This window comes from Cyprinus carpio, chromosome B19, assembly GCF_018340385.1.
Source record: "Cyprinus carpio isolate SPL01 chromosome B19, ASM1834038v1, whole genome shotgun sequence".
NCBI classification, from domain to species: domain Eukaryota; kingdom Metazoa; phylum Chordata; class Actinopteri; order Cypriniformes; family Cyprinidae; genus Cyprinus; species Cyprinus carpio.
In genome coordinates, this window is record NC_056615.1 from 26621661 (window position 1) to 26740757 (window position 119097).

The following is a 119097-nucleotide window of genomic DNA, read 5'->3' on the forward strand; positions in this document are numbered from 1 at the left end:
CTGACCTTGCATGGTCGCTGTGTTGTCTGTCTGGACCAGCACGTGCTTGCCTCATAAGCGCTCTTTGAGATGGTTCAAGGCAAGGTGCACCACTAACAATTCTAGGCAATTGATATGCCAGTGCAGCTTGGGGCCCGTCCACACCCCAAACACTGCATGCCGATGTACCTAGCCCCCCAGCCAGTGGTGGAGGCATCCGTGTAAACCACAGCATGCCTGGAGACCTGTTCTAGGGGTACTCCTGCCCGGAGAAACATAAGATCTGACCATGGGGTGAAGGTTTGGCGACAGGCAGGTGTAACTTGGACCCGGTGAGTGCCGCGTTGCCATGCCTACCTCAGGATTTGGCCATGAAGCCAGTGCTGAAGCGGTCTCATATGAACCAGCCCCAGTGGTGTAACTGCCGCTGCAGCTGCCATATGCCCCAGGAGCCTCTGAAATTGCTTCAGTGGGACCGCTGTCCTGCCCTTGAATGAATCCAGGCATTTCAGCACCGACTTTTCTCTATGAGGCGTGCTGTCTGTTCAACCGAATCCAACTCCATACAGAGAAAAGAGATTCTCTGCATTGGGGAGAGTTTGCTCTTTTCCCATTTGACCCGAAGACCCAACTAGCTGAGGTGCCAGAGCACCAGGTCCCTGTGCTCGCACAACTGATCCCGAGACTATGCTAGTATAAGCCAATCATTGAGATGCGAGGATTGAGGAACGCGATAAAAACTTGTTAACTTGCCCAGCTCTAGTTAAATTATTGTTGTTGTTAATTTAAAAGTGAATCTTGTGTTCTTTAGCATTGCTGGTGCCATGACATAAACCCTTCTCTCACATCAAACAAAACTGGCATTGGTATATCGTCACACCCCTAGACAGGACACATTTTGGGCTTGAATAGATTTGGTTTTAATTTTGTTCATTATTCATAGAAGGAAAATTAAAGAGAACGTTGACACATTAATACAATCTTACCGCAGTATCTCCAGTTTACAGAGAGGATCTTTCAGTCCAGCAGAAAGCAGATTCAGTTCTGATGCTTCTAGTTCATTTCCAGACAGATCCAGCTCTTTCAGGTGTGAGGGGTTTGATCTCAGAGCTGAAGCCAGAGCAGCACAACCTTCATCTGTGACTCCACAATAACTCAACCTGTAGAGAACAATGACACTCGTCAGTCTCTCAGTACATTACCCAAAAACCATATCAGCAGCAACTTCACAATCAGAAAGAGAGACTAAATCCACAACACAGTTAACAGGTCCAGTCTATTGTGATGCAAAGTGTAGGCAACTCATACTTGTAATCTGTGCTTTGCATTTTACCCATCCAAGTGCACACACACAGTGAGTGAGCTGTGAGTAGTGAACACACACACACACTGTGAACACACACCCAGAGCAGTGTGCAGCACCAGGGTGCAATTGGATGTTCAGTGCCTTGCTCAAGGATATCTTAGTCGTGGGTAATCAGGGTGGAAGAGAGTGCTATTCATTCACTCCCCCCACCAACGATCCCTTCCAGAACTAAGAATTGAACTGCAACCTTCAGATTACAGCAAAATCAACAACATGTAAGTTAGACCCTATATGACTAAGCTAATGAAAGAGATTATTAAAAAAATATTCATTAAAAAAACACAACTTCCTAGAAAATTAAATACAGGCCGATCTCGAATATCCCTTGTACTTTCAATAATTCTAGAAAAGGCAGAATCCTCACAACTTGCTTTTAACATCCAATCATGGTTGTATCATTCTTTTGAATAGACTAAAAAATTATGTTGGCATTAGTGGAAATGCATTGGCATGGTTATCAATTTGTAGCAGTAAATAATAGGGCTGAGAAAATAAATCGATGCATCGCAAATCAAGAAATGATTCTGCATTGGTTATGAGATTTTCCGAATACATCACAATTCTCTCTCGAATCGATTCTGAGCTTAGATTTTAAAAGCAGATGGCACTTCATGCTTTAGAACATGGTTCCGCAATTAGTTTTTGCCGAACGCCGAATTCTGCCAACAATACCAAGCCTTTGGACAAGGCACAAATAATAAGTTCTATTGTATTTTGCTGCGCCGCGCCGCTCTCGTCCGGTGTAGACATGATGTAAGTTAATATCGCTTTCTGATGCTTCGTTTGAATTTTCATGCCACATTATCTGAAATTAGCGAGGGCCAAACATTTTTCCTTATGAGGAACTCTGCTTAAGAAACAAAAATAATCAACAACAAACACACAATTGAACCAAGCGAATTACAAGGGTGTTCCAAAAAGGGCTCAATTCAAATTAAAATCATGTCAAAAAAGCATCCCTATTCAAATTAACCACATCTTAAATAAACCTAAACCCACAATTACATGACTCAATTACATGACACCGAATGCACAAGCGCTCTTCTTGAGAAGCGTCTCGCTGCAGACCACATCCAGGGGACGTGGTTGGATCTAGATCTTACATTTACCTAAACCTACCCCTGATCCCTAAACCTACCCATCTCCACCCCTAAACCTACCATTCTCCACCCCCTAGATGTGGATCCAACCATGCCCCCTGGATCTTTTGGTCTGCAGGAGCCCTACATGCTCTTCTTTGTGAGCATTTAAGTGTGAAACTAGATTAGACCACCATCTGGTCTTAAAAACTAAGCTCAGAATTGATTCCAGAAAGAATTGCGATGCACTCGTAAAATCTCAGAATCGATCCACGAATCGCGATGCATCAAGTTATTGTCACAGCCCTAGTAAATGAAGAGGTATCGCATCAATCACTAGCTCAGTATGGAGCACCGCAAGGCTCAGGACCTTTGCTTTTCACCCTGTACATGTTACCCTTGGGAAATTTCATTAGGAAACATGGAGTTAGATTTCATTGTAATGCTGATGATACTCAGCTCTATATTTCTTAGTGGCCAGATAAAACATACCTATTCATAAAACTAACACAGTGCATAGCTGATATAAAAAATTGGATTAGCAGTCATTTTCTTACTACTAAATCCGGAAAGGTTTTAAGGACCAAAACCCTCTACATGCAATGACCTAGAATACTCTCTTACACTTGAAGGCTGCCCTGTCCAGTTTTAGTTTTCTGTGTGCTGTTTAATAGTAATCTGTCGTTTGAAAGGCTTAATATACATATATATATATATATATATAAATTATGAAATATGCTGTCAATATGCATGAGCCCAACTTGACTTCAACCTCCCACAACCCCCAAGAATTTCATTGAAAGATTTAAGATCCATTAAACTGATTTGTGCCCGGGGCAACGCTGTTATAATCTGGCCCCGAGTACAGTTCATAATTTTACAGACCATCTACCGACCATAATTTTTGTAAACCATCTGACTTTTTAAACATATGACTTATATTCATATTTATTTTGTCAATAAACTCAAAATTAAAGCCAACAAAAACTGTGAACACATTATAAATTAGTTAACAAGAGTTAACTCAGTAATGAGTAAGCAGAAGCCATTGGTTATTACACCACTTCTCACAATTTTAAAATATAAGTTTATTTAGTCTCTATTTTTTTTGTAGAGACATATAGTGTCATATTAAATGGGGTGTGGCGAAGGTAATGTGCACTTTGCTAGCACTGTGATGCGCACAACAAAGCAAACAGGTAAATATTGTATACATTTTACTGGGGTTCCGATTCTTTGAAGACACGTTAACATCACTGCTGAACAACTGAGCTACACTGCTACCTTCAATAAATTCTTCTCTGCACAAGAACTTTAGTCAAGTTTACTTATTTTATGTATTAGAGAAATCAAATACAGTGGTGGACCACTCAAAAACTGCTCAGCCAAATACAGGAAATTCTAACAGTGCAGACCTGCTTCTTCATGCTGATTGATGGGAATCATTCCAATATCATAGAAAGTAGGGATGAATCATGATTAATCGCTTCCAAAATAAAAGTTTGTTTTTGCATAAGATTTTTGTGTCAGCAGCGAACCATGACTCTTGAACCTAGGCCCTGGAAAAAACGAACTATCAGCATAGCTTATGGTGTCCTCTTCCAAAAGTCATCTTTGACAATTCAACTTCAGTCTAATCCCTCACGCATTATAGATCAATTAATAAAATCATTATAAAGGGTTGTAAATTACAAAACACATTCACTTACACATGTTTGAGAGTCATAATATCAGCTTTTCACTTTAAGATTTGATTTTAATTTCGTTCATATAGGCCACAGGAATAAATGTGAGAGGATGTTGAGACATTCATACAGTCTTACCGCAGTATCTCCAGTTGACAGTGAGGATCTTTCAGTAAATCAGAGAGCAGATTCAGTTCTGACACTCCTAATTTATTCATTGACAGATCTAGTTCTCTCAGATGTGAGGGGTTTGATCTCAGAGCTGAAGTCAGAGCAACACATCCTTCATCTGTGACTCCACAATCACTCAACCTGTAGAGAACAATTACACTCTTCAGACTCTCAGTTCAGGATCTACAGTTCAGATAAGCAGAAACTTCACAATCAGAAAGAGAGACTTAATCCACGGCATGATTAACAGATCCAGTCTAAGGGTCAGACCCTCTTCAACATGGTGTTCGAGGGGGTTAAATATTAGTCTGAATATATCAATATCTTTGTGAGAACCACAAACAGACCTGGGAGGAGCAGAGGATACTGTAAATCACGATTGGAGGGCAAAAGGGCGTTCATGGGGGTCGTGGGGGGGGGGGGGGGTACACCAAGTGTGGACCAAAAGGGCACTTTAGTTTTGGCAATTAAAGGGCCAGAGGCTCAAGCTCAAGTTTTATATCTGTCTCTTGGATTCTGTGAATAACGTGCCGTGCCACTTAATGTTAACACAGCCTCTTGGTATGAGGTTAAAGTGTTATTGTCTTAAATTTGCTTCACATGACACAGTCAAGCAAAATCATGTAAGCAAGAGTGCTAATTTTCCCAATTATCAGCATGGTTGCAATTTGAAGATTGGATTTTGATTTCATACAGTTCAGTAAACTAGAATCTAACATTGCTAATTACAATTTTTGATACGCTTCTCATAGCATTATTTATGCACATGCAGTTGCCAGTTTATGTGTAATAACTCATGTTATTATGCAAATACCTCTTTATTATTCAGTCCTTTAGGAACATTAAAAAATACATTAAAAAGGTTTTGTTTTATTTAGCATCCAAAAAAAGGTAACATACTTGTATTTATGCATTAAAACTAATACAGCTTATACATAGCTGCTGTGAAAAACATGGTTACATATAGGTTCCCTGAATAGGAATGAGATGCTGCGTCACTGATGTTATGTGACAGTTGTCTGAAACCCTTATACCTATTCATTGGCTAGTGGCGCTTTAGACCACCTTAAGAGTGTGCTCGTGCTATCTCAGCTCAGATTTTTTTCATTAAGGAATCACTTTGCAAAGCAGGAGAATGGCCGGCAATGCAGCGTCTCGTTCCCTATTTAGGGAACCAAAGTTACATATGCTACAGAGACATTCCCTTTCATAGGTTCACTCCACGCTTCATCACTGACACTATGGGCCTGTTTACACTTGGTAATTTAATGCGTTTTCGTTGATCGGATATCTATCTGATTTGTTAAAATGTTTCCATTTACACTTGGCCACATAAATGTGTCACCGCAAAACAGATATAAATCCGATCTTCAAATAAGATAAGCGCTATGGATTTTCTTCTTAATTTTATTCATACTGCCATGGGAGCAAAACGGAGGAGAATGTTTATTCATCTTACCGCAGTGTTTCCAGTCTACACTGAGGATCCTTCAGTCCATCAGAGAGCAGTTTCAGTCCTGAGTCTCCTAGTTTATTCAGTGACAGATCTAGATCTCTCAGGTGTGAGGGGTTTGATCTCAGAGCTGAAGCCAGAGCAGCACATCCTTCATCTGTGACACCACACTTACCCAGCCTGTGGAGAACAATGACACTCTTCTGGGTTTGCATTCTCAGTCGAGCCCAAAAAAGGATACTTTTTCTTATATAGCACATTTCTACAGCCACAAGAGCGTAGTAATCAAGAAATATAAAAGTTATAAAAATGCGGTTCTGCCGACATCCAGCAGAAACTCATGACTGTATGCACCTTTAAAGACAGGTAGACGCGATGACGACGTACAAAAACACTGCGACTCTCAAGACAAAAAACACGAAAACACCGTTCTGTCGGGACAGAGAGAAGCCGCTGTGTGTGCACGCGCCGCCATCTTGGTAGTATCAACTTAAAACAATGCCACTAAGCCCAACCTCCTGCTGTAGGTGATCTAAAAGAATGCTATGGTGGATTGTATCGAAGGCATCGAGCAGAATTAGAATAGAATTAGAATAGCAGAGTTACCTGAATCCAAAGTGAGCAAGAGGTCATTTGTCACTTTAATGAAGGCAATTTCGGTGCTATGATAAGCCCTAAACCGGCTGAATCACTATGTGCTTAAAACAGCATGGAATAACACTAGTGGTCAATGAGCTATTCATGATATTCAGAACAGATGGACCAATCACACCTAACACCTCTCTAAAGAGACATGTTGGCATAATATCCGCTGGTGAAGTAGTCAGTTTCAGTTTTAAAATGATCTCTTATCAATTTATTTTGGGTGAAAATTGGTTTGCTGGGCATTGTCAGCTACAGGATTGGAAGAATTAGAGGGTCAGTGGGTTAGTTCGTATAATTAGATTATTCGTATTTATATGCACATTCAAACTCTTCAAGAAAACTTTCAGCCTAATTCATAACACGTGTGCCTTTTATAACGCCTTTTATACAGACCCATATTACAGCGCTCTGATTAGCCAGGTGTACATGCGCTGTTATTCAGAGAAACCTCGCAGCTTGAGCTATAGTCAATAACAAAAAGTTTTCTCACTCTTTCCTATACATTTAAGACAAAGACAAAATATACATTTTGTCTTAACTAGCCTATATATAGCCTATATATACAGTATATGCATAGACTATATAGATTATTACTACTAGCCTGAGTGTGATTTCTGCATACGTGTACTTATAGCTGTTCCTATATTTTTTCTTAAACTCAGAATACTTTTTATTACTAAAGTTTTAGTGAATCATGATTTGCTTGCAAAAACATTTGTACACAGGTTTCACTTACAAATGTCTGCATATGCATGCTTAGTGAATGAGACCCAATACGTGCTAGAAATAAATGCACATAAAACCTTAATCTTACTCCTAGAAAAATAAAAAAATCACTTTAAAAACAGATCCAGCTTCTAGTGCTAATACAACCAGTCAAACAGCCCAAGGGAGAAATTGGTTCTCTAGGGACCACCCTGCTGGCTATCTCCTAGAATGGAGTTCCTGAGTAGAACTACGTGGTATGAAAGCCCCTATTGCTTTCAACAGAGATACCTGAGATTTGCTACAAATGCTGCAAACCAGAGCATGCACACAAAAACACACAGGAGCGTTTGACTTTGAGTGTGTACTAGGGGTTGCACTGACTAATTGACTAGTCGACTTCAGTGGTCTGCCATGACGCTTTAAGCTTGATGTCGACTAGTCGCTGGTCCTATAGAGGGTGCAACAGGATAAGAAATTTTTTAAGGACTTCCATATTTATGCTCCATTTCCAAACAGTTAAAATGACAAATAAATGCAAACTCTCAAAGGTTCCACAAGACGTGTGAATCACTGTTCTTATCTAATGCACTGCTGCACTATAACGCACACACATAGGCTACAGACAGTAGCGCGTCCATAACTCCCAGATCACACACGCACAGAATCATTCAGCATGGAAATGTACAAACACTGTTCTGTGATTTCTCAATAAAAAAGCTTAGAAACTGAAAAGTATATATTTCTTAATAACTAGATCCCACAGCTTCACTAGTAGAGAGGTAGAGTGCCAGGTAGAATTTATCCACAGACACAATCGCTTTCACTAATGCGTTCATATGAATGTAATCTTTACTGTGCTACTTTATCTGTATCTGATTTAAAACGATCAGAAATCTGTGAGAAATATAATGACCCAAAGACAAAAGAATTAATAAAAATGAGCTGTTATAGGAGCAATAGCCACGTGGGCAGCGCTGTGTCATATGCCATAGCTGCGCACAAGGGGTTCTAGTCTCAGCTCCAGACTAATTTTTTTCATTGATGACGTCATCAGCGACTAGTCATCAGCGACTTTCATCACATGAAAGTTGACTGTAAAAAATCAGAAGTTATTCAACCCCTAGTGTGTACAGAATTGAGTTAGTACTACTGGTACTGTAAAAAGATCCCTTGCAAGAAGAAGAAAATGGAGAATGTTACCACCAGTCTTACCGCAGTTTTTCCAGTTTACAGTGAGGATCCTTCAGTCCATCAGAGAGCAGCTTCACTCCTGATGCTCCTACTTTATTCAGTGATAGATTCATATTTCTAATGTGGGAGGGGTTTGATTTCAGAGCTGAAGCCAGAGCAGCACATCCTTCATATGTAACACCACAATCCATCAACCTGCAGAGATTGAAGATGCATGGTGAACTGATACAAGCTGCGACTACAGAATAAAATGTAAAACATGTTTTACAGTCCTAATCATGCAGCATCTATATACAAAAAATAAATAAATAAATAAATAAAAACACCTTACAGACCCTGTTGCTGTTTGCTTTCAGTTTTGATTCCAGTCTCATTCATACACTGACCTCTACAATCATCAGCTCTTACACTGACACACAAAAATCTAAGCACTCTGCTGTGGACTGCCAGTGATGGGATTTTGTGGAAATTTAACCCTTTTTTTTGCTTTGGTAAGATGCATGCTAAAGTCAAAATCATGTTCATGTGATCATGTTTTATCAGTGTAGTGATTGTTGTCAGTGTGACTTACTGAACTAATTTGGATTCTTTAACCACAGGCAGCAGCTTCTGAAGAACTTCATCTGCTGTATTTTGGGATCCAATGAACAGTTTTAGTTTGAAAACATCCATCTTCTGCTCTGATGTCAGCAACACATAAACCAGAGCTGACCACTGTGAAGAGGAGAGTTTGGTTTCTCTTATTTTTCCAGATTTCAGATAATCTTGGATCTCCTGAATCAGTAAATCATCACCCAGTTCATTCAGACAGTGGAACAGATTTATGGATCTCTCTGGAGAGCGATTCCTCTTGATCTTCTGCTTGAGGTACTCAACTGTTTCCTCTTTGTTATAGGAGCAGCTTCCTGTCTGTGTCAGTAGTTCTCGTAAGAGAGTCTGATTGGACTCCAATGAGAGACCCAGAAGAAAACGCAGGAAAAGATCCAGATGTCCATTCTTACTCTTCAAGGCCTTTCTCACAGCTATTTGATGCAGCTCAGATAATGAAACATTTAAAGCCTTCTTTAAATGCTTCAAAGGACTAGAAGACAGAGTAATAAACACATTTCTGTTTTTTTCATAAGGGACAGATGTGCATATAGAGCTGCTAGATGTTCCTGGATGCTCAGATGAACAAAGCAGAAGACTTTCCCATGATTCAAGCCAAGCTCCTCTCTGAAGATCTGAGTGCACAATCCTGAATACACTGATGCTTCTGTCTCTTCAATGCCACACTCTCTCAGGTCTTCCTCATAGAAAATCAGGTTTCCTTTCACAAGCTGCTGAAAAGCCAGTTTCCCCAGTTTGAGGATCATATCTTCATCTTTGACTGTCTTCTCATAGTCCTTCTCTTGCTTGATGTTGGTCTGAAGGATCAGGAAGTGTGTGTACATTTGAGTGAGAGTCTTGGGAATCTCTCCACTCTCTGCTTCACTCAACATCTTCTCCAGAACTGTGGCTGAGATCCAGCAGAACACTGGGATGTGGCACATGATGAAGAGGCTCCTTGATGACTTCAGGTGTGAGATGATTGTATCGGCCAGACCCTGATCACTGATTCTCTTCCTGAAGTATTCCTCCTTCTGTGGATCATTGAAGCCTCGTACCTCTGTCACTCGATGGACACACTCAGAGGGGATGAGATCAGCTGCTGCTGGTCTGGAGGTGATCCAGATGAGAGCAGAGGGAAGCATATTCCCCACAATGAGGTTCGTCAGGAGCATGTCCACTGAGGCTAATTCACTTACATCACACAACCTCACATCGCTCTGAAAATCCAGAGAAAGACGACACTCATCCAGACCATCAAAGATGAATAACACTTTATATTCATCACTGGATATGTCCATTTCTTTGGTTTCAGGGTAAAAGACATGAAGAATATCTGAAAGACTGAGTGTTTTGTCCTTCATCAGGTTGATTTCTCTGAAAGGAAGTGGAAATATGAGCTGGACGTCCTGATTCTCTTTCCCTTCAGCCCAGTCCAAAATGAACTTCTGCACAGAGACTGTTTTTCCAATGCCAGCGACTCCCTTTGTCAGCACAGTTCTGATGGGTTTTTCTTGTCCAGGTAAAGGTCTAAAGATGTCATTGCATGTGATTGGTGTTTCCTCTGTTGCTGCTCTCCTGGAGTGTGTCTCAATCTGTCTCACCTCATGCTCATTACTGATCTCTCCACTTTCCCTCTCTGTGATGTAGAGCTCTGTGTAGATCTCATTCAGGAGAGTTGGGTTTCCCTGCTTTGATGTTCCTTCATACAGACACTCAAACTTCTTCACCAGATTTGATCTGATTGTGCTTTGGGCCAGTTGAGAGTCACTGAGAGAAGATTAAAATAAGAAATTACAACATGAATTAAAGCGGTAATATTGACAGTAATTTAAAGTGACACCTGGTAATCCAATGATTTCATTATCCACTGTATACAGTGTTATGTAGCAGAAGCATAGATGTTATCACATATTCAGCATTTGGGCCAAGTGGAAAAAAGTAATACAATTTTATATAGGTTAAACCTAGAAATGTACCTCAGATTTGATTTGTTTTGTCCCATTAAACATTACTGACCTTTCCATAGATGCTTCACTCTTCATGGACACACAGCTGTGCGTCAGTGAGTTTGATCTCTGCCTGTGCAATTGACTTTAAAAGAATAGAAAAGAGTCCACTTAAGCAGATATTCATTTAGCCAGAAGCACATCAAGGCAATAAGTACAAATGTTGACATGAATCATTTCTGCTTATTATATAAAGCCAGGCTGAATTATAATATGAAAAAGCGTGAAACTGAATGAATCATGTGACTAATATGACAGAACGTTGTTCAAAACTCCTTTGGGGGTTGGTCAACCATGCAGAATTTAAAAAAGATGATACAAACAAATTATCAGACTCATCTAGTCCAGGAGCATGATGAGGCCTAGTCTTATTTTCTTTCCTTTTTTCCATAAAAGTCAGAGGAACCAAGTTCAAGAAGCCACCGGGTTCACACTCATCTAGCCTTTTTTACGCAGACAGCAGAATTCATTAAAAGCTGCATTTTCGGTTGAATTTGGGGTAACCTGTGTTGAGCTATTTCAATCACTTTTGTTTGATTTGTTCATTGCAAACTGCTGAAAGTCTGTAAATTTTGCCAATAAATCTGATTTGCAATGGTGGTTGAATAATTTTGATTGCAACTGCACAAGCCCTCAGTTCTCTCTTAGACCTTGAACATTCTTTTGTTTGTGGTTTTTCCCCTGCATTTTCCATGTTTTCAGAGCACTTGTGATTAAAAGTATATTTCTTGGAATTATTCCTCATCAATTGAGTTTCCTGAACCACATTCCGTAACAGAAACAGAGTTTAATAAAAAAGAGACAATACAATATATATTAGAGAAAGTAATTAGTTTAATTTAACATGTAGATAAACAAGCATAGATAATCTATCTACCTATATATCTAGACAGAAATGTCATACCTCAGATCTGTTGATATGTGTTTTTCTTCAAATGTTAGTATGTTGTCTTTAGAACGGTCACTGTTCATGGACACACGTTTGGAATCCAGTGTTTTTGGTATCCGACTGTGGAACCAAAATTAATAGAACAAAGACAATGGAAAAGAGATAACAGAATAAAGACAAGAATTCATATATCTGATTTTTAAAATGTCTTATAAACTACACACAGAGAATTCTGTCTATACATGAGAAGCTTCAGAAATGTTGAAGAATGATAACACTACACAAGGATGATATGACAGAGACCACAGCATCCTAACTTATAAGTAGGAATATGAGAAAACCACTCAGAATATCTTATCATTAGCCTATGGCACAATAACATATTATAAGACATACAATGTATCTTCTATAACATTATGATCATATAAAGATTTTGATGTACCTGCATCCTGGAGAAAACTCTCCATCGCTGAATGTTTCTTTGTCCTCCATGATTCATTAAAGGGGTCATATGACGTTGCTAAAAAAGAACATTATTTTGTGTATTTGGTGTAATGAAAATTTCCACAATATGTTTAATTGATTTTTACAAAGCTTATCGTTCTGAAAAGCGAGGTGTGCTCTATTTTCCACATACTGTACATTATTGTTTCTCCTCTATGCCCCACCTTTCTGAAACGCAATGATTTTTACAAAGCTTATCGTTCTGAAAAGCGAGGTGTGCTCTGATTGGCCAGCTATCCAGCCCCAAGCGATTGACAAAATACCTCAATCTTGTGATGGAAATGTTATGCCCCTTAACATATTATGATGCTGTGTGTCCCGGCACAACGAGACAAAACCAATAAAACCCATTATAAATGAGGCATTTGTTGCATCCAGTGGGGACATAATTACTGATTATAATGACATACTGTCTTTTTACGCGTTGAGTTGCATCGCGCTGCGTAAACATAAAACCATGTCTGCATTTGTGATTGGAGAAATGACAAACATCAAGCTCTAACAGTTACTCTACACTGCTCAAAACTCTTGTTTGAATTATCAGTGGCAAATACTTTAAATATGAAAGTGTACTTAAAGGCTGTGAGTCAGCAATATTTGTCAGAACAACAGTCCTCATCCTCCTAAAATGAATATTTGGGTTGAACTGTATTGGAACATTGCTGTAAATACAACTTAACCACTGATTTCTAGTCATGTCCTCTTTTGGAAGGCTAAACAAAGTAGTATTTCTTTGGGTTTGGGACTTTAGTCTTTGCAACTTTAGGGATCTTATCTATTCACAAACAGCTTTTAACACTCCAAAGAGAAAGGAAAACTTGAAACTGCATCATATGACCCCGTCTGAATGAATCTGCATGTGTATGTCTGACAAGTCAGAAACACTGACAATGTATTTAAACGTCATTGTTAATTTACTTTAACTTCACACTTGAATATTTTTTCTGTGTTTTCCAATTTGTTTACAATTTGTTTATTTAAATGTATAATTAAAATGATTAAATGAAATAAGAGTGAAAAAAAGCATTTTTGTTGTTTTCAAAATTGCGGCTTCTACAACATTTGGATGTTTAAAAGAGATTTTTCCTAATTTGTACCGATACACAAGACTATATGGCCTACATCTCCACCAATAAGAACATTTGACATAAGAAATCCTTGTTTAAATACTCAAATTTTAAGTTTTTAAAAAACCTTCTTATAATAGTTACTTTAGTTAATGAGGAAGTCAAAAGCAGCTCACCTGACTAATGCTCACTCACTCGGATCAAAATCACACAGGTTCCCAACATGTTCGCAGTTTCTCATGGAGTGTTTCATCATGTAAATTCCCACATAGGCAACTACAAATTTTACTATTTAACAAGATGCCCGGTTTTTCACTTTTTAAAGAAATCTTATGTCCCGGTGTAAAATGGCACACGGTAGCACTCTCAGAATGCTTTCATTTCTGAAAGCAAATGTTGCCAGACTTGTTTGGAGAGAATGCAGCTTATCCAGTTCATAAACAACTCTGTCATGAGAAAGAGACTAGTACAAGTTTTATTTACTTCCCATTTAGAGAAGATTTTGTGATTCTCTGTTGGCAAAAAAAGAAAAATCATGCTCAAATAGGAGATTATTAGTGTGGGAAAGGCTTTATGAGTTTTAAGCATAAGAAGTACCCTACTCTCAAACTCAGTTCAAATGTTAAATTAATAACATTTAATAACACTGAATAAACTTTTTTTTCCAGTATTTTTTTCCTGACACAAAACTAGTTATCACTTTAGTTATCAATTTAGGCTATTTAATATTAATAACTTCATCCACACATTTATTGCCCTGACTGACGATCAGTATGTTTGAATATTTAATAGAGATGTGAATTAAGAGAAGTGCTGATGCATGTCACAAATGTCCAAGATCCCTTTTTTGCTGGTGTTCTTTACTGGAAACATCTGCAGGTTAAAAAAAAAAAAAAAAAAAAAAGTCACGCTCACTCTGGGAAGGAACAAGGAAACAAGGCATTAACGAACACAATAGTCTTTTTAATCCGAGGTTAAACACGCACAAACGGAGCACAAATGATTAAGACTATTTTGCTGACGTTTTGCGTTGGGTGGGGGGCCACCTTCATGGAGGTACGAAAAACACAGGGCAGACAGGAGCACAGGTAACACAAGGGTTGACGTACAATCTCAGACAAAGCCAGACAGCACAGACTCGAACTTAAATGCAGTCGAGCAATGGTGTCCCCCTGAACCATATCATCAAGACAACACTCACCAGAGTCCCGGGACAAAACATCATAGAAAGAGAAAACATCCCTATAGCATCAGAGAAGCTCAGAGCACCAGTAGTCAGCTGATGACACATGGGAATGTTGTTATACAACAACAACAGTAACAAAATCAGCATTAAAACTGCAGGAAAGAAACAGTTTGTCAGTGGAGCCAACAGCTAGTCATGAAATAAAATGTTATATTCAAGCTTTTGGTTATTTTTTTCAGTACCTTCAACTCTGTTTGAAAGCACAAAATTGTAGAAACAGGCCAATAATTTAATCAGAATCAGAATGAGCTTTATTGCCAGGTGTGTTTACACATACGAGGACTTTGTTTTAGTGACAGAAGCTCCACAGTGCAACAGAATGACAGCGACAAGGCAGGTCACAGATAATAAAAAGAAGAATATAAAAATAGACAAAATAGACAATGTACTATATATATATATATATATATATATATATATATATATATATACATAATATAGACAATTATGATGTACAGGTATGATATGTGCAAATTTGAAATATAAACAAGTTTGGTGTTAAATAGGTTATGTATATAGTGTTGTGTGTTCCAAGATTATTGTTAAGTGTTCATGAGATGGATTGCCTGAGGAAAGAAACTGTTCCTGTGTCTGGACGTTCTGGTGCTCAGGGCTCTGTAGCGTTGACCAGATGGCAACAGTTCTAAGAGGGAGTGTGCTGGATGTGAGTGGTCCAGAGTGATTTTACTAGCCCTTTTGCTCACTCTGTATTAGTACAGTTCTTGGAGAGAAGGGAGGGTTGTACCAACTGCTCAGCAGTCCGGACTATCCTCTGTAGTCTTCTGAGGTCAGATTTGGTAGCTGAGCTGAACCAGACAGTTACTGAAGTGCAGAGGACGGATTCAATGATGGCGGAGTAGAACTCTTTCAGCAGCTCCAGTGGCAGATTGAACTTCCTCAGCTGCCGAAGGAAGTACAACCTCTGCTGGGCCTTTTTAACAATGGACTCAATGTGATTGTCCCACTTCAGGTCCTGAGAGATCAATAGCCGCATTTCCACTGTCGGGCCAGTGCGAGCCAGGGCTTAAAACGGGCCGGGGGGGGGGCTAATAGCCTCAGGCTAGTAGCACTGAGGCCAGAATAACTAAAAACTAAAACCTGCCCTTTACATGCCTCTCAGGAACAACGTCATGCAACCCCATCGTTTCACCAACAAAGAGAAGTTATCAGAAAACTAAGAAATAAGTCACTGGAATTAGCGCGATCACAAAACGAACACGATAACAGCGGTCGTTTGATTGCATGCTTTGTTAAATATTCAAATTCAAAAGCATCAATGTTTTACTATTAGTGATACATTGAGCATAATGAATCAATTTATCAGGACTCAAATTTAATCACACCGAAATAAATGTATTTCTACTTTATTTATTTATTTCTAACGCTTATGAAAATAGCCTGCTTATTCAGTCGAGACTGTTTCTGTTTATTTGTAGCCACAGTAGCCTATATACGTCACATTTAGAATGAATGACAATACTCTATTTTTATAAAAGCTCCCGAACAAAAATCATTATTATATTTTGATGACATGCTACGTGGAGCTAAACTCTCGAGACGAGACTTATGACAGATAAAATATGTTACTAAATAAATACACAATTGTGATAGAGAATAAGAAGCTGACGTCTGATTTCTCCAAGTGGTTGCATTTACCATTTATTATGGTAACGTTAATGTTTAGCGTGCATAGTCTTTTACATCGCTTATAAATATTTTTGCCTTTTATGATGATTATAATCCACTTCGGATCTCGTTATTTCAAACACTCGCTGCTGACTGAAAGTGAGTTTTGAGCTTATTTTTTAAAAGTTTTTAATGTTGATGTTATAGCTGTCATCTTTCTGAAATGAATGGCGCTGACACTCTCCAGACGCGAAGAAACTCCGCCTTTGTTCATAACCACTCCTCTAGCCCCAGCTGGCCCGCTTTGGCCCAAGGTTTGCGTCGGGCCAAAAAACCCTGGCCGTTGGCCCCAAGGAAGCACCGACGAGGCACGATCAAGCGCCGGAAGTGACAGTGGAAACGCGACTGGCCCTGGCACGCACTAGCACACTCGCTTTAAGCCCGACAGTGGAAACGCGGCTAATGACTCCACTGTCATTACAGTGCTATCAATGATGGTGAGTGGGGGGAGTGCAGGGGAGTTTATCCTGAAGTCCACTATCATCTCTACTGTTCTGAGTGTGTTGAGCTCCAGGTTGTTGAGACTGCCTCAGACAACCAGGTCTTTAACCTCCTGTCTGTAGGCAGACTCGTCATCGTCCTGTATGAGGCAGATGACTGTGGTGTTGTCTGCAAACTTCAGGAGCTTGACAGAGGGGTCTTTAGATGTGCAGTCATTAGGGTACAGGGAGAAGAGCAGTGGGGAGAGAATGCAGCCCTGAGGTGCTCCAGTGCTGATTATACGGGTGCTGGATGTGAGTTTTCCCAGCTTCACTAGCTGCTGCCTGTCTGTCAGGAAGCTGTTGATCCACTGACAGACGGAGGTGGGCACGGAGAGCTGAGTTAGTTTGGGCAGTAGGAGATTTGGGATGATAGTGTTAAAAGCCAAGCTGAAGTCCACAAACAGGATCCTCACATAAGTACCTGGCCTGTCTAGATGTTGCAGGATGTAATGCAGTCCAATGTTGACAGTATCATCCACGGACCTGTTTGCTCTGCAAACTAAAGAGGATCCAGTAAGGGTCCAGTGTTGTCCTTCAGATAAGCCAAAAATCAGTCTTTCAAATGACTTTATGACCACAAACGTTAGAGCCACAGGCCTGTAGTCATTAAGTCCAGTAATTCTGGGTTTCTTTGGGACGGGGATGATGGTGGAGCAATTGAAGCATGAGGGGACTTCGCACAGCTCCAGTGATCTGTTGAAGATCTGTGTGAAGATGGGGGCCAGCTGGTCAACACAGGTTTTCAGAGAGGCTGGAGTAACAACGTTTGGGCCTTGTGTCTTTCTTCTCTTGTTCTTTCTGAAGACCTGATGCTTGTTATCTTCACTGATTTGGAGTGCTGGGGGGGGGGGGGGGGGGGGGGGGGGGTTGATGGTGTTTTTTCAAACCTACAATAAAACTCGTTCAGATCGTCTGCCAGTTGTTTATTCTCCACAGTGCTGGGGGATGGTGCCTTGTAGTTGGTGATCTCTTTCAGACTTTTCCATGCTGATGCAGGATCACTGGAAAATAATTGGTTCTTTAGCTTTCCAGTATAATTCCTCTTTGCCACTCTGGTCTCCTTTTCCAGTGTGTATTTGGCCTGTTTATACAAGAATCTATCCCCATTTCTGCGAGCATCTTCTTTGGCCTGACAGAGCTGTCTGAGTTTCGCAGTGAACCATGGTTTGTCATTGTTGTAGATAAGATGAGTCCTGGTAGGAATGCACAGGATTTCACAGAAACTGATATAAGATGTTACAGTCTCTGTGAACTTGTCCAGATCGGTGGCAGCAGCTTCAAAAACTCCAATCAGTAAGGTCAAAACAAACTTGTAAATCCTGCTCTGCTTCATTAGTCCATATTTTTACAGTCCTTAATACAGGTTTAGTTGATTTCAGTTTCTGCCTATAGGTCGTTATACGATGAACTAAACAGTGATCAGAGAGCCCCAAAGCTGCCCATGGGACAGAGTATATGCATCCTTTATTGTGGTGTAATAGTGATCCAGTATATAACTGTCTCTGGTGGAACATGTGAGGTGCTGTCTGTATTTTGGCAGTTCACGGGAAAGGTTTGCTTTATTAAAGTCCCCAAAAATGGATCAGGGGTCCGGTATGTTTTACATTCTGTGTCTCTGAGTTTTTGTAAATATTGCGCTTGCAGAGGAAATGTAGATGCAAATACGAGAGTGTGAACTCCCGCGGCGCATAGAACAGCTTGCAGTTACAATAAACAGAAGAGCGCTTCCATAACACGGTTACATGGATCATCCTTCACATCTGTACACCACTTTTCGTTGATGTAAAAACATGTCCTGCCGCCGCATGATTTCCCCGTTGATTCTGTGTCGCGATCTGCTCTAAACAGCTGAAAGCCGGGCAGATGGAGCACGCTGTCCGGAATGGCGTCATTCAGCCAGGTTCCTCTGAAACACAGAGCAGCAAAGTTTGAAAAATCCTTGTTAGTCCGGGAGAGCAGAAGTAGTTCGTCCATTTTGTTGGGTAGACAGCAGAGATTCGCCAGATGGACGCTAGGCAATGGTGTTCGAAATCCGCTCTTCCTGAGCTTGACGAGCACGCCGTCTCGCTTCCCCTGTCTGCATGTCCTGAAGTGCTTGATCAGTGCCACTGCTCCGCCAACTACAACATTCAGTAAAACAGCCGAATAATTTAAATCTGGTCGAAGATTTTGTGGTGTGTTCTGCCAAATGTTCAGCAGTTCATCCCTGGTGAAACTGATCGTGTCTGAGAAACAAAAAAACTGGAAAAAGAAAAACAAAAAAACTGGAAAAACGAACAAAAACAGTACAAACACTGGAGAGCCCAGCACTGGAGCTGCTGTGTACAGCCTTGGATAGAAAGATGTGTGATAGTGAAGGTTGTTCTTACTGTTATAATTGAGTCTGGGTTTGAAGAAACACATGACAAAATGAACATCTATTTAATCAAAACAGACAAACTAGACAGTCCCTGATGAAACCAAAAAAACAGACAAAAAAAACATAAAAAACAAAAAAAACCATTCAATCAAACCCAAATCACCCATTTAAAACATCCCTTATCCCAATTCAAACATGTAAATCTTCAGAGATCACACTCATTTCTTCTTAGTATGCAGAAAGATCACAAACCACATGGAACACACAAACCCTAACTATGTTTCTACAAAACTACATACAGAAGCTTCTGGCACTTGAGACAAACAACTACAGTGGCACTTCATATTGGATCAGATTACAGACATTAAGAAAATTACCTGCAGAAAACAACAGTTTGTTATTAAACACTGCTGTAGATTCAAATATGTTTCAGCAGAAGCAGTGGAAGCAGTGGAAGCACTGATCCAGAGAAGATCAGACTAACATCTTAACCCTGAAAGTAAAACACAGACAGTCACATGTGTGTGACATTACTGCAGTATCCATGTTAGAAGAACTAAAACAACCTATTTGCATTATATGTCAAAGATAACAAACAAGCATTATCTTGGATGGTTATTCGCTGCTGTGATAAACACTGAAATGTCATAGCAATGCTACTGCAAATGGGTTGCCTACACTGCAATCACATTCTTCATACTGTCTCTTTTTTACTATGATTATGGGCTTAACATCAGTATTGTTTACATGAGGTAAGGTTTAATCAGAGGTTTTGGTTTTGCCTAAATCTCATTATAATCATATTATGAGGGTAAATATAAATGTAGTCAATGATAAAAGCAAAATATTGTATTGTTTTGAAATAAAACAAAGTTAAGATACTGAATACTTACAATAAACAGAATCAAACTCTTATTAAACAGGTTTATAGGGCGTTAACATTTTTAATCATCACTAGCTCACATAATCATCTCCAGTTTATGGATCATCCTTCAGATCAGAGAACAGCTCCACATCAGAGTCTCTTAGTTTATTTACAGACAGATCTAGTTCTCTCAGGTGTGAGGGGTTTGATCTCAGAGCTGAAGCCAGAGCAACAAAAAAACAATATGAGACAAAAAAATAACCAAACACCAAAATAACAATGACACTCTTCAGTCTCTCAGTTCAGGATCTACAGCTCAGAGAAGTAAGCAAAACTCAATGCTTATTACACCACCACTCAGAATTTTGACATTTCAAATCCATAAAGCCTACAAAATTATTTCAAAATGCTTACATACATACTCTTTCAGTACATATATACATTTGTTTGTGATCTTTCAAGCTCTTTCCATATCTTTCCAGTCAATGTTGCCCTGCCTCATGTTACAAAATAAATAAAAATAAAGGGATGACCACCACCATGTAAAATGCAATATAATGAAGTCAGTGTGTACTTTTCCTAGTGCCACAATGACTTACCCTCTTTGTGGAGAGTGTCAGTGATTGTCTTCTGGACCATTACCAAGTCAGCAGTGAAAAAAAAAAAAGAAAAAAAAAAAAAACCACACACCTGTATACAGTGTATGTGTATGTGTATGTGTATGTGTGTGTGTGTGTGTGTGTGTGTGTGTGTGTGTGTGTGTGTGTGTGTGTGTGTGTGTATATATATATATATATACACTACACACATATACACATACACTACTGTGTCATAGCTCACTAGTATTTTCACCAACAAAAATGGTTTTAATCCAGTTATTTCTATCTTTTGCTGTAGTGTGTCAGTAGGAAATATCAGTTTACACTTGTAAATATTACTTTTGCCATTACATATAACCATCCAATGAGTTTTTTTTTTTTTTTTTCACAAGGAGTCTGACAACAGCCAGTGGTCCACACAGAGTTCTTGGGCCCATATCCACAAAACATTTTAAGGCTAAATGTATCTCATAACTTGCCAATTTAGGAGAAAATCTTAAAAATAACGGGCATGTCAATCCTAAATTTAAGACTCCTACATTCTTGCTCTAAGAATATTTCACAAAGCATTTTAGCGTTAAACCTTGCTCCTAAATCTGTGATACATTAGTAGTGAAGAGGATTCCTTAATCAATAAGACCAAACCACAATCTATCCTAAAACGGAACAGAAACATTTTAGAAGCGTTTGACAATAATGAGCTTTTAAAAAGGTGTCGCCTTAATCGCGAGGGTATTATGACTGTTGTTTTCATTAACAAGTTGGGCAAGTTGTTCTTGAGTCCAGTTTGGTTTTCTTTTATGTTTACATGCCTTACTATCAGCTATGATTATTAAACTCTGTTAACTAAAAGGCTGTTTATATGCATATCCACTGATTGTTTACAAGGAGCACACAGGCTGACAATTAGCTGAACATATACTTGTTTAATTAGTGACACTTAGCCTGCATCTTAAAATCTTTAATTGAATGTGCATATTTTTTTAAAACCTTTATTTGAATATGGCAACATATCAGACTCTACAGTATTTCTATGAAAAAATCTCTGACAGAGACTATCAGCCAATCACTGTGTGCATAGTTAGTGAGCATGCTGACATCATCCATAGTAACGAGGTCAACCCCGCCCCCTTATGCTGATCTTAGGACGTCTCTCTATTCCTTAGTAAAAGTTTGTCTCAGCAGCTTTGTGGATAGGTTTTAAGAGAAAACTCTTATCTAAAAACTTTTACCTCTATTTAGGAGAACTCTTAGTGGTAAGATAGTATATATTGACACCATAGATCATGACATACTCATAGATCTATACAGGTATTCAAGGGCAGGCTTTAAGATGGTTTAGATCCTATCTGTCCAATTGCTACCACTTTGTTTATTTAAATGGGGAGTCATCTCAATTATCACCAGTAAAATATGGAGTGCCACAAGGATCTTTCCTAGGTCCTCTGCTATTTTCAATATACATGTTGCCCCTTGGTAATATTATTAGAAAATACAGGATTAGCTTCCACTATTATGCTGATGATACTCAACTATATATCTCAACGAGACCAGATGAAACTTCTAAATGATCTAAGCTAACAGAGCGTGTTAAAAATGTAAAAGATTGGATAACCAATAATTTTCTCTTATTAAATATGGATAATACAGAGATATTACTTATTGGACCAAAAAAAAAAAAAAAAAAAACACAGTACACAGAATCTCTTGGATTACAATTTGCAACTAGACAGTTGTACTGTTACTTCCTCTACTGTCAAAAATCTGGGTGTTATATTAGACAGCAGCTTGTCTTTTGAAAATCTTTTCCCCCATGTTACAAAAACAGCATTCCTCCATCTTAGAAACATTGCCAAGCTACGAAATATGTTACCTGTTTCCATGAATTCACAACCTCTAATTTTGTTCATTTGACCAAGTAGATTGGACTATTGTAAAAGTGCACTGCTAGGTGAGTAGTTGTGTTACCTCCACTTTGAACACTGCTAGGTGGTTGTCCTGCATCCGCAATAAACAAGCTGCAGGTAGTCCAAAATGCAGCGGCTAGAGTCCTTACCAGGTCAAGAAAATATGACCATATTACCCCAATACTACAGTCTCTGCACTGGCTACCTATAAATTTCTGTATCAGTTACAAAATATTATTACTTACCTATAAGGCCCTTAATGGTTTAGCTCCAGTGTACCTAACTAGTCTTCTACCACGCTACAATCCATCGCGCTCCCTAAGGTAACTAAAGGAGGTAGAGCTTTTTCGCATTTGGCTCCCAAACTCTGGAATAACCTTCCTGATAATGTTTGTGGTTCAGACACACTCTCTCTGTTTAAATATAGATTAAAGACACATCTCTTTGGCCAAGCATTCAAATAATGCATCTCGTAATCTTGTACTGCAGTTATATCCGATCAAGTGCACATTATTATTCTTTAACTTAGGTTAAACAAATCAAATTTTCTTGGTTGGAATGCAGCTAAGCTAATTATGTCTCGATTTCTTTCTCAGTTTTTGTAACTAGGATTGACACAAGCTCCAGTCTGGATCAAGAACACCTGAGAAGAGATGATGCCAGCCCCTCAGAGGTTGCTATAAGTTTGCCACATTTTGCTATAAGTTTGACTGCATCATATAATAATTGCTGTTAATAGTGTTCATCGTCTGTTTGATTATGTCTTTAATTTATTTTTCCGTACATTTCTGTCATGTATACATAAACTGACAGTCACCACTGATAAGCTACTACTAAATATAAGTTGCTTTGCAACGATTTGTATCGTAAAAAGCGCTATACAAATAATGTTTTGTGAATACGGGCCCAGATCTCATCATCTTCCAGTCTTCCAGAATGACATGAAGAATCAAGAAAAAAACAGACAGAATAAATCCAGAAGAACTGTGGCAAAGTCTCTGAGATGTTTCAAGGAGCCTACCTGCAATTCAACATGAAAAACTAAGCGCAAGGGCAACTAGGGCAAAAGGTGTTTAAACAGTAAAGGGTGGTTACACCAAATGTTGATTTAATTTAATTAATAGAAGTTAATTGATAAATAAGATCTTTTTATGACATTATTTTTGAAAGCATCCTCACTTTACTTTTATTTTTGAAAGCATCCTCTCTCCACCTTCAATACCACGACTGAGGTGCCCTTGAGCAAGGCACCTCAGTGCCTTGCTCAAGTGCCCCCAAACTGCTCCCCGGGCGCCGCAGCATAAATGGCTGCCCACTGCTGGTGTGTGTTCACAGGGTGTGTGTTCACGTGCTGTGTGTGTGTGCACTTTGGATGGGTTAAAAGCAGAGCACGAATTCTGAGTATGGGTCACCATACTTGGCTGTATGTCACGTCACTTTTCACTTTTCACTTTTTCACTTTACAGCATTTTTACACAAGTGCCTAAATCTTTTTACAGTACTGGATTATTAGAATTAATGGCAAAAATAATGTTTGAAAATGTAAACTGATATTTCCTGCTAAAACACTACAGCAAAGATAGAAATAACTGGATTACAACCATTTTTGTTGGTGGAAATGCTAGTGGCCTAAGACTTTTGCATAGTTATGTATATAAAAACACATTCACGCAATATAAACATATAGTATAGAAACACCTAATGCTGCTGGACAGAATAATGGTAATTCAGAAACAAAGTAGAAAATGACACATCTTTACATTCCAGAGCCATTAGAATTTATTTATATATAAATTATAATTACATATATAGTTTGTAACTAGCACCTGTTATATACACAGCAGCTCACTGGAAAAAAAATTAACAGCATTTATCAAAATCATTCACAACTGGTTCATCTATTTTAAATATAATTTCAAAAATCTAAGCGTACAGAAAATACCTTTGATTAGGTCCTTCATGTTCCTCCTTTACTCACATTCTGTCAGTCATCGTCCTCTACATTCATGTCTTTTCTACACAACTCTTACTTTGGTTAAAAACAGTTCAACAAAGTCATGTTGTGGTTATGGATCATGAAACTACTGATATGTTACCCCCAACCTATGAAGCAGTAATACTGCAGTCCACCATCTGATCTCTACAGAGCTCCATGTATAAAAATGGCAGCTAGATTACTGATAAACAGTCTTCAGGTTTGTTAACAAAATTGTGCAAAGTATATGCATGATTTCATTTAGATTTGGCAATGCAGGTTTTAGTCCATATAGGTCTCAGATGATGACGGATTTATCATCTAGTGTCAAAGCGAGTAAGATACTGGAGAAAAACATTAGCTGAGCCCTTCTGGCTGGTCGTCTTTACTGGAAATATCTGCAGATAGAAAAAAAATGGCCTTTTTTTTAATTATTATTTTTGTGTATATATAGGCCTTTTTTTTTATATATATATATTATATATAATGTATATATATATATATATATATATATATCTATATATATATATATATATATATATATAGTACAGGTCAAAAGTTTGGAAACATTACTATTTTTAATGAATAAGAAACAACTCCCCATCAAGCCTGCATTTATTTGATATAATATCAAAAAATACAGAAAAAAACAGTAATATCTTGAAATATTATTACAACTTAAAATAATAGTTTTCTATTTGAATATACTTTAAAAAAAAAAATTTATTCCTGTGATGCAAAGCTGAATTTTCAGCATCATTACTCCAGCCTTCAGTGTCACATGTAACATCCAGTCTATCACATGATCATTTAGAAATCATTCTAATATTCTGATTTATTATGAGTGTTGGAAACAGTTCTGCTGTCTAATATATTTGATGAATAAAAGGTTAAAAAGAACTGCATTTATTCAAAATAAAAAAAAAAATTCTAATAATATACATTCTAATAATATATTTTCTTTACTATCACTTTTTATCAATTTAACACATCCTTGCTGAATAAAAGTACTGATTTTATTTTAAAAAAAAGAAAGAAAAAAACAAAAAACATAGCTTCTTTTTTTTTTTTTTTTACTTTTTATTCATCCTAAAGTATCCTAAAAAAGTATCACATGTTCTGAAAAAATATTAAGCAGCAGAACTGTTTCCAACTTTGATAATGAATCATCATATTAGAATGATTTCTAAAGGATCATGTGATAATGATCCTAAAAATTCAGCTTTGCATCACAGAAATAAATGATAATTTAAAGTATAATAAATTTAAAAACAATTATTTTAAATTGTAATAATATATCACAATATAAAACATTTTTCTGTATTTTTGATCAAATAAATGCAGGCTTGATGAGCAGAAGAAACTTCTTTCAAAAACATTAAAAATAGTAATGTTTCCAAACTTTTGACCTGTACTGTATATGTATATGTATATATATATACACATATATAATAAATAATAAATAAATAAATAAATAAATAAATAAATGTATTGTCTGAATGCACTGTAAGTCGCTTTGGATAAAAGCGTCTGCAAAATGCATAAATGTATTGGTCACCACTCCACTTGCTGTTTGTGAAAAGTGTCTAACATCTGACCTGTTTTAATGTGAATCTGTGGGATGTTCTGGACACGACCTGTTGACCTCAAACCATTCATCAATACACCTGGAGGAGCAGAAGATGAGATGATTTCCACAGCTGACAGCAGGTATGTGTGTGTATGACTGTGTTAATGAATGTTTCTCGTACCCTTTGTGGTAGACACAGAGACAGGGCAGTCGAGCGATGGTGTCCCCCTGAACCATGTCATCCAGACATATCGAACACTCGCCAGAGTCCCGGGACAAAACATCATCTACAGAAAGAGAAAACATCATAACATCACCATCAGCATCAGAGAAGCTCAGAGCAGCAGCTGATGACACATGAGGGCGCTGTTATACAACAACAACAAATCAGCACTGAAATAAACAGTGGAGGACAGAAACAAATTTGCATGTCCAACATGAAATAAATTAAAGTTTTTTGTTATTTCAGATATTTTTAAGTAGCTTTAGTTCTGTTTGAGACTCAAGATTGCAGGAACAGTAAGTGATCTACCTGCGGTCAACGTGTGACAGTGAAGCTTGTTCTTACCGTTATAATTGAGTCTGGGTTTGGAGAAACACATGAGCATATGATCATCTATTTCATCTGAACAGACAAACTTTGAGCAGACGGGACAATCAAATCCAACTGAAACAAACAGAAGAGACAAAAATCATGTTGAGATATACTTGTAACATTTATTTTAATTGTATTTATTATGTAGGTCACTTGAGCAATAATCGCACAGTTCCTGTCAGTAAACAGCAGTTATAAGATTACAAGGCAATAAAAAAAGCAATCTTGGAAATGTTGTAATCTCACAGACGAGTCTATTTACTGTAATGTGCATTATCAGGTTATTAAAATATGAACAAAATATAATGCATAAAATTCACGGCACGTGGGCATGCTGCACATGGCTAAATGATTACAAAGCTGGATTTGGCAACATGTTTGTTTCATTTCAAGTAAAGCTCATTATAAGGCTGTAAAGTTCTTTATGATCACATAGAAACCTCTGTAGACATTCAAAGGTCTGCCTGACTCAATAGAACACAGGAAATAGAATTAATCCTTTTTTACTCCTATACAAGCATATATTAGGCATTGAGCATTTTATCCAGTGAGCGGAAAGAAATCACTGTAACAGAGCGTTACATTTATTCTGTGCATTAAACACCCAACCAAAAATATGCATGATATGCAACAGAATACAATACTGAGTATTAAGCTGAAAGCATATTAATTATAATGCTTTTCTGATAGACAGCAAAAAACTGAACACCAAACAAAAGTACGTTTACATCAAAATAAAGTACTTTTTGCACTGAGATTCAGAGCAGAGTCTTACTAGTTAGTTTAACTGGTGTGTTGAACATGTTTGCTGTTCTTTGCACATTCACATTTGATAATAGAGAACACATTCACTACCAATGCACTGACCCATCAATCACTAACTAGTTAAACTGGGCAAATGTTAGTAATGAGACAAGAGTATAAATCACACACACACCTTGGTTACACACACACACACACACACACACACACACACACACACACACACACACACACACACACACACACACACACACACACACACATACACCTGTAATTATCAGTGTCAGTCTGTACTGCCAAACATTAACAGGAAGTAAATATAACAAAAAAAAGGTAGGTCAGCTGTGTATTGATGGGGAGGAGCCTTCGGACACATGGCAACATCTCCAGACTGATGACTGATTACAGACATAAACGGTTTTACAGGAAGTCATTCTATAAGACAGAGCCTTGTGCGTTTATGTGTTTGTGGCCCAGTGGAAACAAAGGGAACTTTATCTGACAGGAGGTTAAAGGTCAAAGTGAAACATGTGCTTGAGTTATGACGACAAAGGTTGCTTAAGGATCACTGCTAGCCCAAAAAAAAAAATCTCTAGTATATTTAATATGGCATATACAAATAAGTCATTGCAAATCAGATCAGATGACATGATAAATTAAGAATAAAGTTCTTTTTAACAGATATTTTCTTATTTTCTACCCAGAATAACGTTAAGAGTATTTTGCATTCCCAAGAACATTTAAGACATCTTTTTTTATTTTTTTTGATTGCTCTAAAATAAATAAATAAACTTATCTTAAATTCCCCAAAAATAAGATGTCTAATCAATATATTGGGTTGTTTGCTAAGGATGAGTACTGACTAATGATTGGTCACTTATGATTATTATGCATGAAGTGAGTTTTTACTAAATTTGAAATTCTGTAACAATTCTACAATATCAACTCAAACAGGGACCTCTTTTTCATTTGTAAGTTTCAGTTAATAATTTATAATAAATGTCCATTTTTGGCAGCATTCATTACAAAATAACCATTTAAAACATGTCGCATTAAAAAAAAAAAAAAAAAAAAAAAAAAAAGACCTGAAGTGCTGAACTCCTGTCATGGAAAATGCAACAAAAATAGTGCACGTTTTTATAATTCTGAGGAATTGCTAAGTGCTGTACACAAAAATGCCATAAAACTAAAACAATACTAATAAGAGCATGAACATAGCAATGATAAAAAAATAAATAAAAAAATCTCACAAACACAGAACTAAAACAAATTTCACAAAAGTCCATCCCAATACATATTCACTTTCAAAAGCCAAAGCAAAATATTTGTGACCCTGGAGCACAAAAGCAGTCTTAAGTCTCTGGGGTATATTTGTAGCAATAGCCAAAAATACATTGAATGGGTCAAAATTATAGATTTTTCTTTTATGCCAAAAATCATTAGGATATTAAGTAAAGATCATGTTCCATGAAGATATTTAGTAAATTTCCTACCATAAATATATCAAAACTTAATTTTTGATTAGTAATATGCATTGCTAAGAACTTAATTTGGACAACTTTAAAGAAAATTTTCTCAATATTTAGATTTTTTTGCAGCCTCAGATTCCAGATTTTCAAATAACTGTATCTCAAACAAATATGTCCTATTCTAACAAACCATACATCAATAGAAATATTATTTATTCAGCCTTCAGATTATGTATAAATCTCAATTTAGATAAATTGACACTTAAGACTTTGTGGTCCAGGGTCACATATTCAGACCTAATAATAATTAAAATTAAAAAAAGTTTTCAGGGCAGGCCAACTTTAAGTGTTGATGCAAGAGGAGCATATATAAACAGTGACAACTCAAATATTCGTAAAAAAATATTTGAAAAGTAAGATTTTTTTTTTTTAAGAATTGCACTTTGGGATATTCTCACAAACTTTTTAGAATGTATCAATTTATTTCTTGACTTCTTTCTTCAGAAGACTTTCAGACCCAAATTAGATATTTTCCACAGAATTTACTGAAATGCATAAAAAAATAATTAAGCTGAACATGCTAGAAGATTTTGAAGAGAATGCTGTTATGTTAATTGGTCAGCACCAAGAATCTCAGATTGCCAAATATTAGCTAATTAACTGCAAACCATAAAAATTGAAGTATTTCAGTTAATGCACATTCTGTTTGTGTTCTCTGTAACCGTGCCATTGTCCATATTTCCATGTTTCTGACAACACTTTAAGCTTATGATGTGAACTCACACAGCAAACAAATATTATTGATGAAGAACACACTCATCTTACTGAACACACTGCATCTGGAGCAGCCACATGACACACACATGCCTCCTGCACTTCGACCTTCACACTCCAGTTTGACCTGAATCATGTGCACTGACACAGAATGCCCCTTCAGTCTTTGCTATAGCTAGAAGCACACTGACTGATCTCCATGAGAAGTATAAATACTGAGACACTTTCCAACAAGATATTCTATCTGACTGTCCAATGGAAGAGATAGTGTTTATAGGAAACCAGTGATTTTTTTTTTTTTTTTTTTTCAAATTTGAAGTCATTACTCTTTTGTATTTCGGTTTGATGCTGCAATTGCAACTGCAGAAAAATATTTTAAAGCTGCTTTTCATTTAAAAATGACTTTATAGAAAAATAATAAAATAGCCATGCACTTTCTAAGCCAGACTGTACATCACAAATCAAAAAGCTGGCAATCAAACTTGCTCAGCTATTTTAAATATGACTCATAAAAGAGGATTTCAGCAGGAACTATGGCTCATAAATGTCTTGCTAACAAATACAATAACTGTCAAATATAAAGCAATGCATAAGACTGACACAGACGTTTTTCTCTCGTGTTCACATGTCTGTTCCCGATCAGCAAATTTGCCTCTCTGAATCTTATCAATCTGACCCACTATCAAGGATGATTTATTTAATACAACCCGTCATTATCGATATACGATCAAATCTGGAACCAAATGTTTATTGCCACTCAAAGGTTACAAAAAAAACATTGCAGTTTAACCTACAAGTTCTCAAGCAATCTATCTGGAAAGAGAGATCTTGCATGAAACATACATCAAAGTATTAATTCATTACCATAATATCCACTGTTTCTACCCACATAAACATCAGGATCAGGAATGTTAAGGAGCCACATTTTCATGTTGTCCTTTTCTTGGATAAGGAAGTCTCTGTGTTTATAGTTACCATAAAAATCCACAACAAAACAGTCAGCGTTCTGATCACAGGCCGTTCAGAACATGATATGCAGAAACACACACATATGATAAAACCATCAGTGCATAAGCCATAAAACAACATCCAGTCATGCATTTGAAATGATCCTACATCAAATAAAATACAATATAAACACATGACCTTATTATGATAAGCTTCTATAATAATCAAATAAGATTTCAATATCATACATTAATGTAAATGTTTTTAAGTACGATACTGTCATAATCAAGTAACCATATAGAACCAGTGAGGTAAATTATAATAAAATGTATTGACATATGGAATTATTGGCATCATAACCATACCATAATCATATGACTTCATCAATAATTAAATTATAAAGTATACATGACCTAAATGACTGATAATTTAGACCAACATTATAATATAACATAACACATACATGAACTTAATTATAACAAGGCATAATAAGATAATGCAACATATATACAGTTAACAATTTATAATCACTATAAATTATAATGCATATATCCATGATATTATCTTTTTAAAAAAATGGTGTATGAGCTTGTTGTGATTACATAAAAATGTTGTATTATCTTTTAATATAATAATATAATATATAAATAATCAAATGCATTATACTATAATATTAATTGGCAGGAGTTAGCGCAGGGTCTTACCGCCCAGCAGGTGAGGGCTGAGTTGCGCAGGTAGTGACCCGATCAGCAGCGTTCTCTGCCCGTCTGGCTCGTCTCTGCGGCCGCCGGTCGGGATAACGGCGCTCTGGATGAACGGACCGGGTCTCTGCGATGAATACTGGACCGGTTCACCGATCTGTCCCGTCGAGCCGCCCGCGTAATAGCGCAGAACCGCAGCTCGCCCGTCAGAGTTAGACAGATCGGAACCGGAGTAAGATCGGATCCGAACCCCCACGGATGGACTGCTCTGCTTCGGACCCATCCTGTATATAATATTAGTATTTAAAAAAGCTAGGAACCTCAAACTGGACCAGATGCCCAAAATATATAAAGACCGGTTAATGCAAAATGTTCACTAAACACGCAAAAAATCGAAACTCCAAACAACTTTGCACACCTCCGACAGCCGATGTGAGTCGAGCGCACCGCAAACAAACTTAAAAAGTCCCCAAAGATCACATGAGCCGCTGCTGCTGTTTGTATTGTTTTTATGGAGCGCTAGCGCCACATACTGAAATGGAGTATGACGAGTAATGAGTAAGTTAAAAACATTCAACACCGCACCTCTTTGATTCCATCTCTTCTATCTTTTTCCAGAGTTATATTCTGTATAGTTGTACTTTTGTCTGCAGCCTATTGTTTTGTTATATGCTCTGCATTGCTGTAAAAATATCTGTCATGCCACAATCTGAAGAGTTCACTTGCAAAAACAGATAAATGCGTTTTTAATTTTTTTATCCTGCATTCCAATATCAATTAAAGTGCATTTGGGTTGTTTTGATTTAATAATAATAACAAAACAAAAACAAACAAACAAACAAACAAAAAAAATATCTAACAAACAAAAAAAAAAAAAATAAAAAAATAAAAAAAAAAAAAAAAATTAACTATTTATGAAAATAAACAAAAACCAAATAATATATATGTGAAAACAAAACCTTAATTTACACATAAACCTGTCTGATAATAGATTTCCATTCAATCCTGTGTCCAGTTCTACTTGTAATTCTTGAGTCTTCCCATTTTCCATCTCCAGTTTAATTTTTCTTGATTTCTACATTTCTTTATTCTGTATACAAATGCCTTCCATGCATTTTGAAAATATGACCATTTAAACAAAACAGATGCAAATGGTTATTAGCCAAACAAACTGACTTTTTTTTTTTCTTTTTTGAAAGCAGAAATCTTACCCATTTTATTTACGTATGGCTGACGAATAAGCATCACATTAAGTTCATAAGTTTATTTAAAACTGTAATTAAATGTGTTAAATGTGGGTCTATATATTTTTGGAGTGAATTTACATGGCTTCTCACATTTAACACCTTCTTGCATTTAGTCAGCGGTTTTACTATGCAAATATTTCATGTCAAAGGTTACAGCCTATTGGTGCGTGGGGGAAAAAACAGGGTTTGACCAGTTATGAAAACACAGTTATGAAATTAAGGCTGAGAAATAGAGAATACACTCATAAGGTTAAAATTTAATTGTTGAATTTCAGGTTACATTACATGCTGACCCAAATGAATTTTACTCCAGTTCAATTCTAAATGACTCTAGACAGGCTGATCAATATTCATCTAAAATCAATAACAGTACAGTATTTCCAATTACCACATAGTAAGATTTGAACAATCTTCTCAGAAATTAAATTATTAGTTAAAAAGGTGACAGAAATATCATCCACAATTGGATTTAAACACACAAAGGAGTAAATAAATAAATAAATAAATCATAAACAGGTAAACTAATAATAAACAATATATAAAAATTAATAAATAATAAATAAAATAGAAATCACAAACCCAGTATAAAGGTTTAACTGTTACACAATAATGACAGTCAGGTGAAATAATGAATACATATAAACAAAACAAATACATCTTTGAAAGGTAAAGCTACGTACCTAAATGGACCAGCAAAAATAAATTAAAATTACACAAAAAGTGGCAACGTTGAGAAGTTTAGGCCATGGGACAAATAAATAAACAGTTATATAAAATAAATATCACAATCAGGTACAGAGCTTTAAGTGTTACATAACTAAATAAAGACAGAAAAACAGCAGCTTTGATCTGAGTAACACACTGTTGGTATAATTCATCTCTACGCTTCACTTTAGACTGTGTGTGTGCAAGAAGACACTATGGAAGCAGAAGACAGTGGAAGTTTAGCAGCCACAACGTCAGCAAATTCACATACAGTATGTCCTGAAGAAACATGATGTGCCTCTGCTGACCTCGTCTGTGGCACGGTCTGTGCAGTCCTGTTTGTTGAGATGACAGCAAATAAATGATGCTTTAAACAGGTCATGGAAACTGCTGCATCAGGTCACATGACCATAACACAGCAGTCCCCCCCATATATATATATATATATATATATATATGCCTGCTCTTAAAAATAAAGGTTTTTCAGGAAAATTCCAACTGCCAAAAAAAAAAAATATATGATCTGGTGCTTTAAAAACTGATTTCAATAACTTCCTAATCTAAGTTTCCTTTAAAGGTGCTATATACGATTTATCAACAATTTTTTTTGTTTTTTTTACAGTTTCTCAACTTGGTGGTCCTCAGGGGAGCAGCCCTTCTCAAAACAAATGTGTGCTTTGGTCACGCCCCCTTTAGCGCAACATAAAAAAAAGAGAAGCAAGATAACGAAACTTAAGATAAATGTGGCTTTTATAAACAATGCCAAATGAGGAGGTTTTATGCAAATATAAAACCAGTGCATGTGGATGTTCACCTTTAAAAGAAAGCTCTGTACTGCACTCCACCAGCTTGCTTTTACAAATCGGAGTGGGAGGTCGCTTCCGCAGCCTCATAATAAATGCAGGGAGGGGCATAAGTTTCAAAGGGCGTGGCTTACATACAATAACAAACACACCCTAATCTAAGCGCATGGCGGTGGTGCACTCACTTAGGGCATGTCCAAAAACACTTTTACTAGTTTTTAGCAAAGGTTTTACCCTTTAATAGGTTGTACCTATTCTCTTAATGAGTCATGGGTGTGTTTTGGGGCGAAACGTGCAATAAACCAATCAGAGTCTCATCTCCCATTCCCTTTAAAAGCCAGTTGTGACTGAACGCGTCTCCAAAGAGGAAGGTTAAAGCGTACACAATAATAATCTTTTACATTTTAATCCTTTCATTTTTAACATTTAGCATTTGGTGCATAATACCAACACGCCCCTTATAAAAAAAAATACTGCACCATTGACTTTAGACCAGGTTTTATTTGGTCAAAGGTGCAATCGTTTTCACTTGCGTCAAAATAGCAACGCACCAACAATGCACCTGAACACACCTCGTTTTCAGACCAGCATGTCTGCACAAGTGCATTTGCTATTTAAGCAACGTGGCACTGGATGTGAAAATGATAACTGCATCAGACTGAAACTTGCAAAAAACACTTGCATTGTGCCTGCCGTTGCATTGCGCCGAGTTTATGATTAGGCCCTATATCTTTAAATGAGTGTGTGCTGATATTATATATAAAAATCATACAGAGCACCTTTAAAGAAGTCTATATCAACTCAAGAACCCGATGAGACCAAAAATGGATCTTGATAAGAATTGGATTCAGTGTTGAACAGCAGAAGAACCTTTATTTTAAGAGTTTAGACCTAGATACACAGTTTGACCTTTCTGTGGTTAAACTCTCGAGTTGACCTTTCTTAACTCAGAGGATGTTAATACAATCAAAAGACAATAAAGGCAAAGAGAGGATTAATCGAGGATTTGTTTAAACATCTCACCCACCCATAAAACACAATAACCTCATCACCTCTGAATCAGTGATATTTGGACTTTACCTTCTGATCTTGTTTAATTTGATCCTGAAAACACAGATACTTTATATGCACTTGCAGTCAGCTTTGGTTATTTGTCATTTAGCAGATATTTCAGAGTGATTTAAAGTACATTTCAATACGAAGACAAGATCTGGGGTAAATGTATTATTCAAGGGTACAATAAATCCACAATGGACATCTAGATTCACTACATGAAATCAATAGAACTGACCCCATTTACTTTCTTAATACATGTTCCTGGTCTAATTGTTAGAATTTATCAAAATATGCAGCATTTACCTTCTATTTCCAATCTGATGAATGAATAGGACGTGATACCAATTGCAACTTTTACACATTTTTTACCACAAATTTGGATGCGAATACAAAACATCCTACTGTAATTTTGACAACTGTATGCCACTGAATTAAACATGCAACATAATGAGGTCAAGTGACAATGCAGCAGTATGCAGTACACTGGTATTCCATTCTGAACATACATTTCTAATCTACTGCCTCCAGATTATTGAAAAAAATATTATGAATGCTGGGAATGAGATATTTGTTTTGTCTCTGCTTAAATGTGATGAGAGGTTAATGAGAAATAATATTGATCAAAATAATGATCACTTGAGTTAAAATCAGGGTGCAGGAAAAGCTGTCCAGATTTTAAAGGGTGTAATGATGCAGTGTGTGTGTTTGTGTGTATACTGTAAGAAGAAGAGCCAGGTGAGTAAGGTTAGGAGAGCAGGGCTCGATGCAGAGACTGTGGCCCAGCGCGGAGCCTCTCTGCTGGGCATTATTGCTGGCTCACACCCATCTGCTGGTGGTCTGGCTCTGGTTCCTCCTCCACGTCTGCGTGATACTGATCGAATGCGTCATCGTCAATATCTGGAAGACCCAGGAGCTGTAGAAGAATTTCACAATCATTCCAAACCGAACAGTATAGAATCAAACTAGAACAGAACAAAACAGAATATTCAAATGTAACATGCACTGACATTCCAGAGATTTCATCATAAGATTGTAAACATAGTTTTGGCTCTAAAATCTGATTGCATGAGTTTGAAACAAATGTTCGAAACATTTAAAAAACATCTGTACACATGTTACACCTATGTTACACCTCAAATGACAAGGGAATTTATAGTAATGAATCTCAATATCTCTCAAATTGCTTGGGTATGCTGAGCATTCACAGCTTACTGTACATGGACTGCTTGGCAAAGGTTATGCATTATAAAGTTAAACTGATGATCTACATTACATGGCTGTATAATTGTTTATTGTGTTTATTATTATTCAGAAATCTACAGTAGAGTGAGACTTACAGGCCTGAAGGCTCTGAAGACTTTGTCCAGCACCTCCAGCAGTGTTTTCTTCCCGCAGGAGGAGATGTAGTCCTGCGCCAGCTGCAGGAAGGGCAGACACTCCTCGCTCTCACTCCACACATGCTGAAAACACACATACAGTCAAACACATCATTTCACAGTAATCCAAATATTCATATGTCAACTGCTCTATTTTGTTCCTCAAATTCTTATTTATCTAAATTTGGTGTCTTATAAATATATACACTTTCTTTTACGCCAGCAACATCACGTTTAGGGGTTCGATTCTCAGAGAGTGCTTGTTAAAAATGTGTATAAAAACTATATTAAATGCAATGTAAGTCACTTTGTATAAAAGCACCTGCCAATATATATATACAGCATAAATGTACAGTAAATGTCAATTTTTTATTTGTGCTTCATGGAGTTTCAAAGCACAGTAAACTGTTTTTTTATGTTCCTGAAAACCTTTACATATCTTGTCTTTTTGTCTATTGTTTTCACATATTTATTTTTAATCACTTGTTGATTTTGTTACCCGTGTCTTGTCTCTTGTCATCCTGTATGTGCAATGTAAGGCTTCTGTCACCAAGACAAATTTCTTGTGTGTGTAAGCACACTTGACAAAAAAGCTGATTAATAAATCTGATTGATGATAGCATCTGCAATAGGGATCATTTGTTTGTCACTTGGAAACTACAATCAGACTAAAATTATACAGGTGTTTAAAATATTTTAACTCAAACATCCTGATATTTTTATTTCTGGATTTATAAAATGTCCATATATGGTTAAAGGGAATTCTCTGAAGTCAAAGTTGAGCTTCCAGCAGAGAATCTGGGACACTAAAACTCTTTGTCCCGTTATATTTATCCGAGCGAGAGGGACCACTTTTCAGCAGATGGCCCAAATAATCTTCTCCTACCAAACTGCATTTGAGAAAAATGATTAATGAGGGAATAGAATAGAATACAATAGAAAAGAGAATTCTAATAAAAAATAAGTTTACACCATTATGGTTTTATTAAATAGATATGCAATACATAACATTTTCTGTTTATTGCAATTTGAAGAGAACGATAACAAAAAAAGCTGATGTTCGTACTGTTATAAATTACAGAGATAAATGTTTATTTTGATATAAGGACTGTTTTAGTTAATGTGTGTCACTCTAAATGCTCTCTAAAAACTTTAGGATTTTTGGATTTTGGCTGCTTTTTTGAGAACAAGGACATGCACAACACATCATCAATCTCTGGAGCTCCCTCTTCAAGGTGCATGGCAAACAGTGCTGATATTTCAGTCCTTCTGGTGAATATAAGGGAAATATAAGATGATCACAAAATTCATGAAACCAAAAATTGAGTTTTTTCAGCTGTTTGTGCATGTGATTTTATGGCTATCCTCTACATGCATGTGTACCAGAAAAACTCAAATTCAATGAGAGATATAAAATTCGTCAGAATTCAAAAGCTTAACAAAAGGTTATTAATATTGTTGTGTCCAAGCCCAACTAACTGTTTGAGCAGGGAACATCAACATATGGTGAATGAATTCTACACATTCTGTCTTTCTCCAGAGATATCCGAGATATTCAATATAGATCAGAGATATTTATACTTAAAATCCGACATATTTCCAAGTGAACAGTTTATTCGATCAGAATTAAATGAAATTGACTGTGAAAAGTGTTTACAAGAAAGCTAGACTGAATGCAAGCTTGCTAAAATAATGTCTAAACAGCTATTTGGATATTGGATAACATTATCAAATCACCTGCACCGCACTTTTTTTATGCAGTGTAATAAATGAATAAAGTACAATCTCTTGCCCTCTCGAGCTCTGTGATCCTGCTGAACTGTGTATTGATCAGCGTGAGTAATTAGATCCCTGTCTAAGCATGCGCTGATGTTTTTGTGAGCTCTGGGACTCTGGTGCAGCGGTCTGATGCGGTCTGGTCATGTGGTGTGACGTGAGGGAACTACAGTAAACTCTTGTGGTTCATTTCAAACCTTTAAACTGATTGCTGAATAGAAAGCAAACATGACAGACATGTGCAAGAGGAGCATCACTGCAAATACTGCATGTGATTTAACTTTATCACTGCACAAAACACTGAGAATATCTGCACTATTTGTTCCTTGGTGACATTGCCTGGGGAACTGTGCAGCTTAAGACCTTTGTGCTGAATAAACACCTGCAATAATGATGACCCATGCTTGTCTGACTAGGATATAAGCATCAGTCTATACACTGGATAGACTCCTAAAATGAAATTGTTGCAAACAACCTCGAAACATCCAAAACTCCAGCTGAGCATGTATGGAGAGAGTGCTGCAGTCAAAAATAATGACATCATTTCATCTGCTTTGAGATAAAGGCCTCAAAACACATGCAAAAATAAAAAGTATTTCAGCAATACCAGTTTACAGTGATAGTATTCAATATATACCATGTTACTGATATTTCTGTTATACTCCAATATACTTTGTGTGTGTGTGTGTGTGTAAGAGAGATAGACTCTGGCATCAATTTATTTTTGTGTGTGTATGTGTGTGTGTGTGTGTGTGTGTGTGATTTACTGTTTTCTAAATAAAATCATCCTTCATAAGCTAAACAACATTCTGTGAAAATGTAACCTTGATATCTTAATATCGACTGAGTAAAAGATTGAATGTCAAAGATTGAAATCATAGTGAAATTAATGGTTGAAATCAAACTTTTATGCTTTTTATCTCATAATTAGGTTTTGAGACTAGAGCCTGGATTTCACAGAGAGGGTCACATATTCACATAGGTCACTACGATATTGAAATTTTCACTGTATTTTCTTGCCCTTGAAGTACATTTTGAAATATATTTTGGTATATTAAATGCTGAAACTAAATATATTTTCAATTTCAAAAATATTCTTTATCGAGCGTCACTGTTTACGAGACATTTGTAGCATATATTTGAATTCCTTTTACACAGGATGGTTCTACCCTGTGTCTAATAACCGTGCTAACACCATACTAGCACATCCAAAACCCACAGTACTTTCTGTAATTGAGACGAGAGAGCATTTAGAACACAACAGCATCCACACGCGAGCGCGCGCGCAGCTCCCCCTCCTCCCGAGGCTCTTGCTCGATTATGTCATACTTACAAAATTATCGGTTCCTCCGGTGAGATTGTCCGGGCAGAGCACGTAGAACGAGATCCCGGGCTCGGCGTAGAAGTCCAGCCGCCTCTCGTCCACGTCCTCGGCGAAGATCAGGTCAAACGGATTCCCGGAGCACCATTTCTCGGCGGTGTCCACCAGCTCTTTGAACTGCATCCTGCCTGACGCACTGACGGCGCACTGACGGCGCACCTGAGCCGCGGATGATGCTGAGGATGCGGATGCTGAGCACTAAGGCAGCGTCGTCATGGTGATCGCAGATGATTCCGGTTCTGGTTCTGCTTCTGCTGCGCTCTCACTGTCTCATATCGGCCTGTAGCTGTAGTGGACCCGCTTCTATGGAGTCAATATAATATCACATATATACGCAAAAAAATAAAGTTTTGCAAAAGAAAATAAAGTTTTGCAAACAAAAATTAAAGTATTGAGGAAAATAATTTTGCTTTTTGCAAACAAAAATAAAGAATTGCAAAACATAAATGATACCGCGCGAAAGCAATGATTTTGCAATACATATTTTCCATGGTCATATCTACAATTTTATTTGCAACACTGATTTTATTTTGCGCGTCAGTCTAGTTTGAGCTTGCGCTGCAGTTTTTCCTGTGCGCTTCATTTTTCTGCGCGTCTCGCTTTGTGACACTGTTTTGACGTGGGGGTGGAGTCAAGGGGCAGGGGCGTGTACAACATGCCTCCCTGGAAGTGACGTCATCGGCCCGAGACGCAGCTCACTGATCCAGGTACTGTCATGATGAGCAGATGCATGCGAGTGGATCGCTTCCTTTTACTCACTAGCATTAAAACATGCATGGTTTCGGTTTATTAACTTTATTAACAAATGTATATGTGTATTAGCAGCGTTTGCTCAAGTTAAAGAAGTTGTTACCATGCACATCTGTTGTTTATTTCTCTCGATGTGCACTCTTTTACTGGCATAAAGTTGGCTTGACGTTGGACGTTCGATATTCGCAAATCTAGGGACCGTCTCTAAAGTTACATGCGAAACTACTATACACTTCTCTAACGTCAATAGCATGCAAGGAGAATGACTAACAGTCATGAAAACAACTGTTAACTGTTCATCCAGGTGTCAACTATAATGCACACCTTTTATATTTTTTTGATAATTATTAAAATAAACTGTAAATCATATGTAAAATATTGCTACTTTTCATTACACTTTTCATTAAAGTGCACTTTAGAGGATGAATTTAACAATAACCCTATAATAATAAATACTAGAATTATAAATGAATAATTCGCTAGTTTCATTTGTAAATGAAAAACACTAATTTAACAAAGAACGTTAATTAGGTAAGCAATACACGAATTAAAAGGGGAAATAAGCATAACAATAAATATAAAAATATAGCCCTATTTAATATAATATTATTATCAATTATATATACGTTTAGCCTATATGAATAAATTAATGATGCATTTATATAGCGTTTTATAATGTATTGTTGTACACCCAATTCGCTGTACGATCATGTTGGGGGTCTCTCCTCAACCACCAGCAGTGTGCAGCATCCACTTGGATATATTATATATATATAATGATAAAAATAATAAAAGCCTTATATGCACATATATTACATAAAAAGACACGATCAACGGACTGTGGGATGGATAAAAATATTTGATCAATCTCTGATAATCTCAGGTTGCTATGGTCACGCGGGTTTGTTTATGCATTAAACTCGTGGCAAAATTAAACCAAAAAGATTCGAGCTTCATTTTTTTTTATCTTACAATGACAGTCATTTATTAATTTATGCCAGGAGTTATGTAAATGAAAAAACGAAGTCGAGATCGATATAAAACTTGAGTCGTAGACCTCTTTAATGATGTACGTTATAGTTTATGAAGTGAATTGCATAATTTTACATTAAAACTAGCAGTAACTCTGAACTAATGTGAACAAAGAACGCTTCTGTGCGCTGGCGTCCTCCCACAGGTTAGATCTTAAACAAACACTGTTAATACACATGCAGTTAACCAAATGAAACAATACACATTTAATGCTATAAGTGTGTGACTGGCATAAAGTTGGCTTGACGTTGGACGTTCGATATTCGCAAATCTAGGGACCGTCTCTAAAGTTACATGCGAAACTACTATGCACTTCTCTAACGTCAATAGCATGCAAGGAGAATGACTAACAGTCATGAAAACAACTGTTAACTGTTCATCCAGGTGTCAACTATAATGCACACCTTTTATATTTTTTGATAATTATTAAAATAAACTGTAAATCAAATGTAAAATATTGCTACTTTTCATTACCGAATGGGCTCAAATTTAAAATATGCCATAATTTGAAGCTCAATAGCATTTGAACAGAATGACTCACTTTCATAAACATACTATAAAGTGTTCATCTAGGTGTCAACTATAATGCACACCATTCATATTTTTCATAATTATTCAAGTAAACTGTAAATCATATGTAAAATATTGCTACTTTTCATTACCGAATGCACTTAAATACAAATTTAAGCTCAATAGCATTTGAACAGAATGACTCGCTTTCATAAAACATACTGTAAAGTGTTCATCTTCGTGTCAACTATAATACACACCGTTCATATTTTTCATAATTAATTCAAATAAACTGTAAATCATATGTAAAATATTGCTATATTTTCATTTGAGCTTTTGAGCTTTAAATTAGTGTTTACGTCCATTTGGTAATGAAAAGTAGCAATATTTTACATATGATTTACAGTTTATTTTAATAATTATCAAAAAATATAAAAGGTGTGCATTATAGTTGACACCTGGATGAACAGTTAACAGTTGTTTTCATGACTGTTAGTCATTCTCCTTGCATGCTATTGACGTTAGAGAAGTGTATAGTAGTTTCGCATGTAACTTTAGAGACGGTCCCTAGATTTGCGAATATCGAACGTCCAACGTCAAGCCAACTTTATGCCAGTAAAACAGTGCACATCGAGAGAAATAAACAACAGATGTGCATGGTAACAACTTCTTTAACTTGAGCAAACGCTGCTAATACACATATACATTTGTTAATAAAGTTAATAAAACGAAACCATGCATGTTTTAATGCTAGTGAATAAAAGGAAGCGATCCACTCGCATGCATCTGCTCATCATGACAGTACCTGGATCAGTGAGCTGCGTCTCGGGCCGATGACGTCACTTCCAGGGAGGCATGTTGTACACGCCCCCTGCCCCTTGACTCCACCCCCACGTCAAAACAGTGTCACAAAGCGAGACGCGCAGAAAAATGAAGCGCACAGGAAAAACTGCAGCGCAAGCTCAAACTAGACTGACGCGCAAAATAAAATCAGTGTTGCAAATAAAATTGTAGATATGACCATGGAAAATATGTATTGCAAAATCATTGCTTTCGCGCGGTATCATTTATGTTTTGCAATTCTTTATTTTTGTTTGCAAAAAGCAAAATTATTTTCTTCAATACTTTAATTTTTGTTTGCAAAACTTTATTTTCCTTTGCAAAACTTTATTTTTTTGCGTATATATGTGATATTATATTGACTCCATACGCTTCAGCCTCCTGTGCGGAGAACAACGCCTGTCCTCTGGCAGAGTGACGTCACATGACAACACATGCGCCCATCGTCATCAGCTTCACAAGGAACCATCTCTAAAGAGACAGCTTTCCCCCAACTGAACTGTTTACACAGCACGCCTACTGAATATTATCAAAATATATCAATAATCATAATAAATTTCATCTCATTTTGATTTTATATAGTAAATATGAATTATTCTTAACAGCAGTAGAAACAACAACATAATTCAAACACTAAAATAATAATTTAATCTAATTTAAATTTAAAATATATCATTTATATTTGAAATATATATATTAATCAAATTATATATATATATATATATATATATATATATATATATATATATATATATATATATATATATATATATATATATATATATATATATATATATATATATATATATATATATATATATATATATATATATATATATATATATATATATATATATATATATATATATATATATATATATATATATATATATAACATCATAATAATTAAAAAATAATACATTCATTTAAAATCACATTTAAGTCACATTTAAATCTAGACTCAAAACTCATCTGTTTAGCTGTGCATTTATTAAATGAGCACTGTGCGATGTCCGAACTGATTGCACTGTATTTTACGTACTCACTGTATTTTATGTAAAATCATTTTCTATTTTTAACTGTTTTAAATTCATTTTAAATAAGTCAATTTTTAAATAATTTCCAATGTTTTAAAATGGCTTGTTTTATGTTTTAAAATTGCTTGTTTTATTTTTGTTATTATTTTTCTTAATGATTATTTTACTTTCTTTTATGTAAAGCACTTTGAATTACCATTGTGTACGAAATGTGCTATATAAATAAACTTGCCTTGTCTTGCCTTGCCTAAATGTAATAACAATCGTTTTGTAACGAATATTCTATTCTATATTCTATATTATATCATAGACATTACATTTGGTCAACAGAGACTTAAAGTTAATAGTTAGAACCAGACTGCAAGGTTAGAACTCATTTTCCAAATGAAAAGATTTCAGTTGTATGTTTATTCTGTTCCTCTGGAGGGCGCCATTAGTCTAGCTTTTGGTATTTTTTCTCTGACTAAAGCAGGTCAGTATGCTCACACTTTACTTCACAATACAAACTGATGTTTTTTCTTCATCTACTCATCTGTTTATTTATCTGATCTCAAGAAGAAACATTGTTTTTTGTTATTTTAATATAATACATTTTTTAGGACTACAGTAAAAGGGGGTTATATTATATGAACTGTAAACAGGCTCCTGAAAAGCAGAGTGTTAATAATAATTTAACTTTATCTGAGCATCAGTGTGTCTGTGTTTATGTCTGACACAGAGTTTTTGTTTTGACATCACATAAGAGCAAACTGGATTCAGTCAGGAAAACTTATGCCTGTTTAGTATTGTGCAGACTGACTGAGAAGAAACCAGCAAAGACATTAATCACCTATATGTGCTAACATACACAGAATGAGAGTTATAAATATTTATAAATCATTGGGATTTTAGAGTTTAAAAAAAAGACTCACAGTTTAGTGCCTGTAGTGTCCTCAATATATTTTTTATGTCTCTGACATGATTGAAAAAAACAAACTAAAAAGTAAACTGGTATTTTAAAAATGTTATTTTTGACAGAGAATATCCGCTAAAGTGCTAAAAGATTAAAGATTAAATCATGACCACTGTGCACAGTAAATAAAATAAAAAAATAATAAAATAAAATAAAAAATAAACATAGGTCTCCCATACAGTGTTATTGTTTCATATATATATGTAATGTAAAATAAATATTTATAAATATGTATATATGTATATATATATATATATATATATATATATATATATATATCTTATATATATATATATATATATATATATATATATATATATATGTAATGTAAAATAAATATTTGAATAAAAATTAGGTATGTTGTCTTGCCAATTAATTTAGATAAAATAAGTTGAAGTAGCTTACAAAAACTGAACCTGAAATATAACGCCTTATGCTACAATATTGAAAATATTTAATTAAAAATATGAATAAAATACTGTTCTATTATATGGATAATAGTAAAATAAGACTGCTTCAGTGTGTCAGTGTGTGCATGTGAACTGCAGTGACCCTCACGCAGGACAGCGAGTGTTTGTGCCGGAGGGGGCGGGCAAGATCTCCGCCGAGCGCAGAGCTTCTCATTCTCCAGTCTGCGCTGTTTTGTGTGAGTGTGAGTGTTTGTGTCTCGGCAGATTAAGTAGCCTGCCTTTTGGATATGAGGAAAGATCGTACGCTTTTCTTTTAATCGCGTATTCTGGATGTACCTACTAATGGAGTGAGCGCGGATCATCCGAGCCCGTTATCCCGGACAGAGACCCGCTTTGTTCGGCCAGTAATAGACGAATCTCGTCTGCTATCGAAATGAACGATACGGAGAAAGATAACAAATCTGATGAAGACTCTGAATCCCTGGAGGAAGAGGAGGTTGACCCGAGGATTCAGGTACAGAGCAACTAAATCCAGAATTCACATCGACAGAAACATTTAAACCGGATTACAACGAAACCGACTGAAGGTTGTGTTAGGCTATGGATAGCTATGTATGTTGTTATAGGATATATATATATATATATATATATTCCGATTTTTATCTTAGTCATGTTTAACCTTCCCGAAACCAGAAGTGAAGTAGGACCGAGCCATCAAACTCTGATTGGATTAAAGCTCAATCAGATCGTATCATATAAATTCATCAGAAAGCTTCATGCAATATTAATCCGATCTGATAATGTTCCGTTTGTTCAAAGAGTTCAGCAGCTGCTGTTTGAGCTGATAAGGGGAACCCCATCGTTACATCGGCTGTTAAATTCTGTTACATTGTTTCATTGTTTGTTACATTGAGGAACCGCGTTGACAATCATGTTTACTTTGACGTCATATTTAGAACTCATTTTCCTCTGAAGGGAAAGGAAAGAGTGAAGCTCATGCATCGCATACAGAATTAAGTCCTTTTTACAAAGTTTAAGAATAATACGATGCGTTTTATTCAGTAGAAAACACCTAAAAGTGTCAAATGTATGTAAACAATATGTATACATAGGTATAAAATCATTTTCTAATGCAATGACATAAGCCTATGTACATTTCAAGCAAGATTTAGATTAATTTATTCAGATATATTTTCATCTTTTCAGATATATTTTATCACTTTTTATTATTATAAAACATTATTTGATCATACCTCTTTTTGTGTAATGTTTTGCTTCAAATCTCCACTTGTGGTACTTGCCTCAAGAGAAATGGCATTTTTAATGCATTTTAAATGATGCTTTTCTCTTGAAAGTGAAGAACCTTTCTGCATCAGACTGTGTGCTAGTTGTGCTAGATGAACTGGTTTTTCATCCTCCACCCATGAAAGAAAATAAACGCATGATGTTGTAATGAAAGCAACATCTGTGTGTCATCAGCGTGTAGCTTACATCGCAGGAAAAGCATACATATGAGCTTAATCTCAGTGTTGGGTTACTTGAATAACACTTTCCAGATGTGTCGGCCTGCTGGTATTGCAAGAGTCATCGTACTGCGATTTTAACTCCTTCTGCCTCGCTTTATCTCTCCTGCAGGGTGAACTGGAGAAACTGAATCAGTCTACAGATAACATCAACAGATGGGAGACCGAACTGGAGGTAAGGTTCACATGCTTGCTATGTGGTGTCACTGTTTTTGCTGAAAATGGTTGCGGGTGGAATTCCAAAGTGGAAAATGTCTAAACACTCAGACCCTCCCCCCTTCCGCCACTGACCAATAGGAAGTTTCTTGCATGTGACTGACACACTTTATATCTGTTGAGCTGACAGAGGAAATCTCTTCTATCCGAGTCTGGAATTCCTGCCTTGAAAGCCACAGGCCACGACAGCTAAAGGAGTAGTTTAGGAAAATGTTTGTCATTCCAAACCCGCATGACTTTCTTCTTGAGGAGAAACACACAGAAGTAATTGCCAGTTGCTAAATTGGCATCAGAAATGTTCATTTCCATGTTTTGTTTCAGCTGATTTATGATTTCCTTTTTAAATATAATATGTACCCTTCCAAAAAAAGTACTGTGATGTTACCATGGTAAATGGATGGCGTCGGTGATAATATCATGGTAATCCAAAGTATTTTAGAGAATATCATGTTGCTACCATGTTCCAAAAAACCTTTTTGTTAGTGTCAGAAATAATAATCAAAATACAGTGATAATTTATATCTGTATTGTTGTAAAATTTGCTATATATATATATAATATATATATATATATATATATATATATATATATATATATATATATAATAGTAGTTAACAGGAATTAATCCCAACTAAAATGTAGAATCAGTGTTATTTTAGTATTATTTGTATACTATTATGGTCTTCATATTGTTTATAATATTTAATTTAATGTGTATTTTTTTAATATCTTGTCATTTTAATATTAATTTTTAGGATTGACTGCAATTTTTAGATTTTCAGTTTTCATTTTTAATTTGTTTCATTTTAAGTAATTTTATGTGCTTTGCCATTTTCATACTACTATTTTTGTTTTAATTCATTAATAATAATGTTTTAATCCCATTTTTTCCCGTTAGTAATTTTAATGCCTAAACCTATTTTAGTTAGCTGACTAGCAGGGTTATTATAGCTAACTAAATCTTAAAACTGAAATGGTTGTTACTTGAAATAACAAATGTTAACTGAAATAATGCATTTTATTTCAGCTGGTTACCAATGCAGCATTTCTCATTTTCATGTAATTTCACTTGATGCACTAAAATAAAAATGAAATAAAAATGAACAAAATATAACCATATTAAAAACGAACAAAAACACGCAACACATTTAGTAAAACTAAAAAACTGAAAATATAAAATAAAACTATAACAGAATCTCAGTGATATTCAAATAACACTGCTGCTAAGGCAATATTTCTCATTTTAATTTAGTTCGTTTTTCATACAATATTTATATTTTTATTTTATTTCAGCCTCATTTCAATTAAGAACATTTTTTTTTAATAGTTTTAGTTTCAATAACCCTAGAATTTGGACACATATAAGTCTTATTAAAGTCCTCTTAATTTCAGATTCAGGACTATGTGTTCCTTGTCAGATTGTTTTATAAAAATACTCATCCACAGTTCTCTTTATCTGACTCTATTTGGCCTGTGGTTATTCATCAGAATGAACCAGGAAATGTCATTCTGTCAAAGGAAGTCTAAATCCCTCTGACGTGCTTTTGGTCATTGAGGTCCTGTGTGGAAGGATGTAGATGTCGTTGTTTTTAAATATATCATCTGAGCGACCGAACCCACCCGAAGACAGATTCATTCAGAGCTGGACACCACTTGCCCTCTGCTCATCTTATGCAACAAATGTGATAGTTTGTTTAGCGTGAGAGGGAGTTTTCTGTCTAGAAAGCAGGGTGTGGATTCTTTCTCAACTGTGTTAAATGCTGAATTGAGTTAGCTGAAGCAGCTCTTTTCAGGGAGCTACAAAAGGCTGATTACTGAAGCGTTTCATTGCTGTGAAACTGAAAGATGGACGCTCATAATTCAGAGAGATTCTTGAACATGCAGTTCACGCTGCCTGGATATGATGAGCCTTTCAATGCACTGAGATTTATTCAGATTTCACAGACTGCATGCACTGTGATTCACTCTTGAATACGCCTGTCAACACAAAGACAAGTATTCATCTGTCACTGTCTTTTATTCAGTAGTTCATACAATTGAATTAAATATATTATTCATAATGCATCACAATACTATGATGTCCATTGAAATAGTGTGAGCCTTAGACAGCACTGTTCACTGATGCACGATGCACAGAAAAATGCAATTTTAAAATCTGAATGGGCTTTAGAAGTGTAAATGCACTTCATTAGGGAACAAAGTTGTGTTTAAGTAATAATTCAGCCAAAAATGAACACTAGCTGAATATTTACTCACCTTCAGTCCATCTAAGATGTAGATGAGTTTGTTTCTTCATCAGATTTGGAGAAATGTAGCATTGCATCACTTGCTCACCAATGGATGCTCTGCAGTGAATGGGTGCCGTCAGAATGAGAGTCACAACGGTTTTTTTAACTTCAGACAGTTGCTTCCAGTTAAAATCTGCACAGATCAAGCACCGTTTACAAACCAAAACAGCTCTAAGTAAATATGTGAGAGGATTTCGATGTGAGAGACGACAACAGATTGACTTTTTTCACTGGAGGAACCGTTATTATGGATTATGTACTGGATATTTTGTCTGTAAACAATTATTTAACACAGTTTTTCGATTCACAAGACATTAATTGATGGACTGGAGTGTTGTGGATTATTGTGATTTTTTTATCAGCTGTTTGGACTCTCATTCTGACGGCACCCATTCACTGCAGTGCATCCATTGGTGAGCAAGTGATTCAATGCTACATTTCTCCAAATATGATGAAGAAACAAACTCATCAACATCTTGAACTAAAGAACTGCACATTCAATCTGACAAATTTGTGAGGTTTGTACCATGAATATCGAGATACAGTGTAACAGACTTTTGTTTGATATACTTGAGTATATGTGCATTTGATTTAAGATTTACTCACCCCAAAAGGACACTGTTCTGTAGGACTCCCGACAGAAGTTTCGTGCCATCCTAGTGGAGGCCACGGTCAAGCTGGACGAGCAGGTCAAGAAGATCGGTAAAGCCGTAGAAGACTCCAAACCGTACTGGGAGGCCAGGAGAGCGGCACGTCAGGTGAGCTTCAACCTGTCACCCGTGTTCAGTTTGTTCATAGCAATATGTTACACTGAAGTTTGCATGGTGTGGATTTTCTGGATTCTTATCTAATAAATGAACACTTAGGAAAAACACTTTATATAGTCATTCACTAATGCCAACATAAGCAGGCTAAAGCACAGAATTATGCAGTAAAGGTTTGGCTGTTGAACAGCAGGAAACATCTGAGGAGCGGCTTCAGCAGCCGTATAGAGCCAGTGACATACTGGAAAACTGGCTATGACGCTCCGAGATAGTCGTCATCTGGTTCACTTCATATTACTGAACTAGTATGTTAACTCAGACACAATCAATCTATGTGCAAACTATGTGGAAATGACTTTAATGGCTTTTTTCTTGGCCACAAAGTAAAAATGTTCACTAAACAAATAATATGTATTTTACTTCATGGCTAATGAAAAAAAAATTATAAAGTTGTTATTATTAAAAATATATTTATTTATTAGATTTATATTGAATGCTGTCAAAAGGGTGAAAAAAATAAGGGTTAATTATTTTTGCAATATTGCCCAGAACTATGATTTATTCTTAAATAGACATCTAAAATTTATAAAACAGAACAAAAAGGCTATATTATTTAAGCAGTGCAAAGTAACTTCAAACAGTTTTACATTGTAAAGTAGCATGAACCAACTGTGTAATCTGTGTAAAACAGCACATTTACATTATTAATGTACTACAGTATTCAATGATCAAAGAAAGTATGATGTTCCAAAAGAATATAAATATAGACACAGTTGTTGAGGAAAACATTTGCCCCAGTTTAAATTCTCATAGTCACATGAGCACCATCCAAACCCAGTGCTGTCAGCTGCCAGCGCACAGACGCCGGGTAATTTGTTTGCAAACAGACTTTGGCATTTCCCATAGATAGAAACAGCTCTGGAGAGAAGAGCGACCATGACGTCCTTCTCATGTGTCTAAATGCATGAAAAGGCTCTTCTCTTCAGAACACAACGACCCACAACACCTTAGCACTGTGACAATTATTACAAAATCAATCTGATGTTTAATTTGTACAAGCATCTGTCATTATGTGAAAGTGTGTGCAGTTTAGAACGGCTGCTATATGTGTGAAGAAGGATTTGAGATCCCTGCTGCTTTCAGCCATGAAATTCTCCATATTATCACCTTGTGACAGTGATAAATCAACACAAATGTCGCACTCACACAGTCATAAAAGAGCTTTTTATATCCAGGAGGTGACTTTGGTGAGAGTGCTCAGCTTCTGGCTCTAACTCAATTATGACGCCGTCAAAACCCAACAGAAGTGGAGTGTTTACGATCACAAATCTTATCAGAAATACATTTTTTAATATCTTTGAAAGAAGTCTCTTATGCTTAACAAAGGCTGCATTTTTTGGATAAAAAAATACAGTAAAAACAGATAATATTATTACAAATTAAAATAGTTGTTTTCTATGTGAATATATGTTAAAATGTAATTTATTCCTGTGATCAAAGCTGTATTTTCAGCATCATTACTCCAGTCTTCAGTGTCACATGATCCTTCAGAAATCATTCTAATATGCTGATTTGCTGCTCATTTCTGATTATTGTCAATGTTGAAAACAGCTGTGCTGCCCAATATTTTTTTTTATTTTTTTTATTTTTTTGAGGAAACCGTGATGCATTTTATTTTTCAGAATTCTTTGATGAATAGAAAATTCAAAAGTACCACATTTAAGAGAAATCAAAATCTTTGTAAACATTATAAATGTCTTAACTGTAACAATTGAATGCATCCTTACTGAATAAAAGCCATTTTTATAAAAAAAAATAATAATAATAATTTATGTGCAGCTGAAGTGTCAGGCTCTCACTAGTAAGATGTGAGAAGCCTTCAGACAGTCAGAAGCTCATATTCTCAGTCTATTTTTACTCACATTAAAACAAACTGATCTAAGATTAGTCACGAGGGAGTAAAACGCCAACAGGAAAAAGATCAAGTCAGCTAATCTTTTAAAAGCTCCTGGTAAAACCTGATTAATTTAAGCAGAAGCAAACACAGTTCATAAATAATAAGTCATTAGATTTGTATCTCTGTTGCATCTGTAAGCATTACTACAGTCCCAAATGATCTTTTTACTTTCTTGATTCATGTTCCTGCTCTCATTGTGAACGATTCGTCAAAACAATCAGTCACAACGATGCTTAATAATTCAGGTGGGGTAAATATGTTCAGCGCACACACCTTTCTGAATCTGCATGTTAATTAATGTATGATTTAGTGGCTTGAGTTAATCATGTTATGCATTATATCACTGTGTGTGAGATCTGTGTAAAGCCTCAAGCATTACTGCACGGTTTGAGCTTTTTACATTGATTTGGTGCTAAGCGATGTGTGTGTGTGTGCTGGTAATCAAATGAAGGTGGTCTTGTGTAACTGTCCTGTCATCACTCTGAAAGACCACCATGATCTGTCTGTGTCAGTAGATGAGACAGACGGTCAGGACTGGCACTGCCAGCTGTCCATTAGTTAGAGTGCCAACACCCACTTTACAGCCAATCAGAGCACAGCACACGACCACGTCTCCACTGACCTACAGCTGACCAGATCGATCGATAGATAGATAGATAGATAGCTCTCGTTCAGCTGTTGTTCTGCATCATCTGTCTGTGTTCTTTCACGTGAACAGCAGCATCAGACATCAATGACAGACTGCAGCACGTGTCAGCTGACCTCACACCTTCACAGCGTGTGTCTGTGTGTGTGTGTGAACGGAGGTTATAAAAGAGACACACACACATTATCATGGACAAATCAAGGTCAGACAGCACATGCTATCCAGACTGAGACTGCATTTGACTGGCTAAAATTAACACCAGTCTCTAGTCAAACCACTGATAGTGCTGGTGCATCATCTCATATGCAAATATAGAACTATTTTAGTCCATCTCTCAGCTCGACATTAAAATATGCAAGGAATAGTTTACACATTTCTTTTCTGCTCTTAAGAACTGCATGCCAACATGCATTTCTGCAGTATGTATACTGTGCATAGTATACACATTCCATGCATGCATCGAATACACAGATGACATACTACATTTGCTGCAAATTGCACACTTAAAGACTAAGAATAAGACAGATTTAGATTACCCACTTATATTGTTACCATCACACAAATCATACTATTTCTTCAATAAGCATTATGCAGTATACAGTGCAAATATGCACATTTTCAGTATTCATGAAATAGCTGACCAGCTACATTTGCAAAAATGTGCATGTCCATACATCCCATAATGCATTGCACTTGACTTGATCAAAAAAAAAAAACTAATCAAAATCTAAATAATAATTGTCATATCTGAGATAGTAACTGAATTGAGTTCATATGACAACATAGTAGTCTACTAGTGTGCTACATACGTATGCACAAGTGATACTAGTGTACTACTAATATAGTATGTTGGGTTATTATTGCATACTGCATCACATGCAATTTTGGCATACAGTATACAGTGTAATACTCAGTGAACTAGTGTTCCATTTCAGAACACTGGAAATGCAGAACTTCATGTTCAACTGAAAAAGGTTAACATAGCTGCTCACCTGACTGATGCAAGTTCTGACGGATTTATGTGTTTTTTGATTCATTGGTTGATTTTGTTTTGCACTTCAGGGCTGCCATAATTAGATTAAAGTTTAAAGTTTAAATCAAATGAATTTTGTTATGATAGGAAAGTGATCAGGGACAGAGAAACAAAGAGAGGGAGCCTGGATTGCATGAATCATGGAGAGTTATGTAGAAAGAGCTGGACTGTTTATTCACTTCTCCACCCAAAGGTCATTAGAGCAGATGGAAAACAGCCGTCTTTGTCTCGATTTGGATGTGCTTGTGGAATTCCTCTGGTTTATAATAGATGCTGGGAGATTTACGCTGTGACTTGTGCATTAAAGTTCTTCATACTGTATGTGTCATGGAGGAGAGCAAGGTCATAAAAAAACCCTAAATAATCAACCTTTCAGTGTGATCATCAGACAGGAGGAAGCTTGTAGATTATTTAGAAACAGTTAAATAAACATACTTCTGTATTTTAGTGAATGCTATTAAAAACATGGGGAAGTTTCCTGCATTTAAAGGAGAATTCACGGTTCTTAATTGCAAAAGCTCACGGTTTTTAGTAGGTCAGACAGAGTTTAGGGTGTGCTGAGATGATTCTACATCTTCAGATGCTGCTGCTGAGCTCATTAAATATTCATTCGACATGATTTCAGCAAACGCCGTTCATGAAAAACCCATCGGCTCCGAGTCTGACCGAGTTTGGGAAAGAAATAGGTCAGCAAAGCAGAAAAAATTCAGATGCTTTTGCTGCCTGTCAAAAACATTATAACAGGAGGAAATATGAGAAACTGAATAAAACATTTCTGTTACGTCCTCAGTGCAGACACCGAGAACTTACCGAGTGTGTGTGAACAGACAGAAGGATGAAGGAGTGTGTGTGTAATTTTGACCTTAAAAATCTTCACGGCAAGTGAGATTTTCCCTGACGTAACTCTAATCTGTCATTACAGTGTTTACAGAGCTCAGCTTCACCTCACCTTGACCCCGTGAGTGAAAGTGTCTAAAGGCCTGCAGTGTCAGCTAAGAAAGTGGGACTTCAGCAGACACATGATCATTTACAGTAAACTAAAATGAAGCGGCTTAATCTCAATAAATATGTACTAACAGCATAGTAGCCATCAGAAATGCTGATAACAGATTGCACATCTTTTCAGAACAAACAGGAAGAAAACACCTAGCAGCCACACAGAAAGCCCTAGAAACCACATAGCAACATCCCGGAAACCACCCAAAACTTTCTATTTATCAAAGAATCCTGATAAATAAAATGTGTCACGGTTTCCACAAAATATTTAGCAGCACACATGTTTTCAACACTGATAATAAACAGACATGTTTCTTGAGTAGCAAATCAGTATATTAGAACGATTTCTGAAGATCATGTGACACTGAAGACTGGAGTAATGATGCTGAAAATTCAGCTGCAAATCACAGGAATTAATTACATTATAAAATTGATTTTCATAGAAAATGTTTATTTTAAACTGTAATAATATTTCACAATATTCTTGAGTTTACTGTATTTTTAATCAAATAAATGCAGCCTTAGTGAGCAAAAGACATTAAAAAAATCTTATCGACCCCAAATTCTAAAAGGTAGTACACAAATACAATACAGTTTAATGAAAACAAATGAGAAAATGAAACTTATGCTTATGCAAATATCAGTCTGGGTGTATGAGTCTGTTACTAGCTATTCAGAGCTAAGTGTTCAGTGCTGTGCCCACGCAGACATGCCATCAGAGCCTTGCGTTGGCAGTGGGCTAAATGCAGCTTTTGTTTACTGCAGCAGATGCATTGTTTCATCATGTTGAATGGTCAGTTCTAAACAATGCTCAGAAAGGTCAGTTCTGGACACGTTTGATGTGACGCATTAGCTAACACGCTCATGAACTCAAGGAAACCGAGTGTGCCCTTCATCTCAGCGTGTGTGAGTCCTCTGTCTGTAGAAGTGCACTACATCTCTCCAGCTCTCTCCAGCTGTACACTACACTTAACACTTCAGCTGAGGACTGTGTGTCTTGAATCAGAAACACAGCACTGACCGAGCTACTGACTCTGCTGTGATTTTCAGTGGATTGTGACACACATAAAGCATGCAAAAAATAAAGAAAAGACATTATAAACGTTCATAAGAAACTAGTATGATAATATCACTTTAAAGTCATTTTGTTCATGTAAAGTTGTCTGTTTTGTCAATCTCCTGTCACGACTGTAAAGCTGGTAAATATTTGCATGACAAAAGCAAGGATACAAGAAATGAACTGCAATACAATGCAAATATATATATATATATATATATATATATATATATATATATATATATATATATATATATATATATATATAAATATATATATATTCCATTTTCCACATATTTTTGCCTTGTTTTCTAGTGCAAATATCTGAACATTCTCAAATTAAGATGCAAGCAAAATGACATGAGATAGTAAGTTTTGTTGTCTGAAAATTATATTGAAATTAAGTTTAAAACAAGATAAAAAAAAATGCCATTAGGGTCAACATGTATAGTTAACATTTGTTTATTTTGCCACTCCCTTAATATAAATTAATTACTTAAACAAATAATTTAATTACTTAAACAACTGTTTTTTATTAGAAAACTCAACTTAAGAAGTCTTTTTGCTTCTCAAGTTAATGTATCTTGATTTAGGAAAGTTTAGATATTTTGAAAACACAGTAATACTTATAAATGCAAATTTATAATTTATATGGCTAGAAATGACAAAATTACAATTCTGACAACTTCACAGCACAAATAAAAAAACAAAAAACACATTTAAAAAATAATTAAAATATTAAACAATAAAAAAAAAAACACAACTGCTTTTAAATAATATTTTAAGTTCTTGACTATAAACAGAGTTCTTGTTTGGTTCGATCATCTGTTTTGTGCTTAACTCTATAGATATCATCTGTGATAAATTTGCACTGAAACTTAACATTCCTTTTCAAAATCTGAAGGGTGCTGTGTTTAGAGGATAGAAATAAGTAATACCTCATGAAGTGAGTGATACAGTGGGGTGAGATTGAGCTTTATGAAATCTACAGTAGCCTCTTGTCCAAGCTATCTTTATGAATTTCTAAGCAGAATATAGATTTGAATAATGTAAGAGGGATCGTCTCTAAATGAGAAGCTCGTCCCGCAGAGATACAGAGACTGCAGCGGTCACATGACCAATTAAAACTGAGCGGCTAATGCTAATCTGGCTAATCTGTCAGCACTGATAGGAATCACAGGGATTTAATGTTGTTTCAGTCTCAGACGAGACAGAGGAATGTGACATCACTGCAGTGTTATTTAAGTGTCATTAATATATTATTATAGTTTTTATGAAATTAGCTTTTTTATATTTTCCATTTTTATTTTAATTTTAGTTAAAGTTCTAGTGATTTTGTTGTGTTTGTCATTTTTAGTAATTTTATTTATTTATTTTATTTTTGTTTTACTTTGAGTTATTAAAATTTTTCAAAAAATTTAGTTTCATTTAATTTCATAATAATTTTTTTTTTAAGTAACCAAAACATGTTGCATCAGCAACATTAATAATGTTTAATTGAGGGAAATTAAAAGAAAACAAAATAAGGTCCATTTAGTTTAATTAAGTTTTATTAATATTTTTAATTAGTTGTTATTTTTATATTTTATATTTCACTAATTTTTAAAAATAATTTTGTGGTGTGTTTTTAATTTTATTAGTATTTTATAGTTTATTTATTTTTGCCTGTATAGTTATTATTTTTTATATCTGTTTTAGTTACTTTAGTACTTGAGAAATTATGCCTTTGCAACTAGCTGAAATAAAACTTGTTATTTTATTTCAGTTAATGTTTATTTTTTTATGATTTTTTAGTTTTCATTTTAAAAATATACCAATTGTAGTCATATAGCTGAGAAATATGAAGTCACTTAAATAACGCTCGTTCTTTCTTCACTGGTAGAAACTTCCCAGCAGAACTTCTCACAGTGTAGTGCATGGTACTTTCATGTGGTAAATTTGCGTCATTAATATGAGCAAATGAGTGATTATTGACAGCAACCGTTTACTACTGTATCCTGGTAACACTAAGGAAGTGTCATCATCACTTATGTAACTCTTAACATGTGCTCACTTGCAACTGTTATCCATTGCAAGATGCATTGCAAGAGATGAAGAATATGAACTGCTGGCTGAAGGCAGTTTCTGCTGAGACATGCATCATGTATTAGTCTGCAGATTACACCGGTTGCTTTACTGTATGAGTTGCTTTCAAAAGTTTGGAAAGCAAACAGCTCGTTCTTCATCAAATCTGTGAAAGCATCCTCAGTCTCTGAAGTTTTTGTCTTTTAGGCTCAGGTTGAAGCTCAGAAAGCCACACAGGAGTATCAGCGGGCCATCGAGATCCTCCGGGCCGCGAAGGAAACCATCGCTCTGGCCGAGGAGCGTCTGCTGGAGGAGGACAGCCGGCAGTTTGACTCGGCCTGGCAGGAGATGCTCAACCACGCCACCCAGAGGGTGAGAGACACAACACACCTGATAAAACCACAAGCCATACGCTCCTTTAGCTGTAGACCACTGTTCTTTTGTGCATTATGCTATGCAGTTCATTTCTCTGAATTGCTCTGATTGGCTGTCCCAGGTGATGGAGGCGGAGCAAAGCAGGACACGCAGTGAAATCGAGCACAGAGAGACAGCGGCCAAATACAACACCGCCATCAGCCACATGAGACAGCTGGAGAAGAAACTCAAACGCACCATCAACAAGTCCAGGTCAGAGGACATAAGTCAGTGTTTTTGACACACATACACTACTGCTCAAAAGATTGGGGTCAGTATTATTTACAAAAAATAATATTTATACTCAGAAAGGATGCATTAAATTGATTCAAAGTGAAAGTGAAGTAATTTATAATGTTACAGAAGATTTTGATTTCAAATAAATGCTGTTCTTTTTTTTACGTTCTATGAACTTTCTATTAAATTAAAGAGCACAACTGAAATGTTTCTTGAGCAGCAAATCAGCATATTAGAATGATTTCTGAAGATCACGTGACTCTGAAGACTGGAGTAATGATGCTGAAAATTCAGCTGCAAATCATTGAAATAAATTACATTTTAACAGATATTCACATAGAAGACAGTTATTTCAAATAGTAATAATATTTCACAAATTTTGATGTATTTTTGATAAAAATAAATGCCTTGGTGAGCAGAAGAGACTTCTTTCAAAACATAAAAAATCTTACGAACCTCAAACCTTTGAACAGTAGTGTATTCACCTCTCACTCTCTCTTGATGCCAAAACTGTTACAAAACATTTAAAAACTCCACACACTGAATACGATGATATAATGGGCAAAACTCGAAGTGTCCGAGGCGGTTACATAATGATCATACAAATAAATCATGTTGTAATGGACTTAAAATGAAGACTCCCTAAAATCTTGCTGGAACAAGTTCTGTAAGCACATGTTCTGCAGGGTTTAAACTCACTTCAAACATGTTAATATTTGGGAATAAAATGATTTTTCCTTCAGAAAAGCCACAGAGTGTTTCTTCTCTGATGGAAATGAGAGTCGAGTGTTTTGTTGGCCCCTCCGCGGGCCTCTGCTCTGGAAGTAAAGCTCAGTGTGACGTGTCTCTAATGGGTTCCAGATGTGCTCCTGCTGCTGGAATGTGCAGGTCCTGCTGTTGCCATGGAAACTGGCTCTGACACTCACTCTGCTCTAATCTTTCTCTCTCTCTCCCTCTGCAGGCCGTACTTTGAATTGAAGGCGAAGTATTATCTACAGCTCGAGGTACAGCAATTTTTATTTTGCACAAAAAAAAAAAAAAAACCTTTTAAGAATGATTCAACCCAAAATGAATAAAATAAATTATATTTTATCTGAATAAAATGATATTAAATATATATATATATATATAAATTTAATCTGAATTTAGTTAAATTGCAATTATTTATGCATTATTGTGGTAATGACGCTTTTTATAAATAAATCATTGTATTACAGTATGTTCATATTATTTTTTAAATACTTCAATTAAATGTAAACATAAATTAATATTTTAGAAGTATTTTTTAAATGTATATTCAAATATATTAAAAAATAATTAAATCATGTTTTAATATGTTTTATAAAAATGCGGTGCATAATACAGTAGTGGAAATCACCTTTAAAAATAATGGAAATTACTAAATAAACAAGCAAATAAATAAACAAACCATCCAGACACATTACGTACAATTTGTAATGAGTAATTTTTTTGCATTAGTTTAAAAAATATTTCAAATAAGTGTAGATATAATTAAAAATAATACTTTACAAATATTTTTAAAAATATATTTAAATATTTTAAAATATTTTGTTATTATTATATATTTAATATATTTTATTAAAAATACCATATGTAAAACATTAATGAGAATCTCAGGAAAAACACCATTGAAAATGGTTGATTACAAACAATATCAGGAAGAAATGTGAGTTTTTGGATGGTTTTAGTAATGGTTTTAGTAATAATTTAGTAATCTTTTTAGAAACACAAACTAACATGTAAATTTGATCTGATTTTGATCATAATTATTTGTGACCTGTTCTCCGCTTCTCCTTGTCCTCCCATACAGCAACTGAAGCGACGAGTTGACGAGCGTCAGGCTAAACTCACCCAGGCCAAAGCCGAGTATCGAACTGCTCTTCGTAACCTGGAGACCATCTCAGATGAGATCCACGCACGGCGCCGACTGTCTGCCATGGGGCCCCGGGGCCGAGGGGTGGGGGCCGAGGATGACAGGACTGTCACCGATGACATCGCAAACTTCAAAATGGAGTCTGACGGCATATCGAGTAAGTGAGATCACACATTGATGCCAAGACAGATCTGATTGTAATTCAGAGTGAAAGTCTCTCAGTTTGATTTAGCTTCAACTGTGCCTGTTTTAGACAAGCATAAACAACCTTTGAGCTAATACAGTGGCACCAAAAAGTGATTATGAACTTATGAAAATACAAATTATATTCACAACAAACAACAAAATAAACTTGTTTTTATAATGGATTAACTTTTCACTGCTACTAAAACAAGACAAAATCTAAAATCATCCATACTGCTATTGAACCAAGTCTGAATCAAAACTCATCTCACTTGAGCTAAATTATTAAACTACTTTAGAAGCAGAATTTGAATTAGTCTAATATTTGATAAAAATTTGCATCACCGATTCTATTATTTTACTTTGAATTAAAGGCAAAAAACATTATCAGCTTCATGTTCATCCCAATATCAAAGAAAATGAAATTTTATATATTAAAAAATATTTTATATGATAAATATTATATTTATATTTCATAACATATTTATATAATATAAAATTATACATTATTTCTATATAAAAATATATTTCTATAGAAAATAATATATTTTTATCTAGGCTTGTTTTAAAACCATTAAGATTTTTTGCATTGGGAAGGATTATTTTCATGATGAATAAGAATTTGTTTCAACCTTTACTGTAATCTGAATTAAATCTTATTTTAATTAAATTCGGACGTTCTTACTGTAATCTGAATTAAATCATATTTTAATTAAATTATTTAAATTGTGATGGAATTGTGTCATGGACGTTCTATTGTACTAAATTGATTTAAATATACAAATCAATGCATTAATTAGTTTTATTCATATTTAAAGAATATTGAATATTAAAACATTATAACATAATACAATATTTTTTAATACTGAACTCATAATTGTTCAACTTTACAGTTAATGAACCGAATCTGAACCAACACTGAAATTGAGTTTTTCGAGCAGACTTTTAATTTGTCTCATTGCTTCATTGATTCTGTTACTCTCTTGTTTAATACTGTGAAGCTGCTTTGAAACAGCATCTACAGGTCTCTCTTGTAAAAGAGATTTTAATCTCAATAAGACTTCCTGGTTAAATGAAGGTAAATAAACTGTTTAAAGCTCTATAGAAACGAATGTGATCTGACTTGACCTGTCTTCAACAGGAATTGTTTCTAGTCTCCATTCAACAGTATGAAGCTGCAGACTAAATGCATTCTGTGTTTGTTGTTCAGTGATGTCTATGAATTTCGAGGACAGCTGTACTGGCTCACCATCAGAGGACGATCCTGAGACACGGTCCATCTGCAGCATGAGCTCCACGTCTGCTCCTCTTGACCTGCCCTGTCCGTACACCTCCTCTTCCTCCTCCTCCTCCTCCTCATATCCTCTGCTCTCTTCCTCCTGCCCGTACCCCTCCTCTTCCTCTTCCTCCTCGTCCCCGCTGTCCCTCTCTGTCTGTCCTGACCTGCTCCAGCTGCCGGGCTCGGGGTCTCTGGAGGGTTTTGGGCAGGTGTCTCCGGTGTTGGGCCCTCGTAGTGAGTGCAGCGGGGCCTCGTCACCCGACTGTGAACAGGAAAGAGGTGAGAGAAAAAAGACCTTGAACTATGAGAACTGTATGGAGTAATAAACTTACAGGTAAACCAGCATTTTTTTTTTTCTTAATTGTACTCATATCTTGTGAGTGTAAAAGAGTGCTAATTTTACTCATACTGTATCTTGTGAGTGTTCTTGGTTCACATTTGTGGCATGTGGCATGGTGGCAAAACTAAATAAACTTTAATGAAATAAGAAAACAAAAATAGTTTAAAAAACTACTTATTTTAATCAGGCCACATTTGTAATTCAAAACTAAATAAACTTTAATGAAATAAGAAAACAAAAATAGTTTAAAAAACTACTTATTTTAATCAGGCCACATTTGTAATTCTCCTTTAAAGTTAAAGTCCTTAAATATCTGAAACTGAAATAAAAATTAATAATTAAAAATTAATACTCTTAAAATCAACAAAAACTACATTAGCATATAAAATCTAAAAATGACAAAACACAAAACTTTAACTAAAATTAAATGAAAATGTAAAACATAAAATATGAAAAATATGAGAATAAAATTAAGTCAAAATATGAATAAAAACTATAATAGTATGATACTTAAATAACTTTGCTGTAAATTATAAAATAATTAAAAAATGCCATTTTTTAAGTTATATGTAATTTTACAACTTTGATGACATAACAGTATACTGCAAAGTAGGTAAAATAAGTAATACACAAATGTTTAATAAAATTACTATAATAATTGGTCCCATTCATTTAGAAGTGCTCCGTAATCCTTTTTTAAGAAAAAAAAAAAGAAAGATTTTTTTTGTTTGTTTTTTTGTGGTAATCAACATTATGCCACACATACTGTGTGTAATAATTGTAATACATTATAAAGAATTAATTACATTTTTAAAGCTGTATGCATTCATATGATTACCATTGTTTTTGATGACAAATTTGTGTTAAATCATACGGAAATCCACAATCCAGAAAAATTAAAATGGACAACTCAGAATTTCGGTTTGGAGAAAATTTCATGTCCAAATTTTATTAAATTAGAAAATTGTTATTTATAAATTCAGTTGATTAAACATGCTTTTGAATTTGATAGAACTTGATCAAATTTTGTAAAACCATTAAATTGGAATCCAGAACAATTCAAATGATAAACATTTGTGTTTTTTTGTGTTTTCTAACAGGTGAGAGGGCAGAAGGAGCAGAAGTTAAACCTGAACCTTCAAACAACATCAGCAGTCAGAAAAGCTCCCGCCTGGAGAAGAGTCTGCGCAGTTTATCTCTCGACAACGACACAGACACTCATCCATTCACTTTGACCTCAAACACAGCAGCAGTGCTGCTTCTCAACAGTGTTTAAACTCAGAAACCACCACCCGCTCCAACCGAACCTTCAGCGCAGGGGCCAGAGCAGGGGCCCGGATCGGAGACGACAGTATGATGCGTCAAAGGAACCATTGTGCACTATTCTCATCTCAGTGTTACAGAGAGCTCATCTCAGACTGGTCTGAACCCAGAAAAACCATGAAGTATTAGAATTGTCATGCAGACATCAGCTATGAAGTGAACTTTTCATCATCACTGAGTGGATGTTCTTCATGTCTTCCTCAAATGTGTTGTTCGTGTTTCCTTTGGTCTTAGTGTTTTCCACCCCACAGGTCATAACGTAAAGAGGGACTCATGTAGTTCAAAGCTATATATTTATACTCAACATTTATCTCGCTATTATGATGTTTTCATGCAAGGAAGTTCTCTTATTTGTGTAATAAACAGATGCTCACAGCACGAGTCTCTTTCCACTGTTATGATTTCACACAGTAAGACGTCTTTATTCCATAACATGGTCTTGATCTTGTAATCTTGGTCTTGAGATCTCACCAGACCTCATAAACAAGGCCTTCAGCTCAAACTTAGAGTAATAATTCACCCATATGACAGATTTTCATGGAACTGAAATACATACGTTTTGACAAATAGTTTTGATTTTTCCCAAAAGCTTATTTGTTAAAGAAGCAATGAAAGGAAACATTTTATTTAACTTTCATTTAGCATTAGTATTTTATTATCGAGTAAGCACATATAAACACAAAAATGAATAGAAGTGGAGAACATTCTTGGGCGCAGAACAGAAAAAGCCAAAGGGAAAATGCATTGCAATGTCCAAGTGAACAAACAAGGATTGGTTAGCCTAACCTGTCTTTTTTTTTTCATTGTAAGTCTTTAAGTCAATAAACATTTAATATTGTAGCCTAAAGCTAATATCAGTTCATTTCTATTTATCACTAAGAAATGGATGATTTACATTCGAGAGAAACCGAGGAGATTGTTAATACAGGGATGAAATCCAGTCACCTTTACCCAACACCGTCCCCTATTTATTCACCTTAACCCTTTTTCACACAAATCAAGAACCACCTCGCTACTTTATATATCAACAGTGCTGAAAAAAGCAAATGTTCTGCAAATGTGTTCCGTCCCCTATTTATTCACCTTAACTTTCCAGAAATTTGCATCTATTAAAAATATCTAATAATTTTTTCCAGAAATTTGCAGTTTCTATCACTCGTTTCTAATGCAATACTTCAAAATATGCATAAAAACTGAGTGACGAAAACATAGCTACTGAGGGATCCGATGCCGATATATCGGTAATATCATATCATTTTCATTTGAAAAGTGCTTGTTTTCCACCAGGTGGCAGAAATCTTCCACTTAAGCATATTAGCCTATATATTCTATGAATTAACAAGTCTTCCGGGATACAATCACCAAACTTACTCAGCAGATCTCCAAGCTTATCCAAATCCATGAGCAGATCCTGCAGAGCAGCAGAGAAGAGACACTCATAGACGAGAATCAGCAGACAGCACTCTACATCTGACAAACACAAGATCACTGATTCATGGGAACTGGAACACAACTACAGAACTGAAACGTGTGTTTAGGAATAATTCTGAATCCATTTGCTCTTTTTAAATTGATTATCCCTCTACACAGACTGTGTTCTTGTTTCCATTGGCCAAAGTGTTTGTACATTAGAAATCCAGTTCTAACATGCATCAAATAATGCAAAAAACAAAACAAAAAAAAAAAAAAAAAAAAACATTGTTAAATGTAGCTGTGTGGTTGACTGATTATTTTCCTAAATTTAAAATAGTTTGCATTGACCGTGTTTGTTATTGTGATTCTTTGAAATGAAAGCCCAATGTGTCAAATTTGGCCCTAATCCTAAATTAGGGAATAAAGGGTTAAAATTGAAAAAGTGGATATTTTGGTGTTCAGTGAACTTGTAGCAGTAATTTAATGCATAGTTCAGAATTTTCCAAAGAAGAAAAAGGTTCTTGGGTTCTCCATTACTAAATTGATTATCCCTCTACACAGACTAATAGAATCAGACACACCAATAATTTCTCAAATATTTATTACAGTCTGCCGATAAATGTAACATTCACTTCAATGGTAAGGGATGACTGGATGCTTTCAACTGATTACTGAACTGTCATCAAGTGAATTTGAGTCTTTAACTATTTAAAATAAAGATAATAAAGCTATAAACCCGATCATAATGCACAATGTTTCCATCTAACGTGTATTTTTATCACCAGTTCACCTGAATATGTTCGTAAATTTGTGTTGGATTTATTTGTAAACATCAGAGGAACAAACAAACGTGTCTTTGAAATGGAAATATGTATATTCAGAGGAACAAACAAACTGATTCAATTGAGTGAGTCATTTGTGCTGGAACCGAACAAACAAACTGATTCAATTGAGTGAGTCATTTGTGCTGGAACCGCTCCGATTGATTCAATTTGACTTCGAAACCATTTCAAAAGAGCCTTTCATTTATAAATTTCGACATTGCTTGTAACGATTTTAAAAATTTAAAATGATTTTAAAGTTGATTCACATTGTGAAACAGAGTTCTCCAATTTGCATCGCAAATTATTTGATTCAGATTGGCGCTTGCATTCGCGCATATAGCGATCGGAACTTCGGAGCGTGAATCAGATCGGAGCGCGTTCGTGAATCTTTTGATCCAGATTGGAATTTCGGAGCGAGTACGCGATCCATTTCGCAAATTGAAAGATTACGCCCTCCAAAGTCCCTGGTTCACGAATCATTATTCAGATCGGGACTTCTCCCAAACATAAAAATTAGACTGTGTTTTACTTACCCTCGAAGCATCCTATGTGTATAGACCTTTAACTTTCTTCTTTTAGACGAATCCAGTCGGAGTTATATTAAAAATTGCCCTGGCTATTCCAAGCACTATTATTGCTGTCAGCGGGTGTTGCAGTTGAACAGTCCACAAGTCGTCAAATAAAGCGCGCACATTCATAATAAAACCTGTCTCACATGGCTCGGGGTGTAAATAAAGGCCTTCTGTAATGAATGCATGTGTTTTTGTAAGAAAAATGTGTTTATTACGTTTGAAATATGGATATTTTTCTTACAAAAACACATGGATTCTTTACAGAAAGCCTTTATTCACCCCCCCTGGAGCAGTGTGAGGCACATTTATTATGAATGTGCATGCTTTATTTGACGACTTGTGGATTAGCCAGGACAATCTTTAATATAACGCTGATTGAATTCGTCTGAAAGAAGAAAGTCATATACACCTAGTATGCCTCGAGGTGAGTAAAACACAGGATCATTTTCATTTTTGGGTGAACTAACTAACTCTAAAATTGTTGGGTTGTTTACTGTACCCAGTATCTGGTTTAAACATATTGGATCGCTTGTTGGGTTATTCTTAAAGTTTATTTGATTATTTCTATACCTTTGCAGGCAGTTGTGTTAAAATTTACATTTCAGTGGTCCAACAGTGAAAATGAGACCGAAGATACAGTGGTAAGGTAATGTATCTGTGCAAGGTTACAGCAACAGTAAAATATACTGTAAAATATTCTCACTCATTCAAAATCACCCAGAATATAATTTAGAAATGTGGTGTTGTACTGTAGGTTTTTACTGTGTAGGTGCTGCTAAATCTATAGCAAAATCTAACAGTGTAATGCTTACACCTGGTTTTAAGATAATTAATAACTTAAAGCTCTTTTTGGGTCAAAATGTAAGCTAATAGGTTAAAATAGGTTAATATGAAGCCCAGAATACACTTCAGTTTTGACACAAACACTTAGCCTTTCAAAGTATACTCCATTTGATAGTGTGATGGACATATCCACACTAGAAAGTTTCTCTCTTCAGAAGTTATGACCAATAAAAAAGTAGACCAATAAAGAATTGCATTTGTTTTCCAGTGTATGCTACCTGAGCTTAAGCCCAAAGCATATCTAGTTTTTTATGCCTGCTCTAGGGTGTGGTAATGGTTATTTGTATTATGTGCTTACATTTGATGCATCAGGCAACTGGTTGATAATCAGCTAGCATTAAATGCAGTCACGCAAGTCCGGTAATTAGTTTGTTCGGCGCAGACGATGTTTCAAGTCTCATAATCAATGCCATCTTGTTTGCTTTACCAAAACATTTATCAATTCTGTTTCCCTTTTGTCATTCACATATTTTATTTCTTCATAATATTATTTCTAAAATCGTAAACTTGATTTATATTATACTAAAATATTTGTATTCTATATTATGTTTGTATGATATTTTTGTTGTTTTCAGATTTCAAGCTGTTTCAAGGTGGCACATCTAAGAATGGCAATCTTGTCTTTTATTATACTGCATTGAAGGTAAGAGCTTTAATTTTTGAGTCGTGCTAATTCGGTGTGATGCCAGACCCGTGTTGTTTTGTTAAATTTGAGTTGGGTGTTCTGTTTGACTTCTCTTGTATCCTGTTTATATTGTTTATTCTCTTTCCTTAAGGTTGACACGAACTACAGTATATTTGCATTTTTGACAGATCAATCTTTAAGAAGCTTTGCATACAGCTCATTTTGCATGCATTTTGAAGCCTTGCCAGTTGAAACTTTTCAAGCGATTTTAAACTGTTCAAGCACCCAAAAGTGAAGTCAGTGCGGTACGTGAATGCTCTATGACACATGGTTTTCTGTGCACACACACCTGAAGTCTGCCACACATCGCCAGCACTGAATTGAGTTCTCTTTCAATAGCTCTTTCAAATTAAATTTCAATAGCTCTCAAATTCTCTTTCTTTTTGTAGTTTTAATAAGAATCAATGTATGGTGAATTTATACAGTGAGGGACTATGCAGTTTTTTTGTTTTCAATGTTACATTGGATTAGTTTATTGATTTCTGAGCTTCATTGTTCTTATTTAAATAATTAATGCTAAAATTACCTTCTTTGTTTGGATTCGTCCTATTGTTTGTAGCTTCATTGTTCTTATTTTATTACTGATTGTTAAATTGTCCTCACTAAGCTTTGGAAACTTTTTACTTATATCAGTTAGGCTAGTATTATTTTGTTCTGTGATATCGAAATTTGTATTAAGAATTGTGAAAATTCAGTGGAATCTAAAATGTTGGTATAATAAGAACCATATTTCACTATTGTGATATTGCTATCATGAAATAAAATTACTCATACGCAACATATACCGATCCTTTTTAATAATTATATCTAAACTTCTGCCCTTAACCTGTTTTGCAGGTGAAAGGTTGTTTAGAAATGTCATACAATCATACATATAAGAGCATGCTGATAGCTGTCATAGCAGTAAGTATAGGCAAAACAATCAGTAATCTGACAAAGGCTGACATTTAATTGCTAGAAAATTGCTAGAAAGTCACTGTCACAGGTGAATCTCGTAGGTTTTAGCTGGTTGACAAACTGAAAGAGTGGATGATCAGATAAGCTGGAAGAGTTTGAGAACTGCAGTAGAGGTGATCATGTAGAATATAAGTCCAGACAGCCACGTGACCCCCATAGGTGAAACCCCACTGGTTGCGCTGGTGTTGTTGCCGTTGGTTGCGCTGGTGTTGTTGCTATTGGTTGTACTGGTGTTGTTGCCATTGGTTGCGCTAGTGTTGTTGCCGTTGGTGTTGTTGCCGTTAGTTGCGCTGGTGTTGTTGCCGTTGGTTGCGCTGGTATTGTTGCCGTTGGTGTTGTTGCCATTGGTGTTGTTGCCATTGGTTTTGTTGCCAATGGTTGCACTGGAATGCCGTTGGTCGCATTGGTTGCACCATTATTAAAACCATAGCTTTCGCATTGGTTGCATCATTGGTAAAACCATAGCTTGCAATCATTACAGCCGCTAACAGTAGTAGTATTTGAGTTTTAGATGCCATAATCAGGTTTTTCACTATTTAGATGGGGCAAACAATGAAATTAAATCATAAATGTTTTTAAAGTCATATTCTATATACTAATATTTTATAACTAAGGCGCCTTTCCAATATTGACACATTTATTACAATCAGCTAGAAAACAACTATATATGTATATACATACACACATACTACCGTTTAAAGGTTTGGGATCAGTAAGACTTGTAATGTTTTTTTAAAGAAGTCTCTTCTGCTCATCAAGGCTGAATTTATTTGATCAAAAATACATAAAAAAAATGTAATCTTGCAAAATGTTATTACAAATTTAAAATAATGGTTACTATTTTAATATCCTTTAAAATATAATTTATTTCTGTGATGCAAAGATGAATGTTCACCAGTCATCTGTAAAAAATCATTCTAATATGCTGGTTTATTATCAATGTTGGCAACAGTTGTGCTGACAAATATTTTTTTGGAAACTACAATACTTTTTTTCAGGATTCTTTGATGAATAAAAAGTTAAAAAGAACAGCATTTATTCAAAATATAAATCTTTTTTAACAATATAAATCTTTGCTATCACTTCTTAACAATTTAACACATCCTTGCTGAATAGAAGTTTTAATTTCTTTCAAAAAAGAAAGAATAAACATTTACTGACCCCAAACTTTTGAACGGTAGTTAGAAAAGATTTCTATTTTAAATAAATGCTCTTCATTTTTAACTTTTTATTTATCACAGAATCCTGAAAAAAGTATCACAGGTTCCAAAAAATTATATAATATATATAATCCAAATATATATATATATATATATATAATATCCTGTATTTTTAAACAAATTTAATAAATGATCATGTCAAAAAATCATTCTGATCCCAAACTTTTGAACGGTAGTGTGTGTGTGTATATATATATGTAATATATATATATATATATATATATATATAATAATAATAATATATAATATATAATATATAATATAATAATAATAATGTAATATAGTGTCATATTTACCGTTTGCCACAGGTGATCGTTCTCAGTGTCTGTTGATTCTCTAGAAGGGTGTTAAGTGTGAATGCCAGAGGGGATCTTGGGCTTTTATTTGAAAATTATGCATAAATCAACAACCTTGCAAGAATTGAAGAGATATTATTGAAGGATGCAAATGAATGCATTATTATTATTTGTTTTGTCAGTCTCTCTCTCTTAATGGATACTTCACCCAAAAATCAAACATTTGTCATCACTTATGTACTCATCCTCATTTACAGCTCTGGAAAAGTTTGAGAGGCCACTCCTAATTTCCTTAAATCAGCATCACGTATAGCAGCCATTCCATTTCCAGTGTCTGTTGAAATCCAACACAGACACACCTGCGTAATGATGAGGTGATCGCCTTAATCAAATCTTATTTAACGAGGAAACGTATAGAAACCACCGCTGTGTATTCTGTGTATTTGTATTCTGTATTGTGTTGTTTCAAATTAAAATCATTGTTATAGCAATGATATAAAGATTTGAGTGAGGAAATGAATGTTTCAGTTCTGCCTTAACTGGCAGAGGGATACAGTGAGCATCAGGTTGCTTCCATCCATAAAATTTCAAAGACAGAACAAGGTCAAGCTGCAGATCAGCAGAGGAGGAAAATGACTCTCAACAGCCATAGGATCACATCATGTGACCTACAAAAAGAATAGCAGACAGCTGGGGTGAAGTGTACAGCGAGAACGGTTCGAAACAGGACAAAGCTATAGTAAAAAAAAACCTTCATTAATGAGAAGCAAAGAAGAAGAGCCAGGCTGAGCTTTGCCTAAGACCATAAGTATTGGACTGTAGAGGACTGAAGTCAGTCCAGTTTTCAGCTTTGCCCAACACTTTATCGTCTAATGGTTAGACAGAGGCCTGGAGAGGCCTACAGTGGTTTTGCACCCACTGTGAAATTTGGTGGAGGATCTGGGGGAGCTTCAGCAAGGCTGGAATTGGCCACATTCATCTTTGTGAAGGGTGCATGAATCAAGTCTCATTCAGGGTTGTCCTAAAAGAAAACTTGCTTCCTTCTGCTCTGACAATGTTCCCCAACTCTGAGGATTATTTTTTTTCCAGCAGGACAATGCTCCATGCCACACAGCCAGGTCGAGGTGTGGATGGACCACCAGATCAAGACCCTGTCATGGCCAGCCCAATCTCCAGAACTGAACCCCACTAGTTCTCTGAAAACCTCTAGAATGTGATCAAGAAGAAGCCATGCTTCTTTATTTTTGTGCCAAGAGTGGCATAAAGTCACCTAACAGCAATGTGAAAAACTGGTGGGAAGCTGTGATTGAAAATCAGGGTCATTCCACTCTGTATAAGTTCAAATTTTGTTGTTTAAAAATTAATATGAACTTGTTTTCTTTGCATTATTTGAGGTCTAAAAAATGGCATCTTTTATTTTTAATTATTTTATTTTGATGCATATTTTCTGCGAAGAAATGCAAATTCCTTTTGTGTGTAAACATATTTAGCAATAAAGCTCTTTCTGACTTCTGATTTCTGTAGTTTATAGAATAAAACAAAAATTTTAATTTTACTCAAAAAATACCTATCATTAGTAAAACAGAGAAACATAAAGTACAAAGTTGCCCATTTGTAATTCACATTTTCTTTCGTTATCAGATCCTTTCCTAAAGTGTAAAACCTGTTGAAAGAGTTACTTTTGTATTCTTTATTGTGTTGTTTTCAAATTAAAATCATTGTGTTAGCAATGATCTACTGGAAAGTATTTTACTTTTACCTGTATTTTACCTATATTTGCATTTTTTTTCTTCAGATTCTCCAAAGTATTGCTAACCGTGTCTTCTTTCCAAAACAGCATATGAGGCCCTTTAATGATTTTGTGAAAAGCAAATTTAAAACATCCAGAAGGTAGAAATGTTTGATTCTAACATATAACTACATTTTTTCTTTCTCTCAAGTGTAGCTTTAGAATCGTTGGAGTCCAGAAAAATGTCATCTGAACAAATTATGTCATATTATGGACCAACCAAAAAAAAAAAAAAAAAAAAAAAAAAAAAAAAAAAAAGAAACAATATATTTGCTTGCTTTGTAGATTTCCAAAAGGCATTTGATTCAGTTTGGCATGAAGGTCTGCTGTAAAATCTTCTAGAATCAGGTACTGGGGGTAAAACATACAATATTATAAAAGCAATGTATTCAAACAATCAATGTGCAATTGAAATTGGAAATAAACAGAGTTCTTTACTAATGGTGTGAGGCAGGGCTGCCCACTCTCACCCACCCAATTGGTGAAAAACTAGTTTCCAGAAAAGACCCAGATATCAGGGAAAGAGACACAATTTCACCCATGGTATGACCAAAATCCAATATGCCACATAATACACACAGCTTGGGCACATGGTAAGCTAAATTTGGCTGTGAATGAACCGAAAGAGAAAGCAACAAGGGCCTTCTACACCATGAAAAAATATTCAAATTGAAATACCAATCAGAATCTGGCTCAAAATATTCCAATCAGTCATAGAACCTATTGCATTATACGGCAGTGAAGTGTGGGGTCCTCTCCTAAACCATGAATTTGAAAAATGGGACAAAATCCGATTGAAGCCCTGCATTCAGAGTTCTGTAAGAGTATCCTCAGAGTACAGAGCCATTCAATTTTAGAAACAACAAAAAATGAGTGACCCCAACTCAGTCCCTTGATTCAGATGGTCACAAACTAACATGACTAACAACAGCCAGCATCAGGACTACTGGACTGAAACCTTGTTATTTGGCCCTAAACAGAGATTACACCACTGCAGAATATCTGAGTAAGTGAAAGACTGTAAATTAAGAAGACAAATGACAAGGTACTGTACAGACTGATCCATCATACTCTTACTATAGAGATGGGCAGACATTGACAGAACTGGTTGCCCCAAGAGAGCTGCATCTGCCCTTACTGTACCCATGGAGAAGTGAGACAGAGCAACACTTCCTCCCCAGCTGCCCTAACTATGAAGAAATTAGAAAGTAATACGTTGCCCTGATTTCAAAATGGTAAACAGTAAAACACAACTACAATATTTATCAGGGGAAAAAAAGAGAGATTGTACCTTACTAGCAGCAGGATACAGTACACTGATGCCTGTCACAAAAAGAGGGAGGAGTCAACAAATCAGTGATGCGCCCACACACACACATAATTTTATATTGTACCATAGAATTATAAAATGTTGATTTGTTCTGCTTTTTAAATGTATACACATGCATGTGTGTTTATTTTTCTTTAAACGTATATCTGTTCTAGATTCAATGTAAACACTATGCTTTGGTAATACATTGTAATAATTGTCATGCCAATAAAGCACCTTGAATTGATGAGAGAGAGAGAGAGAGAGAGAGAGAGAGAGAGACAGAGAGAGAGAGAGAAAAAAAAAAAAAAAAAAAAAAAAAAAAGAGACAGAATGTCACAAAGATTTTGAGCTGCAAAACTATTGCATCACTTAAGTCAGCGCTGACAAGAAGTTTCCCTTCATGTGATGTTTCTGCATTTGTGTGGTTGAGAGAGCGTGAGAAAGAGGGAACATAAAAGGTAATTAAGTCTTAAGTTGCTTTATGTGAGAAACTGACTCAAATGTAAGGTATTATTGGCTAAAAATCTTCCTCTTTGGCACAAGAATGACATGAGGGTGAGGAAATGATGTCGCAACTTTCATTTTGGTGTAGAATTAACTCTTTAAAGCAATCATAAGATTGAGTTCAGTTTTAAACCTCATTGACGGTCATCGTTTAATTTGTAAATGATTCAGTGTTTTTAATGAAAACTTGCTTAAATTACTCATTTATCGACTGGCATTTACAGTACATACAAAAATAAATCTTGTTAGGCATTTACAAAACACATTTAAATACTAAAACGGATAATATGGAACAAAGACTGCCTTCCACCCACACTGGACCCACACCAATTTGCCTACCGCAGAAACAGGAGCACAGAGGATGCAGTATGCACAGCACTCACACACCTGGACAATAACAACACGTATGTTAGGATGTTGTTTGTTGACTTCAGTTCAGCATTTAACACCGTCATTCCCTCCAAGCTGACCACAAAACTTGGAGACCTGGACATTAACACCTCCCCCTGCAACTGGAATATGCACTTTCTGACCAACAGGCCTCAGCATGTTAGGTCAGGCCACACCTGCTCCACTGCCATCACACTTAACACCGGCGTACCACAGGGCTGTGTGCTGAGCCCATTCCTCTACTCCCTCTACACCCACGACTGCAAGCCTGTGCATGGATACAACTCCATCATTAAGTTTGCATATGACACCACGGTGATTGGCCTCATCAGAGACAACGATGACACTGCCTACAGGGAAGAGGTACAGTACCTGGCCACATGGTGCGCTGACAATAACCTGCTCCTTAACACCAGTAAGACAAAGGAGCTCATTGTGGACTTCAGGAAGAAGAAAGGAAGCATGCATGACCCCATCCACATTAACGGGATGGTTGTTAAACGTGTCTCCAGCTTCAAGTTCCTGGGAACCACCATCTCGGAGGACCTGTCCTGGACCACAAACACCTCCAGCCTGGTCAAGAAGGCTCACCAGCACCTCTTCCTTCCTCAGAACACTGAAGAAGAACCAGCTGTCTTCAGCCATAGTGGTGAACTTTTACCAGTGTGCGATCGAGAGCATCATGACCAGTTGTATTACAGTCTGGTATGGGAACTGCTCAGTGGCTGACCGCAAAGCACTGCAGAGGGTGGTGAAAACTGCCCAAAGCATCACAGGGACACCACTTCCTGCTATTGAGGACATCCAGAGGAAACGCTGTGTACGTCGAGCTCGCAGCATTCTTAAGGACTCCTCCTCACCCTGACCACAGACTGTTTAACCTCCTGCCCTCCAGGATGTGCTTCAGGAGCCTCCGGACAAGGACCAGCAGATCCAGGAGCAGCTTTTCCCTACAGCTGTCTCCTTGCTGAACTCTGCCCTCTGACACCCCCCACACCATTCACACAGACTCCTCCCCCACTTCATCACTACATTTGACTGATTATTGATTTATTTATTTATTTACAACAAGCAAAAAACAGTAAACTTGTTATTACTTGCACTACTATCTGTTCATTCAGAAACACTGAATAATCCATTTGCACACTGAAATATTTTCTATGCACTTTACTGTCCATTGCAATAGTGTAAATTATGTTCATATGTTCATAGTTCTGGCTATAGTGTACAGTACATACACTTTCACATAATCCATCTGTATAGTATGTTCATAGTACACCTATCTGTATATTATGCTGATAGTATTTAAATCTGTAAATTATGTCCATAATACTTATCTGTATAGTTATTGTACATATTGTAGACCTTGTATATTCTGTACTTACTGCTTATTGCACTTCTGGTTAGATACTAACTGCATTTCATTGCCTTGTACCTTACATGTGCAGTGACAAAGTTGAATCTAATCTAATCTAAAAAAATAGATGGGTGAAAAATGGATAAAAGAAATATATATTTAAAATAGATAATACTTAACGTTAAACGGGACAAAAAGATGTCTGAAATGGACCAAAAATATATATATAAATATTAAAATTGATAATACAGAATGTTAAATAGGATAAAAAGATAAAATAAAGAAAATAAATATTATAACAATAAATTTATACAAATATATATATATATATATATATATATAAATCAGTAAATTGATTTAAAATACTAGGATTGGATGAATAAAAATTTTTTCTTGTAGGCACATTAATTTATGTTCTTTTACTGTATATTCTTTTAACGTAATATAATATAATACAATACAAGTAAAAAACAAACTCTGCCCATCCATGTTTTCACATTTTTTAAATATACGCCAATTTTCTGTAATAAAGACTCTTATGAAGAAAGAAATCTTATGGCAAAAATTATTTATTTATAATTATTAATAATTGCTAACAATGTACCAAAAGGTCAAGTCACACACCTGATCTTTTCACTGTTTTTAAACTCTTATAAAATAATCACACACACATTCAAATTCACAATCTCTCTCTCTCACACACACACTCACACACAGCAGGAAGAACGCTATAATTCCCCACAACAGCAGAGGAATAAATACTCCGTTTAAACCCTGAAAGGCTTTTTTTACTCTTCATTTTTTCCTAATAAATAATCCATGGTGATGCAAACCTAAATTCAATCTTCATGCACAAACGGGGATAAAAGTAAAGTCCACAGCTCTTGGTCCCTGACGTCTTTAGTTTAGTTTTGCCTCCTCGTGTTTCACATGAATGCTGGGAATTACAGTCCCACAGCTGTCAATATGAGCCATTTGCTTCTCATAAAATGAACCTGGCATTAAATAATGAGTTTCAGTGATGCTTGAGGGTTCAAACAGCTCGATACTGTAGAGAATAAACAAACTGGACTGTAGTGTGGGCCATTTCTGTGGCATTATTTTCCTGTTTTCCAATTTCTCCTGAGACTTCGGCCACATAAAGAGATGACCCTAATTAGCATATAGTCACCTTTCAGCCAATGAGGTGTTAGATTAAGACACTGAGGGGCGGGAGGGGCGTGTTGTCAGTATGTTTCCGAGTCTGAATCATTCAGTTCGTCATCGGGGACGATGAGGCCATCCTCGCGGCCCACGCTGTTGAATTTGCGGTAGGAGACGTGCTCGGAGCGCAGCACAGGTAAAGGGTCAAAGGTCACGCTCTGGGATGGGCTGGAGTAGTGGTTGACGGTGGTAAAGGTGAGGCTGGACATGGTGCTGGTGCTGCTGGGAGAGATGGGCATCATGGAGGAGAGGATCAGCGCCAAACAGTCCGCCACGTCTTTGTTTGGGGCGCAAGCCAAAGCTGGAGTGTAACCTGGAGAACACATCTGATTAAATTCAATGTTCAGGCATGCAAAACTAAATCATGCTCATTCATGTTCTTTGTTTTATTTGTAAACAAAGTGTTTGTATTGCATTTACATTTATTCATTATCCAAAGCGACTTACAATTCAGCTTCATTGACTTGCAGATAACATTAAACACACACACACACACGCACACACACACACACACACAAAAACACATTTGCAGACTGACAAATATCTAAAGAAACAGTCAAAGCTGGTCTAACATTTGGTCAAACACAATTGATACTTTTAATAGTAAAATATACAGTAGAATGTTAAATATAGTTAAAAGATACATGTAATATATATATATATATATATATAACAAATATATTAATAAATAAAAGGAGTGTAACCTGAAAACATTAAATTGTTATAAATAAAATTATTTTATTAATTAAATTATTAAATTAATAAATGTTTAGGCATGAGAAACTTCTGCTCATCAAGGCTGCATTTATTTGTTAAAAAAACAGTAATGTTGTGAAATATTATTACAAGTCAAAATAAGGTTTCTACAGTACTTCAATATATTTTGAATATTTATAATATAATTAATAATAATAATAGTGGGTGATGTTTCTTCAATGTATATTTCAATTTAAAAGCTTTATTGTTATTTATTTTAGATTTGTATTTTGCTGTGTTATTTTAGTATAATAGAGATGGTATTATACTTTCTATTCATATTTTGAATTTGGTTTTATTTTTTTTATTTTTAATTATTTATTTTTTTGTAATTTTGTGTTTGTCATTTTTTATTAGTTATTTTATTTCTGTCTTTTTTATTTTTTATTTCAGTTGTTATTTTAGTTTTTTATATTTGATTTTAGTTAACATTTATTTTAAGTCACAATTTTTTTTTCATGGTTTTAGTTTTAGCTTTGGTCAGCTATAATATAATATTTGTGCTCTGAAGCAAAAGCAGCTGTTTATGCTGCAGGCTGTGGTTTTAAACGCTCACCGTTCTCATCCACGGCGAGGACACTGGCTCCTTTACCCAGCAGCTCCTGTACGAGCACTGTCAGTCCGTTACCAGCAGCCACGTGCAGCGGCCTGAGACAGAGACACAAACAGCTCTCGATAATCTAGAAAACTGAGATTAAGAGGAGGACAACAAATGAGCAAGATACGGGATACAGGACTCACGTCTGCAGCGCGGCGTTTGTGCAGTTTATGAGGTTTCTGTCCATCACCTTCTCAAGAATTAACAAGGCACTGGTTTCATGCCCCTGAAAATGACTAGATCTGCATTACCTGACGGAAATACTTGTGCAAACAAGACTGTAAAAGAGATACTGAGATTCATATACTATATGAATACATGCAAATATCTGAAAACATTTATTTATATTTGGCTCTAAAAGCTTTGGACTACAGGTTTGTCACTGAAACTGAGGATCTTTTATCCAGCGAGCAGCAGGAGGAATTGTTTTTTTTGCTTAAGCGGCTCTCTTTACATGCTTGTTTCTATTTTACATTGCATTTACATGCTTGTTTTACATTTCTTGTCACTGAGGTACAGTAGATGTCGTGTCTGATGTAAATCCGTGTGTGAGCGTGTGTTTGGTACCTTACTGCAGGCCAGATGCAGGGCTGTGTTTCTGTGAGCGTCCTGTAACGTCAAATCAGCTTTAGCGCTGCTCACCAGCACCTCTGACAAACACAACCAGCAGCAGCTCACATTAATATCATGATAAACATGTTATTTCTGAATAACAACACATCTGCTGTAATGACACAGACATCTGAAGGAAACTCTAGCACCGCATTGAGCAAAGCAATGCAATAACACACCAGAAGTCTGTATTAATACCAGTGTTGATATTGTTTATTAATATGAAAACTATTAAAATTACTGAAATAAATTAAATCATAAATATCAGATAAAAAACATACTTAAAAATTTGAAATTTTGCCTTGGCGACTAACTGAAAATAAGCTGTAGTACTATAGTTTTACTAAAATTGACACAAATAAAGCTAAATAGGAATAAAATAAAAATAAAATAAAAATGACAAACGCACATAAATTACTTAAACTTAAGCTAAACATATATATAAAAAACAAAACTAATAAAAATGAAAAATGTATAAAACTAAAATAAAAAAATAAATATAAAAAACAAAACTAATAAAAAATAAAAATGTATAAAACTAAAATAAAAAAATAAATATAAAATAAAAATTACAAAAGCACATAAAAGTACTAAAACTTAAAGGCAATAAAAAAACTGATTAATGCACATAAAATTATTAAAACTAAAACTAAAAGTAAAAAATAAAATCTAAATGGAAATAATACAAATGACAAAAGCATTTAATATTAGTAAAACTTAAACTGAAAATAAAACCATAGCATTAAAAAAATACTGTTTTGCAAAGTTAAGAAACATTATTTACAAAAGTAACATGTTATATTGCAGTTTTATTTCAAATAAAAGTAACTAATTCTGTTACATTGTAACATTCGACAGTTAGAACTTTAAAGAGAACTTTATTTGTTACTTGTGCTGTTCTGACCCCTGCTAGTGTTTTGTGACTGCAGAAATCAGCAGCGCGTGTCTCACCGACAGCGTTAGTCTGTCCGTTCTCGGCGGCCATCATGAGCGGTGTTTTTCCCAGCATGTCGATGGCGTTGACCTGAGCGTTGTGAGCCAGCAGCAGCTGCAGACACTCCACGTGATCAGTGTACGCCGCGGCGTGGAGCGGAGTCCTGCGGGACACACACAACAACACACTGCAGTGCTGCTCCGAAACATCTGATCCATGAGGAAACACTGCTCTCACCTGGACTGAGAGTCTGTGGCGTTTACAATCGCTGGACCTAAAGTCTCGATCAGCATCTCAGCCGCAGACTCATTATCATTCATACTGAAACAGAGAGGCCAGAGAGAGACGCACTGTACATAAAGAAAGATTCCTGGAGGATGTTTTACAACAAAATACCGTTTCATTCAATTCAGTGCTACTTGTGGTTTCGTTGTAATTAATTTACTAGCAATTTCTGTGAAAATCATTTCTACACCCTTTTTTTTCCTCCAGTGTGTCATGCTTTAATTCAAACAATTAATGTGCACATGATATGAGCAGGTGTTTCTTACACAGCGCAGTGCAGCGGACTGAAGGAGTTTCCCTCCGGTCTGTGAAACACATCGTACTCTAGCAGCAGCTCAACACACGCCTCATGACCTGAGATGAACAGATCAACATGCAAAATAAGAGAAAATACATCACATCATGAAGGGTCTATGATACTGCTTCATTTATTACCGCCTGGCATCTTGAAAAAATCTGCTAGTTTGAAAAAAAGGTATATTATTCCTTAATTTGATGATGCAAAATATAGCAATAAAAACGTTCCCATACAGTTTTTTTAATATTTTAAATATTTATACAATTTATTTTTTCATTAATTTTATATCAGTTAATGTTAATTTTCCTTCAAGTCACAATTAGTTTTTTTCTTTTTAATGGTTTTAGTTTTAGTTAACTATAATATACCTGTGTATCATTGAACTTTTTTAGCTTTTTTGTCGTAAAACACAGATGCAGCAGAAAACATCAGGCTCATGTTTGCATGTTCTTCTGTCACTGGCCATAATTCTAACCTTGAAATCAGGATTAGATTTACATTAGTGTTTTACATGTGAAAATAGGCTGAGAATTGAACACATAGGAGCAATCTGACTCAGACTCATTCAGGAATCATGTGTATGTTAACGCTTTTCTGCTGATTAAAGAAGAATACAAGACTTCTTCACTGCACAAATGGTTGTCAAAAGCAAAAATGCTACAAAATGCACATATTTTGTCAGAAATTGTGACGTGCTACAGCAAAAAAGCCACTATTTCTGAAACCAGCAGCACAAAGTTAGCAAGACACTAGTATATCACTGAGCAAATACTGTATAATGCAGCGCGGTGTAGCTGTACATCACATCATTTTGCTGGGAAGACAGTAAGGGTGACGTCACACATGTACCGTTATAACAGGCCCAGTGCAGCGGTGTGTAACCACAGTTGTCCTTGAGGACGAGGACAGTCTTCTGGGCCTTCAGAAGGGCCCTCAGAACCCCCACATGACCGCAGGCAGCCGCCAGGTGCATAGGAGAGCGCCCCCTGCTGTCCTGAACCAGCAGACTGGAGCCATGCTGCAACAGAGCCTCCACACACGCCTCCTGACCTATCACTGCCTGTCACACACACACACACACACACACACACACACACACACACACACACACACACACACACACCCCAACAAAGAGCTTAGTTTAGATTGAATCAGGTTTAGGACAAGTCTGTCGGCAGCATGTGTGGCATACAATGGATTAACACAGAAAATAAATGTATCTCATCCCTCAGTTCTTGTTAAATAAATTAATAAAAATAAACTAAAAATAAAACTTAAAATAAATGAATAACAAATATAAAATAGCAAATATAAACAAACAAACAAATAACATACTGTAAGCAGCAGTTGTGGCATAATATGGATTACCAAATAATTTCAATTCATTTTAATATTCAGGTTTTGTTCAAACAGTCAATAAAAATAAAATAAAAAATATAAACAAACATCAAAGTTCAGAACAGGTTAAACTCTCAAAGCACATGGCCTGGTTTACTATATTTGTTATTTATTTTTTGGTAATTATTTATTTTTAATTATTGTCATTATATATATATATATATATATATATATATATATATATATATATATATATATATATATATATATATATATATATATATTTAAAAAGCTTAATATTTTCAAAGATTTTTATCATTGCATTATTGCATTGTTGGCACTTAATTTGAAATGAAGCCATTCCTTTAAAACTAAAGTACAGAAAAGTCTAATTTAGAAAAAGAAAAATAGTGAACTGGCAGGTGTCTGTGGTGATGAACTGGTGTGGTGTGTGTGTGTGTGTGTGTGTGTGTGTGTGTGTGTGTGTGTGTGTGTGTGTGTGTGTGTGTGAGACTGACCCCGCGGTGGAGGGCCGTCCTGCCCCATTTATCTCTGGCCTCCACACTGGCTCCTTCACTCAACAGAAGATACACACTATCTGTGTGTCCACCCAGAACCGCCAACATCAGAGGAGTCCTGACCACACACACACACACACACACACGATCAGATCAACAATCCCTCAATCATTCAACCACACATCTGAGATAGAGAAGTGCTGTAACTCACTGTCCCTTCCCATCACGCATGCTGACGGCCGTCTGCTGGTCACTGTTGTGGATGAGCAGACGCAGACACTCAGAGTGACCGTTCATGGCTGCAGACAGACACAGAAACACACAATCAAATCCTCTCATCTGACCTCACATATCTCCAATAACATCAGGTCTGGCTACGCAAGACAAGCATTATAAAACCAGTATATTTATATCAAAAACTGACCATTTAGACAGAAGGACGCCATATGATTGACACGTAAAGCGTTCAAGCACAATTCGTAATTTTTGCACTTTGACATTTATATGCAAGTAAATGTTAAACTGGATATACACAGCAGTTTGAGGTCATTTCTGAAAGAAATTAATACTTTTATTCTTTAATTAAAAAAAATATATTTTATGCATTAAATTGACCAGAAGTGACAGTAAAGATATTTATAATGTAACAAACTTTCTTTTTCTTTTTCAAATAAATACTGTTCTTTTGAACTTTCTATTGTGAATTGTATCGCTGTTTCAACGAAAATATCAAGCAGCACAACTGTTTTCATCATTGATAATGATCAGAAATGTTTCTTGAGAAGCAAATCAGCATATTTCTGATTTCTGAAGATCATGTGACACTGAAGACTAGAGTAATGATGCTGAAAATACAGCTTTGATCACAGAAATAAATTAAATGTATAAATATTTTCAAATAGAAAACAGTTATTATAAATAGTAAAAATATGTGTGCTTACGGAAATCTCATTTATTAGCTACAAAGTACCTCAAACAAACCAAAAAAAAAGGATAAATTCAGCAACTTCAAATCAATTGAAAAGCTCAACAAATCCAGCAAGTGGTAAAGGCAGTGGACTGTGTATAATATGAGCAGTGTTCAGGCTACGGCTGAGTCTAGTGTGTGGCTGACCTGCGGAGTGTACGGCGCTCCTCTTGTGTGTGTAGTCCTTCAGCATCATGGACGCGCCCTGACTGATCAGAATATCCACACACTCCACGTGACCCTTAAACGCCGCCAGACTGAGAGCCGTGTGACCCTGTGGTGTCCTCACGTCCAGATCCAGCAGAGACTGCACCAGAACCTCCAGAGCGTGATGATGACCGTGATACGCCTGGAAACACACACACACACACACACGTCATTACTGTAATCAACATAAAAAATATCATAAATCAGATTCTTACTCTAAAAGCTGACTGGATGAGCCACATTTTAAAGCAATCTGGCAAATCTTTGACTTGCATGTTGAACCCATACTGGACTAATAAACCATATTATTTGATCGAAGACTTGTATAATGTGATTATTTTTTATATTACATTTAATTATTTAATGAACATAGGTGCCTTTTTTATTTTTTGAACATTATGCCTAACAACACTATAGTACACTGTAACACACTGTTACTTTTGTATTATTTATATGCTTTGAAAGTGTTCATTAATATTTTGAATTAGCTTTTTATGTTATTTTTATATTTTCACGTCTCGCTTGAGTTTAAGTTTTAATATTTTGTTCATGTGCTTGTCATTTTATCATTTTTTTTTAAATACTACTATATATCTTTATTTTTAATTATTTCAGTATGAGTTTTACATCATTAAATAATGAAAAACTTTGTACTGTATCAGTGCTGTTATTGTTAACTAAAACAAACTATTAAAAAAATAGACAACTGAAATAAAGCTGAAATAAAACAAAATATAAATACTGATTTACATGAACCTAAAAAAACGTAACTAAAAAATAAAAAATAATGAAATGCAAATATAATAGATATAATATGAAAATATATTTTCTTTATTTTATTTTAGATTCGTTTTAATTACCAAAAGCTATTTTTAACAGTTTTAGCTAACAATAACAACACAGTGTTTTATCGTTTAATGCTGTTTTGAATGACTTTGAATTACCGCCAGGTGTAAAGGGCTGATGGGAGGCTGCACGTCTGTGTCGTGTAGGATGCTTGATGCAGACGTGTCCATCAGCTGAAAATACACACATTTACATTCAATTATATATGAATAAAGTGAAAAAAAAATGTATTATACTTGAGAACATCTAATGGCATTGCATGTAAGTTATTCAATATTCAGAGAAATAAGGGCAGGACTTGATTTTAATCATCAATATGAGACTGGATCATAAAATGTTAGGCTGTCATTCATTAATAGTATTTTTCCACCCTCATAAACTTGGATATGTCAACAGAACAATGGTTCCAGAAGTGGAAAGAGTTAATACAATTTGACAGATAATGAAAGATTACGAGAATGTTCTGTCTTGCACTGAAACATGTCTCAATACAGTACACAGAGCTGATTTGTGATCTCATAGTGACTTTATGAGTCCATTAGAGGGCAGCACTGGACAGAATCAATTGAAACACAAACAGATTTCAACTCACCACATCTAACGGTGTTTCATTGGCGATCTGCAAAACAAAACACAGAGATGAGCACCAAACACAGCAGTGAGAAGTGTGTGTGTGTGTGTGTGTGTGACGTACTGACCAGCTCCAGACACACTCGGTGGCCGTACGCTGAGGCGTAGTGAACGGCACTGTATCCGTCTTTATCCCTGAGAGCTGGATTCGCATCGTTCCTCAACAGATACTCCAGACACCTGACAGAGACACCGATCCGATCAATGAGTCAAACGCACACTATACAGAACACAGACGTGCTCAAAACCCCACTCATTCTCTCCACAGTCAAACTGATTTTTAACAATAACTCATAAGCCTATAAAGACAAACCTATGGTGAACTCAGACTTTGTTAATCAGTGGTATATGATTTTGGTAAAGCCATCAGTTTGCATTTTTTTTATTTGTTATTATTGCGTCGTTCAGCAGAATTTGTTGTAAAAACTACATTACCCATGATGCTGTTCAGTAAATTCCAATAATCTGATTCAGAATCGTTTTTTAGTTTATTTCAGTTTGATTTTTCATAGTTTCAGTACTTTAGCATGAATATAACTATTTAATTTAGTTGCTAAGGCAGCATTTCTAAAAAATAAATTATAATATATATTATTTATTTCACTTAAAGCAACTTTGTTTTTAATAGTATTAGTTAACAACAATGATGCAAAACATAGTCCTTAACAGAAATTGATTTTAAAGATAGCTCTGTGAACTCAGAGAGTGTTAATCGATGGTATATGCATTTGCAGAAGCAATCAAATCACATTATTTCAACTTATTTTTAGAATAATCGTGAAAATACTTCTGGAAAAAGTGAGCGGCACTAATGTATTCTATTTGTGAAATTAAGTAGTATGCAGTATCTCTGCACAATAAACAAATTTCTATATGCCTGAAATACCCGCATGACCTACTGCATTTGCTGATAGAGTGTGTGTGCATCTAGAACACACTACTGAAAATACTGTATCCCACGAGGCAGTGCACTCCACTCGACCTTGAATGTGTGCAGTGTGTTTGTGTTCACTCACTTGCCGTCATAGTCTGCAGCAGCGGTGTAGTGCAGAGGACTGCAGCCCCTGACGTCCCGCTCGTTCACACTGGCCCCGGAGCCCACCAGAGCAAACACACACTGATAGTTACAGTTAGCAGCAGCGTAATGCAGCGCCGTCCTGAGACAGACAGAGACAGAGATAAATCATAACCACATTCCTGCTGCAGGATTCCTGTAATGCTGCTTTATCACTGCAGCTCTCAGTATCTGTGCTGGAAATCTGTAGGAAAATACACATCCCAGACTCCTTTAATTGATACCAGATGACTGTCAGTGTGGAGCCTGTCAACAACACGGCTGGGTCACATTTAAACCAAAAAAACAAACAAACAAACAAAACAAAAAAAGTACTTGTGTGTGTATAAACACACACACACAGAAAACTATATGACAAACCACTGCATTATATATTAACATAATATTATAATATGTTATACAAGATAAACTATACAGAAAGTATATTTAAATATACAGTACTGTATGTATTATATTATTTATAAACATTGACATCTTGGTCTCATTTTAAGTTAGGTTCTTTGGCTAGCTTAATTTTCATCACTGTTTTGTCTTCACTATTTAAAAATAATTGGCTTTGTAAAATCACGAAGTAAAAAATATTATTTAAAAATATTATGTGCACAATATTTTTTATAATATTAGACTATTTATAATGGTATCAAAATGTAAATGAAATATGTGGACACATAACAGTAACAAGAATTTGTTTTAATTGTTGTAAAACAAAAATCAAGATAATCCAAATAACATAATTTACGACAGTTCAAAAATCAAATGCATCACAGTTTCCACAAACATATTCGGTTTTCAACACTGATAATAATGAGAAATGTTTCTTGAGCAGCAAATCAGCATATTAGAGTGATTTCTGAAGATCATGTGACACTGAAGACTGGAGTAATGATGCTGAAAATTCAGCTTTGATCACAGGAATAAATTACATTTCAACATATATTAACAGAAAACATTTTTAATTATGTGTTTTTAAAATTTTATTGTTTTTACTGTATTTCTGAGCAAATAAATTCTTCTTTCAAATACATTTAAAAAAAAAAAAACTTTTTGAACGGTAGTGTATCTTTTATTTTGAAGTTAGCTTAGGTTTGATGATCTGATGTAACTCACCTCCCAAATCTGTCTTTCCTATTAAAGTCCGCACCAGTGTTGAGTAACAGATTTAAACACTCCAGATTCCTGGAGAAAAGAAGGAGAGACGGTCACATGATCAGGACACAGCTCATCCAGTCTACAGGGGGCGCTGATGAGCCAATCAGAGAGCAGCAGCGATGTGACTCACCCTCCTGCAGCCGCAGCATGCAAACACGTCCTGCCAAAGTCATCCGGCGTGTCAACGTCAAAACCTGAACCAACAGATATCCATTATCAAGACCAGATAAAAGCCCAAGGCACTTAACTGAGAGAGGGAAAAATATGCACAGATATCATGCACAGAAATCGATTTGAACTGCTGTTATAAACATCATAAATCTTCACAATGAATGCGCTTCACCTGAGGAGAGCAGTTTACGGCAGCAGTCTGAAAATCCGCTCAGAGCCGCCAGATGCAGCGGGAACATTCCGTGGATGCCCCGCCTACAGAGGCGGAGTCACGGTCACATGATCAGCAGGAGCTCATGAATAATGCGTATAGCTGTAAACACTCATGCTGTCACTCACTTTGCCGTGTCCGCACCGTTGCTTATGAGAGTGTTGATGAGCAGCTCGTGACCGTAACGAGCCGCTACATGAAGCGGAGAGTTTCCGTTCTCGTCCTCGCTGTCGATCTCTGTGCCTATAAATGAGGAGAGAAAGGATGAGAGGAAGATGAACAAGAAACGGAGAGAATAACACACTCACCGTTCTGAATGATGGCCTGTGATCTGGAGTATCGCCCGTGAATGGCTGCCATGTGGAGAGGAGTTTTACCATCTTTACTCTGGACAAGAGATGAACACACAAGTTTTTGAAAAAGGACTGTTCTGCTCACCAAGGCTGCATTTATTTGGTCAAAAATACAGTCAAATATTGTTACATTTTAAAATACTGTTTTCTATGTGAATATATATTAAAATGTATTTTATTTCTGTGATGCGCAGCTGTATTTTCAGCATCATTACTCCAGTCTTCAGTGTCACATGATCTTCAGAAATCAGTATAATATGCCGATTTGCTGCTCAAGAAACATTTCTGATTATTATCAATGTTGAAAACAGTTGCACTGCACAATATTTCTGTGAAAACTGTGATACATTTTTCAGGATTCACAGATGAATAGAAAGAACAGCATTTATTTGAAATGGGAATCTTTTGTAACATTATTAATGTCTTTACTGACACTTTTGATCAATTTAATTCGTTCTTGTTGAATAAAAGCATTAATTTCTTTAAAAAAAGTCTTACTAATCAAAGTTTTTTTTTTTTTTTTATCTGTAATGCTAGAAAAATTGCTAAATAGAGATATTTAACTAGTTGTTTTGGACAGCATCACACTTTTAACATCAGTGAAATTTCTATAATCAGATGGAAGCATGTGAACAACCAGACTTTCTCATTTTGCTCTGCTCTCATCTGCCATTTGTTTAATTTTCATTTCATTAACGGTGTCAATTTTATGAATGTTTGTGTATAGTAAGGGCATTTGTGCCACTGGCTATATATGTCTGATTCTATAGTTTAAAGACTTAAATTGACATATTGTGAGGGTTTTTCTTCACTGACCTTGCTGTTGATGTTGGCTCTGTTGGCGATGAGCAGCTCGAGACAGAGCGCCCCCTGGCGGGACGCAGCGGTGAAGTGCAGCGGGGAGAAGCCCTTCTCATTCACCTGATTGACATCAGCACCTGCTTCGATCAGCTCATTCACCACCACGTCCTGCCCGTTAAAACACGCCAGGTGCAGAGCAGAGTTTCCATACGCATTCGGCTCCTTAATCTGAAGAGAGAGACACAGATCAGCCGATTAATGGTGCTGTGTGTTTCTTTTATAATGTATGAAAAACAGGGTATAAAGTCAATAAACTAAGCAACTGAATGAGATTAGGGCATTAATACACAGTTCACTTGGCGACCAAAGGGCGGAGCTTTATCTGTTGTGGGCGGAGCTTACATCAACACCCAGATTGAGCAGGTATTTGACGACGTTGATCATTCCACTGGAGGCAGCGGCGTGAAGAGGACTGTAGGACTTCTTATCCTTACAGCAAACCTCAGCGCCGTGAGACACCAGAAACTTCATCACCTCCAGATGACCTGCGACAGAAAGAGATCCAGCTGCTCTACACTGATCTGAGGCTGATGGAAACATGTTTTCATGTTGATCCTGATGCTGGCGTCTCACCCATGTATGCGGCCCAGTGGACAGCTCGTCTGTCCTTCTTATCAAAAGCATTGACGTTTGCACCTCTGGACACCAGCAACTGAACCATCTGCAGTGACAGAGAAACCACAGACAGAGTACACCATGAATACTAAACCGGAGGTTTTATTCATTTAGATCTAGTCTAAAGGACCATAGCACACTTTCAACAGGACAGCAATGGCTTAAAATGATTTCAAATCTTTGTTATTTGACTTCGTTTGAAGAGCTGGTCCTTTTTTACCCTTATGTGCTAGAAAAATGCCTCACTGATCAATAATATATCAGCTTTTGGGTCATGTATCTGCCAGCGGCCTTCTAGGCAGACCTCAATCTGCTGGATTTGTTGATATCCAATCAGAAAGAAGATATGAGAAACACAGCAAACCAGTCGAGCAAACATGGCAAGCAAAGGTTGTTTAAACAAACCTATTAGCTCTACACCTAAAAATGCTTTAACTAGCTGTGGATCACGTGACTTTTAAGATGGCCTCGGTTTGTTTGGAGAGTTTACATATTAATGTACACAACCGTTTAAAAGTTTGGGGTTGGTAAGTTGTTTTAAAAGAAGTTGTTTTTAAAAGAAGTCCAAAGGCTGCATTTATTTGGTCAAAAATACAGTAAAATAGTAATATTGTGAAATATTATTATAATTTAAAATAACTGTTTTCTTTGTGTTAAAATGTAATATATTGCTGTGATCAAAGCTGAATTTGCAGCAGTCTTCAGTGTGACATGATCTTCAGAAATCATTCTAATATGCAGATTTGCTGCTCAAGAAATATTTCTGATTATTATCAATGTTGAAAACAGTTGTGCTGCCCCATATTTTTGTGGAAACTGTGATACATTTTATTTATCAGCATTCTTTGATGAACAGAAAGTTCAAAACAACAGCATTTTTTTGAAACTGAAAACTTCTGTGACATTATAAATGTCTTTACTGTCACTTTTGATTAATTTAATGCATCCTTGACGAATTAAAAAAAAATCTTACTGACGCCAAACTTTGTAATTTGTGAGATTAGAAAAATGCAAAATAGAAGCAATTAACTAGTGGTTTTGGCCTGTATCACACAATGACCATATCAGTGCATTAACATGAGTGAAACTGATATTATTAAATGGCTTTCTGTATTTTGCATTAAAGTATGTGAACAAACAGACTTGTTGCATTCTATGTTGTTCATTTGCAATTCATTTTCGCTTTTAGTTTCATTCCTGGTGTAAACAGGTCTCATGAACTCTGCGCTATATTGTGCAAACGTGTCACATCCAGCACGGGCAGATACTGAGCATCTGCTGATCTGTAAACAGTGAAAAACTGAGCGCCTGACCTCCAGGTGTCCGCTGAAGGCCGCGTGGTGTAGAGCTGTACGTCCGGCGCGGTCCGACACGTTGACATTACTTAGCAATGGGACTAACGCCTCTGCACAGCGCACGGCTTTATGGGACGCGGCCACATGCAGCGGCGTCTGCCAGTTCTTATCCCGCGCGTTCACATCCGCCGAGTGTTTCAGCAGCACCTGCACTGCCTCCTGAACACACAATCACATTAATGAGCTTGAAAGCCATTTCATTTGTTTATATTTGTTGTTCTGATGCTGGAGGACGTGTCGTACCTCACTACAGGAAGCTACGGCCCGATGAAGAGGAGTGAGCCATTTATTATCTTTGGCATTCACTCTCGCCCCTGAGAGAGAGAGAGAGAGAGAGAGAGAGAGAGAGAGGATGTGTGTGTGTGTGTGTGTGTGTGAATAAATGACACTTTTAATGTCACAGCTGAAGCAGGATACGTGTAGCTTCCCATAAGCCTGTTCAAAATAAACTCCCTAAATGCTCTGGGATCACATCTGCTGCTTAAATTACAGCAGCACCTGTTACTTTTACTCTTTCATTTGTGACAACAACTCCTGCTTTACACACGGCCAATTCAAGACGTCACAAGATGTGTGTGTTTTGTCAGTGTGTCACTGGGGTAGTGCTCAACAACTATGACTTATTTGTGGTTTAATTCATTTATGTTATTTTATATACACATTGTCAGTGTTGTTGTTAGTGGTTGCTAAGGTGTTGCTAGGTGGCTTCTATTGTCTTTAAATGATTGATGTATTTTGTTTAGATGAAAACAAACAGTTGTACACTATCATTCAAAAGTTTGGGGTCTGTAAGATTTTTATGAATACTTTTCTTCAGCAAGGATACATTTAGCTGATCAAAAGTGACAGTAAAGGGATTTATAATGTAACAAAAGATTTCTATTTCTTGAGCAGCAAATCAACATATTAGAATGATTTCTGAAGGATCACGTGACACTGAAGACTGGAGTAATGATGCTGAAAATACAGCAGTGAATCACAGGAATAAATTACATTTTAACATATATTTACATAGAAAACAGTTATTTTAAATTGTAATAATATTACACAATTTTTTTTTTTGTATCAAATAAATGCAACCTTGATGAGCAAAAGAGAATTCTTTCAAAATCTTACTGAGCCTAAACTTTCGAATGGTAGTGTAGATTTATCCATCAATCCAAATTCTATCATAATATCTATCATAATATAATATTAAGTTCTGCCAGCCCATTCTGAGCACCTTCATACCTGACAGGATGAGCAGCTCTATGATCTCAGCGTCGCCCAGGTAAGCAGCAGCGTGAAGCGGTGTTCTCTTCTCACTGTCCTGAGGATTCACAAACACAACACTTCATGAAAACTGATGTTTAACAATCTACTTATTTTCACTATTTCAGCAAATACGACAGCTTTCAAAAGTTTAGGGTTGATAAGATGGTTCAGTGATGGTTTTTGAAAGAAATCTCTCACCAAGGCTGTATTTATTTGATCAAAACACAGTAAAAGTTGTGAAATATTATTATAATTCAAAAGAACAATTTTACTCCTGTGATCAAAGCTGAATTTTCAGCATCATTACTCCAGCCTTCAGTGTCAGACGATCTTCAGAAATCATTCTAATATACTGATTTGCTGCTCAAGAAACATTTCTAAATTATCATCAATGATGAAAACAGTTGTGCTGCCCAGTATTTTGTGGTAACCATGTTTTTCCATGTTTCTTTGATGAATAGAAAATTCAAAAGAACATTTGTTTGATATCTAAATCTTTTGTAACATTAAAAATGTTTTAATTGTCACTTTTGATCAACAATGCATCCATGCTGAATAAAAATATTAATTTAATTTTAAAAAATCCTTTGCTGATTGGTGCAAGAGAAACACATCAACCAATCAAATACACACTAGAACAACTGCATCCAGCCTAATTTCTGCTCAAAACAGAGTGAGCTGGTGGTTTTACTCGTCTGTTGTTTATGCCACATATGTTTATGCGATTCACCTCCGATTTGCATAAGTTCTCTAGAGACGGCATGCAGAAACATGAGACACACACACACTTCTCTATTTCAGGTCCCCAGGATCTACTGCAAACACCTATACTGCAGCTTTAACTGTTTCTCCAGATGCTTGAGGATGTTTGACACTTCCATCAATAAAGGCAATTACTAAAGAGCGGCTATCATTCATTCTTCAGTGTCATGCCACCCTTCAGGCTTCTGTTTTCCATCTGGTCTGGAATGAGAATGGAAAACAGGAGGCCAAGCCACACCGAGTCACGTGACCTGACAGCCCATCAGTGATTGGCTGGCAGTGGAATGGGCGTCTCTCCAGGCACGGCGATGAAAACAGACTCCTCATTAAACAGTGAGCAGTAAAATAAACCCTCTCCAGTCCAAATGCAAGCTCATGAGAGCCTATTAACCTCTCGGATAAACATCCATTATGAAAATAGGAGAAATAATGTGCAAGAATGGCCTCTGTGTGCATTTCAGAAGGGTTTCCAAGATGAGAAATCAATAAACTGGTCTCAAAAATCAGCCAGATGCAATAAAATGTGAAAAATGACCACTTTCAGAGAACTTCAATGGACAGTTCATGTGTGTTTTTGCAAGTAATGGACAATTACCTGTACATTGACGTCTTCTTTCTTGAATATGAGCGAGCGAACTTCACCTGCGTCCCCGTTAAATATGGCTTTAATCAGAGAGGGCTGTGGAGAAATGGTCACAAACAATACTTAAGAGCTTCTTTAACTCTGAAAGACAAACCAACACATCTGATATCAATCAAAACTCAAATTCTGACAAGCTTGTCTCAAATAACAGCGTCTGTGTTAAATGCTGTGTGAAGATGAAAAGAAACTAAATGAATGAAACATTGTGTTTAATCTATGCAGAAAAGAAATTCTGAGAATTAGACGTCAGTCGGTTTAACAAGAAACCACTGATTCATCAGCACACCAAAGAAAAAAATTCAGTGAAGAGCAGCATGAAATCAATGTATTTAATAGTGAATAAAATCAGTTCTAACAACATTCGTGAGAATATGGAGAGACAAGAATCGCCGAACCTGAACGCAGAGTTAACTATGACACTGGTGAGGAGAGGAATATACCAGGCATGAATTAATATATTGAGATATGTAGATATGGTTTTTATACATTTTTAATAAATAAATAATAAGAAAAAAACATTTGCCACTTAAGAATCTAAAATTGTACATGCTTCAAGTCAAATCCTAATCAATGTCAAAATATGGAGTATTAAACATGCATTGTAAAAAATACACAGAAACCTGCCATAGAAAAAAGTACTGTAGGAAGCAAATAAATAAATAAATTAACAAATAAATTAAAGCACACTGTACATTATCTGCTTCATATTAATTTAAATAAACATTGGCTTATACTGATATATCAATCATAACTGCACTATGTGAAAATATTATTTTGGCATGTGTTGACAGCATACAAGCAACTGAAACAGAGCCTTATTAAAACATTATTGCTAATTGAAATTAATCTGAAAAAAAAAAAAACGTTAGTTCAAACATTTAAAAAAATGAACTGTTGCCTAAGCAATAAACTGAAATAAGTTTAAGAACTAAATTATAAACTGGAAATAAATAAAAACTAAAACTGTAATAAAACTATAAAAGCATATTAAAGCATAAATATTTAAAATAAACAAAAACTAATAAAAATGACAAAAACATAAAATGAATTAAGGGAGAATATAAAAATAAAAGCTAATTCAAAACATTAATCAATCCTATAACAGTATATAAATAATACTAAAATAACACTGCATCACTCCCAGTAAGAACATGCATTAAATATCTTTATTCAAAGTTATTCCAAATAAGGACCGGCAACACTGAAGCCCCACCCTGTCCAGCCCCACCTGGCTCCGCCCACCTGCCCCTCCTTCCACTCTCAGGTGTCATTACAGGAAATCACTGAAAGTGCAACTTACACAGCTCTCTCAGAAAAAAAATAAATAGAAGCTGTCACTGGAACAGTACACTTTAAAAAGTTATATTTTTGGACCTTATTTACCACTAAAAGGTGCATTTCAGTATTTTTAAGGTACAAATTTGTACCTAAAGTGTACAAATTAGTACCTTAATGGTACACATTAGTGCCTTTTGAAAGGGTACCAAACCAGTGACAGCTTTTGTACCTTTTTTCTGAGACAGTAAACAATTACTACTCATAAACTCTCTCTCAGACACACACACACACACACCTGCTGCAGCCTGTATGTGGATTCATCTCACAAACACATGATGCAGCAGCTGAAAACAGATGTGAGAACAAAAGACAGGAGGGAACGTCGTAAAAGAAAGAATGCAGCTTTCCTCTGTTTAAGGAAACGTGGCCTGCTACAACAGCAAAAACTTTAGCCTGAAGCTCCTGAAAACTGACTGAAACCAGTCAGAACCACTTAGACTGATCTTCAAAGAATGCTTTTAACTATTACAGGACCAAACCAGCTGACTAAATCCACAGAACTGAAACCTGCCTGTCCACTTCATCCACTAAACTGATGATTATCCTGCTAATTTGTCTACAGTTTCCATTCACACTGTTGTTGTAACTCACTGATCAAAAACACTAACACTTGTAGCTATACAAGATGCATTTTGGTTTGAAATGTGTGAGAACAATCCACAATGCAACACAAAAACACACAACACTGCTAGTGAGCATTAGCACAAAAATGTGTTCCTCTTTCTTTTGTAGGTCAAATTCAGTCAAGACAGAACAACAATATATATGTGAATGTTTTAACCCCCTGAATAATGGCTCAGACACATGAAGGTAACTGTACTGTTAAATGTAGCAAAACATGCATATGTGCATTAATAAACAAAATAGACAAACATTTTTTTTTAAGTTTAGCTTTGACAAAATGAAATCTAAATATATTATTACGAAAAAATAAAAACAAAATTTACAAAGGATTTTTTATAGTTCATCTTCAATTAAACAACTTTAATAAATAAAAAAATCATAATCTATCTTTAAAAAAAACTAAAATAGATATTAGATAAATCTCAACAACAAACAATTTACAAAAGTTTTTTGAAAGAAAATCTCCACGAGAAATCTAAAAAAAATCATGAATGAACAAAAGAATTCAACAAGAAATAAACATTTACAAACGTTTTTTTATTTATCTCTGGAAAAAAAAAAAGTAGATAAATGTCAACACAAAACAATTTCGCAATTGTTTTCGCAAATTACCTTTGATTTAAAAAAAAAAATTATGAGAAAAAACAACAAAATCTATAAAAGGTTTTAAAATGTTATCTAAATACTAAATGTGGCCTCACTTCATTAAAAATAATTTCATATGAATCAAACAAATAGCAAAGAGTACATGAGGTTTGATTATGTCTGCATTTGTACTTGTGTAAAGTGTGTTTTTGGCCTAAGGTTTGTTCTTGCATTATATTTTCATCAATTGTTGATGGTCATCTTGGGCCTTTCTGATGCATCTCACGCCATGCCAAGTTAAAAATAAAGTTACATTTTTATAAAAGCCAGTGCATTTTGAATGAATGAACGTGTGCTGCGTGTGAAGCGTGTCCTATTGCTGACAGCTGCATTTCCGTCCAGGTCAAAGGTCCACAACACGCTCCCAGTCACATGACCCCGAGTTTCCGAAGGGAATTTTTGGACCTCACCTGGAAACACCAATCAGATGTGACAGAGACGGATGAGCGTGTCTGTAGCTGTCTGCAGATAATAACGGGGACAGATCACGACACGCATCTACTAAAGCAGCCGTTCGACTTTCTTCTCGCTCTCTTTTGAAGTTCACCGCTGCTTTACACACTCAACAAACACAAACACACATTATCATCCACCTGCAGTCAAATCAGCACCTCACCTTCTCGTCCTGAGAGGAATTCTGGGAAATGTGGTCCGGGGCGGCTTTGGAATGCAGAGGGGAGGGTTCGTCGTCTTCCACCTCCTCCAGGACCACGATACACACACGACTCATGCGCTCCGACCGCATGCCTGTCTCTCCAGCACACACACACGAAAGCCGCTTTCACAAAAAACACCTCGCGTTATTCCGTACGGCAGATCCGTCCGCGATGTTCAGCTCCAATGCCATTAGTGTCCCTCCAAACGTGCACAATCCCAGAACAGGGAATTCCTCAGAGCGGGAACATCAGCAGTGCTGCAGTGGGAAGATGCAGCGTCCTCAAACACACTCACACACACACTCACACGCATGCACACACGGTCTCTCTGTGTGTGATCAGAGAGGACAATGGTGTGTTAGCTCCAGTCTGCTGAAACCTGCACTTTGCACACACACACACACAGATCCAACCCACAGCGCAATAACACACCAACCCTACTGCAGCGAAAGAGAGACAGAGAGAGAGAGAGAGAGAGAGAGACTGACAGAGCGAGCGAGGGGTGTTTTGTAATGAGACAGCGAGCTTCCGACAGCATGAGCCTTTAACAACAGTGAAATATGAGCAGAGAGACAGAGCTGATGGGACAAACACAGTCAGGGACAGATCAAATTATTCTTTGTCAGGACATCGAACAAGGTCACTGTGTGGTATTTTTTTAATTTTTTGCTTTGGGAACAAAATTGTTGAGTTCAGCACAAGAAAAGCGCTTTGGGGAAGTCCTCAAATGTAAATTATGATTGGGTTTATATTCAGAAGATGAAGGCTAACTGTTAGTCTGTTATTTTTCTGGGTGAATGTCATAAAACCTGTCAAAAACAAATGCAGGTCATATTTCATCTCAAAATGTAAAAAATATTCATATATATATATATATATATATATATATATATCTATATATATATATATATATATATATATATAGGAGGAGCTTGATTCGACTAACAAACACATACACATTTATATATTTATTTATTAGGGGTAACCCTGAATAGTCGACGATTCGATGCTTCGATAGGAGGAGCCTGATTCGACTACCAATCTCAAAGTCAAATATTCGCAGAGGTGTTATGATCATGCCATTTTGGCTATATGGGGGTGCTCAATGTCTGATTTCACATAGAACTTCTTGGTTACGTACGGTAACCCTCCCTCCTTGTTGGAGGGAACGGAGACGTCGTGTCGAGTGTGCGACACTAGGGGTCGCTCTTGGGAGCCCAAACACCTCTGACATCTTTGAGAAAAAAAATCGCCTATGGCTGACAGACATCATGATGTTAGGCTGACATTGTGATTTCCCCCCCTCCCACAATATTTTTTCCTCACAATTATATTGTTGGGTAAGTACAGGTTACTGTACATAAACTACGGGCATCTGGGAGCCAATATTGAAACCACTTTGGATTGCACGCTCTTATTTTACTTTCACTTTCGTGATCACATGGACTCTATACTATGGAGCGGCAGTACTTACCACAGATTGGACAATATTAAATGTTTGTCAGTGGTGCTCAGGATCTGCAAATCATTCGCCATCGTCCTATCAGACATCTCTCCTTACTTTGTGTATGTAGTAAGTGAACTTTCATGTACTGTAATGCAACAGGCTACCGTTAGCAAGCGGCTAACCTTTTAGTGGCTACAGTGGAGAATACACACATGGGGCCTCAAGAGGAACCACTACATGTGGAGCACTAAACCAATACAAGAGTTCACTCGAGGGAACCTACCTCGTAATGAGTTCTAATAGCAAGTTCCTCCGTCAAACTTTGCTAAGAAAAAATGCTTATGTGATGGAAGGGTAGTCCAGAGTTCATGAAAGGAACCTGAGCTGGACTGAATAAGCACATAATTACCCTGGGTGGAGCTGATAGCATGCTCTAGACCCTGCCAGTCTGCCGAGTCAAAGAACTGATGTTCAGAACTCTAGAGGAAACTGGTTCCATTCACAGAATGTAAAATCTAACAAATGTATTAGGTGTAGCACAACTTGCAGCTCTACAGATATCTGCTAGTGAGGCCCCGTTCTCCAGGGCTGCTGATGCAGCAATGCCCCTAGTAGAGTGAGCCCTCACTCCCAGTGAGCAAGGTAGGACTCTGGGCTACCTTGATCCCCCACCCTCTTGACAGAAGTGAGCCCTGTCAGGAGGGCCGTCTTCATAGAAAGGGCACTGAACTCAACTGATCTCTGTGTAAGGCCTGCAAGACAACAGTGAGATCCCAAGAGAGCATGAGATGTGGCCTCAGAGGTTTCAGACTCTGAGGAACCTAATAACCAGATCATGCTTCCCCACCGATCTGCTTCCACGGTGTTGTGGTTTGCCGCAATCATGGCCACGTACACCTTAAGTGTAGAAACAGACAGGAGCCTGTCCAGGCCTCCTTGGAGGAAGGAGAGCACAGATCTGATGCCACATCTTTGAGGGACCTTCCCCTGGGAAGAACACCAATTCACGAAAACGCACCACTTCAGGTCCTACAGCCGCCTTGTCGAGGGGGCTCTGGCCTGAGTAATGGTATTCACCACTGCTTGTGAAAGGTCTCCAAGTTCCTCCTGGTCATGTCCAGGGACCAAACATGAAGGTTCCAGAGATCCGGTCGTGGATGCCAAATTGTGCCCTTCCCCTGAGTAAGGAGGTCCTACCTCAGGGGAATTTGCCTGGCAGGAACTGGTGCCATGAGCACGAGCTCCGAGAACAAGGTCCTGTTGGGCCAATAAGGCGCCACAGGCAGGAGCTGTTCTCCATCTTCCCTGACTTTGCACACTGTCTGTGCAATGAGGCTCAATGGGGGAAATGCATACTTGAGTAGGCCCCTGGGCCAGCTGTGAGCCAGTGCATCTGTGCCGAGGGGAGCCTCGGTCAGGGAGTACCACAACTGACAATGGGTTGATTCCGACGAAGCAAACAGGTCCACCTGTGCCTGGCCGAACCGACTTCAATTCAGCTGAAATGTTTGGGGGTGAAGCCTCCACTCACTCCCGAGCGAGACCTGTTGTGAGAGGAGATCCGCTACACAATTGAGGTCGCCCGGGATATGAGTGGCATGCAGAGACCTGAGTCTGTGCTAGCTCCAAAGTAAGAGATGGCGGGTGAGTTGTGACTTGCGATGGAAGCGAACACCACCCTGGTGGTTGATGAATGCAACTGTCGCTGTGTTGTCCTTCCAGACCAACACATGCTTGCCTTGGGTCAAGGGTCAAAACCTCCTCAAGGCTAAAAGCACTGTCAACAACTCCAGGCAATTGATATGCCAATGCAGTAGAGGGCCTGTCCAGACCCCTGATGCTGCATGCCCGTTGCACACAGCGCCCCAGCCTGACTTGGAAGCATCTGTTGTAACAACAATGTCTAAACACACATCAACAAACATCACTCCTGCCCATAGAAAAGAAATGTCCTCCCAAGGACTGAAGGTACGGCGACACAATGGTGTGATGTTCACATGGCTTAAGCCGCGACGCCATGCCCATCTCGGGACTCAGGTACAAAGCTAGTGCTGAAGAGGTCTCATATGCATCGGTCCCAGTTGTGTGACCCCTAGTGTCATACACTCGATATAACGTCAGACTGAACGACAGAAAGGGAACTACCAGTTTTCTCCCAATAAGTTAATATACAGCCTATAATGATAATGTTGTAAAAAAAAAATAATAGGCTAAATATTTAACTGCGTGAATAAATCCAACCCCTAAATTAAACCCCTAAATATTTAAGTTTCACTTTCCATAATCTGTGACCGACAGGAGCATCTTGGGGGCAGGGATTTAAAACTTTAACAAGACTCAAACTGACACAGGTAGAGTGAAAGACCGAATTTTTTTCGATCAGGTAGGGTACAAGTGATTTCAAAACATTTCAGCCGGTTCATATATATATTATTTATCATTATGCATTTGGTTGAGTTGCGCTGCAGTAAAGCGCTTCATTGTAGGACTACGGTAATTATCTTTTCAGCATGCAGGACAAACAACAATGCAGAATATTAATAACTAGGACTGGGACTGTCATATACACATAACATTATAATGAGAACACTATTATAACAAAACGCGGTGAATTTTTAGAGTTTAGTTGCCGTGTCTCTGCATGTTGCTGCCTGAAGAATGCGTCCATTCTTCTATTTTAGCTTAATTGTCCTAAAATAGATTTAGATTTAACTTTCTTGATGGATTTTTTTGTTTTGTTTTTTATTTAATAATTAAATCTGCATTTTGCTTTATTTAATTTTATTTTTTGAGTGGTGTTTGAAATGTGACCTGTACATGTTTCACTGACATTCACACTGAAGTCTCTAATACTCCCTGATTTAGAAACACCAATAAATGTGAGTGGGTGAGTGTGAGTGTGTTTGTCTCCAGTCTCTATTAGATAATGTCTGATCCGTGACTCATTCTCATTGGTTCCCCTTCATCATCTCTTCCTCCTCCTCTCGCTCCAACTCACCACAACAAACTGCTGACGGCCTGACACACACACACACACACACACACACACACACACACACACACACACACACACACACACACACAGATCAGCACTTCAACAGCCACAGAATTATTAATGAGATGTGATTTCTGATGACAGAACTAGATTGTCAACAAAAAAACACAAAGAAGCCACTATTTATAGCTCAGAAAAATATCAGACTACATTTCTAAAACAAATCCTGCAGGACTGAACGTTAGCAAATGCATAGCAACACCATGGCAGTGACTTTTCATAGACAGTTTTCTTCAGACAAAGTAGAAACAAATTATTTAAACTTATGAAATATCCAGAATATCTGACTGGCACTTCTGAGCATGTTACGACAAGATTGATGCTCCTGGCAACAAAATTCCAACAAAATGATTTTCTCAAAGTTTCAAATGATATTTGACAGTAAAATCAGCATAAAAGTTGCTTCAATATTAAAGTGAACTTCTGAATCTGTTACAGACTGTAAAAATTGGTAAAATGACCAGTTTCACTGTATTGAAGTTGTACTGTAATGCAACCTTTGTAAACAGACGTTTTTTAAAAAAAAAAAACTTTTGAACAGTAGAGTATATATACAACTTAATGTTTGAATTTAAACTGCTACATTTATTCACTAAGGTATTTACCCAAAATAGAACTATTTTAAGACATGAACCATGTGCACTGAGTAGTGTCACAGCATGAGAGTGTCTCTGAGGGTTTAGTGTATTGTATCAAACAGTATCAGAAGTGAAGGAGGTTTCTGTGTCTGTAAACACCCTGCAGCACGGAACACTCCTCTAAGCTCCGCCCCCTGCACCGCTGCAGCCAATAACATGCTCTTCTATTCAATAATGTGACCAATGAAAACATGCCATCACAAACTGCCTGCCAGATACAGCAGAAGCCCAGAAACATCATTACAGTAGCTTTGTCTGATGCAGACAGCTGATGATATCATCAGTCTAGTGTGAAAAAATAACCTTCATATAAAAGGTCCAGTGCAGAATTTAACCCAATTCAAGAAAAATCAAGCAGCATATCAATTTAATGCACAGTAGACTTTTCACTATCTGGCATAAACAGAGTTTACTGATTGAAATTGAGAAAATAATGCCTAATGTTTTCTAGCATCAGAAAAATTTAATTCACTGACCTCCTTAAAAACAACTCAAAATATAGGCCTATCAAATATGACAAAAATCTATACTAAATAACCAAAACCATACCAAATGTAAAAAAAATATATTCTAAATATAACCAAAAACATCAAATATGACAAAAAATAACATAAAATATATTAATTATTACTAAAATATATTATATATAATCATAATCAAAACTATATTAAATATAACAAAATACAGATTTAAACAAAAATATATAAAATGACAAAATATATCTTAAATAGCAAATATATATTAAATATGACAGAAATATATTAAATAACCAAAATATCAAATGACAAAAACATATTAAACAGAATCAAAACATATCAAATGACAAACATATATTAAATATAACCAAATATATCAAATATGCAAAATATATTTTACATAGCAAAAAATATGTAATGAAATATGCAAATAATATCTTAAATATAACCAGAAAATATCAAATTATGACCATATATGTGAATTATAATTTTTTGTCATAATGTGTTTTGGTTATATTAAATATATGAATTAAATGTGATACACATATATTAAATATAACAAAATTATATGTGTGTGTGTGTGTGTGTGTGTGTGTGTGTGTGTGATGCCAAAAAAAGAAAAACAACACATGACAAATTTATCACTGAGTTCATGCTAGAAATTGTTACATTATTCTTCATGAAAATTGTGCTTTTCATCAGAAAGGAGTTTGCAGTGGATTGTTTGTAACCTGTATTATATTAACCAGTGTTAAATTGTCTACTGAGAAGACTTGAAAAGTGAATCCACATGCAGGATCTTGTGTAAAACTCTCATGAATGAGTCTAAAAAGGATTTGATGAAGTCAGACTCCCTCTAGAGGACGAGAAACACAACACACGAGAAGAGGATTCATCTCTGGTGTAAATTCATGATCATCAGTCTTTGTTTTCTGCTGGGAACAAACACTGCTTAGTTTGTTGTGCGGTGCTGGTTTATGATGGTCTAGCTGATCTGTTTTGATGCTTTTATAGTGGTTTTGGGCACTGCAAACCAACCAGACCAATGTAATCCAGTTAAGTTCAAGCCCATGTCATTCTTCAGTCCTCATTCTTTCTTTGTCCTCTTTTCAACCAGCATTCAAACAAAGACTGCGGCTGCTACATCTGAAAGCCACTTCCTGTCTCCACAGACCACACACGTCTAACATCAGCCTCATGTTATTCATACACAGCTCCAGAATCTCACAAATCAATCACGTCATTCATTTTTTAATAAAAGCTAGACTTCTAATGGTTTCACATGAATGCTTTTGTTTGCTCTCTATCTTCTCCTCTCAACAGAAACTAACAGCCTCAATCACAGAAAATGGAAAGTGTTTTATGAATGCAGGTTTAGTTGCATCACACGAGGGATGAAGCATTAAATAAGCAGACTGCCGTTAAACTTCCTATCTGTCAGTCATAAATTGCCCATGTTTTACAAAGCAGTGATTATTTAATGACAATAACGTCACAGAATCTGTCAATCACAGCTAAAGATGCAGAACAACTTGGCTTTAAAATGCCAAATATTAAAAGTTACCTTTTATACCTTTCCCTCTAAAATGCATGGAAAGGTCATTTCAATGAAAAGCAAAACATAAAAAAAAGAAAAGAAAAAAAATCGAGGACCATTAAACATTTTAAGAAGTCCTCATTTGTAAATCGCTTTGGATAAAAGCATCTGCTAAATAACTAAATGTAAATGTAATGTAAATAGTCATGATATAAACATTTACAAACACAAATTCTTATGCTAGTATCCTTATAAGAAAATAAATAAATAAATAAATAAACCCTTTAAAAGGCAGAATTAATGCAACAATGCATTTATGCAACAACCTAACGTTCCCATTAAGTTATGAAAACGTTATTTCCGAATGTTTTCTGAATGTTCAAAACATCCAGTTTTTTAAAATGGTTTATATATATTAGTTATGCGAACCTATCATTCCCTTTTCATTTTACAAACATTATGGGAACGGTACATTTGAATATTCTCAGAATGTTCTAAAAGTAATATTTCAAAAACGTCCAACTGAAACTTTCAGAAAAAGAACGTTCATGATACATAACGTTTTTGTGCGTTTTGAGAACGTTATTAAAGACCGAATGACCCTGAACAAACAACAAACTTAAAACACAGCAGTGAGATCTGAGCACAGGTGAGGTGTGTGTGTGTTTCAGGTGATGTGTGTGTGTTCAGGTGATGTGTGTGTCAGGTGAGGTGTGTGTCCGGTGAGGTGTGTGTGTGTGTGTGTGTGTGTGTGTGTGTGTGTGTTTCAGGTGATGTGTGTGTCAGGTGAGGTGTGTGTCCGGTGAGGTGTGTGTGTGTGTGTGTGTGTGTGTGTGTGTGTGTGTGTGTGTAAATATGAATATGTGTGTGTGTGTGTGTTTCAGGTGAGGTGTGTGTACGGTGAGGTGTGTGTCCGGTGAGGTGTGTGTGTGTTTTTCAGGTGATGTGTGTGTCAGCTGAGGTGTGTGTGTGTGTGTTTCAGGTGATGTGTGTGTCCGGTGAGGTGTGTGTGTGTTTCAGGTGATGTGTGTGTCAGGTGAGGTGTGTGTCCGGTGAGGTGTGTGTGTGTGTGTTTCAGGTGATGTGTGTGTACGGTGAGGTATGTGTGTGTTTCAAGTGAGGTGTGTGTCCGGTGAGGTGTGTGTGAGTTTCAGGTGATGTGTGTCTCAGGTGATGTGTGTGAGTTTCAGGTGATGTGTGTCTCAGGTGATGTGTGTGTCCGGTGAGGTGTGTGAGTTTCAGGTGATGTGTGTTTCAGGTGATGTGTGTGTCAGGTGAGGTGTGTGTCAAGTGAGGTGTATGTCCGGTGAGGTGTGTGTGTACGGTGAGGTGTGTGTGTGTGTGTGTGTGTGTTTCAGGTGATGTGTGTGTCAGGTGAGGTGTGTGTCCGGTGAGGTGTGTGTGTGTGTGTGTGTTTCAGGTGATGTGTGTGTCAGGTGAGGTGTGTGTGTGTGTGTGTGTGTCTGTGTGTTTCAGGTGATGTGTATGTCAGGTGAGCGCAGGTAACTGATCACAGACCTGCTCTCTGAGCCGCAGCACCATCCTCTTCTTTCTCCTCCGGCGCGAGAACTCATGCGGAAATCAAACCGGACTGGGGTTTTAAAAGCCTGAAAGAGCCCGACACAGCTCAGGCAGTCGGGGGTTAAAGCTCTGCCTTACATGTCAGTGTGTGCTGGGCTCGAGTTTCCTCTACTCTTCCTGAAATAGACAAACAAAGCGGCACAAAGCCACGCGACCTTTCAGTTTTAGCGTCTCCACTCTGCAGTTACAGCGACACGATCTGTAGAGGGCGCTAAAATACGGATGAATTATTATTCGAAAATATGCCAAAAAAATAAAAAATGCTTACTTCATTATGACTTAATTTAAATTAAATTGTTACTTTTTTTACATTTATTTTATTATTATCATTGGTAGAATATTAATGATCTTCGATGTCCATATAACAATGCAAAAAAAGAAATATACTAATATTTATTAATTTTTAACAACTTTTATATTTTACATACTTGTGACCCTGGACAACAAAACCAGTCATAATTAAAGGTAAAAAAAAAAAAAATCTAAATATTGAGAAAATCGACCTTAAAGTTGTCCAACTGAGGTTCTTAGCAATGCATATTACTAATCAAAAATTAAGTTTTGATATATTTATGGTAGGAAATTTACAAAATATCTTCCTGAAATATGATCTTAATATCCTAATGATTTTTAGCATAAAAGAAAAATTTACCCGTGCTACTTATATTTTGGTCGCTGTGATTTTTATTTTGAAGATCAACATCTTTTGGTGATCCTGGATCAACATTAATGTCCAAAAATATAGAATTAACCTAATTCCTACCCCTAAACCTAACCCTACCAATGATTTATTCCTAAAATCAGAGGGAAATGATAGCTGATTAACAAGAGTGTAGAAGCACCTAACCCTGACTGTAAGCCTAAAACACATATTTCCTGAAAAGTTATATCTCTATTCTGATTGGTTGATTGGAATGTTGTTCCAGGATCAACAAGGATGCTGATCCAGGAACATGTTGTACTTGGTGAAATCACGCTCACCTTATATTTTTGTGGTCCAGAGTCACATTTAAGCTACAAGAACAAATGACAAGTGGGTTACCTGCTTGATCAGCTAAATCTAAATATGCAAAGGACGAAGTCATGGTAATAAACTATTTAAGTTTGATTCACATTCAACTCAAATGGGACATTATTCTGAATATCTATGTTATTTTGTGACAGCTTGTCAAAGATTCTAGCACTCCCGCTCATTATCGTGGAAGTCAAAACCATGTGACACTGGAAGTAAATCCAGTGTGTGGACAATCTGAAAATATTTATGGCCTGACTTCCACAACAATGCCATCACTGAGTGTGATGCGGGGGTGAAGTCATCGATGTTCACTGAAAAGCGTAACACTTAAAAAAATTAATCTCGCCACTTTATCCCCCCCCCCAAAAATAAAATAAAATAAAACTTACTAAACTTACATTGACACCAGCTGAATGTAATGCTCATTTACCTTGTCTTAAAGGTAAAAATACAAATAAAAAGGAGTTATTTTAGTAAAATAAATAATGAAAATGAATTGAAAAAAAAATTAGATTGTAATCGAATAAACTACGTATATTAAAATTTTACGTAATAAACTAAAATACAAATTAAATACATTAAAAAAAAAAATCTTAATTGGTGATCATCCATGCAGTCTTGAAAATATTCTGATAAAATTACTAACAACATACACTCAAATAGACTGGCATGCGTGGGGAAATTCCTGGTTATGTGAGTCATTCATGGGTCAGCAGTGCTTCAGACTGCAGTAATTAGACAGATGGTCATTTCTCATCGAGGGCATCTGTGCTTGTCATAAGAAAAGGAAACTGCATGTAAAAATAGCCGGAGTGTCACTGAATAAACCTGACCTTTAGATGTGAGGAAGCTTCTCACAACCTGACATTTGTCTCAAAAGTTCCTTCCCATAATAATGCAAACAGCTGCATCTACTAATAATCACGTTCATTAATGCGTGGTCTAGCGCCACCTTGAGGTCATCAAAAAACTAATTGAAATGCATGAAAATTTTCAAATTAAAATAAAAAATTGGTTAATTAAAATAAATTACACACACACACAAACATATATCAAACTATATTACAGACTCTTAGTCTGGAAAAAATACAGTGTACATCAGATCCGACTCTTATGTTGAGCTCATTATTAGATAAAACATAATTATTTGATCTGTTTAGATAATCTAAATAAATTTAACATTCAGGAGCTGAATATATGCATATGTTACATACAGACACCAAATGCACAAACATATCACTTGCACTATAAAGAAAAAAGTAAAATTCTCATTGCATCATTGTAAAAAACTAGAAGTCTCTGTAAGCTGGCTGTCTTATAGTTTGATCACAAGAGTGCAGTATACAGTGGTGTGCAATATGCTCAGACATCTTCACCCTATCTACACACAACATACAATGTAATTTAAATATCCTCATCATCTGTCGGCTGCTCAGGAATGAAAAGGCAGATATTTCATCTCAAATACATTACGATCAATATCAGGCAATTTAATTTAAAGAGATAGTTCACCCTAAAATGATGATTCGGTCATTAATTAGTCACTCCCATGTCATTCCAAACCTGTAAGTCCTTTGTTCATCTTCGGAACACAAATTAAGATATTTTTTGATGAAATCCGAGAGCTTTCTGACTCTCCATAGACAACAATGTAACTGAAATGTACCCAGACTATTTTACAGATGTCCTTACTATGTTTCTGGTCCTGGGAACATTTCAGTTGCATTGTTGTTAATGGAGGTTCAGAAAAGCTCTCAGATTTCATCCAAAAATATCTTCATTTGGGTTCTGAAGACAAAGACATTTATCCTCTTTTGTTTTGCAGATCATAACAAGACTCTTACTTGCATTATATGTAAATATAAGTTTTAAGTTTAAACACAGAACATAATAGTGAGATGGTGCAGTAATATGATAAATAAACTGAAATATAACACAGTATTAAAGGCCTTAAAACGTTTAAAAAGTCGTCAGTATGCACCATAAGGGACTTAAAAATGATTGCCCCATTTTATTTGTATAGTCTGGTGGGCATAACACACTGAGATTCTCACAATGATGTACTGCAGTATTCCATACCTGTAATGTAGTTATAACTATAGGCAAAAACTTTTTACTGAACAGTTTAAGATTATCTTCACAAAAATTGCACAATATATGAAAACAGTTGTAAAACACATAGATGTGGTATAAATATGTTGCAAGGCAGGGTTGTTGTGAAACAGATGTGTGAACATCAACTAACATTCAAGCTCTATTTTTTAGGTTTGTGGGTTCACAGGATTGGATGTGTGTACAACAGTGAAAACATCACCATCTCAGCTGCTATTTAAGCGCGCAGGAGGAGAAGCCATTTGATCTGCGAGACTTTTTGGATAACTTTTTCTTTTGCAGTTAATTTCCTACGGCCATTTTTGTTATTTAGTTCTGAGTGAACATGCGGCTGTGTATCGCGAGCGTCCTCGCAGTGCTGCTGGCGCTGAGCTGTCCATTCGGCATGTCTGAAGTTCTAGAAACATTCGATAAATGTAGTGAGTTTTTCTTGCGAGGACAGCCTCCGGTGATTCCTGGCATCCTGATTCCAAAGTCTGATCATGCTCATTACAAAAAAATCTGTCAAAAATATAATTCCCAAGATAATAATCAAAGATATATGTTTGCAACTCTCTACGACACATCAAGCAGGATTCCTGTTTTCTCAGCTTACAAATACACTGGAAGAGGAAATTTCGACAGACCAGGCGATCTATGGAAGATCGAGCCGCAGGTGATGATTTAGCTTGTTTTATGATGCCTCATTTTTCTGCACTCTTCACCTCTTTTCTTCTAATGATATGTTCTGTATACATTTTATGTCAAAGTTTATTCGTCTGCCATTCAGTGCTGCTTTTACTTCTAGTCTAACAACTTTTAAAGGTAGTTTTTAATTTCACCCAAAAATGAAACGTCATTATTTATTCAACTTACATTGTTCCAAACCCACATACACAAATTTTGAATTATGTAGGTTTTTTGCAACATTTAATCTGTTAGTAAATGCCTGCTTAACTGCTGAATTTCAGTGAATAACTCTGAAAAAAAAAGTTTTGTGATAACGTCAGAAGACTACTCGGATGATTTTTATGGAGTTTGACATATTGATAGGTTGCTATATGGAAAAAGAACTCCATTAAGATTCTTCTAATTTTACATTTTACTTGAACAAACAGGTTTGTAATGACTTTATGGGGAGTCAATTATTCATCTCTTAGTGTTTAATAACTCTTTCTCTTTCTTGTAAATATCTGCAGCTCGATCCTCATGTTGGTGACATGACTGTTCCATACAAAAATCAGGCCATCAATGAAGACTACTTCGCAAACAACTTTGGAATGAATCGTGGTCACTTGTTTCCCAGCAGTCACGCAGCTGATGTATTCACCGCCGAATCTACATTCACACTCACCAACATTGTGCCACAGTATGGGGCCTTTAATGCCGGCGGTTGGAGAAGCATGGAAATTGAGAGTGGAGATACCATGAATACACAATGCATTGACAATAATAAGAAAGTTTTAGCCCATGTGCTGACCGGAGCTATACCTGGTAAAAACAAACTAAACGATAGAGTGAACATTCCCTCTAGCATGTGGATGGCATTCTGCTGCTATAACAGTGGAGAAAGATTGTGGGTCTCTCAAGCTTACTGGGCCCTAAACAAAAAGGAAAGGGATGATAGCGGGATCAGTAGAATGAGCCTGGAGAAATTACAGCAATTTCTGAGTGAAAAGTGGGTGGAAAATGTGCAGCTGTTTAGGAACAACTGTAGAGATGTCCCTAAAAGCATCCACTAGGCTAAAAATCCTTGAATGACCATTTCTGATGTTTGATAAGTGGTCTCTTTAGCTTTTCCAGAATCCTAACGATCCTAACTCTTTTTTTTACTTGCTGTTATAAATGGGCTGTCTGTAAATTAAATTAAATTTATGCATTTAGCAGACACTTTTATCCAAAGCGACTTACAGTGCATTCAGCCTATCAATTTTTTATCTATCATGTGTTCCCGGGGAATCGAACCCCCAACCTTGCGCTTTGTAACGCAATGCTCTACCACTTGAGCTACAGGAGCACAATGTAAATGTTTATCTTTCTTTCTAATAAAGCTATGAAAATGTTCATCAGAATCATCTCACTGTCTAAATCTGGGGTTCCCAAATTTCTCCATTCCAGGATCCACCTACACAAGTATAATACATCTCAAACACCACTAAAATGATCTTAAATCTTTAGTAGAGAGCAGTTTTTAATTTCCATAAACAAGTTTAATTGCAATACCAAAGACTAAAGTACAATATATAAAAAATTATAAAATTGAATAACAGCATAATGGCTACAGTATGTTGAAATAATGTTTCAGAATCAGGTGATCAAAAAGTACTGTATAGGGTTAATTTCAATCAAAAAGTTTGATATTTTAGAAATAATAAAAGGCAATAGTTCCAAGGCGAAAGCCACTGCTGAACAAAAAGAACACAAAGGCTCATCTCACGTTTGCCAAAAACATTTTGATTATCCCAAAGAATTTTGGGCAAATATTCTGTGGACTGATGAGACAAAAGCTGAACTTTTTGGAAGGTGTGTGTCCTGTTACATCTGATGTAAAACCAACACAATATTTCATAAAAAGTACATCATACCAACCAGTGTTGGGGGTAACGCATTACAATTAATGCAAGTTACGTAATCAGATTATGTAACTAGTAAAGTAACGCATTACTTACTAATTTATAAGGAAATATCTATTTTTCAAATGACTTGCTTCTTGCGTCAGACCAAGGCTGCATCTCATTGCTAGTTTTGCTTGATCTTAGTGCTGCGTTCGACACCATAGATCACAACATACTCATAGATAGATTACAAAACTATACAGGTATCCAAGGGCAGGCTTTAAGATGGTTTAGATCCTACCTGTCCAATCGCTACCGCTTTGTTTATTTAAATGGGGAATCATCTCATTTATCACCAGCAAAATATGCCATAGGGATCCACAAGGATCTGTCCTAGGTCCTCTATTATTTTCAATATACATGTTGCCCCTTAGTAATATTATTAGAAAATACAGGATTAGTTTCCACTGTTATGCTGATGATACTCAACTATATATCTAAACGAGACCAGATGAAACTTCTAAATTATCTAAGCTAACAGAGTGTGTTAAAAATCTAAAAGATTGGATGACCAATAATTTTCTCCTATTAAATTCAGATAAGACAGAGATATTATTATTGGACCAAAAAACATTAAACAGAATCTCATAGATTACAATTTGCAACTAGACGGATGTACTGTTACTTCCTCTACTGTCAAAAATCTGGGTGTTATATTCGACAGTAACTTGTCTTTTGAAAATCATATTTCCCATGTTACAAAAACAGCATTCTTCCATCTTAGAAACATTGCCAAGCTACGAAAGATGTTACCTGTTTCTGATGCAGAAAAGCTACTTCATGCATTCATGACCTGTAGACTGGTCTATTGTAATGCACTGCTAGGTGGTTGTCCTGCATCCTCAATAAACAAGCTACAGGTAGTCCAAAATGCAGCGGCTAGAGTCCTTACCAGGTCAAGAAAATATGATCATATTACCCCAATACTACAGTCTCTGCACTGGCTACCTATTAATTTCCGTATCAGTTACAAAATATTATTACTTACTTATAAGGCCCTTAATGGCTTAGCTCCTGCGTACCTAACTAGTCTTCTACCACGCTACAACCCATCACGCTCCCCTAAGGTCACAAAACGCTGGACTTTTGATAGTACCTAGGATAGCAAAGTCCACTAAAGGAGGTAGAGCTTTTTCACATTTGGCTCCCAAACTCTGGAACAGCCTTCCTGATAACATTCACAGTTCAGACACACTTCCTCTGTTTAAATCTAGATTAAAAACACACCTCTTTGGCCAAGCATTCAAATAATGCATTTCATAATTTTGGACTGCGGTTATATCTGATCAAATGCGCATTATTATTAGTCTTTAGCTTGGGTTAAACTAATTAATTTTACTTGGCTGGAACAGCAGCTACGCTAATTGTGTCTCTATTTGTTTCTCTGCTTTGCCACGGGATTTACATCCCGTGGTAACTAGGATTTACACAAGCTCCAGTCTGGATCCAGAAACACCTGAGAAGAGATGATGCCAACCCCTCAGAGGACCTCAGATGATGCTAACCCAGAGACAACATACAGAACTACCACATTTTGCTATAAGTTTGATTGCATAATTGCTGTTAATAGTGTTCACCGTCTGTTTAAGTCTTTAATTGATTTTTCCGAACATTTCTGCTGTATACACATAAACTGACAGTCACCACTGATAAGCTACTCCTAAATATTGTAGAAACATAATTTTCTGTAAAGTTGCTTTGCAATGATTTGTATTGTAAAAAGCGCTATACGAAAAAAAAATATATATAAACATTGTTTCCCATGTCTTGACTGACAGCTCTCGTGTTGCCATGTTGAGAAAAATCGAGTAAGTGTGCTGTGAACATGATGTTACTTTAGTTCTAGACTAAATATGAACATGCATTTATTTATCTCACTGCACAAAAACAGATTCAGTGTTCCTCAAAATGAATAAAAACAGTCAAATGACAACTTAAGAATATTATACAAACCTGCAATAATTAGTATAAATTAATATAAATATCATTTATGTATTTAATCCCATTTTACTAACCACCAACGTCTCTGCTACTGACATTCGATGATCCAATTCAACCATACTAATAAGCAAAAATGACACATTTTTGTTTCATTTTTGTTATATCTGAAGAGTGTTGAACTTTGTCATATTCTGCATGTACAAAATCTACATGTCAAAGTCCGGACTTAAATCCGATTGAGATGCTGTGGCATGACCTTAAACAGTCCATTCATGCTCGAAAACCCTCCAATGTGGCTGAATTAAAACAATTCTGCAAAGAAGAGTGTGCCAAAACTCCTCCACAGCGATGTGAAAGACTCATTGCCAGTTATCACAAACACAACAAGTTATTAGATTTAGGGGGCAATTACTTTTTCACGTAGGGCCAGGCAGGTTTGGACAGCTTTTTTCCCTTAATAAATGAAATCATTATTTAAAAACGGCATTTTGTATTTACTCGGCTTATCTTTGTGTAATATTACAATTTGTTTGATGATCTGAATCATTTAGGTGTGACAAAAATGCAAAAACTATATATATATATTTTTTATAGGAAGGGGGCAAATACTTTTTCACAGCTCTGTAATACAGTACTTGTCAAAAGTTTGGACATTACCAAAAACACAAAAAAACAAAAAAGAAACATTTCATTAAGTGAAATAAACCTGAAATAATATACATACAGTACTTGCCAAAAGTTTGGAAACCTAAAGATTTTTAAATGTATTTAATATAGTCTCTTCTGCGCATTAAGGTTGCATTCATTAATCAGCATGTTAGAATGATTTCTGAAGGTCTGGAGTAATGATGCTGAAAATTCAGCTTTGATCACGGCAGTAAATTACATTTTACAATATATTCACATAGAAAACAGCTATTTTCAATTGTAATAATATTGCACAATTGTAGTGTTTTTACAGTATTTTTGATGCAGCCTTGATGAGCAGAATAGATGTTTTTTCTAAAACATTAAAAAAATATTACTGTATGTATATTTACACTAGTCAACATTTGAAGTGGATCAAAACCTTTCATCAAAGTTGTCCTAAAACCTAAAACCAAAATGTAATTATGATGAACTTTTTTTAACCTTTACAAATGTTGACTGCTGTATTTCAGGTTTATTTTTTAAATGAACAAAATGTTTTTAATAGTTTAAGTTAATGATAATAACCATGAAAAGCACTAGTTTTTATTTTGGCCACTTCACAGGTCAGGTGTGAAAGAAAACTTAACACTCAAATTATGTTTGCTGACTCGGTTTCTCAGAAAGTGAGACTTGAGTTTACAAAATTTCGAGTTGTGAAACTGTGGGTGTGGATGATGGTTAACCTTCCTGCTGCAAAACAATCTCTCTGTGTTAGAAAGAGGCATTTAAGTCCAAACAGAGACACATGAAACTACATTCTCGTCTGAAGGGAAGATGAGGCTGTTTATCGCGAGAGTCTCTGTGCTGCTGCTGGTTCTGGGTTTTTCATGCATCACATCTGAACTTGTAGACAAATTCAGTAAATGCGGTGACCTTTTCTACCATCAAACGCCTCCGGACATCCCTGGCATTCTGAAGGATTCAGCTGCACAGCACAGTAATTATAAATTAATCTGTCAACAATATGAGAGCAGTATAAAGTATGCAACCCTCTACGACACAACACAGAAGATCCCTCTTTTCTCAGCTTACAAATACACCAGAATACAAGAATACAAAGAAGTAACTAAGATTCCCTGGATGATCGAGTCGAAGGTGATGTTTCTTACAATGACTCAAAAATGTAGCATGGAAACACTTCATATATTTGCTAGCTTATATATAAAGCAGAATGTATTCTTGTTGTTGACTGTGTTTCTGTCAATTATTTGTTCTTTAGCTTGAACCTGTAGGGCCTGAGATCCGTGAGCCATTCGTCCATCAGGCGATCACTGGAGACTACACCAATCCACACGCCAACGATCGACAGGTCAGCCCCGGTCACTTATTTCCAGTCCGTTATGCAGCTGATAGAGACACTGCCAAGTCTACGTTCACTCTAACCAACAGCATTCCACAGAAGAGAAACTTAGAGACAGGCATTTGGATTCGCAAAGAACAAGACATTAAAGATATGATGGATAAATACTGTCGTGACCAGAAGAACAACAACAAGATCTTGGCCTACGTGTTGACTGGAGCTCTGCCTGGCAACAATAATCTGAATAACAGAGTGAACATTCCCTCTCACAAGTGGATGGCTTTTTGCTGCTTTAACAGTTCAGGAAACTCAATGCTCTCCAGAGCTGACTGGGCCGAGAACAAAATAGATGAAGATGTAGTAACTCGTCCTAAGAGCCTGCAGGAGTTACAAACGTTCTTAAATGAGAGATGGCGCAAACAAGTAAAAGTGTTTTACAAAGACTGTATGTAATTTTAACATACGACCAGAGAACAGCCTTCTTCAGTCAGCGCAGAATGAGAACACAATGCTTTACATCAGCATTTCATCTGTAATGCTCTTCTTTCATCATATCCTGAGAAAAAAGAAAAGAAAAAATCGAGCAAATTCTTCTTTCATTAGTGTGTACATGCTTTTTTCTTTAATAAAGCTTGCAATTGCAAATATTGGCACATGAGACTCGTTTCACTGACCTGCTGCATGTGTGTGCACGATTACACATAGGCCTTAGTGAGAAAAAAGTTTTTATATAAAGCATGAACTCTATAAACATAATCTGATTTGAACAATTTAATTATAACAACTAAACCCTTCCAACTACAAATATTGCATGTGGTTTTGACCTCATATTAATCAGTAAACACTTAATATTTCTACATTTATTTTTTTTTTTATTAATTGAGGATCAATTTAAATTAACTGAAAAATGCAAAAGTGTTTAAAATGGTAGTCAATCTGGTAACCAAATACCTAAATACACATTTGAAATGAAGTATTGAATTATAGTTGTTAAAGCAGGTATGTGTCAACCACAATTGCTCCCAGTGTGAAAGCTGATAATCATGAGTGGTTGTGTTATTAAATCAAATAAATTAAAAGAAAACTAAAATACAAAGATAAACGTCATGACACAGCAATAAGAAAAAAATATATCCCAAAGACCTGAAGAGATTCACAGATTAGACACTTAAAACGTGAAGTAAACAGCACAATATTTGTTCTTTAAACATGATTTATACAAAACCAGACGGAGTTCATAGAGTTTGACAAGATTTATCGAATAAAAAAGTTTTACTATCTAATGTCCAAAGATGAATTTTGAAAATGGATTTATTTCTAATGTGTTTTATGCCATGATATTTTTTTTATGACTGCAGATTTTGAGTTTTAAAGCAACACTATGTAAATTTGGGCGCTCTAGCGGTTAATACACAGAACTGCACGCATCCCGCGGAAGAACATTCTAACCGGAGCTTCTTCTCCAAGTTTATGTCTATGGCGATTTACGCAGGTATGTGTTACTCCGCAGCGGTGAAGACCCGAACAGGCTACAATAGTCCAAAATAATCACTTATTATAAATGTACCGTAGTGGTTTGGAATAAGACAAAAGGCGGTTTTGGTAGATGAATTTATGGTGTACTCGCTCATTATATACATTTTGCAAATTTTGAACACAGAAAAAGTTACATTATATTGCTTTAAGACGCAACAGTAAAGATTTTTTTAAGAGTATATGGCGCTCCCCAGTGTTTATTAAAGAAATAACCTTTCAAAAGTTTTTGTGGCTGTGATGTAAGAACACGATTAATATTCCATTTTGGAGGATATTTGTCAGAGAGACAGAAGGATGGACGCTTTTTATTTCAGTTTTTAAGCCTCAGTCTTTGATTTCCATTTTTTAATTTCCTTTTTTAATTCCTGATCAAACTGGTTTTATTTAAATCTGTCAAACAGCATTCATCCATACACAGACAGGAAATGACAGCACTCTGAATAGGGCAGTGAGTTGGAGTTCATTTTATTAGTGTTATACTGAGTAAAGCTGCTCAAAATGAACGTTTTAGAAGCATAATGCAAACACTCTACTCCTTTAGAGTCCTTTTCGGTCTATTAAAACGACTGTGACATTCAAATCGACTTAGTTTGTTAAAGAAAATATAATTGACAGTACATTTAGGCACACCGCTGACAGATACTATACACCAATATGCACAGTTCATAGATTCATACGTACGGGGATTCAGAAAACAAAACCAAATCAGAAACATCTGTATGGACCATTTGGTGGATCTGAAGGGGAAGTTGCTCCTGTGTGACTTGACCAATCACAGCAGAGTTTAGCTTCTCAGTGCCGGCCAATCACAGTAGAGAAAGACCACGAACAGGCAAATCACACGAGTAAAAACTGCTGCTCAATCACAGCAAACAGCCACAAAACAAGAGCAACTCAAAGAATCTTCAAAACCCCTCAATTAAGAGTTCAAGTGCTATTTTTATTTTTATTAAGCACAAAATTAGTTTTGTGTCACTCATCTATTCGCATCAATTTCGGCTGATCTGAACCATGGTCTCAAGCATCAATCTCATGAAACCTGAGATGAAAAATGATATGTTTGCATAGACAATGAAATGAAAACACTTTCTTTCCCATATTTTTTCATACACAATTAAAATAAAAAAAATCCAATAACATGATTTTTCTACCCGATTCTCATTACTAAAATCAAAGAACATAATTATTACATAAACAATTTATTTGTATTTCAGTTTACATCAGAATAATGATTTAATTATTTGTAATAATTTAAATAGCATTATTTTTATGCATAATATAAATAACAATATAATCATAAAATATTAAATAAATTTTTATTAGTTAATTTTTTTAATTATTTTTAATTTATATTTTAATATAGAATAATTTATTTAAATTGTAATATATATTTGAGATTTTTTTCACATTACAGTAATCATTAAAAATTTTCTTAATCATTTTAAAAAAGCATGTCACAATGCAAAACAAAACAAACAAAATAATAATTTCACTTTGGGGTGAAATATGACCGGTGCATGTTCTTGTGAAGTGTGGATATTTCACAAATGTGACTGGAGAGGGTTTAACAGTGTTAAAGATCTGTGTGCTCAAACGCCAGATGACCTCTGACCTCGGCAGCATCTTTCGTGTCTTTGCATGTTTTGATCATCCGTTCACCTACAATGTGCTTTCACTCGTTTCCTAAAAGCAAAACACGCCAAAATCCATCAAGAAAACGGCAGGAGTGACGAAACATTAAAAACAATAACAACAACACAAGCATTAAAAAGCCAGACTTATAAAACAAGTCCTTTAAAATAAGCCATTTACAACAACGGAATGTTTCGGTGGTTTCGGATTGGCTTCTGAAATTCTTCACTCGAATATACTTGAAAACTATCCCATATACGATTATTATATAACATGCATTAAAGAAACATATTGCACAAAAACGAATGACATATTTTCTGTTTGAAAATGGGATTCGGACAGTCGATGTCTCCTTAGAGTGTGTGCGTACGAGGACACGTCTGTGTGAAAGCTACGTCTAAACACACGTCTCTTGGTTTTGTATTTAAGGCTGAATCTATACCTCACGCTGAAACAGTCTTCGGCATCAGACAGTTGCAGTTTAGTGCTACACTTGCTATTCTAAAATAGAGTACTAAAAAAAAAAAAAAAAAAAAAACACACATGAACACGACCCTCCACTGGATTGAGTTATAAAAACTGGTTGCACACAAACATCGACAGACACGTACATTCGTTAAAGCATATCTCCGTATGCGAAGAGCTCCACGTAGCCGTCTGAGACGGTCATGCAAATACACGCTTGAATTCACCATCTCTGTCCGCTTTGTTATGTTTGAGGGCTTTAGATAATCATTAAAGGAATAGTTCAACCAAAAACGAAAATTTGCTGAACTCATCCTCAGGCCATCTATGAGTTTGTATCGTTACACAGATTTGGAGAAATGCATCACTTGCTCACCAGTGGATGCTCTGCAGTGAATGGGTGCCGTCAGAATGAGAGTCCAAACAGCTGATAAAAACCACTCCAGTCCATCAATTAATGTCTTGTTTGTAAGAAACAAATCCATCATAAAGAGTTTTTAATCTCAAACTGTTGCACATGCCTAAAATATCAGTCCATAATCCATAAAAATGCTCCCTCCAGTGAAAAAGTCCATCATCTGTTGTCTCTCACATCAAAATCCTCACATATTTATTTAGAGCTCATGATTTGCTTTGGATTGTTTTGTTAAG

At 36.1% G+C, this 119097-nt stretch overlaps 7 protein-coding genes across 10 annotated transcripts in view; 3 read left to right on the top strand and 4 right to left on the bottom strand.

Annotated features, from left to right (window-relative positions):
- Positions 1-13820, bottom strand: part of LOC109102622 (NACHT, LRR and PYD domains-containing protein 3-like) — a 17859-nt gene extending 4039 nt beyond the window's left edge. The window contains 10 exon segments of the mRNA XM_042745321.1: positions 966-1139; positions 4248-4421; positions 5740-5913; positions 8299-8472; positions 8849-9390; positions 9393-10635; positions 10885-10959; positions 11779-11883; positions 12206-12283; positions 13511-13820. Coding sequence (XP_042601255.1) covers positions 966-1139; positions 4248-4421; positions 5740-5913; positions 8299-8472; positions 8849-9390; positions 9393-10635; positions 10885-10959; positions 11779-11883; positions 12206-12255 — 2711 coding nt within the window. The 5' untranslated portion in view covers positions 12256-12283; positions 13511-13820.
- A 10413-nt stretch (positions 13821-24233) lies between these two features.
- LOC109102629 (E3 ubiquitin-protein ligase znrf2-like) lies at positions 24234-31794 on the bottom strand. The gene is made up of 6 exons (XM_042745341.1): positions 31691-31794; positions 31276-31556; positions 26592-26690; positions 26205-26310; positions 26052-26120; positions 24234-24851 (listed from the first exon to the last, which is right to left on the bottom strand). The coding sequence occupies exons 2-5, from the start codon at positions 31553-31555 to the stop codon at positions 26057-26059; spliced, it is 549 nt and encodes a 182-aa protein (XP_042601275.1). The 5' UTR covers position 31556; positions 31691-31794; the 3' UTR covers positions 24234-24851; positions 26052-26056.
- Positions 31795-32756: 962 nt separating this feature from the next.
- Positions 32757-39920, bottom strand: LOC109102631 (maturin-like). Its single transcript, XM_019116020.2, has 3 exons — positions 39569-39920; positions 36421-36543; positions 32757-35996 (listed from the first exon to the last, which is right to left on the bottom strand). Exons 1-3 carry the CDS (start codon positions 39737-39739, stop codon positions 35889-35891), a joined length of 402 nt encoding a protein of 133 aa, XP_018971565.1. The 5' UTR covers positions 39740-39920; the 3' UTR covers positions 32757-35888.
- A 5402-nt stretch (positions 39921-45322) lies between these two features.
- On the top strand, positions 45323-63742 carry LOC109102624 (SH3 domain-binding protein 5-like). Its single transcript, XM_042745331.1, has 9 exons — positions 45323-45661; positions 46783-46845; positions 49804-49932; positions 57899-58063; positions 58188-58318; positions 59304-59346; positions 60174-60393; positions 61630-61977; positions 63139-63742. The coding sequence occupies exons 1-9, from the start codon at positions 45581-45583 to the stop codon at positions 63312-63314; spliced, it is 1356 nt and encodes a 451-aa protein (XP_042601265.1). The 5' UTR covers positions 45323-45580; the 3' UTR covers positions 63315-63742.
- Positions 63743-76140: 12398 nt separating this feature from the next.
- On the bottom strand, positions 76141-105349 carry LOC109102633 (serine/threonine-protein phosphatase 6 regulatory ankyrin repeat subunit A-like). 4 transcript variants are annotated; one of them, XM_042745319.1, is made up of 28 exons: positions 105099-105349; positions 93117-93200; positions 91736-91814; positions 90749-90819; positions 90464-90664; positions 89109-89196; positions 88878-89020; positions 88491-88703; positions 87630-87708; positions 87450-87564; positions 87283-87365; positions 87070-87133; positions 86898-86966; positions 85732-85872; positions 84784-84895; positions 84678-84704; positions 84184-84258; positions 83180-83381; positions 82277-82364; positions 82066-82183; positions 81059-81269; positions 80178-80265; positions 79864-79947; positions 79644-79789; positions 78648-78730; positions 78224-78306; positions 78039-78130; positions 76142-77039 (listed from the first exon to the last, which is right to left on the bottom strand). In XM_042745319.1, exons 1-28 carry the CDS (start codon positions 105120-105122, stop codon positions 76750-76752), a joined length of 3153 nt encoding a protein of 1050 aa, XP_042601253.1. In that variant the 5' UTR covers positions 105123-105349; the 3' UTR covers positions 76142-76749. The 4 variants fall into 4 exon arrangements, with proteins under 4 accessions (XP_042601252.1, XP_042601253.1, XP_042601251.1 ...); XM_042745317.1 differs by lacking the exon at positions 105099-105349 and adding an exon at positions 96388-96882; XM_042745318.1 differs by lacking the exons at positions 78224-78306; positions 105099-105349 and adding an exon at positions 96388-96882 and having other exon boundaries at positions 76141-77039; positions 78039-78162.
- Positions 105350-108406: 3057 nt separating this feature from the next.
- On the top strand, positions 108407-110211 carry LOC109102626 (endonuclease domain-containing 1 protein-like). Its single transcript, XM_019116013.2, has 2 exons — positions 108407-108943; positions 109467-110211. Exons 1-2 carry the CDS (start codon positions 108614-108616, stop codon positions 110007-110009), a joined length of 873 nt encoding a protein of 290 aa, XP_018971558.1. The 5' UTR covers positions 108407-108613; the 3' UTR covers positions 110010-110211.
- Positions 110212-114221: 4010 nt separating this feature from the next.
- Positions 114222-115466, top strand: LOC109102627 (endonuclease domain-containing 1 protein-like). The gene is made up of 2 exons (XM_019116015.2): positions 114222-114608; positions 114733-115466. Exons 1-2 carry the CDS (start codon positions 114288-114290, stop codon positions 115264-115266), a joined length of 855 nt encoding a protein of 284 aa, XP_018971560.1. The 5' UTR covers positions 114222-114287; the 3' UTR covers positions 115267-115466.
- The last annotated feature ends 3631 nt before the right edge of the window (positions 115467-119097 follow it).

Excerpts from the sequence above, each read along its gene's own strand:
- LOC109102629 (XM_042745341.1), bottom strand. The coding sequence starts at position 31,555 with ATGGGTCCGAAGCAGAGCAGTCCATCCGTGGGGGTTCGGATCCGATCT. Across the intron at positions 26,691-31,275 it reads CAGCCCTCACCTGCTGGGCG|TTGGATTTGATTGTCCCGTC; the intron begins GTAAGACCCTGC and ends TGTTTGTTTCAG. Across the intron at positions 26,121-26,204 it reads CTCTGTGTCTACCACAAAGG|GTGTATTGATGAATGGTTTG; the intron begins GTACGAGAAACA and ends CTGCTCCTCCAG.
- LOC109102631 (XM_019116020.2), bottom strand. The coding sequence starts at position 39,739 with ATGCAGTTCAAAGAGCTGGTGGACACCGCCGAGAAATGGTGCTCCGGG. Across the intron at positions 36,544-39,568 it reads CCGGAGGAACCGATAATTTT|CATGTGTGGAGTGAGAGCGA; the intron begins GTAAGTATGACA and ends GTGTGTTTTCAG. Across the intron at positions 35,997-36,420 it reads TCTTCAGAGCCTTCAGGCCT|CTCCTGGGTCTTCCAGATAT; the intron begins GTAAGTCTCACT and ends ATTCTTCTACAG.
- LOC109102624 (XM_042745331.1), top strand. The coding sequence starts at position 45,581 with ATGAACGATACGGAGAAAGATAACAAATCTGATGAAGACTCTGAATCC. Across the intron at positions 58,319-59,303 it reads CGCACCATCAACAAGTCCAG|GCCGTACTTTGAATTGAAGG; the intron begins GTCAGAGGACAT and ends CTCCCTCTGCAG. Across the intron at positions 59,347-60,173 it reads AGTATTATCTACAGCTCGAG|CAACTGAAGCGACGAGTTGA; the intron begins GTACAGCAATTT and ends CCTCCCATACAG.
- LOC109102633 (XM_042745317.1), bottom strand. The coding sequence starts at position 96,516 with ATGCGGTCGGAGCGCATGAGTCGTGTGTGTATCGTGGTCCTGGAGGAG. Across the intron at positions 87,134-87,282 it reads CCGTAAACTGCTCTCCTCAG|GTTTTGACGTTGACACGCCG; the intron begins GTGAAGCGCATT and ends CTGTTGGTTCAG. Across the intron at positions 82,365-83,179 it reads GAGCGCCGTACACTCCGCAG|CCATGAACGGTCACTCTGAG; the intron begins GTCAGCCACACA and ends GTCTGTCTGCAG.
- LOC109102626 (XM_019116013.2), top strand. The coding sequence starts at position 108,614 with ATGCGGCTGTGTATCGCGAGCGTCCTCGCAGTGCTGCTGGCGCTGAGC. Across the intron at positions 108,944-109,466 it reads TATGGAAGATCGAGCCGCAG|CTCGATCCTCATGTTGGTGA; the intron begins GTGATGATTTAG and ends AAATATCTGCAG.
- LOC109102627 (XM_019116015.2), top strand. The coding sequence starts at position 114,288 with ATGAGGCTGTTTATCGCGAGAGTCTCTGTGCTGCTGCTGGTTCTGGGT. Across the intron at positions 114,609-114,732 it reads CCTGGATGATCGAGTCGAAG|CTTGAACCTGTAGGGCCTGA; the intron begins GTGATGTTTCTT and ends TTTGTTCTTTAG.